This window comes from Myiozetetes cayanensis, unplaced genomic scaffold, assembly GCF_022539395.1.
Source record: "Myiozetetes cayanensis isolate MyiCay16 unplaced genomic scaffold, myiCay2020 scf14, whole genome shotgun sequence".
Lineage (NCBI taxonomy): Eukaryota > Metazoa > Chordata > Aves > Passeriformes > Tyrannidae > Myiozetetes > Myiozetetes cayanensis.
The window spans coordinates 1,887,495-2,025,975 of NW_026087048.1; the positions used below are offsets into that span (position 1 = coordinate 1,887,495).

The window sequence follows — 138,481 nt, forward strand, 5'->3', positions numbered from 1 at the left end:
GAGCTGTTTGGCCTGACTTCCTGCCAAATCCCACAGCGTTTGAGATCATGGGACATGAAGAAGATGGAAATCCCTGGGTTAGCATCTCAAAACACTGAGCCACACTTGTGAGCAGAAGAGGGGAGTCTGTCCCTTCAGAGCTCTGCTGTGCCATGGGCACTGCCCTAAGGCTGGGACTCGACACTAAAGCACTGGAAGATTCGACGTTTGCAAGCAATTCCTGACTAATCAAGATCAAATATGCTCCTCTTGCAGGTAATAGTTTTTATTTGTGCTCTAAAAACCTTTCTTTTCTAGGAGTAAGGCTTTGGTTAGGATTCAGAGGGATTTGACTCACTAAATACTGCCTGTGACTGTATACGGACACATGGGTGGCTTTTGGTGGTTAAATAAAGGAACCAGCTCTAAATCCCCTGTGCTGGGCACTGGTGAGGCCACATCTCCAGGGCTGTGTCCAGCTCTGGGCCCCTCATGACAAGAAGGACATTGAGGCAGAGCATGTCCAGGGAAGGGAATGGAGCTGGGGAAGGGTCTGGAGCAGCAGGAGCAGCTGGAGGAGCTGGGGGGGCTCAGCCTGGAGAAAAGGAGGCTCAGAGGAGACCTTTTCATTCTCTGCAACCCCTGACAGGAGGGGGAGCCGGGGGGTGTCGGGCTCTGCTCTCAGGGAACAAGGGACAGGAGGAGAGGGAACGGCCTCCAGCTGTGCCAGGGGACAGGTTGGACATCAGGAGGAATTTCTCCCTGGAAAGGGTGGTCAGGCACTGGCAGGGGCTGCCCAGGGAGGTTTGGAGTGCCCAGCCCTGGAGGTGTCCAGGGAAGGCCTGGCCGTGGCACTCAGTGCTCTGGGCTGGGGACAAGGAGGGGAGCGAGCACAGGGGGGACTTGGAGATCCTGGTGAGCTTTTCCAACTTAAGGGATTCTTTGATTCCGTGTATAACCTGTGTACAGCCGTTGTATAGCCAGTGTATAACCCGTGTACAGCTGGTGTATAACCCCTGTATATCCCCTGTCCATGCCTGTGTCCAGCTGGTGTATAACCCCTGTATATCCCGTGTCCATGCCGTGTCCATGCCGTGTCCGTGCCGTGTATAACCCGTGTCCGTGCCGTGTCCATGCCGTGTCTAACCCGTGTCCGTGCCGTGTCCAGCCGGTGTCTAACCCGTGTCCATGCCGTGTTCCTCCCCTGTCCGTGCCTGTCCCAGCCGTGCCGGTCCCAGCCGTGCCGGTGTCTCCGCGCTCTGCCCCAGGCGCGGCGCTCGATGCGCTCGGGCGCGGCTGGCGGTGCCTGTGCCCGGGCGGTGCCGTGCCCGGCCATGGCGGGGCTGAGCCGGGCCCTGAGCCGGGCCCTGCCGAGCCGGGCTCTGCTGGCTCTGCCGAGCCGGGCCGTTCTGTGCCGGTCGCTGTGCCGGGCGGCGGCGCGGCCCGGGCGGGTCCCCGGGGCCCGGCCGTGGGGCTGGGGGCTGGCGCTGGGGCTGGCCGTGGGGGTCCGGGGCGAGGCGGACGGCGGGCGGGAGGAGGAGCCGCCGCCCCCGCGGGGCTTCGGCGCGGCCGTGGAGCGGAGCAGGGACCTGCTGCGGAGGGTCAAGGTGTGAGGGGAGCGCTGCTCGGGCCGGGTCGATGCGGGGCTGTGGCACAGTGTGGGGCACTGCGAGCAGGGGCGGCCCTAAAGGCTCAGGCAAGAGCCGTGTGAGGACACTGAGGGCACTGGGTGCTGTTCAGCTGGAGAAGAGACTGAGGGGACACCTCACTGCAGTCACAACTGCCTGAGGAGGGGCAGGACCGAGCTCTGCCCTGTGGGGAGCAGGGACAGCCCCCAGGGAATGGCTGGAGCTGTGTCAGGGCAGGCTCAGGGTGGATCTCAGGAAAGGTTCTTCCCCCAGAGGGTGGTTGGCACTCAACAGGCTCCCCAGGGCAGTGGGCACAGCCCCAAGGCTACCAGAGCTGCAGGAGGGTTTGGATGATCCTCTGGGGCTCAGGGTGGGATTGTTGGGGTGGGCCTGTGCAGGACTGAGGGTTGGACTGGATGGTCCTCGTGGATCCCTTCCAACTCAGCGTAATCTGGGATTCTGTTTAAAAAGTACATTGTGGTTACTTTGAAAATCCAGCTGAAGCTCCTCTGAAGTCCTGCTTGCCAATAGGTGATGCAGTTTGCCTGTTGCATATTAACTCTGTCATGGTTTGTTTCTGTTCAGTTCTTCCTACATGTCCTGTTCCCTAACTGGGTTGAATTATTAAAGAAATTATTTATGTGGTTATTGTTGTAAGGTGTGTTTTTCCCAGAGGCTGGATAAAAATGACAGCATTGCAAAAGCAGTTTTAAATGTGCTCTGTCTGGTGTTTTTTGACAGGATGAAGCAGGAATCCCAGGTATAATAGTTGGAGTTTCTGTGGATGGAAAGGAAGTGTGGTCAGAAGGTCAGTGTATGGGGGGAGTAGTTGTGCCTGTTGTGGAGAGCTGATGAACATTTAAAAAATGAACAATTCAGACACTCCAATCAATAGATAATTTGTCTGGTAGAACTGTATGTAGGAGGTAAAGAAATGTTCTCCCCACAGGGACTTAATAGTCAAAATAAAAATGGTTCACATTTGTTGACCTGTCTCCCATCTCTGGGCTGAGGTGCAGATTTTTCCTGGGAAGGTGCTGGGATTTAACAGGTGTCATCCTTTCAGAAATTGCGAGTGATTGTTCTGATTACACAGTGTAGGTTTAAGCAGAACATGTTAGTACTGCTCATATTGTGTAGACATTTGATGTAAAAAACCCCCCTAAAAACATGTGTCTGTTTTCAGAAACATTTTCATGAGTTTCAAAACCCCAATATGTTGGTTACAACTTAAATTAAAGCACTAAATGGCAACATATTTCATTTTATCTTTTATAGAAGTTGAAGAAAAAAGTCTACTACAATAAAAAGTTATTAACTCGATTGAAGCAGGAGCTGGCATAGTCCAATGCTTCATATCCCAGTTTAGCTGGAGGAAAAACATTTAAGGGGCCAGTAAATCACTGCATATAATGAATCCAGCCTGTGTCTGTGCCAAGCACCTACCAGAGTGTTGTGTTTTCCCAAAGGTCTGGGCTATGCTGACGTGGAGAACCGTGTCCTGTGTAAGCCAGAGACCATCATGAGAATCGCCAGCATTAGCAAGTGTCTCACAATGATGGCAGTGGCTAAACTGTGGGAAGAGGGGAAACTGGATTTAGATGCTCCAGTGCAGAAATATGTCCCTGAATTTCCAGAAAAGGTCTACGAGGGTGAAAAGGTATGTAATTGTTTATCAGTAACAATTAATTAAGGGTTTTTTTTTTAGATTTCAGTTCCTGTCACTGCATAGCTCTCTGTGTACAGGTGCCTGCTTCTGGACCTATTCCTGTAAAACACCAAAAATCATTTAGACAAGTACTGATGTTGCTGCTCAGAAAAGCAGTGCTGGAAATTCAGGCCTGCGGTTTTATATCAAGTGTGTAGCGTGTACATATATATGTATATATTTTTATTGGGTTTAATACAGATATTTAAGAGGTCTCGCCTGTTCCTTGTCGTGGTGAATTTAACTTGTTGGGTGATTTTGGTGCATATGTTTTAGTGAAGGGAGCTCCCATTATCCTGTGTCCCAGGTCACTATTACGACCAGACTGTTGGTTTCACACCTCAGTGGGATCCGTCACTACGAAAAAGACATCGCAAAAGTAAAAGAAGAGAAGGAAAAGGCAAACAGAGCACTGAGGCCAACAAAACCCCAGCAGGATAAAGAACAAAGAGAAGGCAAAGGGACTGAAAAACCTGATTCTGCCAAACCAAGGAAAGAACAGGACGGTGAGACGAGAAGCCGGAACTCAAAACCTGGCAGGAGGGACAGGGAGTTTGAGCAGGAAGAGTATTACTTGAAGGAAAAATTTGAAAGTGTGATTGACTCACTGAAGATATTTAAAAATGATCCTTTATTCTTTAAACCAGGTGAGTTTCTATTAATTTAGACCAGAGTGTGCTCTTCTGGTGAGATAATGTGTTTCAAATAGTTTTATCTGTTATGAGGATGGTGGAGTCCAGCAAAGTGTTTGTGTGGGGGCTTTGTTCTCTTCTGCAGTACAGAATTTCCTGGGGTTTAGTATCATAAGCTTGTGATTCACATCATATTAAACTGAGGGTGGAGAGTTAATCTGTTAATTGATTATTCACTCCTATATAAAGCTGTTATTCCATTTAAGCATCATGCCATTAATGGGTTTTTTTCCCTTTCTCCTTGTGTTTCTTCAAGGCAGTCAGTTCTTGTACTCAACATATGGCTTTACTCTCTTAAGTGCTGTTGTGGAGAGAGCTGCAGGACAAAAATTTACAGACTATATGCTGAAAATGTTTCGTGATCTGGATATGCTGTCCACTGTACTGGATGACAATGAAGCAATGATATATAACAGAGCAAGGTAAGCAAGGATGAAACTTGGTTTTTTCCCCCAACAACTGTTGCTCTTTCTGCCTTTATTAATCCAATTGAATTAACAATGTGTGACATTTTTTCCAGACTTATAAATGAAGTGTTGTATGTTATCTCCAAGTTAGTCATGGAGCTGCTTCCAATACCATGGCATTGGTTCTGTAATTAGTGTAAAATAACAGAGTAGGAAATATAGTGTTTCTTGTTGTAAGAGTAAATATGGGGGAAGTGGGAAGGGTGTCTTGGAAATTTACCTTTACTTTGGGTACAAATAAGCACATAAATGTAAATACAGTAAAATAAGGAGTAACCAGGAGTTTATACTGGAATTTGTGGTTGTCTTGGTTTGCTTAATATACTGGCATTTTAAGAGTTCCATGGGATTGTAACAGTCTCACAATAACACAGGGTTTTCATAAATCAGATTGCATTATCAATTTTGACCAGAATTAAAGTTCTGTTTAACACAGAACGTGCTTTACCAGTTGATTTTTTAAAAATTAATTTAACATGGACCCCCTCCCCTGCAAAAAATCCCTAAAAAAACAAAACCCAAAAAAACCTGAACAAAGAAAAAAAAACCCCACCCACACAAAACAAACCCAGAGCAATCTGTAACTGGATAATCCATTCCAATATGGTGGGTAAGGCTGGAATTTCTTGTCTGTCTCTCCTTTTATTTTATTGACCTTCCCATCTGGGCTCTGAAATTGGTTATTAACTCACCTGTTCAATATTTTATAAACTGAAATATGGTAGGGATGAAAGATTTGGGGCAGATGCTGTTCTGGGAGTCTTTTTTGAGCTGTTAATTGTTAAGCAAAACTGAGATGCTGATGTGATGGGTTTGCTTCCACAAATAGTAGCTTGGTGCCTCAAAATAGAATGTATTGACATGCTGAGGTTTGTTTAATGGTTTGGTTGTACTATGTTTAACTGATAGGAAAATGTTTAAAAATCCATGTTCTGGATCTTTTAGAGGTGTAAGGCAGGCATTTCAGTGCCTTTGTAACAAAGGTTTTTTGTGATCAGAACACTCACTGTGGGGGCAATGAGATAGTGAATCACTGGCAGAGCTGATGGTTGTCTTGGATCTTGGACCATTCATCTCTCTTTGCCTCAGCCTCTGATTTTTGATATTGTAACTTCCAGAAGTTTCCTAAAACCTTTCCAATATAAGTGCCCACTAGATAGGGTTCCTTTTCAGAACTCCCCAAGTGGACCTTATGTGGTCTAAAAACCACAGGTTGAAACTCGGTGGGTTATCCAACAATTCAATGTTCCTTCTCACGTGTCGTATGGAATGAATCCAGTCACGATTGGACCGTTTCTTTCCAAAGCACAGTTCATTCTGCACTGCTGCTGTGCTGTTCCTCACAGCTCATTCTGCAGCTCTGCTTGGCAGTTGTTAATTTGTGTTTTGCAAGGCTCTTTCGTGCTTCTTGCTTTGTTGTAGAACATGGCAACCAGAATGGGACACTGAGGGAATCAGTCAGAGCAGTCACCTGAGACTTCAGTGACGTTTCTGCTCTGATAATCATGGGGTAGTTGTAGGATTCTTCTTTCTTTAAACTACTTCAAATCTAGTACAGGGATTTAAGAAAAAAATCTGTGTTGGCTGATCTATTGATTTCTGTTATATCTTATTTGTATATTGCCTTTATTCTTAGTAGAAGAGTAAGTAGGACTGGCACTTGTATTGAGACCAAGCTTCTAACCAAAGAAGTGACTTAAGTTGTTGCTTTCCTGTCTGAATTTCATGTTGATTTTTCTGCAATAAATATGTTCAAGAGTAACATATTTAAAAAAAAAACCTCAGCAAGCTAATACGTGCTCAGTTTGCTCTTTTAAGGTAGGGCAGCTTAAAATGGTTGTGCACAGTACCCGAGAGTGACAAGTTGAATGTTCTTGGTTTGTAGGTGTTATGTTTACAACAAAAAGGGTCGGCTGGTCAACGCACCCTACGTGGACAACTCCTACAAGTGGGCTGGTGGTGGCTTTCTGTCCTCAGTGGGGGACCTCCTGAAGTTTGGCAATGCCTTGTTGTACAGTTACCAAGCCGGACAGTTTAAGAGCAGCGCTGGCAAACTCCTGCCCGGGTACCTCAAACCGGGCACGGTGTCCATGATGTGGACGCCGGTGCCAAAAACAGAGGTGTCGTGGGACAGGGACGGCAAATACGCCATGGCCTGGGCCGTGGTGGAGAAGCAGCAGCAGTGTGGCTGCTGCAGGCAGCAGAGACACTATGCATCCCACACCGGGGGGGCAGTGGGGGCGAGCAGTGTCCTCCTCATCCTGCCGGAGGAGCTGGGCCCCGGGGCCGGGGGGGCCCCGCCCAGGGGAGTGATTGTCACCATTGTGTGCAACATGCAGTCCGTGTCGCTCAGCGGCACCGCCTTAAGGATTGCCAGGGAATTCGACAGGGAAAAACGGGCACAGTGCCCAGACTGAGAGCCTGGCAGTGTGTGACAGAACCCACGTGCTGCAACAGGAACAGTGAAGGGAGGAGGTGGGATGGGGCTCCGAGATCACTGGGAATATGGGAAGAAAAGGCATCAAAAGTTCCCTTAATTAACCTCTGCTAATGGTGCTAAACTTACATGTAACTGGAATTCATCTCTCAGGGACGTTCCTAACTTACAGAAAAGGAGAATGTAACAGTCAAGTTTGACTTCCTCTAGTACATGTGTAAATATCATTGTATTAGCAGGTTATTTTTATCAACCAGTGAAACACTTGACCAAGATTTAAAAAAAACCCCTAGCATTGTTTTTTGCACTAAGTAGTACAAAAAATTATCTGCCTTTTGAGAAACTTCACACCTAGCTTTGAGCACACAAAGATGTTATTTGTTATTCTCACAGTTCCAGTCTGCCAAAACTGTTCAGTATTACTTTTTAAAGAAAAAATTTCACTGTTGATTTTTGTTTTCCCATAGCACGTTTCTTTTTTGTTTAAAAAAGCCAACAAAGCCCAAACCTTGATGCAAACCTCCAGAATGCAGGTTTATACCAGAAGCAGGCTTTTGTCAGAGCTGTGGATTGTTGAGAGTTAGAAAAGAATGAAGCTAGAGCAATGTAAGTACAAATCTTTTTGGTTTTCAGATGTTCTCTCATCCATTTTTATTGGACACAGAGACTGTGTGAAAATAATAGTTTACTGTGCAGTAAGGAGATTATTTCTACAGTCAGATGCACCCAAATGGCACAACGTGGTGAGCTGCCAAACTGTCCCTTTGCTTTTGAATGATCCACGTGCTAAGTTGGGAGCCAGAAATGGCACTGTATCCTGTAATGTAAATATTCCTTTGCACACAGGAGTTAGGAACTCAGTGAAATGTCAAGCCCATTCTTGAAGCCAGCAGTAGAAGTCTGACAGACTTGGGAGAGGTTTTTTGGAAAACCATCCTTTGCTCCAGTTGGAGATGTGCTTCAAGGAGTTACTTTGGCCCAAGGCTGAAAAAGAAACTGTCCTGTGTTCCAAAGAAGCATTTTCATAGAATCATAGGAGCAATAAGATTAGAAAAGACCTCCAATATCATCGACTCCAAGCTGTGGCAACTGGATCAGAGCACTCAGTGCCTCGTCCAGTTCGTTCCTTGGACACCTCCAGGGTCGGTGACTCCACCACCTCCCTGGGCAGCCCCTTCCAGTGCCTGAGCACCCTTTCAGTGAAGAAATTCTTCCTGATGTCCAACCTGAATGTCCCCTGGTGCAGCTTGAGGCCATTTCCTCTTGTTCTATTGCTGGTTCCTGGGAGCAGAGCCCAACTCCCAAGCTCCTCCCCCTCCTTTCAGGGAGTTGTAGAGAGTGCTGAGGTCACCCCTGAGCCTCCTCCTCTCCAGGCTGAGCCCCCCCAGCTCCCTCAGCTGCTCCTCATGAGATTTGTGCTCCGGACCCTTCCCCAGCTCCACTGTCCTTCTCTGGACTCACTCATGTCTTCATTGGACTTCTCAATGTCTTCATTGAATTCACTTGAGGTGTGAGATTCTCTAATCTTTAATTTTACTATAGGAATATAGTAACACATAGGATCTCCAAAATTTTGCCCCAAAGATTAACCCCCACCTCACTTCCCCTGCAGTTGCATCAGACACTGTTTGCAGGCTGAGACAGAATGGAGTATCTTGTCATGAAATATCTTCCACTACTTACTTCCCTGCACTCTTTTGCAGCTCTGCTTCTCTGAATTTAGGGAACAAGATGTCTTGGATAACAGCTAGCAGAAAACAGCTCTACCTGCCTCTTTCCCAAGTTAGTGCTTTCAGTATTGGCTTCCTAGTTGTTACCTGCCCCGTGATGAACATTCTGCTGCCACCTCTGTTCCCAGGGGGCCTGTGGTAACATTTATCACCCAGCACTGACAAACCAAGACATTTAATATTTTGTGGGATCAGTGTTTTACCTACATTTTTAATTGAAGCTAGTAGGACTGCTTTAGTTTACTCTTCATCATTTAATCATTCTTGTGCCTTAAAACAGTCAAAGCTTATACCTAAACCATTTGCTTGGGGTTTCTGGCCCACTCAGCAAAACTTCACTTTTTTTATTCGTTAATGATGTCATTAATAATTGTCTTTATCTCAAGACTATCCAATCAGTGAAGAAACAGAGAGAACCCTTCTGGATGAGCTTTCATTGGCCAGGCAGTAAATTATCTCCCCTTCCACTGCAGTGTGAGTATTATCTGACAGTTCCAATACGGAAAGACTGGAGGTGAGCATCATCTGCAACAGCAGCTTATTTTTCCTACCCAGTCTTGAGCACCTCCTGCCTGGTAAACCTGCAGCAGCAGAAGCCATTGCTTGTTTTACACAGGGCATGACAATAAAAAGCTCTGAGTTAGTTGTTTTCATGTTCAAGGACATGAATAGAAATAGACCAAACAAAATGTTTTGAACATAGAAAATCTGAAAAGTAACGCTTGCTCTAGGATTTCTAGCATATTTGGCTTGTATGATGCACCTGTTTGCAAATGGTATGTTTCTGAAAACAGCTTTGCACACCTGGGAGAAAAGAAGTTTCATTCACTGACTGTTGTGTGTGGGTTCAGAGAGAGATTCAGAACGTGGAAGGTGTAGGTTTATCCTTGTCTGCATGTGACCAAACACTAATAAATGTAAATATCTGAAGTAGGAAAGTGAATAATGGTAAGAACTAAGGCATCTCCAACACCAGGAGAGCACAGATAGTGTCTCACTCCCCATACAGAATATGTTTAGCCACCAGTTTTTATATGCATACCATGTTGTTTAGACTGTTCCTCCTGTAACTTAAGGCTTTCCAAAAGCCTCTGTTGTCACATGGGCAGTGCTGGAGATGCCATGATGTCTACATTTCATCTCCCAGTGCCTGGAACTAAAAGGGTCACTGCCATTCTCTGCTGTGGTGTTTACTAAATCATGAGTTCTTACATTTTGGGTAGAGGAAGAGAAGGCAGAGAGAGGGAGACTAAGAATTGGTCTGGCCTTGGCATCTGCATTCAGGTCACAACTGAACTAATAGTGCTGCTTTGATCTTTGTTCTGAAACCAGTTATTGGATGGACTGGCATTACAGGTGGGAAACTGGTCAATTAAGAGCAACTTTCATGATAAACTTATTCCTGTTTGAACCTTTATTGTGGAAACATGGTATGGCACTGACACAAAACTGTACTTCCCTTAGAAGACATGCATATGCCATTGGAATATCTGTTTCTGTAGCAAACACCTGCCTTTTGAATCTGCTAATTACAAGTGTTCACTGCTTGAAATAACTGAAATAAAACCTTGCAAATGCAACCACTTGTTATATCAGGTTTTGTTGTTTTGTTTTTTTTATTGACTAGAAATGTGCAACTTTTAAAAGTCATAAAAAAAATACTGGTTAAATAGAAATTAGCTCACCAAGACACCTGATCCTCTGAAAGAGATGTGGATGCATAACTTGAGATATTATTTAGTAAAATAAGATCTGCAAGATTTTATTTGAATGTTTTCTCATGGTTAAAAACATAAACCCATTTTTAACAGCCATTTAGAAAGGCATGGCTTTAAGAAACCTAATTAAACCCATTTCTTCACTGCAAAAAGGTAATTATTTATTGTCACTATTTAATACTGAAAATAGGCAGGTTTTTAATGACTAGATGCCATTCACAGCTCTTAGTGTAGTCCTGACTTACTGCTGCTTATGTACCATATGCCTTCTCTGTCCTGAGTGCTTTCAGAGTTTTGCAAAAGTCTCCTTTATTTTTTTGGTGTATAGAAACCTCAGTGTAGAAAGCCAAATGCAGTCTAGAGACCAAAGCAGAGGGAGGGGAAAACCCTGCATTCCAGAGAAACAGCTGGACACGGGTGAGTAACTTCACATTTTTATTGATCACCACGTGACAAATCACCAACGTGGTGAAGGGATTACACTGAAAGCAAAGGAGCCATTTTAAGTCTATCCAGCTTTCACAACCCTTGCAGTTAGGGCAGCTGAAGGAATAAAATATGCAAAATACATTCTTAAAGCAGATTCTGTCACTGTATGCGTTATGTTGCTGTAGTTGATGATTAACAAGGGGAAGGATGCAGCCAAGTCCGAGGCTTTTACCACTCTTTGGAAGGGAAATTACAAAAATAGAGCTCAGCTGTCTGCAAACTTCCAGGAAAAACTTGCACTTCAAATCATTTATTGAAAAAGATTCCAGCAGATTAGTCAGCAATAGCAGGTAATTTTTACAAAATCAGTCATAATTACATTGTTGTAGTAAGAGGCATTTTTAAACTGGTAAGGCTTTCAGGAACACAGATCCAGACCCACGTGCTTGAAGTGTTCAGTGTTGCTTTCTTCTAAATGAACAGCCTGTGAAGGAAGCACATAGCACAGATGTGAACAGTCCTTAAATGGTTACACTGCCTTGAAAATCTGTCCATCCAGGGTAAAGAGGAAAAGCTGATCCAGTAAATTCAAATTTCATGTACAAGAGGTGAAGTCAGCACTGTAAGTCTTCTCTAGCTCAACCAGAACAACATGGCTGTCACATAATTCATCTTAAGGTAAGACCAAAGTGTACTATTTTAAAATGTAATCTGTATGTATGTTTACCCTTTGTCCTTTAAACAAGAAATTAATGTAATCTGGATTTTAATTTCTTACACCCTGAAGTGATTCCAGTACATTCCAAGATACCGGTGTTATACCAGTTACCTGTATATAATTATCAGTGGTTATTTGTTACATTTGTAATTACACAAAGCAGATTTTTATTAAGGAGTGTGAGCCAGGGAACTGCCTTACAGCACTACTGCTTAAAAACAAGCAGGCAAGCCACCCAGAGTAGCAGTGGCACACAAGCACTTCAGCCTGCCAAAAGCACCCTCCTCCTCTGGTGGTGCTTTTGAACACTCTGAACATAGCTCAGAATTAAACAGCAGCTTTTATTACGTGACAAGTCAAGGCACCTAAAATGAAGTGTGTTTGATGACACTGTAGCTGTTTTAGCTGCCTTTTAAGAGCAAGAATCTGAGGAAAAATTCCCAATTCAGGGTCCATTAACAATGTATTTACTGGCCAACTGGAAGTGTTCCAGTATCAGTTTCCAGAATCAAAGATAAAATATTCGCAGGCTATAAAATGCATTTATATAAGTGGAATATTTAGGCAGTCTAACGTTGCCCCTTACCTTCTGTGAGCCTGGCTTTGCCCCCAGTGGGCTGACACAGCACAGTTGAGCACCCTACACACAGAACCACTGTCTGAGCGTGGCTGAACACGGTGGTGATCTTGTAGCATCCTGCAAAACAGCATCATTGAACTTTCCAGGGGGTATTTGCAGTGTGGTTTTATTGTGTGTGTTACTCAGACACTCCAAGTACACCTGCCCAAAAATGCAGCTGTATTTCACTGCACAACACAGCAAGCCAAACGAAGCCAGTCGTGGTTGTGGACTGAAGTACCTGCTTTTCCTTACATGCACGGGAAAGCAAGTCGGGTAACTGAAACTTGGGACTCCCCATCCGAAAATCAACACAGCCCGAAGGCTGACAAGGCCTAATTTGCCTGTACTGTGTGTCCTGCAAAGAGGAGCAGTTCTGGATTAACCTTCTCTGCTAAACACAAAAACACACCTGCCCAGAGAAATATTTAACTTGTAACAGGAGAACACTGCTGTTGACAAAGCCTGGCAGCTGTGAATATAAACACTGCTGTTCCAACCTGTGTTTGTTTTCTGTTTAATCACTGGTACCGGTAAGGCAGGTGCTGGCTTGCATTCCATAAAGCCAACGTGACATTTAAATCAGAAGACTTGTACAAAGTACTTTCACTAATTCCTCATGCAATGCTTTTGCCTACAACTTATAAATGCCGTGACTTCAGAAAGAATGAAATCACTTATACAAAAAAAAAAAAGGGATTTTCACTGCTTTTCAGTTTTTCCCCCTGAAAAATACTCCAATTAGCCAAGAGGAATTTTTCGAGAGAGAAAACTTGTAAAGGATGTAATCTTTAATGTTGTCTTCTACTTGAAACTTGTGCTGTGGATGCTTTAAGGCACCCATTTAATCTCACTTTTTATACATGTTGTTTTTTTTTTTTTCCCTTACTTGCAAGGGTTTCATAAGGGGAAAAAAAAAAACAAGAAAAACTTCATGCCAGACCTCCAGAAACAATTCTGTTGTTAAAAAACCCCAAAGCAATATACAAAGCTTTATCTCTACAGAACAAACTTAGATTAAAAAGAAATAGATATTAAAAATGTATATAATATATAAAATACATATGTAATAAGCAGCTGTTTTATAAGGATTTATAGCACTCATAGTTTTGCGCCCTCCGCAAGGCGTAAACATTTTAAATACTTGCCCGGACATTTCACATCCATGAAGTAGGAGTTGGGGCTCTGCACGAGACGCTTCTTTTTGTGCTTTCTCTTCTCGTCCTCCAGGGAGGGGTGCACGAGGTCCTTGGCCAGCTGGGTGGGGGAGAGCAGAAGGGCCCTGCGTTACTGGGGCCGCACGGACAGCGAGCCCGCCCGGGGGGACGGACCGGCCGGCCCGGGGGCCGCGGGAGCCCGGGGGGCCGCCCCGCTCCCTTAATCACCCCCCGGCCCCGCGGTGCCCCCCGGTGCCCCGCGGTAATCGAGCCCCTCACCGGCATCTCCGCCGCGCTCCGTCCCGAGCGCCCGCCCCGCGCCGCCCCTTCCGCCCGCGGGGCCGCAACGCGCTCGGCGGGCCCGCCCCGGCACCGCCCGCCCGCGGGGGACACCTCCGGGCAGGACACCCGGGGGGACACCCGGAACGCCCAGCTTCGTCCGTTTCTGCCTTAGATGCTGACGAAGGTAGCGCCTGCATGTCACAGAATCACGGGATTGTTGGAAGGGACCTCTGGAGATTCCCCAGTCCAACCCCCTGCCCGGCCAGGGGCACCTGGAGCAGGTGCACAGGGACGCGTCCAGGTGGGTTTGAACGTCTCCAGAGAGGAGACTCCACACCCTCCCTGGGCAGCTGTTTCAGGGTCTGCCACCCTCAGTGTAAGGAAGTTCTTCCTTCTGTTGAGGTGAAACTTCTTGTGTTTTAGTTTATGGTCACTGGCCCTTATCCTGTCTCTGGGCACCACAGTAAAGTCTGGTACCATCCTCTTACACAACTCTAGGAGATATTTATATGTGTTAAGTGAGATCCCCTCTCACTCTCCTCTAGCTAACTAGGCCCAGTTCTCACAGTCTCTCCTCATCAGAGATGCTCCATACCCCAAATCATCTTTGTGGCCTCTGCTGGACCCTCTCCAGTAGCTCCATGTGTCCCTTGTACTGAGGAGCCCAGACCTGGACACGTCATTTCACACTAAATGACACACTGCACGAAGCTGTACCTATGTACGTGTGCTTTTGCAGTTTCCCACTGCCGTCAAAATGAAAGAGGCAGAAGAATTTCTGTTAGTTATCACTCCTATGCGAAAAAAAATACTGCAGATAGTGGAAATTAATTTTTTTTATATTTTTTTTTTTACTAATTCAAATATAATCGGTCAAACTGTAGTATTTAATCAGGCCTGGAACATTTAAAAGTGTAGTTCAATAGAAGTCCTCCTGGTGGCACAACAGACCTTACGAAAATCGGTGTCGAGCCAAGGCCTTTCTGAAGAGAGAACCGATGCACTTAGCAAAAGTTATTTGAGAAGTTTGCTATGAGCACGAGTGAGGGTGGAAGTTTTAGAGAGGCATATCTTTCTGACAGCAATATTGTCAAAGCTGGGAGGGCCTCTCCCCAGTGCTGACACTACACAGCTTTGACAACACTCTGCACCCCAAAGCCCTGCATTATTGTGCCACAACAGCCCCCTGTGTTGTAGCACCCCAAGCCAATATATTGCTTTATCTCTCTCCCTGTCACAGCCATTGTAACGGGGGAATGCTGTGTTAGCATTTTTGCCTTGTGTGCTGGGGTGGTGATGACACACAGACAGAGGTATTTTGGAAGTATTTCTTGTTGTATCATGGGGAATTTAATAGGAAAGGCTCTGACTCATACTTTCCTCTGCATGCTGTCCTGTGAAACCAGAACATAAACCAGTTACCAGCACAGAGTCAGTTCTTGAGTCTTAGCTGTCCCTACTACCTTGCAGTCCTTTTCAAATGTATCTTATTTATCTGCAAGCACAATGGAAAGGGGACAATCTATTAAGGCTGCTGATCCGGTATCTGAAGGAGAATGATGCTTTTCTTGTTTAATACTTTCACAATGTATAAGGCAGCACCAACAAAAAACCAGAACTTCTGACGTGCCACCCTCCTTCACCTCTTCCTCCTGGCCTTCCCCTCTTAAATGTCTTTCCTGCAAAGAGCTTCTGGTGCCTGAGGAAGACTTCAGAGTCACATTAAAAATTGGTTTCTGTGGAAGGAGGGGCACACAGGATGATCTGAAAACAGGATGTGCTTTGGACACATTCCTCTGTTTGGTTCTCTATTTTGGTTTTGCCTGGAGATTCATTTCCTTTTCGTAACTGCCTGTAGTTCAGTGACCTGCTGAATGAGTCAGTTCTAATGCATTACCTTCAGTCTTACAACTGAAGATTGGTTTTGAAGTTTACTCTTTAGAAATGAGAAATGCAGCACTGAGTGTAAGCTCTGAGTGAAGGAGAGCAATGCTGTCTGTACAACAATGGTGTGGCCTACAGAGAGATTCGGCTCTAAGAGAATGACTTCCTCTTTCCAGCCTTCTCCCAGCAAGCAAAGGCTTTGATCTCCTTTCAGAGAAAAGAGCAAGAAATGTTATGTGTCTGCCAGAATGACAACAGAAACGTCCCCAAAGCTGATCTGGAGACGTTCAGAAACAACATAATGACAGTTGGGGTTTCTGTGTGTTGGGAGTGTCTCTCCCTCGCTGTTTGGAGGCTGAACCGGTGTCTGTGGGGATGTGCACGGTGCTGGCTCCTGCTGGGCTGTACAGCACCAGCCCTCGCTGTGCCAGCCCCTGCTGACCCCGGTGCCACCCTGTTCTGCCCCACTTGTGCCCTCCTGCAGCTGACTCTGGGTGGGTCCTCGGGGCTTGCTGTCTGACGTGGTGAGAACTCGGGCTTTCGGGGGGTTACTGCAAATCCTCGTGTGAACTGGCTGTGGTCACTGAGTCAGTGTGTCATGAATGATTTCATACAAACAAATCACCCTAACAGTGCTTACAGTGGCTGTCTAGAGTACTGAAATGTGGAGGGTGTCTCTGCAGTACTGTCATTAAGACCATTTAGATTTCCATGCTCTAACCACCTCTAAGCTGCCCTCAGGATGAGCAGGTTCACTTCAAGTGGTGTGTTTGATCCAGAATGTATCAGCCTCTGGGTTTGCCTGCACTGCAGGATTAAGAATTATAATTTTAATTGATTATAAACTAGTGGTGTAAACTGTGGCATGTAATAATTAGGTTTAAATATGCTTATGCTGAGATAGTTCAGATTAACACTGGAACTCGAAGACAAGTCCGCTTTTAGCACTACTGTGATCACAGTAATTTCAAACCTTGAAATTAATGGGTTTTACAGATAAGACTCTAACAGTGCCTTTTCTTTCTGGAATTGAACTGTACATCCTTTGTGTAATTTCCTTTCCCAATAATGACTTGATTTAACCTCTTCTGTATAAATTTCTGCAGTATATTCACGTGGAAAATTCATTTATTTAGATCAGTAGAGTAAAGGAGAGCACTGTTCTTTGTATATTAAACCAATGCATAGATCTTCTTAAAACTAGGACTTGAAAGCAGGACATATCAACATATCAACATATCAACATATCAAATGCAGTGAGGGAAAGTGTAGAATGAGCACAGAAGTATCTACCTGCAGTGAAAGATGTATTTACTGGAACTGAGGAACAAGGGACACTTTCCTAAGGGAAAGTCACATGGTGGTCATCAAACAGTGAATTGCAGAGGCTCCTGCCAAGGTCAGAGTTGTTCTAGATATGCATCAGAAATGTTATGATATGAGCTAGCAGAGTCCAAAAGCTGAGGAGCAAAGCTCATGTTAATCATTTGTGCACAGGTGGCACTCAGGGCAAGACTGCCTTTTAAGATTATTTTTTAGTGCCAAAATAACAGGATCTTAGTTCTACCAACATGTTTTAAACTCTTCTTGGGTTTTTTTAAGCCTTGTACTTAAGCAATTAAGATGCAGAATTTCCTACAATTTTGTGTGCATTGAACAGAAGAGCTTGATTAAAGACAAGATTTTGACACATATCTCTTTTTGCTTAACCAGTCTCACCTTTGACCTGAGCCAGGGAAAAGGATGTTTGAAAGCTAGAAATAATGATGTCAGCTGAGAAACTAAAAATGAGAGTAGGAATGAAGTAACGATGTAATCAGCTTGGGTTTTTTCTTAGAAATGTAGGTGTTGGTAAACAGGTATTTTCTGTTTTTCTTAATGTGTATGCAGAGATTTTTGAATTTATTGCATATGAATAGAGGGAGTAATTACATTTTTTTATTCATATCAGTTCCTTTCTTTAACTGAGGGCTTTAACAGATGGACTTTACGTACACCTCGGTGACTAATGGAATCCTGCCATATCTTGGTCAGGACTCACCTCTTATTGGATGAACTTGAACTGTGGCACTGATCTCCCTTTGTGACAGGTGACCCGCCTGGTGAGCGAGGGAAAGGCTGGGGATGTGTCTTCCTGGTGATAACCGTGTCCCACGGGATTCTCCTGGAGAAGCTGCAGCTGGACAGGTGCACTCTTTGGCCAGGCCCAGAGAGGGGTGGGAATGGTGCCACATCCAGCTGGGACCAGCCACTAGTGGTGTTCTCCAGGGCTCAGGACTGGGCCCAGTCCTGCTTGGTATCTTTATTGATGATCTGGACAATTGAGGGCACCCTCAGTAAGTTCACAGATGACACTAAGGACCTGTTGGAAAGCAGGAAGGCTCTGCAGAGGGATCTGGACAGGCTGGATCCGTGGGCCAAGGCCAATTGTATGAGGTTCAACAAGGCCAAGTGCCAGGTCCTGCCCCTGGGTCACACCAACCCCCTGCAGCTCCAGGCTGGGACAGAGGGGCTGGAAAGCTGGGAAAGGCGCTGGGGGTGCTGGTGACAGAGGCTGGACATGAGCCAGGTGTGCCCAGGGGGGCAGGAGGCCAAAGGCCCCTGGGCTGGATCAGCAGCAGTGTGGACACAGGACCAGGACTGTCCTCCTGTACTCAGCACTGGTGAGGAAAAATCCTGTGTCCAGTTCTGGGCCCCTCGATTCAGGAACGACATTGAGAGGCTGGAGCAGATCCAGAGAAGGGAACAGAGCTGGGGAGGGTCTGGAGCACAAGTCTTATGAGGAGCGGCTGAGGGAGCTAGGGGGACTCAGCCTGGAGAAAAGGAGGCTCAGGGGGGACCTTCTGGCTCTGCAACTCCCTGACAGGAAGGGGAGCCGGGGGGGGATCAGGCTCTGCTCCCAGGGAACAGGGACAGGAGGAGAGGGAACGGCCTTCAGCTGTGCCAGGGGACAGTCAGGTTGGACATCAGGAGGAATTTCTCCCTGGAAAGGGTGGTCAGGCCTTGGCAGGGGCTGCCCAGGGAGGTTTGGAGTCCCAGCCCTGGAGGTGTCCAAGGCAGGCCTGGCCGTGGCACTCAGTGCTCTGGGCTGGGGACAAGGTGGTGGTCAGGCACGGGGGGACTCAATGGGCTGGGAGGGCTTTTCAAACCTTAATGATTCTATTCAGGCAAACTGTTAGGGTATTCATTTAGGGGTTGTAAAGGGTTTTAAAATTCTGCTTCTTTGCAGTGTATGAATCAGGATCAAACTGTTACGACCCTACCTGCTTTTACATCGAGACAGCAGGTGAGCCATAGTTTCAAACTCTTTCTATTTCCTTGGTGGTTCTCCTGTGCCAGAAAAAAACCGAATTGTTGTTGACTGTAATGCAATATAAACCAAATGTTCACTTTTCCATTTCAGTGCAATAGCAAAGACTCCAAAGGGTTTTCATGGAGCAGGAATCGTCGTGGTGTGGTTGTTGAACCTGAACAGCTCTGACAGTACCGCTCAAAGTTGTACTGACTTGTTGCAAGGTACGCAATTGTACGATTACAATTGTGGGAGATCAGGAAATGTAACTCCTCATTTTTACACCATGTTTTTAAAGTTCATGGTTAAGAAAACATCTGTCCCTTGGATCTGGCAAACTGGCACTTCTCCAGATCACAACAGAACGCAATATTGCGAAGCACCAGCGTAATTGAAGAGGGAAGTAATTTGCATTATTTCTCTATAAAAATCCTCCCGAGTAACAGATGGCGATGGCAAACATATTGCTCCAGAGACGTAGGAGAGCCTGTGTGTTCCATAAAACTCCAGAGTGAAAATTAACCCCGAAATTTCTCTCCTCAAAGCTGAAATATGTTTGTGTAGTAACGTTCAGCATGGCCATAATTACACTGCACAGCAACTCACGTCTCTGAAAGTGCAGCTACAGGGAAATGTTTCAGAGATTAATTTTTCACTTGCAGTTTCCTATAATCCAGTCATTCATGTTAGACTGATATAATTAACCAATTTGCTTTGACTGCTTCAGTGCCAGGTTGCCATTATCATTTATAAACTCAAATCTTGTACTAAGTACTGTAACAACTCATCTTAACATCTCAACAGCCTGACTGCTAATTACACAGTCCAAATATGGACCAAGCAGCCAGGTTTCCAAATTCTAGCCTGTACTGGGCAGAGAGCCTCCAGTGTGTTAAAAAAAAAAAAAAGAAAGAATTAAAAAGAACTGGCAATTCCCCCCATCCTTGTTTTGCAGCCTTGGTTATCCTCTTTTACAACACAGCATATAATGTATAAATATGAAATTGGATTTCACACCAATTCATTGGAATACAGATTAGCATTCATAGCTCTTACTGAATTCATCCTGTACAGAGATTTACATCACACTTGCCATTGGATTTTTGATGATTTGCTACCACAAACATATTTTGACCAGGAATACCACCAGAATGAGACCCTTACCAGGGAAGATTTGGAATAATTACTAACTAGAAGCACAACAGCTTCTGCTTTTTCAAGGTTTATAATAGCTGAAAGTATTTATCCAGAGTGATTCCTCAGAATCCTTTGCACAAACACATCAGTAGCCAGGCATTAGACCAGTTTAGCCTGTTTCACCCCAGGGACTTGCAGGAGGGTGCCTGGGCAGGTGGTGCCACAGGGCCATTCCTGCACAGAGCTCAGGGCAAACCTGGAAAAGGAACATTTTGCAGGATGACAATCCTTTAATGAATGATTTGGGAAAAAAATCTCTTCTTCCTTTGTTTTCCTAAGAGAGAACTGAGAACTGTCGTAGTGATTTCTAGCGTTAGAGAGTTCTGTTTATAGCTCCTCCAAAGGCTACAATATTTAAATTAAATTAAAGCAATAGCTCTTTGTTGTCATGTTGAAGTGCTTCAGTAGCACTATTTATTTTCGTAGTGCCTGGTGACATCCCGTGGGGAACACAGCATAATGAATGTGTGACGAGGCTGCCTCACACCAAGGGATAATTATTAGTGGGGGGAAAACACCAAGATGGGCAAAAGTGTTTATTGAACCGCTCTAGAGTAGATACCTTGTTCTGGAACACCCACACTGTCAGCGCTGCTCTAGAGCACCTTGTTCTACAACACCCACGTCGTCAGTGCTGCTGTAGATCAGACACCTGAGAATCACAGAATCACAGAATCGACCAGGTTGGAAAAGACTTCTGAGATCATCGGAGATCATCCTTGGTCCAACCCCGCCGTGGTTCCCAGCCCATGGCACTGATGCCACATCCAGTCTCACCTTAAACACCTCCAGGGACGGAGAATCCACCCCCTCCCTGGGCAGCCCATTCCAATGGCTGAGCACTCTCTATGTAAAAATTTCTTCCTGATATCCAACCTCAACCTCCCCTGGCACAGCTCCAGGCTGAGCCCTCTTGTCCTACTGCTGGTTGCCTTGTTCTAGGACACCCACATTGTCGGTGCTGCCCTAGAGCAGACACCCTGTTCTGCAGCACCCGAATGTCCGTGCTGCGTGAACACAACTCCTCTGCGGTGTGCTCAGCAGTTTCTTTCTGACTCGCCGCGCCCGAGGCAAGGTGCGAGCTCACACACCGGAGTCTCGTTTCTGCTGTGCTGGCTGGTGACCCGCGGTGTGGTTCCACTGTTTAATGCGCCGCTTGGACACCCAGCTCGGTGCCTCTCGCCGGTCCCCGGAGGGATGCAGGCGGTGAGAGGCCGCAGCCGGTGCCGGCCCCCAGGACCACATTGCCCGGCGGGCCCGGCGGTTCCGGCGCTCTCTGACGCGGCGCTGCCGCTTCCCGTGCGCGGGCGGTGCCTCCCTCTCCTTCCCTCCTCCCTCCCCGCCGGAGTCCCTCCTTCCTTCCCTCCTCCCGCGTTCGCCCCCTCCTGCAGCGGCGGCGAGCCGAGCCCCGGGCGAAGATGGCGAAGACCTACGACTATCTGTTCAAGCTGCTGCTGATCGGCGACTCGGGCGTGGGCAAGACCTGCCTCCTGTTCCGCTTCAGCGAGGACGCCTTCAACACCACCTTCATCTCCACCATCGGTGAGGGGCCGCCGCCGTCCCCGCGGGGCAGAGCGGGTCGTGCCCGGGGCCGAGCGGGGAGGGAGGGAGGGAGGGAAAGAGAGAGGAAGGGAGAGAAGGGCGGGGGGCGCCGCCCGTGTCGCCGCGGCCGCGCGGGGGCCGCTCCGTGGGCGGGAGCCGTGAGGGCCCCGCGCTGAGGGGAGCGGGGGGAGCGGGAGCCCGGCCGGACTCGGGGGGTTTGTGCCGATCCCGGGGCCGCGGCCCGGCCGGACCGAGGGGTTTGTGCCGGGGCCGCGGCCCGGCCGGGCCCGCCCGGTGCGGCCGCTCCGCCCGCGGCAGCAACAGTTGTTTGGGCCCGGGCCCGCCGAGCGAGCGCGGCCCGCGCTGTGAGCGCTGCCCGCGGCTCCCGGAGCGCAGCGTTCCGTGCCCTCCGCTTGTTTGGCTGCAAACCTTCCGAAAGCGGGAGCGCTGCGCCGGCTCGGGCTCGCTGCGGGTCGTGCTGCGCAGGGACAGCGCCCGACCCGCCCTGGCTGGGAGCTGGACTCCCCCTTCTCCCCCCGGCTCCTCCAAATCCGTGTGTGTGTCTGTGTGTCTGTCTGCGTGTCCGTGTGTGTGTCTGTGTGTCTGTCTGTGTGTCCGTGTGTGTGTCTGTCTGTGTGTCCGTGTGTGTGTGTGTGTGTGTGTGTGTCTGTGTGTGTGTCTGTGTGTCTGTCTGTGTGTCTGTGTGTGTGTCTCTCTGTGTCTGTCTGTGTTTCCGTCTGTGTGTCCGTGTGTCTCTCTGTGTGTGTCTGTGTGTCTGTGTGTCTGTCTGTGTTTCCGTGTGTGTCTGTGTGTCTGTCTGTGTTTCCGTGTGTGTCTGTGTGTCTGTCTGTGTGTGTCTGTGTGTCCGTGTGTGTGCGCTCCTGGACACGGAGGTCACGCCTGTGAGATTTGGAGGAGTTCCCTTCGAGCTCCTGAGTCGACTTAACTTAGAAGCTCCTTAGTAACTAGCTGGATCAACCTCCTCCACAAAAGTTGGGTTTTGTTGTAAATTTGGTTGTGAAAAGGAGTTTCCGAAGCTTCAATAACCTTTTTTAATGACAACGAGACGTGATATATCAAAACAGACTGTTGTGACTTGTATCTCTGTTGGGTTTAAAATACTTTTCTGCTGAAATAAACATAAGCCAAATTTTCAAGGTCTTCACTGAGATGTTGTTGAATTGAAATCTCGGTCTGGCAAGACTTGACATTTATGGGTAGTTACTTGTAGCTGAGGCCACTTTTCAAGTGAAGTCCACTGGTTTTGGGATGAGGAGGTGAACTGCAGTGGAGGTTGCTTGTGTTTAGGAGGGCAGAACTAATGCTGGCTTTGAAAAATAACCCTGAGAGAATGAGTAGGCTTTTTATTGAAAGGAAATGGATTTAAAGATGAAGTGGAATAGCATGTGACTTGTTTTATGTTACCCCAATGCCCTGTCCTCTTCAGACATTTTATTGTGCTGAACTTAGTGCACAAGGAAGAGATAATTTTTATTTAGGCCGGTGTGATTGACTAAATGAGGTGTGGCTGGCATTTCTAATGCTTTAAGAACAGCTTTTCAGCATTTTTCTGGAATATTTCTTTTCTCTCTGCAACCGTTTTCAAAATGCTGTATCAGTAGCACCAGCTAATTACGGCCTGAGTAGCATTTTACCTTAACAGGTATTTTGCTCTACCTGTTGTAGAATGAAAGGCTTAATAAACATTTATAAATGCTGTATCATCTAAAAAAAAAAAGCCTACGTTGGTACTGTGCTAAATAGAAAATATCTCTTTATACTTCTAAAGAGAGCGCTCACGTAAATGGGTGTGTCTGTCTTCCAACGATTTTCTTCCAACAATTTTCTTGATGTTTCTTGAACTGCCTTAGCACCTTGATTTTTTTTTTTGCCTCACTGATTTGCTTTGAAGTCTTGATGATTGTGAACATGATGCTGTTTTTTCTTACCTTATTCAGTAAATATAGGATTTGCTCTCATTTCCTTCCTTTTTATTTGCTTTCACAAGGGCTTTATTTTTCAAAAGAAATCAGCCTGAAGAAACTTACTGAGAACTGAGGCAAACTTGTAATTCCATAGGTGGTACTTGTGATTTCACAGGTACATTTTCCTTCTTCCCTTCATTTGTTCCCCCCAGTCCCATTCTATTTTGTAGCAAAGGGCCTCCAAAGAGGGGAGTCGACGATGCAGGAAATACTGAAACTGTTCATAAAGTGCTGACGTAGCTGGAATAAAAATACTTGGGGTTTTTTCAGCCTTCCTCATGTGTTGCATATATTGCTGTTGGGTCAGCCATGTGGATCTAACCTGTTTGCTCCTGGAGTTGTGCTCACCTTCCCTTTAGCTTTCAGTGAGGGCATGGAGGCTTCTTGACACTGCTCAGTCTTACAGGCAGGACTGGTCCCTCTGATGAGCTGAGGGGATGCCATTTTTAACAATTCTGGTTTTTCCCTGGGCTGATAAAGCACGGCTGACGTGGTGTGGAGGGGTGCAATGCCTTCCCCAGGCAGGCAGTTCCAGTTTTAGGGTGCCCAGATCAGTATTCCTCGTTGAGTACACCGAGTTTTCCTGGAGGGTGAGCTGCCAGGCTGCTTTGTTTGTGTGTTCTCCACAGAGTGGGTTCTGCAATATGGTGTGTGTTCAATTAACAATGATTTTAATTGGTATGTGGGATACTGTGTCCCTCAGTTCTCCTCTGGGGTCTCTGCTAACAAGATCAGGCTTGGTTTAACTGCAGAAGTCTGAGGTGTGTGATTGAGATGTGTTGACATCCAATTTTATCAAAGTTTAATCTTAGGTACTTACATGCTGGTTTTGAGTGAGGTGAGTCATTCAGAGGGTTGTTTGACTGTTTCAACTTTTTTCCTGGATTCTGCATCCAGAAATTAAAACACACTTTGTTGCCATGATGGAAGGGTCGACATCATAGTACCAGATAACTTTCTTATAATGTCTCACTCCTGTTGATCTTTAGTAGTTTAACCAGGATTAAACTACAACACTTCAGTTAGCAGAGCAGTGGAAACACTTTCAAAAGGAAAAAAATAAAGTAGGAGGGAGAGACGGAAATACTGTTTTATTGTAGAATATTTGCTTTACTTCGCCTCAGAGTTCGATGTTATAGAATTAAGTCAGTAATGAGTTGTGGTTGCTTTGCCACTGTGCACGAGACACTTGTGTGGTACTTTGCAGGTTCCCTTGTGTTCTGTGTCATGCAGAAGATGCCTGCAAGGCTCCATCCTTGGAGGTTGCTTGGAGGTTGGGAAATGGGCCTTTGACTTTTCTCCCCAAGACTTTGGTCGTGCTGTAATCAACGTTGTTCTGATTCGGGCAGCAGGGACTTCCAGCCCGTGCCCTGTGGCCAGCAGTTGCATAAGAAGTGGGATAAAGGTGCACTGCGTATTTATTGATAATCCATCAGACTTTTTGTGTTCTTTTTGGGGGTGACTGTTGGCACAGGAGGTTTTCTGATCTTTGTTTTGACTGCCTGGCATAACTAACACCTTCGGCAAACTTTGCTACTCGTTAGGAGAAGTGAACCAGGGATCTTTCTCTCAGATGATCCTTTCAGTTACTCTGAGTGATGTTTTCGACCTGTGAAAGCACAGATTGGCCTCCAGCAAGTTTAAATTTGTTATACATGGCTCTGTAGCTGTGTTTGGAGAATTTCTGCAAGGGCTGACGAGTCCCAGGGAGGATCAGCTTTTCACTGTGAACATGGGATCACACTTTTTTTACAGTGGGTGTTATGTAAGGTCGTGTTGTTTCATTTGCTTCCTGAGTGGAAACTTCTGCTTTTGCACAGTTCTACATGGAAAGTAAAATGCAGTTGAGTCAGCTCATTTTCCTACTTAACAGCTCCTAAAGCAAAACTTCTCTTGGAGTATCTCCCGTGCATTCTGCTCGTAGTGCCATTGTGATGTACAAGGAGAGGAAGAATTAATGCAGCAGTCTCCAAGGACCTTAACTTGCTGTTCAAGTAGTGCTGTCTGGTAAAACTGGATTTGGTTCATCATTTGAAATAATAAGGTTTGTTCTTTGCATTCCTTTCAACTCTCTGTGTCGGCTGGTTCCTGCGAGAGGGAGGTTGACTCTCTGGCAGCATTTCTGACTCCATCCACAGGCTTGCTGACTGCAACAACATGGGTCGGATTTATTTTTTTAATCCAAGATGATATCAGCGTTTGGCAGGAAGCTGCCCACGAGATAGCACTGGATCTGAGAGCTGAAACCATTTGTTGATTTTTACAGAAGTAACTTTTCCTTAGCCTACATCTTCCAAAAGAGGACACCACTCTGGCAGGCAAGCACGTGTGTGCTGACCTTTGAACACTTAGATGAAAATCCTTTGTCAAGCAGAATTATCAACTTCCCTTTTGCAGTGAAATTTCCATGTCTGTAACACGTAATGGAAATTGTTTTAGTGTATTCAAGTCAAATTATGCCTCATTAAATATTTCTACTCTTCCTCCCCACGGTTACTTATTCGTGTGATAGACAAAGGATTGGTTGTTGGGTTGTTGGTTTGGGGGTTTTTTCCCCCCTCCCACTGAGATTCAGTGTTCCCTGAGTTTCTTTGGGCTTCTCCAGATGGTGGGAGCTGTGGAAGAAAACACATCAATGATAGATGAGCAAAGGGAGGGAGGCACCAGGAGAGCACTGTCAGTAGCACTTTATTAATGGTCGTTACCACAAACGAGTTGTCAGGGAGACTTTGAAGTGACTGGGATGAGTTTCGGTGTCTCAGGTGGCACCATTGTAGGGATCTGTGGAATGGAGTGTGTGTCCTGGGCTTGTAGGGCCTGGCATTGGGGTATCTGTTCAGTTCAGAGTGAGGAATGGGGCACACAGGATTGTGGAGGTCAATACCAAACCAGAGCAATGATTCTGTTTTCAGGGGCTGTGGTGGGTGGTCAGCAGGGTTCTGTCCTGATCTTGTAGCTGGAGACATCACAGGTTAAAAGCATTAAAGTTTGTGTTTCTGGTGACCTTAAATACGATACTGACACCTGGCTGGTAACAAAGGACCCCTTAGACTCTGATTTTCATCTGCTGCAGGGGTTGTGTTGCCCTCCGTGCTCCGCAGTGACGGAAGTGAAATGGTTTGGCTTTGATTAAAAACGCTGCTGCAGCTCCGTGGTGGGGCTGTGTGAAACCCTGACAGATGTCTGACTGTTGATGCCCTTCCTGACTGGCAGATGGGGGGCTGTCTTGCTTATGTGTTACTGGGTGTTTGAGTGACAGGAGGGCAGCTTAGAGCTGCTTTTGGGACTTAGCTTGAATGCAAAGTTAAGAGCACAGACTAACAGTGAGTAAGTGTAGGAAAAATGTGTTGGTTGAAGACACAGAGCTTCTGTTTGGGCATTTTTAATGTACTTTTTAGTCCTTCTGCAATAGGTCATCCTTTTTGTAGAAATACATCCTGAACTGTCTTATTTCAGAATTTAACTGACATTATTATTATTAATAATAATAATAACACATGCAGTATTTATGGTGATGCTTTATTTCATATTTTGTGGTAGAAGGTGGGTGTTTTTAATTTGAAGGATATTATATTGCTTTTTATGTTTAATTGGATGTTATGGGAGCTTAAGTGCCAAGTCATCAGGCTGACTAGATGGATAAAATACATCCCATGCTTTTCTAATGGGAATAAACTCTGAATAATAGTAACATTACCAAAACTGCACTGTGTGAGGCTCTTGCACAGAGTTAGAATCACGGAATATCCTGAGGTGAAAGGGACCCACAAAGATCTTTGAGTCCAACTCCCAGCCCTGCACAGGATGCTCCAGGAATCCCACCCTGTCCCTGAGAGCATTGTCCAAACACTTCTTGAACTGTGCCAGGTTTGGTGCTGTGCCCACTGCCCTGGGGAGCCTGTTCAGTGCCCAACCACTCTCTGGGTGCAAAAGCTATTCCTAATATCCAATCTGGAAATTGGGAAAAACACGTTGAGTATAGGAAACTGGGCAGAGCTGAAGTGGTTGCCAGCCAGGGAGCTCACACTCTGCTTCCTGCCCCCACACACCCCCAAAAATGTCCTGGCTTTCCCTTAGTGATTCAAACTGTCTTGTGTGTCTGGTGTGACCTCAGCTGGGATTGAAGATGAGGTGAGGTATCTGTGTCAACACAAGCATGGAGGGAAGGAGGAAGGTACAGTCAGAGTGACTGCCTGGCAGAACTTCTCTGGCTTAGCACAAGTGATTTGGAGAAGAGTACTGGAGTATGCAATGCAGAAAAATGAGCTGAAGAAAGTAAAGAATTAATTAAAGTTAATTCATTAAAAGAACCTTGTGTGATGTAGGAAAAGAAAACTCTTATGTGCCAGAAAGGCAGGTATGGCCTTCCCTAACAAGTTATGTGGTTTTGCCTCTTAATCCAGGTAGTAAAAACCTTTCAAAAAGAGCTGTTTCATCATTCATGTAAGAAGTTAAGCAAAGCAGCCCTTCTTTCCTCATGTCCTTTGCTTCCCAAACAAACAAAATCAAACCAAAACCCCCCATGCTTACTTACCTCATGTTAAAACATGGGCTTAAAAAAGCCATGAGAAAAATGATGTTCTTGGGCTGCTGAGAGTGCTGTCTATAAAAATAACTTCAGGAACTTTAAACCTTCTGCTTTGACTTTTCAGCCTGATCTTGCTGCCTCACTGTGTACCTTCCACACTTGCTATATTTCAGACTCTAACTGAAATTCCCAGATTAGATTATTTATCTTAACAAAGATAATTCTTACTGGATGAGACATTTTGATCTCCACAGATAACCGAGATCCCTTTGGACCGAGCACCACATTACAGCTGAGAACTGTTTTGCTGCCACTGTTGGTGTGTGCTGGGCTCTTTTGTTGCACTTTTATCCCTGTTTATATTCTGGTAATACCCATATTCTCTGTGCCTTTTCTTCCAGTGTCAGTGTTGTTGGGCTGTAGCAGTGTTTGCTGTTCCCATCGTGTCCTCCATACCTGTGTCTGAATAACCAGCTTAGTGAAGGCATCCACATCGAGTGGGAGCCCCGAGACTTGGGAGAGGCTCTTTAAAACAGAAGTGGCATCTCCATTTCTCACTGGACAGACATATCGGTTCATCAGGACCAAAAATTACAGAGGAAACCCAAACCTAACCTTTTTGGCCTGTTCTTACTGTCACAGCTGGCCTGGTGTATGAATAGTAAACAGTGAACTTTAAATCATGGCAGTATTTAAATCAAGGTAGTATTGGTTGCATAGGAATTTTTAAATAAGCCATTTCTCCAACTTTTTGGATGCTTAAGATGCTAACTTTGGATGAAGTAAATTTTGTTTTTTCCTGACAGCAATATTCAGTTAGAGTTATCTTGGTTAAAGACAGTGTTTTATACATCTACAGATATACCTGGTTTATGGGCAAGAGATTTGGGATAATTTTTTCCTGTTCTTGGGGTTTTACTTTGTGGGGTTTTTTTGTCTTGCCTGTTGAATGATGCCTTTGATATGGACCAATCATATGACCTCTCAAATTAAGCAAAGAATCAAATACCTGTATTCATAAGCCTCCTTCTAAATGGGCAAGTGTGGTGTTCTTACCCATGAAAGGTGTGGTTTTTTTCCATGTGCTAGAAAGCCACACACTGCACATCCCAGAGACCTGAGAGGAAGAGGAGCCTCCAGGTGGATGGCAGATGCCCAGCTGTCCCACAGCTGCATTGCAGGTTCATGGCTGTGGGGTTGGGCCCCTGGGAGATGCTGTAACTGCTCCTCTTCCAGTCCCAGCCACAGCTGGAGTGTGAAATACTGAGCAGTTCCCGCTCTGGCCCGGAGCTGCAGCTGCTCAGGTGATATCCTGCTGTAGGATCCACGCTGGAGCTGCTTACAGGCCCCTTTTGGGCTGCCTTTTGGGCTGTATTAAGTAGGGTGTAGTTTAAGCTTGGTTCAGGGAGCCTGTGCTCTGCTACCCAGAGGAGGAGAGGTGTGACTGTGTGTGCCTGTGCTCGTAGGTTGTGCCATCACTTGTCATTACCGGCGATAAACTGAGGGATGGGACTCAGAGATGACAACTAACCTGTTCCAGAGAGGTTACTGGTCATGGCTCTTGCTGCTGACAGACATGCCCAGTTCCAGCTGGCTGTGAAACTGTACCCCCAGCTCAGCCTGTGGGCCACTCAGCAGCGTTTGCTGCTCTCCAGTTGCACGTTGGCTTGAGAGGAGAGTTCTGTGAGGAGCTCAGCTAATGCATTCCTCCTGGAGACAGGCAGGCTAGAAATAATCCCCAGAAGAAACAAACTTCGCTCTCTCTATCAGTAGTGCAATTTTAACTTATTTAAAAATTATTGGAGATGAGACTGAGTTACCACCAAGTGTAGCTTGTCTTGCATTCAAAGTGGAATGAGAGGTAGAGCATAAATTAGTTTCTGTGCACTTTCATAGAGCTGGAGTATCTGGATTGTAAGCTCTAAAACACATCCTGCAGGGACTCAGCCCCTTTTAAAGTTGGGCTGCTGTTGATAACTTCACTCATGTCAAGCAATATGAAGTTTCTGCTGTTGTGCTGTTTTATAGTCTTGAATTTTATCTTGAGTATTTTTGGTGGTTGAAGTCACACATTTCAAAGGTTGCTCAAAGCAAAGGTCTGGGGAGCAGGAAGCTGCCTTCTGTTGTAAATACACGTGGCACCCCGTTCTTTATTGCCTCACCTACCCTAGCCATTTGTATATTTTTATTTGGCCAGTGTTTAAACTCTAAGGACCTTACTGTGTTAATAACTTCCAAGGTGCAAGGCACTGCTCTGTGTCTCCTGGAGTGATTCTTGGTGGGGTGAACAGTTCATGAAGAAAGGCCAGTTAACCTGAAGGAGCCCATTCAGCCCACTCGAGTTCACCAGTGTGCTGTGGGTTCCTATGGGCTGTCCAGAAGGAACAGAACACAGTTTGTCCCTTCAAGTTGTGGAAGAGTAACTAAAAGCTGGTTGCACTTGTGTTTAATTCTGAAATAATTTATTTTACAACGTTGGAAAAAATGTTGACCTTTGCCCTGGTGTGTTGCTTCGTGTTCATCTGCTGTATTTTTGATGGGTGCAATAAAACACTACTGCCTCTTTAATTTACATAGTGATACGAGACATTGCTGAGATCATCTGAAAATTCCTTGCAGATGTTACTAGGGACTAAAGCCAAAGTTGAAGTTCAAAATGATGAGACTTTGTTCTTTTGTGTGAGGCTGTGTGACACACTGGTGTGTTGCAAGTGTTCCCCACCCTGCCTTTTGCACTGGTCTTGAGTCCTACTTTGTCATTGTTTGTTTTTACTGTAATTCTTCTAGAGAGATCTAATATAAGAGCAAACTTCTGAAGCTTCATTTATCTACCTTTATAGAATGTGACAGTATATTGATGTAGCACAAGAAAATATTCTCTTAAAAAATGGTTGTGCGTTTTTTTCACTGTGAGGGTGGTGAGACACTGGCACAGGGTGGATGCCCCATCCCTGGCACTGCTCAAAGCCAGCTGGATAAGGCCTTGAGCAGCCTGGTCTGGTGGGAGGTGTCCCTGTCCATGGCAGGGACTAGATGACCATTAAGGACCATTCTAATCCCTAAACATTCCATGATTGTATGATTCTGTGATCCAAACCCTGCAAAACCTACTGCTGAGAACAACAAAAAAGGAGTAATCCCTGGGTAAGCTTCTGGGAAAATACATGGTTACAAATTACTGTCCCTCAGCTGTGGATGAACATGGAAAATAAGTTTGTGGAAGGGTATTGTGCTGTAGGTCTGTCCGTGGCAGATGATGTGTTGGGGTGTGCCCACGCTGAACTGGTGTGTGATCAGTGCTGATGTCTCATGTCTGTCACCCTGTGGTGACACACCGGGGTGTGTGCTGAGCCTGGCAGTGCCCTCCAGTACCAGTGCTCAGACCCCAGAGTGGAACAGAGAGCAAATGCACCGGCAGCTGAAATTGCTCCTGAAATGTCGTGCAGATGAGGGGCTGAGACGGTGCCCTGCTTCAAACCCAGCCCTAGGAGGGTGAGCAGAGCCCTCCAGCTGTGCCAGCTGTGCTGCAGAGCTCCTGCTGTTCCCCTGGGCAGGCACTTGCTGTCCCCAGGGTGCAGAGCCCAGAGGGAGCAGTGTTTTCCCAGGAATGCCCTCCCGGGGTTCAGCAGGCTGAGGGTGAAGCACACTGATTTGCAGTTGTGTGCCTCTCCTCACTTCCTTTTCTTGAGGGGAGGTTACAGATCTGCTCGCTCGCTCCCAGGTTGCTTTTAATTCAGCCTCAGCTCTGAGTGGCCGCAGAAATTATTTCCTTTCCTTTTATGTATCTTGAAGACTTGCATGTCTTACAGTAAAGGAGTTGCAGCGTGTTCTCCTTTTCCAGCTCAGCCCACTGAAAAACCTGAGACCCCACAACCCCCCATACAAACAGGGTAGGATAGGAAGGAGCAATGCTTGGAGTTGGAGTAAGCCCAGCTTGAAATTGGATGCATCAATTCCAGTTGTTGTGGTGCTGATTTGCTCTAAAGGGTGATGAGACTTTGTACTTTGGCTCCTTCCCCCGTTGCTTTTTGTTGTGATTGTGTCCAGTGGTGGTGAGTGCCACAAAGTTTGTGTTTTATCAGGCAATCCCATTGAAAAAAATATGTTCATTTAATTTTGCTTCTTCCATTCTTACTTCAAAGGAGTAAGATAAGATTTGATAAGTAGGAAGACAGCTTCTCTGAGAGGGTGAGGTTTTTATTACGTGCAGGTCATGCAAAGCAGATCCTTATTTTTAATTTTAATAAACTGTGGTGCATCTTTTATGTTCTTTGATAGATGGGACTAGAATAAGACTCTTTTCTAACAAGCAAATCAGTATTAATTTTTTCACAGCTTCTTTGCCAATTTTTGCAATTAATCACTTTTTAAAATTCCTTTGGTTTATATATTTAAAAAAAGCACAGCTAAACTATTTAGAATGCTAGTACATTGAGTACTTGTGTTTTGTATTTTAAATGAAGTATTGCTTTGCCAGAGCTGGAGAAACACTGTGCTGTGGTAGGTATAGTGTCTATAGATAGTGTGTGCTATCAGAGATTGATGTTTATTGGCATCCTGCAAGGTGTTGATTTCCTGGCTGATTTCTTGCTACAGCTGCACATGTCAAGTCCAGCTGCTGCAAACTAGAGTTGAGCCACATGAAAAATGAACTTAAAACACCGGTGAATTGTGTAGTGAAGGTAAAGATTAAGAATTCTAATACTTGCCTGCCAGTTAGTGGCTACTAACTGATTTTTTTTTGTTTTTTACGTTAATTTGTATATGTTTCTTTTCTGCCTGTCTTTTACTACTGGTGAGGAACATTCAGAAACATGACCCCTTTTTGCTGAGCAGCCTGAAGACCAGAGGAACCTTCACCTTCAGGAAGTATTTGCTGGTGCTGCTGTAGCAGCTGACTGGCTCCAGCCAGAATGCTTGGGTTTGGTTTCTTTGGTTTCTTTGTGCTGTAGCATTTTCTGCAGCAGCAGTTGTGTTGGAAAGAATAAACCAGCCAATGTGTTAGTCCAGACAGGGGTTCTGGGCAGGGGAAAGTGGTAGTGGAGTGCTGGCTGGAAGGGATTCTGTAGCACTGCAGAACCTGAGATTCTGGCCTTGCTGGCTACAGGGTTAAAGTCGGGGTGAGGGCAGAACAAAAGAGTAACAGTGATGCCCTGAGTAAGCCACTGTTCTGAAAACTAAAGTAACAAAACGAGCTATTTCAGCCTCCCTGCTCAGCCTGTCCTCACATTCCTGGAGTGGTTGCGTCAGGCCGGTTTTGTTGAGGGTCGTGGTAGGAAACCATTGGTGCTGGAGCTGGAAAAGGAGCCTTTGGAGCTGTCCTGTGTGTTGTGAGCTCTTTGCAATATTTCACAATGTCTCTCCAAAATGATGGCGTTGCAGCTTAATTATGGGTCACATCTGCCCAGGTCAGTTGGAATGAGAAGGGACACGTCCCCAGGGAGTGGAGTGGGGGAAGAGATGGTGGCAGGAGAGCTTTTGGAGTGTGAGGTGGACATGACTTCTTGGCTTAAGCCCCAAGAGGCCTTGGTGAGGCCAGTCCCCCTGGCTGTGTGGCACCGAGCAGTGCCATGGCCTGGATTTCCTTGGCTGTGCCCAGCAGGGTAAATGCAGGGTAAACCCAGTGCAGCAGCGTGCCCAGAGTGCAGGGTAAATGCAGCAACGTGCAGCTCCCCTGCTTTGCTGGGCAAGTCTTTGTGAGGCACCAGTGACAGTGACTTTTGGTGAGCAGATTTCTCTGCCCAGGGTGTTCTTTGACAGAGTTTTATTGGCAGCTGTGGAAGAAAATGCCCTCAGTAAAGTGAGGAGTGAGGATGCATCCCTGGCCTGTAGTCAGCAGGAGCTGGAAAGGATTTTGAAGAATAATAAGCCCTCAGCTACTTCTACCCCACGATGCAGGGGAAGTGCAAGCAATTACAGTCCTAACTAACACACAAATGCAACTTGGACTCCATCCTTGCAGTCTGTGAGTTTGTGATTGCTGCAGCAAATGCTCCTGTATCCCTCTGCTCTAATGTTTGCTGACTTGCTAGGTGGGCACCAGTGTGTCAGAGCTTTGTGTGACAACTGCACTTGAGCAGTTAGTTAAAAATAATTACCCTGTTAGCATTTGCACTCTGAGAATTAATATGGGGCGTGTGTTTTCTGAAAGCTTCCAAAACTTAGTTTCAGGTGGACATCCAGATGTTTCTGGGCTCGTTCTCCATTCCATGTTGCATTTTACAACTGCCAGCTGTGTGATCCTTTGCAATCAAAGTCACAAATGACTCCTCTTTATTAGACTCGAGTAACTTGTCAAGGTTTTGTATCCCAGTGTGTGACTGTCCAGAAGAATTAGTAAAGGAAGCTTTCAGTGCAGAGTTACTGTTGAAGTGCTGTAGTTCTGGAGGGTTTTCCGTGGTGCATTTGAAATGGAGCTGTAACCAGCTCGTGGCCGTGCAAGTGCACTTGGCAGGAAGTGGTAGCACATGTCACCAGCCTTGCTCTCCAAAATGTGCAGCTCACCACTTCCTGACACTGAACTGAAAGAACAAAGAAACATCAGCTTCTGGTTCATTTTAGCCTCTCCAAAGTTGCATTTGTTAAACATGGTAGTGTCATAACAGAGGTACTTGTGGCCTTTCCCTTTAGATTCTTCTTTTAGCTTTGGAATTCATCTTGAAGAATTCTGGTGAAGCTCATGCTGGAAATCCGAAGTTCTGGGAAGATACTCTTTGTGGAGATCCTGAGTTTTAGAAGTGGTGAAAGGAAGGGTTGTATAAATCATTTTGGCAGTGCAAGGGAAATGAGTAACCACAAGAAACCAGTCTGTGCAAGACATGGCCTGGTGCTCCTGGGAAGCTCCCGCTGCAGTTGGGAGTCTCCTCAGAAAACCATCCCTGCAGGAGGCTGTCCCTGCTTGTGCTGCTGTGTCTGAGCTGCAGGGGTTCACAGCACAGGCACAATTACCTCTAAACCACAGCAGTCTCTGAACCTGGTTTTCCTGATCGTTGTTGCACTGCAGCTTCAGGCCTGGACACAGACGGGCTTCTCAAACTGACTGAATTTGCTGCTGCCACGGCACAAAACCCTCGGCAGAGAAATCCCTGTTTGTGCTCTAAAACCTTGGAGGCCAAAACAAAATCTATTCAGAGCAAAGGTTATTTGTTTTCAGACCTGAACACAATCACCTGTGGCTTCAGCAGCTGTGGTTGCACCTACTTAGGAGAAAACCCTTTCCAAGGGAGGCAAAATCATGTCCGTTGTAGAATAAAACACTTGCCAGACTTCTGTTACATAGAATAGGGGTTTTGAGAAAATACACGTAATTCTCATGTCATTTTTAGAAAAGTGGGAATTAACAAAAGATCTTCTTGCCTGTAAATCTGCTAGTGAATCTTGGGAAGTTGCAATTGGAGCAGCAGTCATAGCATTTTAAATTAATGCAATTAATTTCATGTGCTGGTAAAGTGCTGATGTGATATTTCTTCTCATAATTTGCATTCTAACTAATGAGGTGAACTACATATCCAGAGCACATTAAGATTAAGTGGCTGAAAGCTGGGATTTTCTGTATATTAAACCAGTAATATTGCATGTGAGAAGAAGGGAAGACAAATAGCTAATGAATGTCGATATTTCATATTCAGATTCTACTGTGGTATATTAAAAAAATCCCATAGCTTCCTGTTTAAGTGATGGGTGAATTCTTGAAGCTAGAAACATCATTTTTTCTAATTAAGGTACTCTTGATAATTGTCAGTTAAATTGCATCTTAAGAAATAAGAAATTAAATAAACAAAATAAGTCAGCCCCACCCCTTTTACAAACTGTGACTAAGTATCAAATAAATATTTAAGATTCAGGGAAGAGAAAATGGGCCATTACTTTCAAAACAGATTAATTTGGAGGGTACCTGGGGTTGGCTGTCCAAAAATCTGTCACTCACATAGTGAGACCTGAATAGTCTCAGTTTGACCTGTGTTACAGTACAGGTTTAGAGGTGCCAGAGTTAAAGCAGTTAGGACAAAGGCTAGGCTGCTTGGAAACCTTAGGTTTGATTCATAGATCCATTGCACTCCTCTAAACTTTTAAAAGACATTCTTAAGCCCTTCTGAATTAATTTTTTTTTTTCTCCCATGGATTAAAATCTGTCTTGAAATGTAATCTGAGAACTGCTGGGTACCTTGGTACCACGTGGAAGTGTAAGGGGGAAAAGGAGACAGTTGGATGCCTTTGATACCTTTTGGAGCTTGCTTGAAAATCTGAGTTGCTCCTAAGTGAGTGTTCTTGCAGAAGTCCCGTTCATGATGTAGTTCAGCCACCCTCAGTAACTGTGACACTCGTCTGCTGGGCTGTTTTCCCATTTACTGGGGTGTCTGATTAGACTGCATTAAGCATCAGTTTTCAAAAGTAGACGCTGGCTTTGGGAAGGACCTCAGGAGTCACCCTGGATTTTGAACTCAGGTACCAGGGAAATGACAGGGAATTGACTGCAGGGGCTGGTCAGAAGTTCAGGAAAGTACATGTTCAGCCTGGTGGGAAATAGAAGGATTTGGGATGAGTCTTTAATAATCTTGGCCAGCTGGTAGTGAGTGTGAGTTTGGTCTGTTTTCACTGTGCAGAATGACTCGTCCTTGGGTGCAGCTGAAATCCTTTGTGTGCTCTGAGCTCTCCCCAGGGTGTGCAAGGGGGGACAACTCCAGAGTAACTCTTTTGACTCGGTGTGCTCTGAGCAAGCTGCCAAAAGGAAACCAAACACTTCTTGGTTAATGCAGAACTGAAGAGTGTCTCTTTCTCTGGCAGGAATCGACTTCAAGATCAGAACAATAGAATTAGATGGAAAGAAAATCAAGCTACAAATATGGTAAGTATTCCAAAGGAATTTAAGTTTGCAGTGAATATTGAATTAATTTAGAAGAATACTTGAGAGCTTTTGAGCTTCAGAGTCCCAGAAGTTTCATACCTTTAATTCATTGACTGTCCCTGAGGTTTGTGCTTTCCTCTGGCTTGTTTTGGAGTGGTTCTGCTTCAGGAGCACAGGAAATGGCCTGTTCACATGCAAGCATTTCAGCAACTTCCCATTTTGTCCAAAGCTGTCTTCTGAAGTGTGCTTTTAGCTGTTCCCTGTGGAGGAGAAATATTAACTGCGTAACTGTACATTAAAACATGCAGCCTGATAAAATGTCATCTGTGCTACTTTGATACCTGGCTGTACTCACCAGGGCACAGGGGAGGGATGATGCTCCCCCTCCCCGCCTCTGAGTCCAGAGGAGTGTAAAACAAAGACCTTTTCCCCCCTGAATTGCAGGGACACAGCGGGCCAGGAGAGATTCCGCACCATCACCACAGCCTACTACAGAGGAGCCATGGTGAGTGTCCCGCTCCAGTCACCAGGCACGACTGGTGCAACTGGTTTGCTCTTCTCCAGCTTGTATCCTGTGAGCCTGCAACTGCAGGCCTGAGTGTGGGGAGTGAAGGTTGTGGTTTGGTTGGGGGTTTTTTGTTTGTTTTCCCTCTCTTAAACCTGCTGGCGCTTTGTCTGGGCCTGTTTTGGTGATGAAACTTCAAGCCCTATTGTCTTTTTTCATACAATTAACATTTCAGCAGATTAGGATAAAATTGCCAAGCTTTAATCAGACAGGTTTGGTGTTGGGGTTTTTTTTGTGTTTTTTTTTTTTTTTTTTTTTAAATGCAGTCAACCCCTTTAAACATTCAAAATGTGTGAAAAATGGGTAATGAATTATTTTCACATGAAAAGTGTGTTTCACTGAACTGCTTTTCCTTCAGCCAGTAAAGAAAGCAAAGTCTGGGCTAGAAATACAATCACCTGCAACAGCTACTGTCACTTTTTTCTCCATTGTGAATGACTTGAAGTCAAATAGCTGGCTCCAGGCTGCACCCTGTGTGGTTCAAGTGCTTGTAATGCCTCCTAATGCTGTGATTTGAGATACTTTGTGTTGGGACACTGTTAAAACTTGCTGATTACAGGCTGTGCTGCTGTTACATGTTCTTACTGCTTTGTATGAGCAGTGGCAAAAGATGTTAAATAGTAATATTTGGGGTAAATTCCCAGCCGTGGTGTAATGCCTTGAGGAAGGATTATAGGTGAATAGGTCTTTCTGTTGAATTTCTTTGCAAGTAGAATTAAACCTGCAACATACATCAAAAGTCAGGCAATAGTGCTGGCTCATCTAACTAGATTTTTCCTAATCTTATTTAGGGAATTATGCTGGTGTATGACATCACAAATGAAAAGTCTTTTGACAACATAAAAAACTGGATAAGAAATATAGAGGAGGTAAGTGCTTCGTTCCACCTTAGGATTTCCCTGGGACAAAGAAGGATCAAGTAATTGTTCACCCTCATTACAGTGGCCAACACATGTGGCCAGGTCACTGTGCAGTGAATGCAGCAGGGGTTGTTAATGGGGCAAATATCATCTTGTTCATTTAAGGACAGAAGGTAAAAAAGTGAAGGTTAAAAAGTAAGCATGAGGTGTTTCAAAACTGCTCTCACTGTATGGCTTGTATTGTTCCTTTTATATTTTGGGTGTGCCCAAGGCAGGGGAAGGAGCAGGATCTCAAGGTGTCCACCTCTCACTTGGATGATGAGAGATCTCTTATTTCAGTTCTCACTGGGTTCTGTGTGTCTGATTGGAGAGTTTGGGATTTTTCCTTTGCTCTGGGCTGAGCTTCCTTCCTGCTGACTTACTGTAAACTCTGGGATGGGACACACTGCCAGGTGGGGATAGGCCCTTCTGAAGTTAGAGGAGAAATCTTAATTTTAGTGAAGCTGGAATTAGGGAACAGAATCTTACTGTTTGTTTTAATTCAACATCAAATCCGTGGGCTTTTCTGTAGTATTTTCTTCGGCTCTTAAAAATCCTGTATTAGGGACCCCAATAGTGTCTAGGCTAAAAAAGTTCTCTTGCTGAAGTGATTATTGCTTTAAGGAGACTTTTATTACTAATCTGTTTTAAAAATACAAATGCATTCCATAATGACAGTCCAACCAAATCCCCCAGATGTCCAAGCACCAGCTGGAAGTGAAGTGTGTACAGTTCTGTTTCCAGAATAGCCAATCTGTGCAATCTGTGCAACCTGGTACAGAGCTCACGGCACAAATTCGATCTGTAATGAAATCCAGGAGTATTTATTCCAACCTATTTTAATACTGTAATTGCTTGTTTCAAAGCTCAGTCCCTCTCAGTAATGCCTTGACATTGGATAATTTCTTTAACACAAAACAGTGGTGGAGGAGTTTGACACAAAAGTTTCTTTCAAACAATGATGCTCTTTGTTTCTGAGGGGTTACTTTTCCTTCTCCCAGCATGCCTCTTCAGATGTAGAAAGGATGATCCTGGGTAACAAGTGTGATATGAATGAAAAAAGACAAGTCTCCAAAGAAAAAGGGGAGAAGGTAAGATTTGATGACCTACTCCATTCAGAAACCCACTTCTCTTAGGATTTTAGCTGCTGCATGTTTGGTGTGTTCTAAGCACATGAGACATAACAGCTCTCAAATCTGTCCTTCAGAAACTTTTACAGGGTGCCAGGGTTGAGGTTTTTGTCTTGATTCAGGGTTAAATAAACTTCATGGCACTGTTGTCCTGAGGGCAAGATCCTGCCAGGAATGTTGGCCTCTGCTGTAGCGTGAAGTACTTTAGATCTCAGCATAAATTCTGTGTGTAGTTTGATCATGTTCTACTCAATTCACCTTACTCTTGTCATGAGTGCTGTTATTAAGGCTTAAGTAATTAGTTGTTCAGCAGAACAAACAGGTGAGTAAGAAGCCTATGAAATCTCTCATGTGTGCAGCTGAAGTTGTGTAGTTGGTAGTAACAGAGCTGCTGGAATTGATTGTATGATTATCTGGCCCATAAATCCGTATCAATAAAGATTCTGCCTTAATATTTTTAGAGCCTAAGTAAGTCTTTTTGTGAGAAATCAACCTGGTTTTTGTTTGTTTGGTTTGACTTTATGTGATGGCCTGTTCTGATATTTTGTCTAATTGGTCAGTAACTTTAATGTTCTTGCAAGAGAAAAGCAGTGCTTGGTTTTGGTTCTCAAGCTTGCTGCAGCATCTGTTCTGTTAGGAACCTGCATAAAACATTCCTTTTACAAAGGAACTGCAAAACCACTGAAACACTTTAACCTCTCTTCCAGTTAGCAATTGATTATGGAATCAAATTTTTGGAGACAAGTGCAAAGTCCAGCATAAACGTGGAAGAGGTAAGAGATGGGTGTTATGCTCAGGTGTTTCTTGAGTTACTGCTGGGGGGCTCTGTTTGATCATCTGCTGGGCTTTCTGACCTCATCTGGGACCTGAAGTCCCCACCTGTGCTCCTGGGTCACCAAGCTTCTTATATTTAGAGAGCCACTGTTATAATCCAAGTGTTCCTTGTTTTCTGGTAAGGTCTGGAATTGTTTTTAAATGGGTGGTCACACAGTGGTTTACTGTTACTGTAGCAAACTGGAGATGTCAGTGCCTTGCTACTTAAATTTCAAGTCTTTTTGGGCAGGGAACAGGTGTAATTTTAGAGCAGTGCTTTGTGCAGGAAATTGGATTCAGGATTCTTTACTTTCAGGATAAAGAGCCCTCAGGTTAGTACTAAATACATGCTGTGCAGATGAGACTGAAAATTCGCGTGTTAACCTGGAACACCAGGTCATAAGCTGATGTTAGAGGAGGAAGAAGACTTACAATACTATCTAGAGATTTGTAATTTGTTTCCTGCAAATACATTCTGTGCTAAAAACAGCAGCTCCCTATTTATAAGAGCATAAGGAAATGGAATTGGAAGGAAGAGCTGGCTCAAGTCCAGCCTGTCTTACTATAAATCACTTGTGGCATCTTGGGGAGGGAGGGGGGAGGATCTTAACTCTATGAAGTGTGGACAAAAAATAGTTAGATCTGAAAGCAGGTACGTTAAGATTTATTCATCCAGTAAGGCAGACTTGTTCCTGAGTGCTGTTCCTGAACCTAATCCTTTAAAACCTTTCTATGGGATACCCTTTGAAAGTCCTCAAAAAATGGAACTTAACTCCGAATTTGACAAATTAACTACAAACTGCAGCCACTGTTACTCTAAAGCGACAGGAGGGCTGCCATGCCAGCCAGGTGTGGTTTTTGGGATTGCAGATGGTTGTTATCCAGTAGTTAGAAGGGATTGTGCCCCATGTGGAGCAGCGTTTGAGCCCCTTTCGGTGTCCCTGTGGCTCCCACACCACACTGGGGGTGTGACCGTGAGCAGCAATACCAGTGGTGGTGGATGGTTTAATCTCCTCATAAAAAGCACCCATCTTCAGCTTGAGTTCCTCTGGAGGGTCCACTTGGCCGTTCATGCCACACCTGCCCCTCCATTTTTGCTCCTGCAGGTCGTTAAGTGCAGGGCAGTGCTTTGTGTTTACTCCAAATGATTTGGCTGCCTGGATATTTTTTTAAATTGCCACATGAGTAGTGAAGAAAGCATTGAAAAATGCAGCTGGTGTAGGCATTTGGCAATCACTGATGGTTTAGTCTGCTTTCCACCAAATGCTTCACTTGTGGGAAATTACGCAACCGTGACGTTCTTGTGATCAGAAATGAATTTATTTATTTATTGTGAGTTATTTGAATTAAATGAGTGTCTGCCTTTGGATATATTCTGAACACAATGAGGGGGGAGTGATTACACTCTTTACATTCTGGAACTGCCCTTGGTTTGTGAAAGTCTCCAGGTACCCTTAAGTCTTGCTTTTCCCTTCTTCTGGAGAACTGCAGAATTTTCCTGCTACAGAAGTTTTTTTCCTCCTTCATACACTGAAGTCTGAGATGTTGAGATTGCCAGTCATTATTTATGGGGGGGCGATTCTTTTTGTTTGTAGTTTTTGTGTTCCTTTTTTTTTTAAGTAAAGGTGTACTGGAAGCTTAAATAACCTTAGAAATAGCCCAGGAGCAAAGGTTTTGGAGGAGATGCAAGCTGTCCTTACTGAGAATTCCCAGGCATCCATCCTCCTCAGACCTCTCTGGGTTTCTAGTTGGGATGCACAGTGAAGTTTGAGGGGGAATAAAAGGAGTATTAGTACATGCAGCCCTCTCTCAGCTGATTTTCCTTTCCCCTCCAGAGGTATGCAATGGGAAGGTCTGTTCAAGTTGCTTCCAAGATTGGCAGGATGGAGTCTAATAATCAACGTTTTTTTCTTGTCAGGCATGTTTGTTGAGGTTTTAAGTTTACAGATGTTGCACAGGGAGTGTCCTGCAGCTCAGAGTGCCGTCAGTGGGCTGCAGGACACTGTGCTGTTAGTGTGTCTGGCTGTTCCAAACCTATCCTGTCCTTAATGTGTCTCGGCACTAACTCTTGTTTGTTTTGTCTTTATTTCCACTCCTCCCCAGGCGTTTTTCACACTTGCACGGGACATTATGACAAAGCTCAACAGAAAAATGGTTTGTATTTCCAATTAGCATACACAGTACATCCAGTGAGAGCACAGCTCTAATAACTGGCTGAGTAGCAGCCCTGCCAAAATCTCCTGGGGATTGCAGTAGTTGCTAGATCAAATGTGAGCAAACAGTGATTTCTCACACTTTATTACACCCCAGGGCACAACTGGTCCTTATTTTGCATGAGCATTAACGTTGGGCAGCCTGGAACTGATGTGCTCCTCTGAAATGGAGTAGTGGGATCCTTGCTTTATTACACAGTGTCTCCTGAGCTGATACTGGAGCTCTGGATTGTTAGGGAAATGTTTGTATTTAAAACAGACAGTTTGATCTGGGGAGTAAAACAGGGTCTGGGTAACCCAGGAGCTCGAGTTGCAACAACCCTCTGCTCTGGTTATTGCCTTGCCAGGGTGGGAAGTGGGGAGGGAGTAGGAAAGCTGGACATATTGTTTTCTGCATTTTATGATGTCGATGTTGTTTTCTCTTTCAGAATGACAACAGTTCATCGGGGGCAGGTGGGCCAGTAAAAATAACAGAAAATCGATCTAAGAAGAGCAGCTTCTTTCGATGCACGCTACTTTGATGAACTTCTAATGATAGACTGCAGCACACTTAGAACCTTTTCTGCTTCTTTGAAAGCACAGGGTCACAAAGCCTCAGAAATAATACCACCAAGCTGCTGCTGAGAGCTCCATTGAACGTAGACTGCGATACACAAAACACCGAGTGGATTTTGCTCACTAAGCCTATTGACCTGTCAGGCTCTTCTTTCTCAGATATGGAAGCTATGAAGTGGAGACACAAATGCAAGAGTTAACCTGTTTTCCTTTTTTTACTTTCTGTTTTATTGCCTGTTGCAAAAGCTGCTATGTTTCTTTTAACTTTGCACATCCATATTGGCCTCTTACTGCCTGTTACAGCACAATCTTACATTTGTATTTGCACAGTTTGACTTGTAAGTAAATTCTTAACAGATTTGTGCAGGGTTTTCTTTCAGTTTTTAAACAAATGTATTCTCAAGCAGAAGAGCCAGGGGAAAAAATGAAGTCTCACTTCCATTATTTCTGTCCTTGTGGCCATGCAGTATGGATGTTGTCGCTCTAGTGATGAGAATTACTGTAACAATTGGCATTTAGCAATTTCCACGGATTTTGTTCTCTTAGATGCACAAATCTGTTTATGCAGAAGCTGTGGCTTCTGCTCTGAATGTAGTATGTTGCTTTTCTCTCTTTCCCAGACTTAGCAAAGTTGTGTTCTGAATTGCCAGTCACTGTCTGATTCACAGATGCACCTTTCAGTTATTTGAATAAACACAGTGTCTTTCCTCACTTAACTTCCCTTTGTTAGCTCAAACTGCACCTTTTTGTGTTTCTGATGAGGAATTACACTCTGGAGTTGAAATCATCGGCACAAATTGGCCTCATCGCTATCACTTAAGTGGCTTGTGGAAGCTGAATGCATGAGTCTTGAGTAACCTCTTTTGGATTCACTTGTTCAGAAATGACTGCTCCTAAAGGTGACTTCCATTTCTACTGTAACTCTGAGGTAGTTGTTAGTGTCTGTAATCACCGACCTTGACAACAGAGGTGTCCCAAAGCAGCTTCCTGGGCGGTGTCTGAAGTGTTCCGAGCTTTGGCCCCGAGGGGCATTAGGGCTATAAGGACTCCTGGCTCTGCAGTTCGTGCTGAATGTGTGTCTGGTCTGCTCAAGCAGTTGTTGTTTCATCACTGGTCCAGTGACCTAGACTGTTAGAAGCAGAGGTGAAACATAGTTGCCTTTTTTTACTCAACTGAGCATTGTATAACCTAGTCTTTGTTCTACTACTTTTTTATTGTCTTCTGGACAAATTTCCTCGATGAGCAATTAAAACAGGTGCTTTAGTTCTGTTGGTGTGCCAAACGTGGACCATTGTAAGCTTTAAGTGTCCAGCCTGGTTGCTGATGGGGGATAGGTGTGCTCTGTCACTGTCCAAGTCTGCTTTTGCTTCACTTCTTGGCTGGAGTTGTGAACAGTGAGCTGGTCGATACCACGGATAACCACTTCATTTTGTTGTGTCAGGTGCCGGATCTGTCATCTCTGGGGCTGTTTGGAATATTTTGGAAGGGAACAGGCCGGCAGTGTGAGATGTCCAGCTCCTGATTTGGCAAGGTTTAACATGAGTAGCTGGTTCTGTGCAGTTCTAAGTGGTTATTGACCTGTCCCCACGTGTAGTTTGCTAGAAGTAGTTACTGGAACTAGATGGTGGATCTCATAAACTGCTGTTGCTGCACTAGAACAGAGAAACCTTCGTGGCAGCAAGGTTTAGTGGAAAAGCAAAGCAACCCTAACTGCTCTGTTGTCTACCCTTGATGTTTTTCTTGGACAGGCTAAAGCAGTTATGTTTTCTGTATGGTTAAAAAAGTGCTTCTATACAGAAAGTGTTGTGACACCAATTATGAATGTTGTTTATTTTCAGTAATTTACCTCTGACTTATTTGGTGTCGTAATACTTTGATTTTTATCTCAGGGGTTGTCTGCAAACCAAAACTGACATGTTCTGTGTTTGGCACTGTTTACAGAATGCTTTGTATTGTTTTTTCCTGTCTTGGCTGTGTGGTTAAATGTCCATTCAATTATTAGTCTCCATGAACTTCCCTTTGAAAGAGCCTGTGAGTAGTAGAGTCTATGAAGTGCTTCTTGAAGCAGCAGCGAATTGGGGTATCTGCTCTGTATGGGGGAGGGTGGGAGGGAGAAAAAAAACTTGCTATTTTCTTACATTTAGCTGTGCTAAACTGTACATAAATGTGAGGTAAGACCATAGGAAATTCACTTTATGCATGAGAAAGTACTGCAGTAAATATTTCACTTTGCTTATTGTTCATGTACAGTTCATCTCTTTCTATCCGTAGAAGAATTTAATGCAATTTTGTTGTCATCTGCTGAAACTGAAGAATTCTAATTTCATGTGGTCTTATGGATAAGGTAAAAACGCAGCTTTCTTTCTTTGTGTTCTTGCCCCCACCCCACTCCTGCAGCAGTATTACATGGCTGAGTGGCTGCACTTTGCTAACGTGGGGTCAGTGCAGACCCTCCCGTGGCCAGTGTGCCCTGCCTGACGTGGGCAAAGGGCTGTCCCTTGGCGTGGGCTCAGCTGGCTTGGACTGGGATGTTTGGGCTGTGTCTGCCTTTGGAGAGCGTTTGCTGATGGTGGGATGTTCTGCCTGTGCATCAGGTGCTGGGTGTTCCAGGCTTTTCTGATCTCACCGTGGTTGTTTCGTGCAGTCTCTGTTGCTGCTTTGCTCAAGACTATATAAAGTTTTGAAGGACTCTTAACTATACCTCAGTCACCCAGTCAGTTCTCTAATGCCCATTAGAACAAAAGTCATATAATTATCACTCATTAAGCAGCAAATGTATTTCTGTTTTGTTCCAGAAATTGCCATTAACCTTTCAGGAAAGCAGACATTCTTTGGTGGATTTCAATAAAACAAAAATGCTGCTTGTGCTTTGGAGTTTTAGGAAATCTTTCCCTCAGCCCCTTGTCTGTGCACTGTATCTCGACCGACACTTTTTCTAAATGCTTTTCAAAAAAAAGCCAAGTGCAAAACAAACTGGTCTCAGTGCTTTGCAGTTTTAGCTTTCGGTCTGTGCTCGGCAAAACATGCACACGAGGTTTTTGTTGAGTGTATATAGAATATTTTATTTACTTATTGTCTGGGAGTTCTATTATTGCTAAAGCTTAAACCACTCATGGATCTTAATGCAGCTCACTTTTCTCTTTGGGGGACAGTCTCAAAAGTGCTGAGTGACCTTTCAGACCCGTAGTTCTTTTTCCAGAAAGTATTTCCCACTGTAAGTACCTTTCCCATAACTCGTCTGCTGAAGTCAAGTGAATTTCGTGGATCATTCTCACAAGTGAATTAAAGGAGTCTTGAATGTACATATCACATTAAAGTATTGTGAATGCATAACGATTTGAAAGTACATGAATAATATGTAAAATGCCTAAATGTGTTATTTGTGAAAATGCATCTGTTATTTGGTTATCTGTTGATGTAATGGAATTTTTGCAATGTTAAAAACTTGTTAAGGATTGGTCTGTAGGTGATAATAGGTCTTTTTTCTCCTCCATTCACTGAACTGCTTATACCATTCTCATTCTTATAAATAAAAAACGTACTTCTTTCTTCCAAAAAAAGCAGGATTTACACTGATTTTTCTTGTTTCTGGCGAATTTAACTATTTTAGTGCATTCCTATGGCCTTACGGACATTTTTGCAAATAAAACTTCAATTACTGTTATTTTAATGCTATATAGCCACTAAATTGAGAATAAAAAGTATAGTCCTTGAGAAAATGCTTAATTTTGAAATAGAAGTGTTCTACTGTGTGTTTTTAAGCACATTTTACCTCTGATAAAAAGGTGTAATGTGAAAAGCTCCTGCAGATAAAAGTGAACTTGTCATGTGGTTAACTTGTAAACCTAACCATTAATTGTGTATTGATGTATATAGACAAAAAACCCCAACCCCTCCCCTGAAAAACCCTTCATAGTCCAATAGTTTTATTATTTCATGTGAACTTTTTTACAACGTGTGTCTCAAATAAAAGTTACGTAATGAAAAGCACTTGGAGTATTTTGTATGAAATATTCCACGTAGTTTTTGTACAGTTGGCATCTCCACTTTGCATACCTTTGCTGTGGAAAGGTGTCCAGCTGAGCAGCATCTGTAAAGTTTGGCTCAACTAGTGATAAACCCACAAGGGGATTTGTAAGGTTTTGCTTGTTCCTAAACTTGATTATTCTTTAGAGTTGTCCTGAAAAATCCCTTATTCCTGTAGTGATTGCTTAAATCTGTTATTTTGATGACTTTCAGTTCCCTAAGAAACCATTTTTCCAGGAATTTCATGTTGTGAAATACCCTTTAAAGTCATTTCTGGGCAGTGGCCACAAAGGTGTCATGAGACACAATCTCCAATTTGATTAAGAATTATCTGCTGAACTAAGCTGTTAACATCTTCTGTTTTGATGTTGCTTTAAATGAGCACCAAGTTAAAGGTATGACTGAAGTAACCTGAGGCACAAATAGCATGAATCAATACAGCAAATATTGTTTGTCCACCTTCCCTCAACACTGAATACTGAGGGATTGGACAAATATTTGTTAGCTGTTGGTAAAGTTACTGTGCTTTGGCAGTAGCTACAATTGGTACCAAAATCAGCCAGCATAAGGAAAGAATGGTTTTGTCTGCCCAGGACAAAAGCAGAGGAGTATCTGAGACACCCAAGTGGGCACCCTGAGGAATGAGTGGGAAACACGTGGATGACAAAGAGTTTCTGAACTGTGTTCTTCCTACGTGTTCCTTTAATAAGCTGTATTTAGCTAAAAGGATGTGCTTTCTCTTTACCCTAAGCAGCAGAAAGCTGGAGTTGCATTCTTGTTACACTCCACTATTTCTTGGGTTTGGTTGGGTTGGTGGTTGTGTTCAGACTGCTTCAGGCAGACAAGTTTGCTGCGCTAGGACCAGTTGTTTAAACATTATCTTGCTTGATCTGAAGTGGGTTCAGATGCTCAGCAGCCCTTGGGTTCTCACAGCAGTTAGTGACATTTTAAGTACATTTGCATTCTGCATTTGTTAAAAGGAAATAGCAGGCATACTTACACTGCATGAAAATGGTGATTTATTACAGTTCCTGGGTCTATTTTTGGTTGCAGACTAGCAATTACAATAAAATACTGCACACTTGTAGATCAGAGGCGAGTTGTTGGTACACATGTCGAATGTATCCAGCTTTAAATGGCCTGTTTCATTAATTACTCTTTTGCCAGCTTGGCTTTTTAGAGTTCTGGAATAATACCAAAGTCATCAATACAAGATTTCAAAATACTTTTTGTTTAGAAAGATTCTGATCTTCAAGAGATACGGAAATGCAGCTTTTATCTTGTGCAAGGTTATTCCTGCCGTCTGGAGGTTTAAAGAAAGGGCATGGCATGGAATGCAAAACGTACTGAAAAGCTGGAGCCCCCTTGGATGTGTTGTAGTTGCTTCAAACATTTTTTACTGTTTTCAGCAGAGCACATCAGCAGTAAGCTGCTGTTGTGAACAAATGCTCCACAAACTCCTCTGAGCACATATTCAGTACATAATGTTCATTCGGTTTGTGAAATAAAGTTGAAAGTTTAGAGGAGGATATGAACATTTTCCCCATCTGAGGAATTAACAGGTTTAATGAATTGGGGAAAATGTGTGTAACTTAAACTCTGCTGCTGAATACATTGTACTGCCTTCAAGGCGACCCAGACCTCTGTAAACACTCACTAATTTCACCCTACTTAGTCTTAAATACCTCCCTTGAGTAGATGACTGAGATGACTTGCTGCTGTTGTGACTTTTGTGCCACCACTCCGAAGGTGTCCGTGACACAGCCCTGCCTGGTGGCCCAGGGCCTTGTGTTGGGCACTGGTGTCTCGGATGGGTGGACTTGTTTCAAAATGGGGTTTGATTTCTCTGTGGGATGTTACCCTCGTGCTCACTGACCTTTCTGCCCTGGTTTAACACCTCTGCAGAGCAGCACGAAGAGGTGATGCTGCTGTGACACACCTTGGCCAGCAGCTGGTGGGACTGAGGGCTGCCACGCTGGCACTTCTCAGTTGCATCCTTATTTGCAGACATACTTTTGTATGCAGTGTGCTCATCTGCAAAGAAAAGTTGAATGTTTATTTTCATATTGATCCTTACTATACTTTTTGTTTGTTTGTTTTTCCTCTCCAGGCACCATAGGAACTAACTAGCTCTGGTATGTGTTCTAGATGAAGGACAGAACTTCTCCAGGAAGGCTGAACAAGTTCTGTCCCTGTGTAACGCTGCCAAACGCTGCTGCTGAGCTTCCTCACCCACCACGCAGTGACTTTGTAAACCTCACATTTAATGCGCTGAACCAATAAAACACAGGGGGAAAAGGCGACCACGCGTGTCTTAAATACTGTTTGTGTGTAGTTTTCCTGAACAGCACGGGTAAGTGTACTTGAAATTGGGGCACCGCTGGGGCTACTCCCTCAGTCTGAGGGGAGGAACAAACCCTGGAGCCCTTTCACTTCTTTGTGTCCATTCTGAGGGATCAGTGAGATCCCTCAGCCTTCCTGGGGGATCTGCGAGATCGCTTTGCCCTCACAGGGGGGGATTAACGAGACCCCTCAGCCATCCCGGGGGGGATCACCGAGATCCCTCAGCCCTCCTGGCAGGGATCGGAGAGATTGCTCTGCCCTCACAGGCGGATCACCGAGAGCCCTCAGCCTTCCTGGGAGGGATCGGCGAGATCGCTCTGCCCTCACAGTGGAATCGGTGAGACCCCTCAGCCATCCTGGGGGAGATATCACGGAGGACCCCTCAGCCATCCCGGGAGGATCAGCGCGACCCCTCAGCCCTCCTGGCGGGGATCGGCGAGATCGCTCTGCCCTCACGGGGGGATCACCGAAATCCCTCAGCCATCCCGGGAGGATCAGCGCGACCCCTCAGCCCTCCCGCGCCCTCCTCGCCTGCCGGCGCCAGCCTCACACCCGGGGCAGGGCAGTCCCGCGAAGGCGGCCGTGGCTGAGGGCGCTCCGAGCCGCCTCCCTGAGATGGCGCCCGCGGCTCCCGCCCCGGTCCCCCCTCAGACGCTCCTGCGGGGCCGCCGCTCGGGTTCTCACCGGCCCCGGCGAGGGCTGAGGGGGCTGTGGAACGTCTGCCCCGGGAGCTCGGCCCGGGCTCCCCTCAGCGATCCTCCGTGGCCACGAACGTCCCCAGCGCCCTGCTGTGCCTGAGGGAAAACACCGGGATCTTCGTGTGGAGGTCAGCGAGGTTTGGGTGCTCCCGGGGCGTTCCCGAGGGAGCTCCCCGGGCTGGGTAGGGAAGGGCACGGCCGGCAGCGCCCCCGGGGCTGTGGCGGAGCTCGGCCTGTGCCCTGAGGGGGGACCGGGGAGTCCCACCGGGGTGTCCCACAGGTATTCCCGAGAACCGTAAAACCACCTTAGAAAACGCACTTAACCAGAAGTCCTTCTAGAAGCTGGCCCTGCTTTTCTGTGTTTTCTTACAAGGTGTAATTATGCTGGTAGTCCTTCCTCTTCCACTTGTAACGTAGTTTGCATAAATGGGCAGGGTTATTTAACTGGTTTTTAACCACCCCGTCCGCATCAGAGGGCGAAATTGCTAGTTTGAATTTCTCTTGAAATTAAAAAACACTTTCTTGCCATGGGAAATGCTCTCTTCTTTAGCATGTGCTTCTTTTGTGGTGTTTGCTCTGTAAATCTCTAACCAATTTATTTGCCTCGTGGAGATCCTTATTAGGAATTTCAAATGCTAATGCAAAAAGCAATATGAGTAAGAGTTTTCTGGGTTTCCCCCCTGCGTTTGATTCATCTGGCTGCTCTCCCTGCTTTCCTCCTGTGTGTGGTTTGTTGCTGTGCAGATTGGTGGGAGCCCTTGAGCATCAGTGTGCAAAAATAAATGTGCTCGTCTTTGGAGTGGTGTTTTCTGTGCTGCTCCAGGAACTGTTCTGGTTTACCTGTGACAGATTTTGAAGTAAATCATATGATATTTCTTACTCTCTGAAGGTTGCTGAAGTGTAGAATCATATTGGAAAAAAAAAATATATCTATATATACACCACTATTCAATATCAGCAGTTCTCCCATGGCAACATAATTTCTCAAGAGTTAGTTTCAATAATAGAAAATGAAATAATTGGAGTCTTAAAGCAAATAATAAAACTCATGAACTTTAATTTTGAAGTTTGTTTCTATGATGCAAACTGGAGATCAAACACAACTAATAGGGTTGACTCTATTAGTTAACCTTAGAACTTTCTGCCCTAGGATGGGCCACCTTTTGGAAAGGAAGAGAATTTAAAACAGAATTTATAATTAATTTATCAAGTTTTCCTATGAAATTTCCTGCTGGTTTTTTGGGGGTTTTTTTGGGGGTTTTTTTGGGTTGGTTTTTTTGAGACATGCAGTGTCCTGAACTTTAAATGTTAGTGAAGTCCCTTGTTCTTAGGCCTTAAGTAGAAAAAAGTATCTTTTGCCCTTTTAATTGTAGGGAGCAGTTTACTTTATGTCTCTTTAATTATGTAACTCAGCGAGATGAATTAGTGTTTCAAAAATTTAGTCCAACCAACTTAAAGACAAATTACAGCTACTCCTAAAGTGGCATATTTGTTCATGTTTTCTCCTTGGATTATTTGCATGCCTTTTCCTTCAGGGTATTCATAGAAAATTTTAGAATGAGAAGATACATGTCTTTTCTTTATTTTACTGATTTTTATTAGCAGAAGTATTTGCTGTTTCATTCCCATGACCGTGTCTGTAGCTGAGTTTGGAAAAGTCATAATTTCAGATGGGAGTTTGTGGACTTCCACTGTGTTTGTGATGGCTGGAACAAGTGACAATTTTTATTAATTATATCCCTTGTATTTGCAAGTGAAGTTTTTTTTTAAAAAGAACACATTTTGAAAATTGTCCAGGTTTGTGTAAAAAGTTAAAGTGAGCTCTGCAGGTGTTCCCAACAGACTGGTGACAGGAGTCCCATTTCTCCCGTGTCAGCTGAAAACCTTCCTTGCAGGAAGAAACTTCAGCTTGGGCTGAAATCAGTTTTGAAAGAGGAAGGGCAGTCTGTTCAAATACATCTTTCTGTGCTCTGCTGGAGCTAAAAGAGGGATCTGTGTGGTGAAGTCATTCATAGAAATGGAGAAATCATTTGATCTGGGCCAGCTGCGGTTGTCCAAGTTAGGGGATGAAACCCTTTGAGCTGGTGCCTGTCCTAGGAATACCCAGAAAGGATTTTATCTGTATGTTCTTGGACTATGGTCCAGGCCTGTAGGAGCTGCTGGCAGCTTGCTCTTCTGGGATTTTCCTGATGAGGTTTTCCCCTTGTCCTTGCTGGAGGTTTGCAGCAGCAGTGCAGAGTGGGGGGGGTTTCCTAGAGACCCAGCTTTTCTGGCAAAGCAAGAGACTGATCTTTGTATTTATTAAATGCACACAGAAAGCAAAGAGTGAAAGGGGAAACTGGTGAAAAACATCTGCACAACTTCCTTTGCTCTTTCCCTTTTTGTGTAGCAATCCCGAAAGGAAAAGCCCTCCTCGACAGTCCTGCAGAGGGCACATGACTTGGTGTCGAAAGAAGGATTATTAAGGGGTTTTTTTCAATATATTCCCTTAAGAAAATCACAGAGGAGAAGAATCTAAACCGTAGAGAACAGTTTAGCTTTGGTCTGTATTTTTCTAGTGGATGAATTCCTAGAGGATTTTCACGAAACATGTGCAATCTGTACAGAAGCAGCTAAAGTTTAGTGCTGTAAAAACAGCTCAGAAATGGTCTGTGCTGGCAGATTTCGGGCAGTCTGCTGGAAAAGTGAGTCAGGGAACTTGCAGGATCATGGTGCCTGTGCAAATATGATGTGTGGTTGTTACTTGGAGGGGATGCTGCCTGACTTGATTTTATCAGCGAAGAACGAGGTGCATCCAAAGTGACTCGATTTTTCTTCATAAATTTTGACAGCTGTGTGTGTTATCATTAACTCCTTAGCAAGCCACTGTTGCCACTGCTTAAAAAGCATTTGGCTTTCCTGGGAAGGACGTTTGGATAGGTAGAATGGGACTATTACATTTGTACTGTATGTGCCTCCAAAAGTATTTTGAGAAGACAATAGGTAAATAGTTTGGTACAAAAATAATCCCCGGGTAAATACTTGACTTTCAAGTCCTTGTTCCATCACAAGTGTTCCAGCATTCACGATTATTTTTACATTTCCTTCTGCTATTGTTTCCAAACTTCACTATGGAGTGTTGGGAGGAAGTAAAAGAAGTGACAGCTTCCCTGACTTGGCTTTCTGGCGTGTGTGAGTCACTAGATGGTGCCATTTCACTTCTGTGGAGTCAGAAAACCGTCTCACATATTATTGTTGGTAACAATTATTAGCTGTTTTTAAATGTTTTTAAAAGAAAAGAACTGGGTTTAGGAGTCCTTTTTTTGAAACTATCACTTTTTTTTTTTTTCCCCTGAGACTGTGCAGTACAGATGGAAAAGCTGAGTGGCCCTTGGGTGTATTGTCACAACTCGAGTTCTCACTGAGACTCAGAGACAAGCGATGGGTGTTATTTCCGAGTTTAACCACTACATTTTCTGTTTAGCTGCTCAGATTTAGGCTTCCAAAACCACTTTTGCAAAATGGCTTTGACGCTTTTTTTGGTGAGAATGGCAAAGTGGAACTTAATATCCACAGGAATGCTTTTAATTAATAAAATTGCTTGTTTTGAGAGCTCCCAGTATTGAGTTTGACTCGCTGGCCATTTCTCAGTGAGAAATGATGTTCTAATTAAAGTGCAGGGAATTTGAAGTCTCTCTGGGAACATTTCCTGTTGAATACGCAACCAAAAGTGGAACAAGGTGTCAGATTTTACTCTTCTGTAATATTCCTGGTTATGTGCCATTTTTGAAGTGTGGAACATATAAATATTGCCCTCTTTTAAAGCCCTGTGTGGGAGGTTAAGCTCCAGTCTATGTTTTCTAGTGATGAAGGAAAATGTCTTTTTTTCACTAGAAGGAAAACCCAAGGAAAATAAAATATAATGGAAGTGTTAACAAGATTTAAATATTCCTTGCAAAGTAATAATAAAACCCTTCCAGGGTCTTTTTGAATTTTTATGCCCCAAGCTGTATTTGTGTTTAAAAATGCCCACACCACAGTAAGGTCATGAGCTGATTTTTCAAAATATGCTCAGTGTGTAAGAATAACTATTTACAGTTTTCTTTTAGAATGTCAGAAATTTTGATTACTTGCAGATAATAAAAAAGCAGTGGTTGGTGGCGGTGCTGGTTGTTCTGAGCCACTTGATGGCATCAAATCTTGTGAGTTCACCTCACAGGTTCCATTTCCTGATGGTCTTGACAGCAGGGGAAGTGAAAAGTGGGGCAGATTATCAAGCCCCTACACATTTAGAGCAACTGGTGCCTTCTTGCATTTAGGGGAGGAAAAAAAAAATCAATATTTATTTACTTTCCAACTTGGTTTTTGTCAGGCAGCTCAAACCTCCCCACATCTGGGCATCTTAATTGGTCACTTGGAGCTTTCTGCAACAGCCAGACAAACGATTCAATATTAAATTTATGTGCTTAATTAAGGGTAGCAGGTTTAAAATTGAGGACTAGGCCTTAAACTTGGATGAGAATTAGTGTATTGATCTTGCTGCAGAATTAATGAAAATAACATTTTACTTCAACACATCCTTGCCATAGCAAAACTACTCCGTTTTCTTCCCACCATTTTAGCTGAAGTTAAGAACGACTTTTTTGTAACTTGGTTTATTATGGGGACATGGTAACTGCATCTGGCTTTCTGACCATGCCTGATTTTTTCCAGGCATCTGGAATACTGTGCCTGTAAGAATGACACGAGGAATCTCCTGGAAACTGTTAAAAAATGTGATACTTCAGTAGGGTTATTAAATGACAGTAGCTACAGAGCCCACATATGGGGTTGGATTCTTTCAGCTCAGGGACCACTGGCAGTGCAAACTGGTAACAAAATATTAAAGAAAAACAAAGCTTCCCGTGTGTTTGCATTTTCCAAGGCAGCCTGGATTTCATAGGAGGACTCCACGCAATTAGAGGGTGTTGTAAGTGGGAATATGATTGGTGTGAATCCCTCTTCAGTTTGTCCTTTTGCTGAAGGAACAATCCCGAAGGAGGCATTTTGTGCCTCGTGTGTGGTGTTTTCTGTGCTGGTGCTGTGAGAATTTGCCTTGGCTGAGGTTTTTATGCTGCTTTTTGCAGGTGTCAAGGATGCTGCCTGCAAAAGAGAGTGATCAGTGGATGTTTCTAATCAGTTGAGCTGAAGATTAAAACACACAATAAAATGTTACTCCTCAAGAAGAAACAAGAGAAGCCAAAGAAAAAGCATAAAGATTTATTATCTAATCTTGTCTTTATTCAAACAGTAAGTAATGTTCACCATAGCACACAACTGCTGCTTTTTAAATAACTTCAAACCTTTCAACAAGATGACCTTCATGTGTTTGTTTATGTGAGATAAAAATGCTGGAATATGCAATTTTCTTAGCTGTAAGATTGTGCTCCTAAATTCCATGTACAGTAAGCAGTAAGTTCTTTCTCCTGGCACTCCAAAAGCTTGCTTTTGACAGGAAACACTTTTCTTGGGGATGGAAGGGAAAGAATCTAAACCATTCCATGCTGAAACTGTCTGCATCTGCCTTCTTTAAAGGAGAAAACACAGATTATAAGAGTTTATTTATTAAAGATCCCAACTGTGGTGGTGCTGCTGCTGAATGTGGGGTGGCTCCAAGTGGGAAGTTCAGGTTGTGGTGTTCAGCAGCATTCAGACCTGGAGTTATTTTAGGAATAAGCCTGTGCTGTGTCACTTCCTCTGCGTGTATTAACTACAAGCATCTCAGATCCTCACTTTAAATGTCAAATTCAAGAGGAATTCTGCAGGCACTGGGGCTGGCTACACCCTTTTCTTCCTGAAGTCAGTGACATTCCACATTGTCTTCAGTGAAAACTGAGTCAGGTTGATGCTTCTCACCTTCAGAAATGTATAATGGGACTCAAATATCTATTTTACAAGGTCTGAAAAGATAATTTACGTTATTTTCTAGGAATTAAATTACTATAGTCAGAGAACTAAATCAGCAAAACCACCTACTGTTTAATTGCAGCTGTAATAGATCCTGTAAAATCAATCAGGATTTCAGGATTAAATGACAAGTCTGCTTAAAAGCAGCAGCAACTCCATTATCTCCACATCATTCACCCACACACTATAAATAAAGCAGGATAATAGGACAAGATGCTTCTCTCACTCCAGTGACAGTCAGGGCTGGCCCCCGCAGCAGATTTGTGAGGCTGTGGGGTGTCTGGAAGGGGAGCTGCTCCTCTGGCAGTAGTGTTTTTTCAGCACTGAGTTCCTGGGTTTGAACTCCATTACTAATCCCTGTGGCTCCCACTGCATTTACATTTGCCTCTCCCTCCTTTCCAGTTCCACTGGTGAATGCACTGGCATCGTTTGCTGTGCTTATAAAAACTGCATCAGCTGAACAGCCCAGTCCAAACTCTTATCTCAAATACAGTTTGCCCTTTATCTTGTTCATATTCAGGATGCTGAAACCAACACCCGGATTTAGCAGGGAGGAGTGCTTGTAGCTTGCTGAGAGCCTGCAGATTGCAACACCTGTGGGAAAACCTGTGCTAAGCAAACCCTAAAACTGGAGTTTAGGATTAACTGTAGAATCAGTTAGAACACCCAGACTCAGTGAGCAGCAGACATGAAAGGAATGTGGTGAGGAATTCAGCTCAGGGGTGTTCACTGATGGTATCTCCCTGGAAAACAGGGGAAGAGAGGGCTACACAACACTTTTGGCTGGTGCCTGTTTTTAGAACTCTCCTGAGGTTTATCATTAGCCAAGGACAAGAGGTGTGTCTCCCCGACCCAAAGTAAATCAGTGCTATGAGTGAAAAGGGGCTTTTTGACAGAGCAGGGCATCACATCTTGGAGAGGTCCTCTTCCTCCTTGTACGTGCCTGGTTTGTAGATGACTCCCCTGTTGTCTTGCCCTTCCTTTTTGCAGCTGAAATAAAACAAATGTAATAAATAACTGCAATGCCAGTGAAGGAAAAGCACCATTAGTTACCCAAGATGGTCCATTATGCATGCATGAGATGGTTTTTCTCTGTGCCAGTGCAAATGTCACCGTAGCTTATTGTTGGAAATATTTCAGGAGATCACATTCTGTGTGCAGAGTCAGTGTAGGATGCAAAGGGATCAGGCTGTAGGAAAGTTTTTGTTATCTTAGATTTTTTTTTTTCCCCAGGATTTGGCTTTGTCAGCAAACAGTGGCTAAAATGATCTTTTGGCAATATATATTCCTTCCCCTGAAATGATGTGAACTTTGGGAGAGGTTGTTCTAAAATTCCCTTCTCCTCATTTCCCTTACTGTTCCAGGAAATATTCTGGGGTTTGTGTTCTCCCTGGTTCTCCCATACAGTTCTCTCTTTCCTGGCCTTGCATCTTTTAAGGGTTTACTTGGGCACTGCCCCAGCAATTATTATTCTGTGGAGAAACAACTGTAAATGTTTGCTTTTCACAAAACCCAACCACTCCTGCCATGGCAGAATGCTGGCCACGGTGGCACAAAGGTTGCAGCATGGAGAGACCTTTCAGCCAAATAAACATATTTTGCTGGCAATAAAACAGAATTGCTTTGGAGTGTGTTATACAAGGGAAATAATGTCTACAGCGATAAAAACAAATCAGAGTTTGTAGGAAGAGATCATCTCTTGTAAAAGATCAAACATCAGCGGGTTTGGACTCACGAGCACTTCTTGGTGTCAGAGGAAACGTTTGGTTTGACTTGTTTTTTGTTTGAGATGTGACAGGCAGACAGCTTTACCTTCTCTTCTTCAGGAGACACAGGGCTACTGCAAGGATGGTGAGGACTGCCAGGATGCAGGCTATCACAGCAGAAACAACAAAACCTGCAAGGGAGGGAGAGCAGCCCAAACTGTTATTATCCTTGACTTGAGAGGAGAAGGTCAGTGCCTGTGGGGTCAGGACATTTGCATTCTGCAGCTGCAGCTTTCCTGCAGCCCCTTTTGTGATTGTGGTGTGGATAACTGCACAGATGAGCACTGGAAGGTCCTGCTCCCACAGCTGGACCCACAGCTCACAGTGCTGGGACGTTGGACACTCACTGCAGTCACAGCACCAACATGCACTGGCAGAGAGCCCAGGAAATCCTGATTTTTTGTGCTATAATGTATAAGAGATCATAAGCAAAATACAAATGTAAACCCAGGCAAGTAAGGCTGTTAAATTCGATGCCTTTTGTTTTTCCAAGGCAGAACAACACCAGTGAGAGTGGACAGCTGAAAAGGGATCTGCTCTGCTCTTGAGAACATTGCTTAAAGGCGCTGAGGAAGGTAAGAATGAGTTCAGGACAGTGGTATGAAGAACTGAGTGTTCCTTTGTTTGCATAGAGATATTAAGCATTACCATTATAATTTTATATTTGTTAGTGACCTTCATATATATATATATTTGGCAAAGAAAGTATTTTTAGTTATTTTGGCCTCCCCAAAGAGCCTGAAGGTGAGCTCTCTTTTCTTAACTGCATTTTCCTAATTGTTTTTTACATTTTATCAAATGACTTTTTCTTTCTAAGCAACATCAGAACTCTTTCAGAGTCAAACTGACAGGTTTCATATATTCCATCTAAATATTTTCTATTTTTAAATCAGCTGCTGAGAAAACAGAAATGTCAAACCTGGCATTTAACCTCATCCTGTTTAACCCATCATTAATTTTAAGTCCAACTGAAGAAGAGCAATTTTACAAAAAGGGAGTTTTGTTATAGTAAAGGTGCATCAAATGGACAAGAAAGTACAGTACCAAATAGATAACTGTAGAAGAAAAGAGCTTGTAGTTTGAAGAGGAAGGTTAGGGGGCATTTCTGTCTGATGAGACAGTCTTCTTACAAAATTTGCTTAGACAGTATTCCAGCATGGTACCATAACCAGAACTAGGCACCAGTTCCCACTGAGCTCGTGGACACTGGAAGGTTTGAACATCAGAACAAATTCCAGCTGCATGAACGTGAAGCTGGTTTCACTGGAGTAGATTGCTGACAGTCAGAACACATTGTAAACATATGTCAGTTGTGCTGCATAATCCTGCAAGAATAGAGACTTTTTGAAATATGTTCTTGTCAAGAGCGAGCATGAATTTAGACATTAATTAGATATTAAAAATGTGGGTGACTGAACACTTCAGCTGTTTGCAATTCTGATGCCAAACACAGGCCAGTGGCCCCATCTTGTGGCCTCTGTGCTCAGATGGAGGTGGCAGCCTGGGCTCTGAAAGGGTGGAAGAGTTGCTCTGACAACCCGCTTGGTCGGGCTCTAAGTGTGCACAACTCACAAAGTTCTGTGTTTGCCTGGCCTGAGCCACGATTCCCTGGGTGGCTCTGCCTTCCCTTTCCTCAGGTGTGCTGTGTCCCTGCAGTGGTTCAGCTGCATCAGGCACTTGCAGCCCCAACCAGCTGGCCTCAATTGTGCTCTGATGGCAACATTTTTTTCCTTCCTTTTTTTTTTGTCTCTTTTTTTCGACCCCCTGTAGGTGAGGGGCTGCACCTGCGAGGGAGCCTTTGGGACTGGTGAGTGGAATGTGAGATTACAGGGGCCGTGAATACCTTGTCTGAAACGGGCTGAGCATTTTTTCTATGGTTCACTGATAGAGTCAACGAGCTTCTGTAATTAAATGTTGTTGGACTGAATGGGTTTTCTATTCAAGCAGCACTGAGCAGTGTCTTTCATAGCCATAAAGACCAGTTCTTGGGTAAGAACAGCAGGATGGGCAATAAGCCACTCCATTTAACCCTGCTAAGTCATGCCAGCTTTAAAGAGACATTGGAAATGCTTTTGTAGCTGGTGTCACCTCTGCACGGGAGCCAAATAATGTGGCTTAGCAGAGGGGGAGCCAAATGTTATTATTGGGTTTGGCACTGGTTCACAGCAACAATTTTGAGAAAGTCACATCTGGGTCAGATTTTCCCCCATGGATGGAAATAATGGAGATTTCTGTGAAGTGTTTGGAGATTCCTGGAGGAAAATATAGTGTCTGATTTTCAGTTCCTGGGATCATGGATTGTAACTCTCTACCTTCTACTTTTAAGTACTGAGTGTGATTTGCAAAGAGAATATAGTCAGGTGCTGAAAAGTCAGCTTAAGGAACAGATGGAAAAGTGCATTTCTCATTTCTGACTGACCAGCCTGACTCAGAAAATCACTGGCTCATGGGTGTGGTTAGGAATCAATAACATACCACTGCCAAGTCCACCAGGCACTGAATTTGGGTAAACTGGGGGGGCAGAAAGTGTAATTGCTTACTCTGGAGCTTCTGTTACTTCAGAGAGTGTTTCTGCAGTGGCACTGCTGTAGAGTTGTTTGCTGTTGTCTGTGCATGGATCTAAACCCTCACCTCAGCAACCTGGCAGCTGTGTTGCAAATCCTGATTCTGCTGGTTAAAAATCATTGTTCATAATCTGACCTGAGCAGAGATTTGAAGGCAATCCACAAAAGCAGGAAAAAAGACTGACATGCCCCAGTTCTTTCCTTCTTTCGCTATTCAGCCATCTTTTAGTTTGCTCAGAATGTTATTTGTTATTTGAATGTTTGAATATTTGTATATTAGAATGTTATTTGTACAACTAGTACCAGTTTGTGTATTAATTGTGGGGCTGTTGAGGGTTGTTGATAATTTGGTAATACCCCAGTGCCTTCCTGTGGAGTACAGCTCAGCTCCTCACCACAGATGCAGACTTTTGTCTGCACCAAACCTATGCATTGCCATTGTGTAACCCTGCATAATGAAGCTTTTAAATCAGTTCTCCCTCAGAAGATGACCTCTTTTTATTTTTTTTTTTTTAATTTGTAACACTGGATCGTACAATCCAGTGTTATTTTTATTTGTCAAGTTTGAAGGCCTCGAGGACCTCTTCTGATTCTGTGTGATTTCCCCAAAACACTGTGCCTGGGAGGCAGAGCTGTGATTCCTTTTGAGTGTGTGGTCTGCATAAACCCAAGCCTGACCCTGCTGAGAACCAGCAAATGTCAGTGGTATGGCTGAGGGAGGAAAGGGAACAAAGGGATCTGCTGGAAAATGGGATGGCTGTGTTTCTGCAGTGGCACAGTGCAACAGCACTGCCACCTCAGTATTTCAGGTGTCCCCAAATGACTGGGCACTGTCTCTGCACAGAAGCATTCACACAGCTTACCTTCCTGGAAGGAGATAAAAACCAGTCTTTCGTGGAATTCCTGGACGTTCCTGAAGTTATCCACCATTTCCAGGGGCTCTGGGTCGTCGCTCTCCGTGCAGTACATGGCTGTTTCCAGGGCCAGGAGCTACAAAGGGAAGCACCCTGCTCAGCTCCCGGGAAGCAGTGCCAGGGACTGATCTTGGGAGTGTGTTTGAAATCAAAGGGAAGAGGATAATTAAGTAATGCTTAGGTCTTAGGTGGCCTGTGAGCCCAAATACAGAATACTGTGTGAACAGGGAGGCATCTCCAAAGGCATACCTGTGTTTTGTTTACATCCTGACAACACTAATCCTGCTTAGTGGTTATCCCTCAGGAAAACTGGATGGCAGGAAACATGGTGGCCTTTTCCAGCATGTTCCCCCTAGCACAGCCTAACTCCTAAACAGTATTAACAGCTACTTTATGAATAAAGAACTCTTTACTCTGCTAAAGACACGATCTGACAGAGTGGACAAAGGTAAGAATGGACTTTCATAATGAGGAGAATGCAGTGATTTGATCAGAGATTTTGATAATAACATTTGCCCCCTGTGTCTGTAATTAGGTGAAGCAGAAGACAGTGATTGTGGGTTTATTATAGTTTGTGTAAGTGGCCACCTAAGAACAAAAGAAATTATTTAGATGAGCACAAAAACTGTCAGTTGGGAGGAACACTAGGGATTCAAGACTGACAAGCAACACATCACATGCTTTTTAGAGACTTCACATCTACCCAACCTGTCATACCTAAGTCAGGATGGAAGTAGCACTAAAATACTTGGTGAGTAGGGTTCAGACATGGAGTCTGGACAAACTAATCTGCAAGCAACTCATGGGAAGTCTTTAAGCAGGGAGTAAGTACACAGTGAAAATAGAAATTAGTCTCACTTGACTGTGATGTTTTCAAGCTGACACTGTACCAATCACTATGCTGTTGTCTGCTGTTTGTTTATTCTGGTCAGCTGCAAACATGCTAACTACAAACAGAGCAGGATATTGCTTTAGGTCACTGCTGTGCTGTTCTTCCCACTTGAAGGGTTTCAGCAACAGCTCTCTTTCACTTTTACAGGAAGGTAAGAGAAACCCAGGAAATGAGAATATTCCTTTGCTGTTCTTTAGCTGACCCCAGCCAGAGAAACGTGTGCTCTGTTGCCACTTGCCTGCTCCTGTGAAATCGTGACAGGGTGTCTGAAAACTGTCCAGAGAACGCTGGGGTAGCAGGGGGGAGTCGTCAGGGACCCTTCATAGCGATAAAACTCCTCCAGCCTGGCAGGGAGCAGTTCTCCAACGTTGAAACCAGGCACTTGGACCTTCTGGTCTGCAAAAGGGCATTCTTGTTAAATCCTGCATTGTTCCTACCCCAGTGGAGTGAATTTGCTTTTCAGTAAGTAGGGTGTTGTGGGTGTTGTATCACTAGGATAGGAGAAATACCTTTTGGCAGAGATAGTTTAATAAGGAACACAGCTTTTTAGGGTCTCTGTGTACAAATCTTAGATATCAAATATGAATCCTGGAAGATAAACTGAAGGCCAGATTAACCAAAAGCCACCGCGTGCCAGAAATAAGGCCCAGCCAGGAACGGGTGGTGCATGGCAGCCCTACACTGCTCCAGAAATGCACTGCATTTGGAGGTCTCACAGCTTGTGGCAGGTTTGTTGAGGTCTCTGGGCTGTTTCTGCAGCCAGTTCAGTCCCCCTCAGGGAGGCATCTGATACCAGCCATGCTCAGTGTGATGCAGCCACTCACCCTTGTACTTCACGTTCCGGAAGTGCCTGAAGATCTTTTCATAGGATGGGTTGAAGGGTCCAATCTGAAATGGTTGAAATATTCAGGTACCAGAGTGGCAGAAGTGCTTTTATAACTCAAACCACTAGCACTGCCCTCAGAACCACAGGGATGCTCCCACTGCTGAGCTGTCAGAGCTGCCTTGTCAGGATGCTGCCCTGACAACAGCAGTGTAAATTTTGGTGTGCCCCTGAAAGGCCCTGTTGGCCTTGCCTGCTTGGAGTGCTGTGCCAAAGGAGAGAAACCATTTCCTCTGAGAACTTTGCAGGCATGAGTTCTCAGCTGAGGCTCCTCAGATCATCATTTCTAGCCAAAGCCACAGTTTTCCACCCACAAGCATTCTTGAATCTGCTGCTCCCCTCAGTCCAGGAAGATAAAGGATGGCACCACTGGGTCCCACTGACAAGGGCTATAACTCAACTATCAGAAAAGACCATCTTTTTCAACTGCTACCAGCAGCTCTTCTGGCTAATAATCAGTGTCTTTTTTCATGAATTCTTCAGAGTTGGTGCTTAGCAACTCCTCTGACAACCAGACATAGTAAACTGGTGTCCTCAGATCAACTGTAATGGCCACCAGCTGGCTGAAAGTTTTTCAAAGATTTAATCTCCATTGTTCCCTAATTTGATTTTTAAACACCATTGCTTGGAAATAATCAGAATCCCAGTGTTATTCCCTAGCAAATATACAATGTTCTGACAGTTTTCACAGCTGCAACTTCCAAATTAACTGAAATTTAACACAAAATTACTGTCAAAATCTTAGAGCTTCTAGGAAGTGAGCTGGGATAACATTAATGAGAGCTTTGTCTGCTAACTAGAACATTTTCACTTTTTTTGATGGAAATGTGAAAACCTGAGGGTTTGGTTTTCTATGCTGCAGGAAATCCTCACATTTAAAAATTACCTTTACAGTTATCTTATTGAGGAGTTTTAATCCTCAAGAAAAGGGAGGCATGTATGTACAGGGTACTAAAAAAAAATCTGTTTATGATAATTATTATCTTTTTATGTGGGGCTTTAGAGAGGAAAATTGGAAAGCTGTCTTTCTGTCCTCTTTTAAAAAGGTCCCTGAACTTACTTGTTTACTGTAAACTGTGATTCAAAGAATCTGGGAAGAGAGCAGCACGAGGACTGTGGTTAAATCCTGATTACATGTGGTGGTCAAAGGCAGGGCTGTGCCTGCCTGTGCCTCTGCTGGGCCAGAACTGCTCCTTGCCACAGCAGTTCTGAGGAACTGAGCTGGGAATTCACTGTTGGACAAACCCTACCAGTCATCAGTCTGTGAATGAATGCACAGATGGATTGAACATAGCTGCAGTTAATTTGCTGAAAAGCACGAGGCAATACTCAGAATTCCTCTTTTCTCAGAATGTGCTCCTGTTTTGGTGTGTGCTGCTGGAATCTGACCTTTTATTGGGAAAGGGGAAAGGCAGAACCTTTATGCAGCCATTCTATGGTTAAATAATCCAGGTAATCTTGTACGTTGATGATTTAATGATGGAAATGATTCAATGTCTTGAAACAACAAAAGCCCAAAGGATGCTCATCCTACCTCGAGGAGAACAGCCAGAACTGCCAGGCCATCCTCTTTGTCCATGGCTGCTGTCACATCTGGGTATTTCTCAGAGTTGTAATGCACAATGTGCAGCTGCAAAGGAGACACTTGGTTACAGTAACCTGGGTCATGCTCACAGTTCTGGGCACAGCTAAACAGGACAATGCAGCCACCTCAGGACAAGACAAAACAGGGGGGCCTTGAGTGATTTCTGGGTGTAAGATCTTCTTAGAGAAAAGCAAAAGCTGTAGCCAAGTCACACAACCCCCCTAATGAAGGGGGAAGAGGATCAATGATTTCAGCTTCAAAGCATCTTGACTGTACTGGTAAATTTTTCTGAAAAAAACCCACCTTAACACTTCAATATTTATAATGCAAAACTCAGTGTTAAAGGTAACTAGAGAAGAAATGTATTCCTAAAGTGCTGTTATGCAGCCAAATTATTCTGACTGACTTCCCTTTTAATAATTTTGAGGTAAATATCTGATTGGTACTTCCTATCAAAATCTATTCCCAAATCCACCATTTAGGATTAGAAAAGGTAACAGAAGAATAGAAGAAGGATAGAAGAAGGTGAGTAAAGGTAAATAGAGCAGCAGTGTCATGTAGCTGAAAGGTACACCTGGTTTACAGAGGTGTCAAATATCTTGAAATGACTCAAGTGACCTCGTTCCAGCTCTGAGTTTGGAGTTGCAACTCCTTGACTCAGTGACAGCACAATCCCTTTTTTTAGTACGTACCCAGCTCTCTGCACCCTCTAAAGCCTCATTCCCAGGACACAGGTCCCACTTGGAAGCGGTGGGAGCTGCAGGGGGGTCTTTGCTCTTTCCCTGAGCTGAGCTCGTCCTACCTCTGCTGCAAAGTGCTTCCCAGCCACCGTGTGCTCCGAGCCTTCCGACTTGTTGCGGTTCCCCCAGTGCAGGTGGAGCTGAGAGGCAGTGTACTCGAAAGGGAGGTTCCTGATGTGCATGGTGGGTGACAGGTACATTTTCACTGCAGGCAGAGCAAACAGAGCAAGTGATACCACAGCCCTCAAGAACAGGGCAAATGAAAATCCTGTGTCTGAGGATATTGCGTAGGGAGCGTGAACAAAGCAGGTTCTTAACTCAGACCCAGCTCAGTCTGTGGGGAGATGAACACTTCAGTGCTCTTTAGTCCCTTTCTAGGTAAATCAGGACAATTTAGAACATATCCTTTTTCTACTTTCTTAAAGAAAGGAATTGAGTGTGAGAATGGAAATCCTGCTTGTCCCTGAAGAACTCAAATTTATCTCAGACTTGTTGAAGGGACAATTATTGACATATTGAAGCAAAACTTAGGCTCATGTGCCTTCTTTCAATCCCCTTATAATAACTGAAAATGTCTTAATGAATTAATATTTATCATAATGTTTTTTATCTCCTGTTACATTGAGCCCCTCTGCTTCTGAATCTTCTTTTAGGAGCACATGTCAAAACCAAATAAACTTCCCCCTCTCCTCACAGTTTCCAAAACCCAGAACTCTGATGCCAAGCAGGCCTTAAGAATTAGCATTTCCTCTCTTGACTGGATGGAGACCTTTGCATGCATTCCCTCCCTCCTGCTCACTAATGCTCTCCAGTGGGGATGACAGGCTGGGTTTGGGGTTTTTTTTGGTGTAGAAATGGCAGCAGTAACTCTCAACTCAGCAGAAACTTCTCACTGTTCACTTGAGATGTTTGGTACTTCATGAAGCAACAGCTTCAGTATAGTCTTTCACTCAGGACCAAGAAGGACTTTTAGGAAAGGAAGGCTCACAGGGCAAAGGTGTTCCAGCCATTCCTAGTTCAAAGCAACCTGATGTCTGATGGAGAAATTGATTCAGAGGAAAACCAGGAATCGTGTCCTAAGAATGGGCTTATGATGTTCAGTGGAGCAGGATGAGAGAAAAAGAGACTTTTGCATGCTGGGCATCTTTTAACCAAACGTGCCAGAGCAGAGCAGGGGCCACTTTATAACATCAGGTTATTTTGAGCTAATACAACAGAGGAGGATACAAAGAAGGAGGGTATTATAACTGTTTATTCCCATGTCTTGAAATGTTTCAGGAAGGAATGAGAAGTGGTGGAGCTAACTGGTATTGTATATTGTGTCAATGTAGTAGATCTTTATGAGACTGCATCTTTTCTGCTTTTACCTCCTGTACTGACACTTTGGTTTAGTGCCACAGTGGGGAGGGTATATCTGTATGCTAATTCTAATTATTCTTCTGTCTTCTTACCTGTCTTATCCTACACTGAGGAGGTTTCTGTCTGGAGTCAAAGGAACACAATAGTGCTCTTAGCTCTTTTTTTTCCATCCCTCCCTGCCCATGTAATTCAGTTGAGCTGCTTTGATAGCCCAGAATGTCAGAGGCCCACTACATTACCCATTACACCCATATTTTTATCAGTCTGTCTCTTTTCAACAGAATCCCTAAGTCTTGGTACATCCCTGGGCTTCCCTAGCCTGTGCTGTAGATGTGGGCATGCTGATGTGAAGGCTTTATCATCACAGCCTGATTTCATCTGATAACCAAAGCAGTTCACCCAGGAAGCAAAAAAACCCAGGAGTTCCTGCAACTGCCGACTTGTGCTGTCACTGAGCTCCCTCACCTGAGTGACCATTGTTGGTCAGTGTGAAATGCTCCGTGGAGGACACGTTGTAGCCGATGAATTCCAAAGGCAGGAGGTTGGAATCATACTGGAGAATATCCTTGTGGAAGTCAATTGGAGATTGGAACACTCCTCCACAAAATGGGTATTTCTTTGGCCAGGCTTTCTCTCCCTCAGGACCTGTGTAGATCAACAGAGACACATTTGTCAAGCCTTCACACCAAATTTGGAAAGGAAGCCCTTTTCTGAATTTTTAGGCAGGTTTTGTTAATTTTATCTTTCCATTGGATAGAAAACTGGATATTGGAAAATTGCACCATTGGATAGAAAAGGGCCAAATGCCAAAAAAATCTCAGATAGAAACACTTCACTGCCTTCGCTGCCCCTCGATTTTCTGACAGTCTCAACTGCTGCTGATGTTGGGAACTGCAGGGCTGGCAGCTCCCTGGGCTAGACCTGCAAGAAGTGACCTCATGGTGACAGAGTTCAGTGCCCAAAAAGCCAGCCCCTCACAGCCTTTCCCTCACTGTACAGACTGCCTGGCTCTCTCCAGCAAGATTGCACAACCCACACTGAAAAGCTAACTTGCAAAAAATGGAAGGTGTTATGATAATTTGACCTGCAAGAACTTGCTCAGACTCTGATGAAACTGTTCTTCATCGTGGTCTTTCGCCCCGAGGTAGGATCTACAAAGAATAGATAATATCAAGAGAATTTTAATTGTGCCTTTGATTTAATTACACATTAACAGCCAGCAGCTGTTCACGAGCTGTAAGCTGAGACTATTTGGATTTAAATACCAAAAGAAACACTTGCAACTTGTGTTCCTCCTGTCTCTGAACGCTCCTCATGATTCTTTCCAAGGCAGGAAGGTCTTTTGGGATCACCAGCCTGGTCTGGATAGCACAGGGCCCTGGACCTCCCTGCAGCAGTTTCTGCTTCAAGGAGGCCACGTCTTTCAGAAGGGAATAAACATCTACTCTTCCTTTAAGCTTTTCAGGTAAAAGATACTTCATTAGTGCCCAGCTCGATTTTCACTGTGAGCCTCTTGTCATACTTTTGTTCCTCACTGAAGTTCTTCCAACACAGAGGATGTCGTTTCTCACTTCTCTTGAACTAAAAGTCCCTTGAGCCTTTGGTTACAAGGCTTCTTTTCCAGACCTGTAATATTCCCTGTGGCTTCTTTGAAGATCGGGTCATCAGTGGCAAAGCGAGTTCAGATCCTTTCTGAAGGAAATGAACAATCAGGAGGATATTTTTAGAGGCCCACTTTATTTACATGCAAGGCAGGTGCCAAGCATATGGATAGTGGAGGTGAGTCTGACTTAAACAGTGTGTGTGACAGAGGCAAGTGCAATTCTGGTGCTTAAAGACAGACTTATTTCACTGCCAAAGCTGTTTGAAATTATTCAAGACATAGGTTAGCACATGACATTGTTTGCAGTGTGGACAGTGAGCCTCAATCAGTGATTTTCAGTAGGAATAGGCCTTGATGTTGCTGCAGCTTAAATCTTTGACTCCACTTTGCTGATAATCACATTAATTTCTCTCCTCTTAGATCCTGAAGTTACTGAAATTCCTTGAAAAAGCTACTAAATGTTATGCTGACATTATAGAAGACTCCATACTATCCTCTACCTATGTTTTGGCAAATAACAAATACATCCACAGGAGCATAAGTTCCATATATACTCAAGAATATTTCCCAGGAAAAGATACATCAGGATATGCCAGGAAATGACAGTTTCTTAGGCTGAAACTTGATATGCCAGACAATGGCACTGAAATTTAACATTTTTCACGGAGCCAAGAGTGCAGTAGTGTCAGAAAGACTGGTGAGAAGCCCTTATTGTAAGAAAAGACTCAGTAATTTAAAAAAGGTTTTTTAGAGTAGTGAGTTTGCAAGAAGACTTTGATATATTGCACATCACGAGTTTGGAGACTTGATAATTAAATAGGTAATTGTTGTATAAAACACTAGTCTAGTCCCAGCCAGTGAAAACCATGTCATGAACTACAAACCATTTTTTCAGTACTATGTTTGGATAAATTGAATGCCCTAAAGAGTTGGCAGCAGAATATGGGAACTTCCACACCTCCATCACCAGCTCAGAAGGAAAACTTTAGTGTTTTCTATAAAATGCTGTAGTTATCACAGCCTTTATGTGCCTTGATCTTTACTAACACTTATCCTTTCCTTGACATAACTCTGCAGCTCACTCACAGGCCTTTAAGCTACAGCAGTTTTTGCTTCAATTAAGAAAAACCAAACCAAACCAAACCAAACAAACCCCATTTTTTGGTACAAACCCGGTTTTTATAGGAATTCTGCCTTTTGTCATGTAGTCTTTCTAATTTCAGTGCCTGGTCTCAAAGAGCTGAGCTCGCTGCAGCTCGGGTTTGCATGTGTGAAATTGAGATTTCCATGGCAGATAAACCACACAGCTGGAAGGCATTTCTCAGCTAGGTCTGTTGAAAATGAATGATTGATTGTGAACCAGATTTTCCTTTTTCTGTGCCAGCACATTCAGATAAATTCAGTGGAAATCACATCGTGTTTACAAAGGCTTTGTCTGATCACTGCTGAATAAAGAACAGCATGTGGATGTATTAACATTGGCCTGGGCTACAAGTCCCCAAAGGTATTAACATAAGAAGTATTGCAAAATTATCTTCATAGTTAATTTCCTTCTTTTGTGAAACATTTGTGAAGGGCCCAGGCACTTCAGAAGGTGTTTGCTGCTCTGAGGATCCCATCAGCACTGTCAGCAGAGCAATAACTGTGCCATGGGCCTGTTCTGCCCACTCAACACTGTTATTCTGCTGTTGGAGTGAGCAAATGAAGGCAGGGAGCTGTTGGTGTGAGTGGAAGTAGGACCCTCGTGCTCCCAGAGCTGCCAAGAACATTCCCTGGTGTAGGGAGTGCAAACTCAGGCTGCTCAAATCCAGCTTGTGGGTTGCCTTCTTTTATATGATTTTCCAGGACCGTGTTCCCCTACCACACTGTAAACAGCCCTGAGCCTGACTGTGCCCTCGTGGCTGTTTTACACAAGCTGTCTGTAAACAAAGCAGGAATAATTCCCTGGATAGTCAGGCTGCCCAGTGAGCTGAGCAAACCACGCTCAGCCCAAGGCTGCCTGTGCCCATCGTGTCATCTCCTGTGACAGCTTTTGGCTTTGCAGGCAGCCCCACAGCCCCCCGGTGGGGTCTGCTCCCAGGGTGTGCACACTGGCTCAGGAGAAAAGAGGCCTGTGAATCACCAGTGTTAGCAGCAGAGTTCTGCTCTGGTGACCAATTAATACCCGTGTTGCTCAAGCTCCTCGCAGTCTGTCCAAGTTCTCCTGATCTGAACACCCGGCGCTGGTGACTGCGCTGGGTGAGTAACCCAGGAACGTCTGTGGTGCTTTTGCAGCCAGGCCCAGCCCTCTGCCTGCCCTCAGCCAGCTGGCAGCTCCAAAGCTGGAGCAGCAGTGAAGGCTGAGAGTGCAGCTCTGCCCTCAGAGCTCAGCACAGCTCAGTCCCACCGTTCCCTGCACACAGAGCCAGGGTGGGGGTGTCCAGAGGGAAGCTTGTGAGAGAGAGAGGAATTATTGCCAAGGGCTGTAGCTGTCCCTGCTACTGCGTTCAAGTGCTGTGTGAGAAATCTGAGGCATCCTTTAGTGTGTTCACCAGAGCTGGCATTTCCTAAAGGGAGCTGGAGGGGTCTTAGCACAGGTTCTCAGCACCCCACTGAATTGAAGCAGAGTATTTGGCAAGAGGAGAATGAAAGAGCTTGCAAGTACAATGATGTCTGTTAACAACAGTTCTTGTGTCTACATTGCAGCATGAGGTTGTCTCCTCACATGCTAAGGCACATTTATAATTCTGTTGGCACTATTACTTTGAACATATTCTCCTACTCAACAAATCTGCTCCTACTCCACCCTTAATCTTATACCTAGTCCCTCATCTTGACATCAGTCTGCACTGTGATTGTGATAGTGCTGGAAATTATGATTTCCTTTCCCTTCCTATTGACTTGATTGGAGTGAGGCACTGCAAAGTGCTTCAGGGATGAAGATAAATAGTGGGAGGTTTAGGCTGCCATAAGGAACCAAGATCAGTAGAAGAGTCTGGAGAGGCTCTTCTCTGGCTTAGTGCAGTCTAGTATCTGGTTTTCTCTGTGCAGATCAGTGTTCCACCTCTGCTTTTCTGTACTACTCTGTACAAGTTCAGTGGTACTTTAATTTTTCGAAGTTGCTTTTGTATATTTATATATACATATATATGTTTTGGTGGATATATTTTGAAATCAGTAGTTGAAGGAAAAAGATAATCTGTTTTGTGAACCTTCCCTCTATCCTCTAGCACGTTAGAATATGGAAATCAGATTGCAGTATGGAAGAGCTTAACAGGAATTGATGAAGGTGGGCACAGAGAACAACACACTTTGAAATCAACACCAGCCCTCAAATTCCCAGAAAGGGAGAAGTAACCAATTGAAACAACCACTACCCTGGGATGGAGGGCAAAACTTCTACTTTGATGGCAAAAGAAGCAGAAGTAGCCTTGTTTTCCTCACAGCCCAGCAGGGTTAGGTTTGCCTGATGGCTGCTGTCGAGGTGGAAACCCCAGGCTTTTGTCAATCAAACCTGTCAGACTTTTTCCTGCTGGGAGTGTGAAGTGCCTGTGTGTGCAGGGGCAGTCAGACAGTGCCCATGGACCTGCAGCTGCCAGTTTTCCCTCTGCTTACGTGAAGCCAGTCAGGTAAAGTGGAGCTCAGCCAAAGGGAGGGGTTCTGAGAGGCAACTTCAGGCTCAGAGGTTCTTTGTGTTGTCTTGGAGCAGCACCAGCAGCTTAAGAACAAGCATTTTTTGGTGAGGTTCCCAGTACTGCTACTTCTCTGTGGGCATGTGGCATATAAAATGCTACTCTGGGTGAGGAAATACCTGGCTAGAGGATTTGACCAGTTAAAAGAAAACATCTGGGTAATTCTTCTTTCTGAGCAGCCACCAGGTCCTTCTGGGTCAGTAGCTGACAAAAAGGACTAGTTACAAATTAGTTCAATTAGGTACAAATTAACACTGCTTTGCTGAGTATGAATTAGTCTGTTTTGTCACTGCTGGGATTTTTGGGGTCTGCAGTAACGTGATACAGGTGATTTGCTGAACTCTGACTCAAAAATGAAGACCCCCGTGGGCAGGGGGAGGAATGGTCCCTGCAGAGCCGGGTTCAGATGTGCTGCTGGCCTGTGACTGTGAGGAACCAGGGCTTTGGGGAACCTCTGCAATTGTGGGGCCACCCTCAGTGTGCTGAAGTGCCTGCCATTCCACAAGGCAGTTTAGAACTCAGTAAGTGGCTCTCATCACCCAGATGGGGAACCTGATGGCTGAAGAACAGATATCGAGACAATTGAGCAGCTCCAAACCTGGGTAAAGGTGGTGAACCCAGTAAGTGGTCACCAGAACACATTTGGCAACTTATCCTTAAAATACAGAAGAAAGCCATAACTTAGCATGTAGGAGTTACACAAATTAGTACTTACCAATATAAGACCACTTTGACCCTGTTTAAAGACAAAGAAAATGTTACTGTGAATATTTGACATTGATCTTACTCTGTAAAGAAACAAATTGCTGCTCAAACCCCTGTGCTGAACTGTGCAATACTTTTATCTGTTTTCCCAGCCCCAGCTCTTGAGCAAACCAGAGACACTTCCAAAGATTATGAACTTTCTCACCCAAATTATAATCATAATTATCCCTGTAATCCTGCCCATAAACTGTTGACAGTCTATTTTTTTTTCTCTGGTGGAATATCCCCAGACTTTGTGTGTAGGTGCATCCCTGATTTTTTTCTGGTTAGGAAGCAAAGGAATTTCAGTGGGGTGTAGCTATAACAAACCCCTTCATGCCTGGTTGAGGAGTTTGAAAACCATCAGTGGATTGCCAGTTGCTACAGTGGGAAATGATGGCCAGTCTTTTCTGTACAGCTCTGGGATTTGCCAACTGAATCAGAAATTACTAGACTGTGAAAAAAGGGAATATGATACATGAACCCTTAGAGCTCAGAGAATCCTGGGAGGGGGAGTGAGTGTTAAAAGGATCAATACCTACCTACTGCTCAAGGAACTGAACTTGGGACAGTGTCTCTGCATGTCTTTGGAAATGTCTTGGCTTATTAAAAGCTCTTTTAAATGATTTTATTCCTAGTCCTGAGACCTACAACCATACAGCTTGCTGCATAGTTAGAGGTGCTTGTCCTGACAGACCTGAACTGTTCTGGTTGTGGGGCTCATGCAGATCTTCGTTCTTTGCAAATTTAATTTTGCTTCTGCTTAGAAAGCAGTCCTGAATTACAGGTCTGCCTGTGAGTGTGTGCAGGCAGGCAGGCAGATAATTATCCTTACAGGCACCATAGCTGGCTCTTGGCTGCATTTCCTGTGCTCTGAAATGCTGTCACAGGTACAGCTCTTCTCCTAGGGGATGGTGTGTGAAATGTTTGGGATTAATTGGTAGGGAAGTGCAAAACAGCTGCACTTGGCTCTTTTGTGTTGGTATTTTGTGTCACCCTGGAACACTGAACTCTGCTTCCAGTCTGTTAGGACCAGAGTGCCTGGTTCATTTCCACTGGAATTTTTGAAGCTGTGTAATCATCCTGGCTGAAGACCTCAGGTTCTCCTTGTAGAAGAATTCATGCACTGTCTTTGATTTCAGGAGGGGAAACCTCATTTTCCTCTCCCCTTTCACTCTGCAGGGATTATCTCTGAGTGAGGTTCTTTGGGGGTTCCTTATGTCTTCTGCTCAGAACATGCTGCAGGTAAAACTTGCATAAAGATAGCAATGGACTGGCAGCAGGTTTTAGAAATATCCTCATCTGAGCAGGGTTTGAAGAAATATTGGCTTAACTACAATAGCTGCTCTGTTCTTGCTCTTACTGACCACTGAAATGTGTGTGGAGTGTCAAAACTGTGATTTTCACAATCTAGAATAACCTTAAACCAACCAATTTCAAATATTTTCAATACTATGGCCAGTTAAACCACTTGACACAAAAATAAATGCAAGCTTCAAGTCTTTTGCCAAGTGAAATATTCCTTAGCCCACGAGCATTTTGATGATCTGCAATTCACTACCACTTCACTGGTGAGCACAACCATAGCAACTGGTGCAGGTTGGGCTGAGGCACATCTGTACCCCCTTCAGCCAGCTCAGGTCAGGACATGAAGAGGTGACCAGATGGCAGAATCTTCTTCTTCTTGATCTGGGCTGGATGGTCACACAGAGCTGCCAACTTCAGACTGTGAGCAAGGTTATTGCCCTTCCTCTGATGAAATCAGAGGCTGCTGATGAAATGAGGATGAGGCAGACTGTCACCCTGCCTCCCAAAACTGGAGGCTTCTCATCCAGAAGGGAACAGTGAACAGCTGTGTATCTGGGAGCACTCTCCTGTCCCTTTGCTCATGTGGGTGGGTGTGGATGAGAAGCACAGTTAATGCCCAGGCATGGCAGAGGGGATTCCTGGAGCCAGAGGATCTGCCTTTGACTGATCAACAGACAGGGAAAAAATACCTTTCCAATGTCACTTGGGCACTGGGAAAGTGGGAATGGTTGCAGTTGTGATAATCTACCTGGGAAGATGTCAGAGATAGGCAGATACTGTAGCTCCTGCCATTCCTTGGTCCAAATTCTAAGACAGGAGCTCTCCAGCATTCCCTTCAGGATGTCTTTTCAACACATCCTTTCAACTCCAAATCTTCTGTGTGGTCACAGAAAACACCCAGAAAGCAAAAAGTTTATTCTGTTATGCTGGAAAGCACCTCTGCCCTTTGGGTGGGAGATTCTGCTGGAGAATATTGGCATTTTTCAGAGGATATATGAACAACAAAAGGTGACCTTTAAAGTTTGAATTCCACACGTTATTCTGCTCCTATGAAAAATGGTTAAATGCTTGTCTTGGCTGAGCTCTGCATGGAGCCAACAGCTCTGGATCATGTTTGAACCTTCAGGATTTTGGTCCCATGAATTTATGTCCTCTCACACAACCCTTTAGAATGATTCCCCCTGGTATCCTATAACAACACTAGGTGGATGATAATTAGCTTGAAAGGGTGAAAATTTATTATAATCAGCTTGAATATATGAACATCCACTCCTAAAAAGAACTAATCCTATTTAAATATAATGAGGTCTAGTGTAGGGGTACTTCACAGGGATTCCTTTTTTCCCCCTCCAGTTTAAAAATAAACAGGGCAGAGGGAAAGGTGTGATGCTTCCACTAACTCTGAGTCTCTGCTTCCTTCTATGAGAAATAAAAAGGTGACAAAGCAAGGCACACTGAGCATGAAAGAACTCTGTAATGCAAACTAAACCAGAGGACAAATTTCCCTTTCCTGTGTGTGCCAGAACACCTATTCTGAGAAACTGAAATTAGGATACTAACTCCAAACAACCACAGCCTGCAACAATACACAATCAACTTTGAGCAGGGTATTAAAGCAGTACTAATTAATTAAGATATGCCACAATTAAGTTTTCTGCACACACATCTGCCCTAAGTTACAGTAAAATAGAAAGCTGAAAGACTTTACCATTCACCGGCGCTTGCACTGAGAGTTGTGTCTTTAGGAGGAAAATCAGCACAGTAGCCACTGTGACTACACTGAAGCTCTTGGCTGACATCTCAAGGAAAGACTTATAATATTCCAGCAGTTCCCAGGTTGCTCTGCACTCTGAAGAAATCCCCCTGCAGACATGTGGCAAGGAGCAGGATGCACACGTACGGAGCTCCTGCTAATGAGTTGTTGCCCTCCTCTCCCCTTTTCTCTCTCCTTGCTTTTAGGACTGCTTTTTATAAAGCTCCTGAGACTCAACCCCAAACAAATGATGTAATCAGACCTGCCTCTAGGTCCCAACACCCTCAGAAAAGTGATCATATCCTTCATTGCCTCAGTTCTAGTGAGGGGCTCTCAGGGCAGGCTCCAACACTCAGAGAGGGAATTTGAACGTGGGACCTGAGAAACGATTTAGCAGAGACACAAATGCTTTAAAAAGCTGCCCTCTGATGGGCCACAGCACAGCAGAGCCTTTCCAGCCTGCTGCAGTGTCTCCCTCAGCTGCCAGGCTGGGATCAGTCTTTATGCTGCATAAAGGCCCACTGTGAGCACTGGAGGGAGAGGAGTTGAAGGGAGGCTCTGTGTGGGACCGGTAATAACTCAAAGGGACCACGGACACTTCCCACGAGAACTGTCCAAAAAACTGTATGTATTAAAACCCCTGAAAGTAGAACTCAGCATTTTTCTTTATGAAAAGGTGGGTTCTCTTTTCTCTTTTTCTTTTCTGTTTGCTATCTGTGGATGTAGAAGTCTTTAGCAGTCCATAGAAAAACAAAGTTTGCTATTGGAATAGACAATAGTTACTCTGTGTTAAAAATAATGTTATTCCAAAGTGGCTGTTCTGAGATGTCTTTAAATCATCTCTATCCTATAAAAGAAAGGGATAATAAAAATGAAGTCCAGTAACTTGCAGCTAAAGTAAAATTTCCTGATGATATTAAAAAAAAGGTGAATTTCCATGTTTGCTCCTGTTTAAACTCATTTCATATGCTGTGTAAAAATAAGTGAATAAATAATCCTGGAAGAAGGAACTGGAACTCAGAACTCTCCAGCTCCAGGTGAGGGAGGGATGGTTTTTTTTAAGCTGAAAGCTCTTGGAACCAGGAGAACACACCAAGCAGGGAGGAGTGCAGATTCATGCAGAAGGAGCCACAGGATCTGATGTTGTGTTCAGGACATGGAGAGGGGTAGAGAGGAGCACAGGGTAAAAGTTCATGTCCTCTTCTGAAGGTGACTGAGGAAAAAACCATGGATAGCTGAGGAATAGCAGGTGGCATTGAAGGGACTATTGGTTTTAGCTGAGTACATTATTATTTATAGTTATTAACTGCTTACTACACCTCAGTAACTGCTTTGTAGCATGTATTGATTGGTCAGACTTGATTTTCAGCACCTTTACTTACCAACTACTTGCTCAGTGTTATTAGACTTGCTTATTTTTTCCTGCCATCATTTATGAGGTTAATAAAGGGAAAGGGGAGCTGAGCTGGGCTCAGATAAAGATGATCCTGGACTGCAGTTCATCCCAGCCCTGTCCTCCCAGTCCAGGTGGAGGGAGGCTGCAGGAGCAGCAGCAGATCATTCATGTCTTGTAGCCTTTCAGAAAGCAGCTGTGCTTGAGTTCACTTCCTCTCTGGCATTTTGTAAACCTAGGCTGTAATCCTGCTTGCTTTGGTTCAGCCAGATGTAAGTAAGAGGGAGAGGGTGTAAGTTATTGAGAAAATTATTTTAACAAGACTTTTCAAGTGCCACTGTCCAAAAAAGAGCATCCTTGTCTACTGTGTTTGTACAGAAAGGTCTGCTGGGTGGGTTGAACCCTGGGGGCTCTCAGCACGCAGTTGTTGCTGCCTGCAGGACCCTCCCTAATAGGAGTTTGGAAATACAATTTTGTGTGTTTCTAGAGAACACCTGATTTTTGTCATCAGCCTTCACAGAACTGGCAGCCTGTCTGCCAAGCTGCTGGGGCTGGTGTCAGCAGCTGAAAATTGCCTCCTCTACAGAGAGGCCGTGCTGTGTAGGAGGTCATGGACTGAGCTGTCTGCCAAACTGTGCCTTCTTATCTCCTTCCTTCATCTCTTCTACCAGTGCTCTTGAAAAGTTCCCCATGATGAACTATGCTCTGATTCTTGGAATCTCCCTTGGATCTATTTTGCATTTTCACCATCTGCACCTCTCCCTCTTCAGTTTCTGCCATGGCAGAAGCCATAATTTGGCTTCACATCTGTGGGAGGAATTCCAGGCAGTGCTTGTGCTTTCAGGGCTAGCTGGATCTAAAGCTCTTTGCTTCCAAAATACAAGCCCTAAAAAAGGAAAAAAAAAAATTCCCTGACCAGTTGTCTGCCTATGTTCTGCACAGACTTCTTGGGGTTTGCTATTTTATTCTAGGTGTAAGAAATTTGAGGTTGCTAGCAGTTGGTTCTCATCTCAGCACCAGGCCAAAGGCAGGGACAGAGCAGGGGTTTTATGGTTTGGGGGGCTCATGAGAAGTAGCAGGTTTGGATCCCCGGTGTGAAAGGCCAGGTTGAATTCTGTGGTGTGGTTTATCATCTTTAACCCACACTGTCTCCTGCTGCCAAGGCAGGAGTAATGCACAGGCTGATGGGACAGTGGAGAGGGTACAGGACAAGTGTAAGGCACGTGGAGGAGGTGGGGCATTCCACCTCCCTCACTCCCTCTTCCTGGTGTGTTTGGCTTGGAAGTTGAAGCTGTAACAAAACAGAAAATAAGGTTCTGATGTGAGCAGTGTCAAAGGCCAGAGGAGATGCTGATCCTGCATTTCTTTAAAAACATTTTAGCAAACATATGGATAAGTGGCCGTAACAAGCAGACTGTGGAGCCCCTTGCATACTGTAAACAGAAAGCAAAGGTCAGCTGGATCCAAAGGCAGCAATTATCTCCCTGCAATCACTGAAATCACTCTGGGTCACGGGGCCTTCTAGTGGGGCCTCACTCCCAGCCTGGTTTGTGGGGCTGGGGGTGCTGAAATGTTAGTGCACACTGCCTGTTAGCCCACTCTCTTAGAGTCTCTAGTTGAGCTGTGCAGATAAAACGTTGTTCAGAACATCAGTATTTGTTGTCTTTTTTTTGACACTGGCTCCCCCAGAAAAGACACTCTGTTGTCGAAGTGGCCATTTCCAGATTGTGGGGTTTTATGTATCACAGGCAAGTTCCTTGTTTCCTTGACATGATCTTCCTGCAGGCCTTCCAGTCCCTCAGAATTACTGTGCAATGCAGGAAATTGTTCAGTATCCTTGCTTTTATCATCTCTACCCTACTGAAAGATCACATACTTACAGTGAGTTGTTTGACAAGCAGATGGAGCTGAGAATAAATAATCTTTCTGGGTATTCCCTGTCTGCCTTTCACAAAAAAGGGCACCTTAGCCCTGGGAATGCCTTTCTGCAACCCTGAGCACAGAGAAGGTGAAAACCACTCCAGTCGGCTCCACCTGCAGGGCTGGTCACAAGTGCTTCCCACAGGTGATCCAAGACTTGGCAGGAGCAATTTGTGACAGCCAAGTTCTTTTTTATGGACACACAGAGAGCTGCCACACCACTTGTCACGTTTTAATGAGCAGATCAGATGTACAAAATAATGTGGTGAGGGTCACTAAAGAGTGAGGGAAGGAGGGGAATTGGGAGATGCAACAACAGATGGAAATGCTGGACTGTCACATCTGGCTGTCCCAGTTCTGCCTTCCCTCCTAGAGTGAGGGCCTGCACCTCACTTTCCTTTGGCTCTCTGAGAGCTGGAGGCATCTGTGGTCTGTTCAGTTCAGGGGACACTCACCCAGACCCTGGATCTACATCATATCTCACTTCAGGAGCTGAACTGTGGTCTTGGTAGGCGAAGACCAACCAGGCAGGCAGGAGCTGGAGACACAGGAGCAGCCAGGGGAGAAAACCCCCAGCTTTCTCTGACGAGATGATGGGTCTGCTTTATTCCTTCTAAGCTTAAGCACCAAAATTTCTGCTGTTGCACTTGTGCAGCTTGAATGCCATGGCTTCATGTGTCCCAGATCTGTGCCTGTCTGTCTGCAGTGCAGTGCCACACCCACATTAAGATGAAACCCAGGAGCAGTCCTGGGGGAAAAAAAGGAACTTTAGTGGGAGCAGCAGAAATTCATTTTGAGCCTTGCTTTCCAGTGACAAACCATCAGCCTGCAGGGACAGCAATGTTCTGCACTGTTCCAAAACTTGGGTCTTGCTGACATGAGGTGGCTCTTCAAGAGGCATTGGGAAAGCAGGAGCTAAGGATGGGTGCTGGGCTGGGCTGGGATAGAGTTCATTTTCTTCACTGGAGCTACTCCAGACAGTGTTTTGGATCTGTGCTGGTAACACAGGGGTGTTTCAGGCACTGCTCAGCAGGGGTGAGGGGACATTCAGTGTGCTGGTGTTTGTTTTCCCAAGTAACCTGATGTGTGATGGAGCCCTGCTTTCCTGGGAATGGCTCGTAGTGAATGGATCCCTTGGTTTGCTTTCATGCAAGTGCAGCTTTTGCACAACTTAGCAAACTGTCTTGATCTCGACCCCTGAGTTTTTTCACTTTTTTTCCTGATTCTCTCCCCCATCCCAGCTGGGGGGTGGGAAATGTGTGTGAGCAAGTGGCTGGGGTTAAACTACAACAGAATAGCTGTAAGTCCATCCCTGGAAATTAGTATTTAGTGCTCTTGGCTGTAGAATTAGGACTTGCACCTTAGGAGTCACTAGGTGAGGACCAAGAGATCCCAGAAAATGTGTCTATAAGAAGAGTCCTTAAAAACCCAACTTGTTAAAAATATTTTTGGTGTCTCAGAATAAGAATATATAACAGGTATGGAATAAAATAACTAGGAGATGGACATGTCCATTTAATTTTTTTTAAGGGACACATCAAGATATAATTTTTTTCTGCTGTGTTCTCATTTTGCTCTTGCCTCATTTTCATTACATCTGCAAGTTCTCAAGGTGAGAACTGCTTTTCAAAAAATCCTTCACGTTGGGAGGATGCATATTTTGGGTTGTTCAGAGTGTGTCTTCAGAAGGATTAATTTCTCTTGAATTTCTGGGCTGAATGTAACCTATTACTGTAAAGCAGCTTTGCCTCAGGTCCCAGCTATTGGGAAAACTCAACTTGTGTTTAAACTCCAGACTAAACTGTGCTGCTTAGAATAGGTTGAGCAGCACCCATAAAAGCAGCAGACAGAATGCTGTATTTACAGTGGCTGTAACTATAACTAGTCAGAAATATTTCTAATCTTGGCATGCATGTGAGTCAAAAGTCCAAACATATTGCCAGTTTATTCCAGTTCCTGAGAAAAAAGGTCTGTCGATACCTACCGAGTTGCACGTGGGGAACATGTGTAATGAATAACAGCTGATTATACACAAATACAACATGAACCTTTCTGGGGCTGATGGATAATGCTGATAGACAATGTGACCTGACAGAGGTGGATGTGCTGCTCTGAGCTGCAGCTGTAGGGACTGGTGATGGTTTCTGTGTGCTGGGCAAGGCTTATTTAATTTCATTTTAGTTCATGGGGGTCACCCCACGTGCAGGGGGTTCCACTCAGGGGAGTGGGGAGTGTTGTTCACAGTGCTGACTGTTTGAATGGTGTGCAAGAAGAGCTGATATCCAAAATAGGCTGCACCAAATTTCCTTGTCACCTCCCAGGATGGTGACCTCGACCACCACATGAGAAGCACCAATGGAACCCTCTGTTTGGAAAACCTTTCCTGTGGTCTCTGCTGTGACTAACAGGGTTTCTGGGTACTCATTTAACAACATGCTCCTGTGGGGGGATGAGAAAGGATCCCTGCAAGGTGGCAGCACACCAGAACAAATTTCCAGCAGAAGTTTCCAGAAACCTAAAATGTGAATTCATGGTGGGCTCAGGTGGGCCTTATATAGCAGCTAAATAATAGGTATACACTTGTGAGTCACTATATTTGTCCTGTTTGCACACACTGGAAAGCCCCAAAGTGTGGTTAAAAAAAGGCTCAAGCAAACAAGTCATGAAACAGAGTACAGCAAAGTGGTGCTTTCTGCTAAAGATGGAACACAGCTTTCTCCTCACTGCTTTGCACCCCTGGATCCTGCCAGAAATGCTCCCCAGAATAACAGGATGGGTTTTGCTGCTGGCCCCTGCTGTCTGCTGCATTCACCACACACGGTCCTGCTGTTGGCTCAGGAGCTGAAATGGGAGATGCTGAGGGAGTAGGCAGACAGATCTTGCTCTGGGGAGGACAGAGGCATTCACAGCCACCACCAGTTCTCCTGTCTGGGTTCTGGACTGGCAGGCAGGAAGGGAGGCATCTGGACAGGGTGCCAGGAGTCCCCTTGCTGGGTATCAGTTTCTGACTGTTTGAATGACTTCCTTCTGCTTAATTTCTGTCTCTGCACCTCTGTAAATACCTGTAGATGGTGCACACCTTCCACATTGCAGCCAGCCAGGCCCACAGAGCAGCACCAACTGGGGAGGTTTGGAAAAACGGCCTCAGTGCTGAGTTTCCTCCCTCCAGCTGTGCCCTTTGCTCTGGGCACAGAGCTTCCCTGCAGGTGATGTCCCTTGTCACCACTCCACCGGCTTCCTCAACACAGGATGGATGGCTGGAGTCCAGCCACAAGTCCCTTCACTTCTCTTGGAGTGTCTGTGTGGCTGAGGGATGTTGTGTGCTCATTAATATTATGCAACCATAGTTCTCCTCCTATTACAAAAGAAAACCAAATAACAAAGCCAAGTCTGCCTGTGACTGAGGGGAAAAAAATTAAAAAAAAAAAAAAAGAAAAACAAACCCAAAAATTCACTTTACAGCTTTTTCCAAAATATCTTTAAACTGTCTGGAGTGACTCACTGACTCTGCTACACATCAAGAGATCTAAAGGTGTATTTTAAAATAAAACTAGAGAGATGAATATTAACTCTGCTCCAGCCCCAGCTCCAAATGTATTTCTGGCTTAGTGTTCTGGGCTGAGACTGTTCTAAATCCACAGGAGAACCTATGCTTAGGCAACTCCAGGAGGATTAAAATAGCCACCTCCTTATGTTGACTCCGTGCACAAACTCCAGGGGAGCTGTGCTCCAAGCACTATTTTATTATCTTTGGAGACATAAAAAGCTTGCTTGGTTTGTCTGGCTGGTAAACACTTTGCCAGTAATGTGTTGGCTTTAAAAGCCAACGTGAAAGAAGTCAGTGTTGTAGTTTTCCAGAAATGTAAATCCCTTAGAAGTGACTGCAAAAGCCAGGGAGGTGGAGGGGGTGAGGAGGAGGGAAAAGGGGCCCAGTTCTTTGCATGAAGGCATGAAAAAGTTTTAAATTAAATATACCCTGCTTATATTTTAATAATATGTCCCCAAAATATTTCAGAATATTAACTGTCATCCAGGAATGCAGGGAGCCCACATGTGCTGGCCCACACTCCCTTTGGGAAGGCAATGCCCCAGCACTGCAGCTGCTGCTTTGAACCCTCCCCACAAGGGGATTTTCCTGGCAGCCCCTGGAACGTGGAGCTGGTGGAGTTCTCTCACCAGTTGGTTTACTGTGTGCAGAGCTGCTGATAACCACATTATCCCAGCAAACAGGGCCAGAGGGGTCCAGGATAACCCAGCCCAGGGGACTGGGAGCATTCCTGAACAGCCTCTCCTATTGCAGAGGTGAATGGGAATGACATCTTCACCAGCAGGCAAGGCACCAAGAGTTTTTCCACAGTAGCTGCACAAATCTGCCCAGATGATGGTCAGTCAGATGGGGTTTTAATTTCGCTTTTCATCTCAGCCCTTAGCGATGCATCGTCACAACCCCTGATGACTTATAGTCAGCTGAGCAAATACAACCCCAAACTGCTGAAATTCTGAAATGTTTGTAGGTCTCTCTGAGAAAACAGAACAATTTGCAAACAATATAAAGTAGCACGTGCCAACAAGAGATACAGTAAGCACACAGTGCCCATACTTGCAGGAAGAAGGGAAGTCTGCAGGTAGTCCTGAGCCTGAAGTTCCTTGTACAGAAACACCTTGTGGGTTTATGTGCTAATGTTTTCAGTTTCTTTCCTTTCCTTCATGGCTGGAGTGACTCCAACCCGGCCTTTTATCCTTGAAATGGCAAAATGCAGCATTGTCTGTGTGGATGAGAAGCTGCAATGAGATGTCAAACTTGTTAACCTTTGTTTCTTTCGAGAAAGATTGCTTCTCATGAGCTCTGCCTTCATGCAGAAATACTGACAGCAGTGGTGTAAAGCTCACCCTGAGCTCACCTGTGAGCAAGATTCCTGATCACCTGCCCTGCTTACAAATACCTCAATGCCCTGGCTAGTTAGATCAGCCTTTTGATCTCGTACAGCTGTTACATTTACCCATCAAAAGGAAATTATTCTAGGTTTGGCAAGCAGGTCTTGGATACCCTGCACTTCAAAAGTTTGGCCCTTATGTCTCTGAAAGATGTTGGGCCTGCCATTTTCCCTTGGCCTGGTGTGAAGTGGCACCAAATGAGACAAAGGAGAACTGTGTGTCCTGAATTAAAAGCCCTTTTTTAAAACTACACTCCACACCACACAAGCTGAATCATTTCTTGGTCTTGGGTATTCAGTCATGTTTCCAAGAGTAAAATCTCATTATGCTGTAAATGGAGGCCTGGCAGTCTCTACCTACTTTATATATCATGGTTAGGGAGACAGACATGAAAGAGCAAGGAAATCTCACAATGCTTAGGCTTTCTAGGACGTGATGGAACATTCAGAGTGAACTTCTACTGGAACAACAACAATTTAATGGAAGGACCACTGTGGTGAGATCCCTGCACCATTTTCCCAGATGTTTGCTAATTTATAAAACTGTGCTGGGATGCAATAGGGAGAGATGGTGGTTAGTCATCAGCTTTTAGCCTATTTGACATTACTTGTGGGTTTGAACCACGGGAAGGGGTTCAAATGAAATATAAAATGATGTTGACAGGGATGTGTGAATCACTGAAGACACCAGAAAGTAGCTATGCAGCTGCTGCTCCTCTATCTGTAGGTGACTGTGAGGGGGCAAGGAGGGACCACAGAGTGCAGCAGGTCTTGCCAAGCTTACTCATTTACTGACTGGAACATCTCTTGTGGTCCCTGCTGGTAAAGCACACTTTAAACAGGAGGGAATCACAGTGATGGAAGGTTTGGCTGCAGTTGTGTGTCATCTTGGGTGCTCTCAGAGCTTACAGAAATGCCTGTTAAATGGTGCAGACACATGAGGTGGGGATGGGTGTGTTATGTGAGAGTGGATGAGTTACTGAGCACGTCCTCAGGGGGTGGCAATAAATCACTTTCCCTGGTGCACCATAAATTCCTGGCCACACAGGCATTACAGAAATCAGCCTGGGTAAATTCTAGAGCAGCAGGTAGATTGAAATTTGGTTATATTGAGTCTAATTGCACAAGGCTCTGAAGGAAAGGAATAATAGGCATTGCAGATTTTAAATTCTACAGAAGGTTTTCAGATAGTTTTCTTGAATGTGAGTTGTATCTCTCTGTGTACTAACTTCCTGATCCTTCCCATCTATAAAATGATTTTTAAGTGATTTTTAAATGATTAAAAAGATATTTGAGTGATGATCTTTACTGTGAAGCAAGGCAAAATCCCAGAAAACTCAGCTGCATCTCCCTTCCTCAAAACTCAGGGCAATCTATGTCAGCAGTTCATAGAAGCTCTTTAATTTCAGCACATTCCCCTTTTGCCATAAGGAGTAAATCAGTTGGGTATTTGGTGTTTGGTGCTTGACAGGACAGCTTTGAAAGGTTTAGTTCTGCTCAGAGGGCGTCCCAGCAGCTTCTTATTTCAGAACAAGCTGAATATCTCCCTCTCTCTCGCTGTATTTTGCCATCTCAAGTTTGAAGTTCCAGCCAGAGCAGAAAAATTTCAGAGGACCTGGTTGAGCCCTTGAATTCCCAGATGTTCAGTGAAGGGAGTGAGGAAAGGAGATCTGGACCAATGGTCTCCTATTTCCCACCTCAGATTGCTACTCAACACTGGCACCTTGTGTGTTAGTATTTACACTTCTCTGTGGGCAGTAAAGTAGAACCAAGGGCTAAAACACGTGCAGTGCAGCACAAAATTCCTGGGGCAAACCCAGAGGGAAGCAGGTGCAGCAGGGACAGGGGGGATGCCTGATCCCTGGCAAAGCTGGAGCTTTGTGTGCAGTGTTTTGGCTACCAACAGTCTTTGTGTAAGGTAGTGGTGAAAGTGACATCATTTGTGTACAGTCACAGTTCACAGACACATATGATACTTTTACTGTAGTAATATTCTACAGATATAGTAGATATATATACAGATATAATAGATATACTGATACATATATATAATATAAATATAGATATACTAACAGAGGTGAAAAAGTCATATTAGTTCACCCAGTTCACCCTGGGATATTCCCATCATACCATTTTTGAGCATTTGGAAGGGACTTTGAAAATTAATATACTTAATTTACTACAGTTTCTTTACACGTGCTTTTCACTGGCAAGCAGATTCCACATTGTGATTCCTGAATTTTGTCTGAAATAGTATAATTCTGTACCACCTCACTATCTTCCCAGTCCTCCCAGATTGTCATCAGAGTAATACTTACAATTTGTGTGACCATTGTCCTTAGATTTGTTAACAAGCTAATCCTAGGGGTGAAGTTGAAAACCCAGCTGTCATTCAAACACTGGGTTCTGGTGGCCCAGAAACAGGTGTAGTTTGGCCCCCTGGGACACAAGAAATAGCATTAGTGAGTTTTATGTTCTCAGGTGCTTCTGAACAGTTTTCCTTTCCTCGATCAAAGGGATGGGCAGATGGGCAGGTCCCAACTATTACATTTTCCAGGCAAATAGGTTTTCTCTCAACAGCATGCTTGGAAGTTCTTTTCTGTGTTCTGACAGAATTTATTTTTTAAAATATGCCTGTGGCTCCCTTGTTTGCCAAAAATTAGTGAGTAAGCCTTGTTCAGTTGTGATGAAGAGAAATCAGTGTTGTTGGTTATAAAATGTTCTGCTCCGATTCAGATGGGATGAAATGAAGTCTGCTGATCTTCAAAGTAGCTACAAGCACAGAATCATTATGTTCAAGAGTGCACTTGGAAATAATATAACATAAAGTTTGCATAACAAATCCAGTCCAAGCTCACTGCCAGTGACGTGGATTAGTACTGCTGGATGTCACCCTGATGCACTTGCATTATTGAACAGACTCTGGAGTTAACAATTGATGAGGCTGGTGCTGAAAGCTGCCAGACATATGAGAACTTTCAGGCATTTGTTTAAAGCATGAATTAAAAATAACCCTTTCTCTGTACAAATAATACCTTCTGAAAACAATGTGGAGGATTTAAAGACCGTCCAGTTTGTTTGTACCGTTGATTTTCCACGTCTCTGTTGGTTTGTTCAAAAAATCCTCATCACCCAGATTAGTCACGTTCACCTTCATTTATGCTTCCCATTGTGTCCAAGCTGGGACAGGGCAGAAAGGCAAAGTTTGGGGCAGAGCTAAAGCATTGCCTTTGCTCAACAAAATGCTTCTGGGAGCCTTGGGAAAGTGATGTAAAATTAATATAAGCTCTTAGAAATCAAAGCTTTGGAAGTCATATGAGTATTTGTTATTTTTGTTGAAAATGGGAATCCTGGTAAAAGGACTCTTGCTCTCTTTGTTTATCTGTTGCTCTACTCTCCTCCTCCTCCTCCTCCTGCTGCTCTTTTCCCCAGCTCCAATTCTCAGAATACAGTGAACTAGGGCCATGTTGTCAGGATTTCAACCCACTTATCTGGGATATCAGGCTGCAGATTTCCCACTTTTTGCACTCCCAACTTAGCATTCTTAACACTGTTGCACGTGGCAAGATTCTTTTGGAGAATTTTCAATGCTCAGGAACTGTTTGGTTCCTGCAGAGGAGAATCCAGAGGGCTGCAGCGCCTCAAGTACCCTTTCCAAAACGTCCGCTCTAAGAACTGGATTTTGCAGGCACGTTCAGCAATGGGAAAATCAAATCTCCCAGAAAATGCTTGATCTATCTGGGTGAAACTGTGGGAAAGGACATGTTCTTTTCTGGCAGTGGCACAGCAATAACTGTGCCTTTGGCCCTCTCTGACTCCTGGGCTAAAGGAGAGTGAAACAACCTGTTGATTGCCATTTGAAACCCACACCCAGAGGCAGCTGCTCAGCCTGTGTGAGCTCCAGTTAACAGAACATCTCCAGTGAGCATCACCTGGAGACTCTGAGCCATAGTTCTGACTGTGTGAGGGAACACCCTTCTAGAGAAACATGTATATACACACACCCAGAGGGGACAAAATGTATATGTGTGTGTGTTCATACACAGTCCAGCCCACGTGGATCCAAGCCACAGCATGCAGCTTCTTGGGCCAGTTTCCTCCTTTTCCCTGTGTCCTAGGGAACAGCTGCTCTGTTGATCTCAGGCATATATATGAATTATACTTCAAAAAGTAAACCCAGTCTTCTCTTCTGATGGAGTCTGTGTCAGCTCCATACCATTGTACTGCTCTGGTCAACGTTATTTCCCACAGGGAGCGACTCCTGAGGGAATGGGGGATCCCTCCCTGTTACCAGTGAAGCGTTAATCCTGCGGCAGAAATGTCCAGGAACTTTCTCCCGGTGCCAGGGCAGGGGGAGCGGTCCCAGCTCCTGTCCCGCGGCACTCCTGGAAGCTCTGCTCGATGCCTTGTGTCACACCGCCCCCCCAGGGACGTGTCGTGGACTGCTGGGAGGGGAGTCCTGCCTGTCCACACGCTTTAATCCCGGGTGCCAAGTTCTGGCACAGGTTCTTGCTCCGGGCTTTTTAATTCTTGTCCTTTGTCTGGGGCATCTCGTCCTTTACAGAAGCACCTTGAACCTCGTAAAGGGAGCCACTTGTGTTCTTACCACCAACCCCTGAAAATGTGTGTGACCTTTATTTTCAGAGGCCAGACACAGGAAATGGAACTAGATTTGTTGAGACAATGTGCCAGCGGAAACGTGCAGTGCTGTTTGATGTGCTGCACACACAGCTGCCTGCAGCGAAGCTGCTGTCCACTGCACGTGGCCCAGAACCCACAGAGCTGCTTGACCGACCTCCTTTTATCAAGATGAGACCCTGCATTAGAATTTCCCTCCCTTCTGCTGCTTTCTGTTGATATTTTCCATGCCGGCATCTGCCTCTGAGTTGCATCTGCACCCAGTAAAGGACTCACTCCTCTGTGGTGGGTTTCTGTGGTCTCCAGTGCTGTCACCATCGTATCTGAATGTTTAACTTCTATACCTTTGGGAAATTAGAGGTGAAAACCCAATCTATTAAGTTGCTACAAGGTCTGGACTGGCAGGGAGTGTGTTCAGTGTTTGCTGTGAGAGGCTGCGTGGTGCTCAGCTGCCAGTTGGGGTTAAACCACGACAGTGCTCAGGGCAAAAGGCTTGTTGAGATCCTTTTCAGATGAGTGCTCAGGGCACCTGCCACGTTCTCATTCCACACACGCTGAATTTACCACTTAGGAAAGAAGAAACAAGCCATGGGAGACGATGTTCTTTCTATCTTTATGCACTTAGTGTAGAAATGGAGGAGGGATGTTTAGCCACAGGAAGGCCCAAGGTGTGTGCTCTGCACAGAGCTGGCCTTTTCTGGGCTGCACTCAAGAAGGACGTTAGCCCTCTGACAAAAGCAAGCAGGTCTACTTTGTACAGAAAGGGGGTTAAATAACTGTCCAGGTGGCATGCAAGGACTGTCTGACAAAGACTGAATTCGATCCTAGTTCTTCAGGTTAGCATTCATTCCACTGCTCCAGGGCCACCCTCCTTCAATCCACACTCTGCAGTCCCTGCAACAAATGCAGAAGTCACCTGAGGCAACAATCTGCTTCACTTGACCCATGAGTGATGTTCATCCAGTGATTATGAAGGCAGCCAGGATCCCAGGGAAAATGTGCATCATTAGACCGTATCATAACTCATACACATGGCAGGCAAATTAGTATTTTCAAATATTTAAGACCACAGATTTCTGAGGAATACAGCAGAACAAAATAACTCTCCAGGCAAACTTCCCCACTGTAAATTCTTAGAATACATGCAAGATACCAATTCAGGACCAAATTCTAAGCTCAGATGCTCTCAGATAGAGCCTATATGGCTACATCCAAAAGAGGATGCTGTGTGGAATATCTCTCTTGTAGTAGAGATATAATAGAGAGATGTGCTATATTAAATAGAAATTTCTGATTTATAATCCTAAATCACAAGCTCCTGTTCTGCACTGATTGCACCCATTAAGAGCATGTCTGTAGGATTTATCTTGCTGTGCACTGTGACTTCCCAACAGGTCAAATTATCCTTGCTTAAGTATTTATCTTGGCAAGCAGACATAAAAAACATTGCAAGGCTACCACATTTGCTGTGGGCATGGCAACTGAAACAAAGAAATATGCAAATCTCTGTGCAAAATTACACTTTTCAGAGTTTCACTGAATGGCTGTCGAACCACAAATGAAAGAAGGCAGAAAACTCCGTTATTATCTTGCAAAGGAACAAGGTGGGAGCAACGTGGACGGTTCTGGTTCCTGAACATGAAACACCAGGGATGGAGGATGAAGGGCCTGTCTTGGTAAGCTGACACCTTTTTATTTCGTGGTTTTTCACAGCTAACTGCTGCCTAGAGAAGTCATATCTGGTGTCTGTCACCCCAGGAAATGCTGTGCTGAGCAGAGTTATGCAGTCCCTCCCAACCTCCTCGTCATTCCAAGCACTTTCTGTTCTTTTGTCATGGGGATTTTAATAATTCCACAGCAGGGGAGAAGAGACTTTTTTTTTTTTTTGTGCCTAATATTGCAAGTTAAAGTTGCATCTTAAAATAAAGGTAGTAGACCAGGGTCAAAGGCTTCTCAGATTAGACCAAAGTCATGCACTTTTTTTCTTGGAGTTTGCAGCCTTCTGGACTAAAAGGAGGAACTCTTAAGAGAAAGCAGGACATAGGCCTTTTATTTCTGGTAATTTTTGAGGATGTCTTTCTTCATAGTCCCCTTGTGGCTGTGCAAGGCCACGCTGTTTTTCTGAGCCAGACCCTTGTCCTGTTTGCTCAGGCCAGGAATTGGTTCTCCTCTCCAGGTATATTGTATCTACTGTGAAGTCAAGAATGGCAGTGCTAAAATGAAACTAGACAGCCAAAATACATAAACATGTTGATTTTACCACATTCAATCCCTGTTAACCAGTTTCCTTACTTCTGAAAGAGTAAATATACAAATACATTGCCAACATAATCCACACAGAGGTGAGAACTGAGTGTTTTGGTTAAACTCTGGTTGCAGAATACTGGTTAGAGAAGGCCAAGTGACACAGGCACAAGGGGAAAATGAGCAGAGCAGATCTATTTGAGGTTTCTTACTCATTGTTTGTGTGTAAGGATGGGTGGGGCACAACAAGAGCATTAAATATATGCATTGGTCAGAGAAGACAGAAAGCGACTGCAGTGAAACTGCTGCTTTAATTTAATGTCTGTCTTCATTATACATTGTGGCAGAGGATGGAGAGTAAGCAAAAGGACCCCTTGGCTAATGTAAAACATGACCACCTTTTTGCTCCTTAAATTTGTGGAAGTAATTTTTAGATGTGTATCAAAGTTGTGCTGTATGAAACAAATTTAAACTTGGTCTTCCTTGGTAATTTTTGCTTTATTTATACAATATTTGTTAGAAAACTATATAATTACATGCCTTCTGTAGAACCCATAAAATATATGTTGGGAATGTTACTCACCTGACTGATCAAATATGAGAGCTTTGAAGGATGGGGGATATGTGAGGAAGCTCCGAGGTTTTGTGTCAAGGTAACATTTACAGCCATTATATTCACAGTTCGGTATTTATTGCCCAATTCTGCTTCTAAGGTGCACAGCTAGAAATACAAACTATCTCCATGCAGCGTAGTCAAAGTAGTTTCTGATGCTGTGGAGAATTGGATCTTTCACGCTTTGAATTCTTCTCCCTTGTGTAAACACAGCGAAAAAGAACAAAGAGGGGGAAGGAACGGTGTTCTACTGAGGAGATTTGTGACCACCAAGACATCTTGGATATGAATATTTAAAGTATCTCATCCGAAAATCCATACAGAACTGCCAGTTTGTAAAATATTCTCCTGTGAAATAGTGCAGTGCTGTGTGAAATACATTGAGACAGATGCTTTCCGTGGCTATGCAAAAGGTCACACAACAGGCAAAACCAGTGGCAAAACTGTATTTCTCACGTTAGTTATGGTAAGAGAGAAAGGTCTAACACTCCTAATATGCGGGAGGAGTCACAGTTCCTTAGATTAAAAAAAAATCCCCACTTTTACAGGTATTATGCTGGTGGACTTTTTTTGCTCTGTGTGAAAAGGAACTGCATATTGGTACGATCTTGTCATAGGCAAATTGCTGAGCCAGTTGCTGTGGTTTTATTACCACTTACAGGTTACAGTCACAGAGTGGGAAATTCAGTAACAAGCCAAATTTGAGGCCACGTAACTCTTTAAAAAACCCTAAGCGTGAGGTGATGATATTTGCAATAATCATGAGAGACACAAGATAACCTCGGAGCACAGGGCTCCTGAAGGCACACGCCCCAGGCTGTGCATCCTGCGGGACAGGACACGGGTGGCCGTGAGCCACGGCATGTCCTGGGCTCATCCAGAGCGCTGAGGGCAGCAGGGCAGGGGGATTCTGTCCCTCTGCCCCCCCAGGTGGGACCCCCCTGCAGAGCTGCCTCCAGCCCTGGGGAACAGCACAGGGAGGACATGGAGATGTTGGAGTGAGCACAGAGGAGGCCCAGGAGATGATCAGAGGGATGGAGCAGCTCTGCTGGGGACAGTTGGGATTGTGCAGCCTGGAGAAGTTTTGGGGTGACTTAATTGTGGCCTTGCACTGCCTGAGGGGAACTTCCAGGAAAGATGGAGAGAGACCATTTAGCAGAGCGTGTAGTAACAGGACAAGGGGGAATGGTCTCTAACTGACAGAGAGTAGGTTTAGATTAGACATTAGGAAAAAATTCCTCCCTGTGAGGGTGGGCAGGCCCTGGCACAGGTTGCCCAGAGAAGCTGTGGCTGCCCCTGGATCCCTGGAAGTGTCCAAGGCCAGGTTGGACGGGGCTTGGAGCAACCTGGGCTAGTGGAAGGCGTCCCTGCCCACGGCAGGGTGTGGAAGGGGATGCTCTGCGCGGTCCCTTCCCACCCAACCCATTCCACGCTTCCCGCGGCCGCTCCCGGCGCTCCCGTCACGGCTGCCGGTAAAGCGCGGCGGGCGGAGCGCGGAGCGGGCGGGCCGGGCAGGGCAGGCGGGTGCCCGCAAAGCCCGGCGCGGCGCGCGGAGCGGAGCGGGAGGCCGGCCCTAAGATGGCTGTTGTGCGCGGGGCGCCGCCGCTGTAGCGCCGCGAGGAGCCGCCCGCCCGCCCCGCTCCGCGCCCCGCACCCCGCCATGGAGTGCCCGCACCTCGGCTCCAGCGTCTGCATCGCGCCCGACTCGGCCAAGTTCCCGCAGGGCTCGCCCTCCTCCTGGTGCTGCAGCGGTGAGTGCGGCCTGCGCTGCGCGGCCCGCCCGGCCCGTGGTGGCCCGGCCGCTCCTTTGTCCTCGGTGCCCGGCGGCGGGAGGGCCCCCACGGCCGGGGGAGGGCCCGGGGGCGCGGGGCAGGGCGGCAGCCCCGGCCCGCTCCGGCGGGGCCGCCCCGCGGGACCCCTCTGGGGGGGCTGCGCGTCCCGCCGCCCGTGGGGTGTGCGGGGCGGGGGCTGCCCCACGGCCCGCTGCTGTCCCCGCGGCCCCGACCGGCTGGGGCGGGCCCGGACTTTGTCCCGGGGTCGGTGCCCCCCGGCCCGGGGCCGCTCCGCGCTCCTTTTGTCCGCTGAGGGGCCGCGAGCGGGCTCTGCCCGGACCGGCGCTGCGGGACCGGGGGCGGCTGCGGAGTCGGAGGGTGCTGGAAATCCACCCGGGATTACTCTCCTCCTTTTGTTTTGTGGGGTTTTTTTTGGAATATGCGTCTGTGCGCGGACTTTGGAGAGTGTAGTTTATTGGAGTGGAGCGGCTGGAGGCGTCGCTCGGGACCCCCCTTCGATCCGCGGTGAGGGTGGTCCGGGGGCTCCGCGGGTCGGTGCGGGCGGAGAGGCCGTCTTTTTTTAGTACTTTGCTCTTTGGTTTAATAACGCAAATTACCGCCTGTGCAACATACCCTGCCTTCGGTTCTGTCCCTCGCACGATCTTGTTTGTTCAGGGGGCTTTCCCTTTAAAGGTGCCGTGCTCGGGGTGCTCCAGGTTTAGCTTTCTGATGGGTCACCGCACACATCCACACAGGTAGCCGCCGAGGCGTGCCGTGGATTTTGGTGCGTGTTTTTGTTTGCTGGAGTTTTAGTTAGGCTGGGTATGAAAGCAGACGCAAGCCCGGTTTAAGGTGGGAAGTAGGCCCCGCTTAGAGGGGCAGCCGGGGGGCCCTGGAGAGAAATCCCCCCCTCCCTTGGGAATGACCGATCGGGGAGCCCTGGAAGGCTGGATAATTTGAGGTGTCCCTTGTTTTTGAAGGAAAGACGGTTGTCCTTTGTGTGGCAGCGTCGGTGCCTCGGTGTGGGAAGGCTCTGCCTGCTGAACTCGCTCCCTGATTGCAGTTTCCGGGAGCCAAGGTGTGGTAGCGTCGCGGCTTCCTTTGGCCAAACCACTTAACTTTTTTTTCCGAAATACTTTTTGATTTGGAGGGTGTTCACTCCTCAGCGCAGTCGTGCGAAGAAATTATTAGAAGGAAGGGGAGAAGCGCAGGGAAACTTGTTGTCCCCGGTGTTCCTTTACTGAGAAAAAAAAAAATTATTTACAAGAAGTTTTAAGTCTGTGGGTCCATCTGTTATCTTCGGAATATCAAGGGTGAGCAAAGTTGTCAACCAGAAGCATATGGCGTTAGGGATCCACCCTTCAGAGAACTTAAAAAAAGATTAAAAAGTGCCAAAACTAAAAATATATGGGGGAGGTATTAATATGACTTCCCAGCTTAAAAAAAAAGCCAGTTTACAGCTGCAGGACCCTGTTTCTCATGCTGCTTCTGCCTCTCAACAAAGAAGTTCAGCAGTTAGAACAAGTTTTTCTTTGTTGTTCAGAGGTGTTTCTCCCCAGCCAGCACTTACAGGGAGAGCCAGGTGCTGGGCAATCAACTGATTTATTTTACAGCTGTGAGGCAGGAACAAGGGAACTCACTGCCATATCTGAGGGAGTTTCTTGTTTGTAATGCTTTTAAAGAAAATTAAGATAAGTCACACAGTACTCACATAGATAACTGTGGAAATCTTAACAAGTGGCTAGAGAAAAAGTGCATTGAACTTTAAACATTCCAGTGAACAAACAGCAGGCTCTTTTTAATTTAAAGCAAATGAAAATTGTTCTTTTTCAAAATAAATGCTGCATTTCTACTGGTATAGTAAAATGCAGTGCCTCGCTTCTCACTCCCAGCTAGTAACGTGATTATTGTTGCATTAACTCCCTAACAGTGTGTAGAGTATTGTGTTTTTCTTTTTTGTATTCATTTTAGTGACGTTAATTTTTTTGAAAGATGTGTAATGCTGGTTTGTGTCAAGTCACTGTAAATGCCATGTATTACTTGGTGGTTTTGCTGGTAATATAAAATTAAACAGAGACAACACCGTGTGAAAATTAATATCTTGTGAAAATTTAATGCATTTCCTATTACTTTTGATAGCATTTCTGAAGTTCTGTGGTTTTAGTTCTTTTTGTTCTCAGCGGTGTGGCAGCTGGAGAAAAATATTCAGGAGGTGATTTTCTGCGGTCTGTAATTACCAGGCGTCTCTCATCAAGTACCTTGTCTTAACTACCTCAGAGCTTGTTGTCAGTCCTGTTCCTGGTCGCTGCTGACCTTTCCAGAAAAGGCTGGTGCTGCAGGAAGCTTTCTGGCAGCCACCTGACGTGCCAGTGATAGCAAAACACTGCAGAGTAGGTTGGAGAGCGAGTTCTTAGCTCGGAGTGCCGGTGGCTATTTTTGTCATTATCAGGTGTTCCTGAGATTTGAGGAGCTGGAGTTTGCCATGCTGAGCAGTGCACGTTGGTTAAAGTACCTTTGCCTCGTCTCTCCGTGAAAAACTCTTGATTGCAGCAGTAATTTCACAATGTGGAGGCACTTTGGAATGTTGTTACTTGATTCAGGACATCGAATGTTGTGTCATTGTGCAATGGAGGAGGGTTGGATTGGGTGCTGGTGTTTGGAGCCAGCTTTACTCAAGTTACTGAGCATGTGCATCAGCCTCAATTGCTCTTTTGGCCTAAATCTGTTCCCCTTGGGAGCCACCTGCCAGAGTTGGGTTTGGAGGCCTTGTGGTGAAGGAACACTCCAAAAAAGCACTAAGGGGAAGCGTTGGCAACAGGGGCGTTAATTCAAGTATGAGTGTGTTTGCTCTGAGTGAGTAAGTAATGCTGTATGTTCATTTTTGAGTGTCTCTAGAACTCCTGTTGTGTTCCTGTCACATGGGTTGGAGGTCTGAGAGTTGAAGCCACCCCTGTTTAGAGGATGGTTTTGCTTTGCCCCGAGTGCTGAATGCAGTCAGGCCTGCTCTGTGCAGTGAGCAGTGCAGACAGCAGCTTTGCTTTGAGGAGCTGCAGGACTATCAAAAGAGAACACACAGCGATTTTCCTGCACATCCACAGACAGTTTGTTGTATTTGTCATTGGGCATTTAGGAGGAGATGAATATATAAAGTAGAAAATACATAAAGTAGAAATAGATAAAGTGCAGAAACCGAAAACAGCTCTTAGTCAGTGCTGTCACATGAAATGCTGCGTGCAGATGTCTGCTAATTCCAATTAGAGTGCAGTCTTTGCAAGCACTTTAATTTCTGAAACTTCTGCTCAAGTTGGAAGCAGAGGAGCTGGAGGCATTGGCAGGCCTGCAAAGCGTCACAGACTGAATCTGTTGAATTTGTAAGCTGGGCCACACCTTCGGCACTGTTGTGCAAATCATGTAATTATGAAAAGCAGCCTGCAACAGCTCAGATGTGGGATTTCTCAACAACTTTTCACAGACTCATCAAACCACAGGGAGCTGTGTCTCACCTAAGCCAGATTACAATCTTCTGAGCACACCTGTGGAAGTCTCAGGAGCTTTTCCAGCTTTTTTTCCTGCGTGGTTGAGGATCCATTGATTGTTCTCACCAGACTCACTGGTTGTTCAGTGTAGAATTTGAAACTCTCTTTTTAGAAGAACAACTGCAGACATGGGATTGTGCCTGCTGAAATAGAGATCTGTGATTTCTTTTATTTTTCTTTTAAAGGGAAATTGCACTTCTGAAATGCTTTAAAACTGTTGCTTTTCAGATCACTATCAGTTGAATACATTTTTTTTTTCCTTAAATAGCATAATTTTGTGAGGTATTGAAGAGCAGTTCTGGCTACAGACTGGTATTTCCTACAAAAGCTAAATATATATTTGCCTGGCATCTGTTCCTTGCATTCTGACTTGTGTTGAATAAGTTACATAAGTATTGGCATTTGGAGGTGAGGCTGGGACACAAAAGAGGGGAGCCAGCCCCAGGAAGCTGTTTGAGGCTGGTGAACAGTGATGATGGTGGAAATTCACACTCTGAGTTAATGACTTTTTTGTGTGTGTTACAGTAAGTAACCAAAATATGTAATAAATTCAGTTAGTTCAGAGTAACCCCAGATATCCCTGAATGCTTTATTTATATATTACTTTTATTTTCTGTGTCAGCCCAAGTGTTTTGGGCTGAGCAGGACTGTGAAGGACATGACTGGCCTGGGCCAGGCTGCTCTGGAGGGTTTTTTGTTTGCCACTTCCCCCCTGGCCGCCCCCCCGGAGGTTTTGTTTTCTCGGTTCAGTCACACTGTTCTCCTTTCACTGGGGTGGGTAACACGTCCTGCCACACTGTGGTTTTTGGCACTGCACTTCTGCAGGCACTGCCAAAACAAGTAGGGTGTAAAAGCTCAGGTACACAGACTTTTCACCCTCTTGGCTTCCCTTTCCATCCCAGCTGCCCTTTAATGTTTCTTCTCCTTCTCCAGGAGAGTTTGTGTCTGTTTGCTTTTCCTATTTTGTTACTAGAGGTCCTCACTTATTCTTTCTTTCCATGATTTTCCATGATTACTAGGATATAGGAGGAGGGAAAACTTGCTGGAACCTTTTTCCTAAGGAAAATCCAGGGGAAGCTCATGGACAGGGGCCTAAAGTATTCTATGTGTGAGGATTATTTGTCACCCTGCAGCTGGAAACTGCCAGATATGTCCTGAAATTTAAATGACAAAACAAGTATGTTAAAAAAAAATAATTATCCCTTTTTATTCAGTCACTTAAATTTAATTTCAAAGTTGGGTAGTCTTTCATCTTTGGGTCACTGCAGTGCAGGAATGCTTGTTAGGAACTCTCCTGTGCAGGTTGTTATATCTCCTTAGATTCATCCCCTGGTGGTGTTTTAGGTAAAGCTTGTTAGACTTGGGTTTTTTTAGACTCAGTCTTGTTTTCCTTTAAAATTGTAATTTTATTTTTTTTTCCATTTGAATCAATTACTGCTGTGTGAGCAAACCATGGGGTCAGAGGTTACCTTGGCCTTGGAACTGATTCTGTTAGAAGATGTTTATTGAGATGGGGTAAAAGTCTTAATTTCAGTCTCAGAAGATAGACTTAAATTTCCTTTAATTACAAAAAAACAAAAAAAGGAGGAGTCTTTGTTTACAAATACTTAATATATTTTAAAAGCAGTAAACCTAAATTGATGGTGATTAATATTTTCTACATTTTCTCTTCGAAAATGTGTCTATACTCCCAACAAAACCGCAGTCCATCACAAAACTTGAACATTAGCTGGGGGAGGAGGTGCTTCAGAGGAAAGAAGTAGACATTTAATACGCTGGCATTTGTTGAGAAACCGAATCTGCTCTCCAGGATGATTTTGAAGACAGATTTCAAAGGGGGAATTTTTCTACTGACTGTTCCAGAGTGTGCAGTGTTTGGAAATGACTCCTCCCCGTGAGGAGGAGGATGTGTGGTCTGAGGCACTGTGGAAGCTGGCTGAGACACTTGTGTGCAGGGCAGGCTCTTGAATTGCCCTCAGATTACAGCCAATCTCATTACCACCGCTTTAAATTTAAGCAGGATAGTTTTCACCTGCCTTTCCCGAGCCCTTCAAGCTGTGCAGGTGCTAAACAATATCAGTGCGTTGTTCTTTGTTTTTCTGGTCGTTCCAAGGTGCTGAGGCTGGCAGGGTCAGACTAGGTAATTAATACATTTTTGGTGACATCTGTGTCTGAGGTTGACAGAGTGAAAGTTTCCAATGTGGTGTTTGGAGGGAAATTGGGCTCTGTGCCTTTTCTCACTCCCTTCATTGGGTAACCCCTTCATGCTTTGCTTCCTGGCTTAACAAACATCCATGGCCTGGGTGAGAAGTGGTTAAAGGCCCTGAATTAAAATAATCCATGGAGGCTAGAAAGTGCAGTTGAATCAGAAATTTAGATCTGAAACCAAGTGAAGGCAGTTCCAATTTATATTTTGATATTGTTGGACGATACAGTTTTTATTGTAGAGTGAATTGTGGTTGTTTTCATTGCTTTATGATGCCCTCGGTATGGGAGTAGTGTAAGATTTTGTGTCCTTCTCCCTGATTATAAGAGAGTGTGTTAAATTGCCTGCTGAGTACACTTTTACTATTTAGCAATCTCATCTGGGGTGTCCAAACAATCCTCCGGTGCTCGGGGTTGTTTTACCCCCCCCGGGAATATCTTGTGTAATTTTGGATCTCGCAGGCGTTGTTCGGAAATTTCTGTGGCAGATTTTATTCCCGTTTGAATCGGATCCAAGGGCCACGGGGGGCCTGGCAGGACAGGGTGGTGGTTCTGGACGCTGGCCTGCCCCCAGCAGAGCGAGCAGACAGCATTTACACCGGGGAGCAGGATGGTGCTCTCGGGGCTGGGGCTGGGGATTGGAGGTCCTTATCCATTGCAAACACGGAAATACTGATTTTTCAGGCTGATTCCTAGGTGTGAATATGAGCATCTGCTTGTCCATGTCCATTTTCTCAAAATAGCCACGACCCTTTAAAATTTTATTTATTTTTTTTTTTACTCTTTTGTTCACGTTTTTAGTTTGGCAACGTTTTTGTCCACTGAGCATTCAATTCCTCCCTTGTTTTGTTCACAGGGATAGTTAGCAATTATATTGTTAATACTACAAAAGTGAGTTTTGCTGCTATGGGGAATAGGAACGCAGCAGATTCAGTACTAAGTTACAGAAAGAAAGCAGGAAGACTTATTGCTGTCTTTTCCCTCCTATTTCCAGCCTGAGTATTTTGACCTGCTATTGATTGCTACCTGACCCAAGAAGGTTCCTTTCCTTAAGGGTTTAAAAATGACGTTCCACTGTTGGCTTTGCTGGGTTTTTTTCTGGCTGCTGTCTGAAAATGGGTATTTTTGTGTCTCACTCTAACATAATGATTGGATAACTTTTGGGTTTTTTTGTCCCGTGCTACTGCTGCACCGAGGGACAGTATCCGTTTCTCTGTGAGGGCTAAAAGCATTCCATTTTAAAATGTGTAAGGAAATAAGTGTATGTTTGCATTTAAATTTGGATGCTAATTAGTTTTGAAGTAGTCAAACAACTAAAAATTGGTTTTAGAATGTAAAGGAGAAGCAGAGGCAATGATTCTTCAAAAAATGCTTTTGGGCACGTTTGTTCCTTAAAATAAGCCTGTCTCTGATGTTTGACTTTTTTTTTTTTTTTAATTATATTTTTCACTGCTATTTTTCATCTTATCTACATTTAAAAAAAAGTAGCTGTGTTTGTTACACCGTATTTAGTGGTCCACAGGCCAAGGAACACTGGCTGCTTTCTCAGCTTGCACAAAGTGACTGCAGAAGGAGTCTCCAAGTGCCTCATCTGGCTGTATTTTTAGAATTGCTTCAAGTGGTGGGGTGAGGATCATACTGACCCGTCAAAAGGAAAGGGAGAGCAAATCTGCACTGCCACAGTCTTCTCTGAGGCAGTGTCATTTGCCACTTTGCATCAAAGTCATCTTATTCAGAAGCTTAGAAACACTATTTTTCACCATATAATAGGAAGGGGAAATACTGTGTTTTACAGAGTGATTTCTCTGAGTGGAATCTGAACACTCATTTGTTACACAGCCTACAAATCCCTCCGTAAATGGAGCATCAGTCCATCCCCAGGAGAGCAAATCCCCCTAGTCCAGACTCATTCAGAACTGTGGGATCATTCAGAGTTGTGCCTCCAGCTTCCCCTTCCTGGAAATCACCCAGCAACTCTGAGTTATACCAAGCAGAATGAGCAAGGTATGGCTCATCACCACAGGGTCCCCACCCCATCCCACCCTCATGCTCACCCAAATATGTCTTTCTCAAGCTTGACTGGGTTTTTTTTCTTACTGAACACTGACTCCACATGCAGCCTTGGGAAGCAGGAACGCTGCTGGCGCTGCGTGCACCTTCCCCACTGCAGGGAAGTTCCAGCGATGTAAAAACCTGCAACCAACCGCGGGATGCTGGGGTTTGTCAAACAGCAACTGCAGAGCTGAGAAACTGCCAGTGGAGAAAAGCAGCAGGAAGAGGAGGAGACCAACAGGAAGCAGGTTCTGAAAGGCAGCCAAGCTCAGAAACCTGCCCGCTGCAGTGTCCACCCGAGGGCTGGCACAGGCACAGCACCACGTCGATGCAGGCTGGTTGGTGGCTGTGCCAGCACGGCAGCACCAGTGCCCCTAGGCCAGAGCTGCTGCAGCACTGTGCCTACAGCAGGGGCTTAAAATAGCCCTTCATTGCATCACTACAGAAAGGGCCACAAAATATACTAGGAGCGATACTGTGGTCCTTCTGTAAAAAGCACGAAGAATGGAAACAAGATTAGGGTCACTAAACTATCTCAAACGGTCCCCACGGCCCTCTCAAAACAACCTGGACTTTGCTCTCAGAAGGAGATGCAGCAATATTACAGAGAGCCCACTTCCATTTCACAGACTGAAAAACAGAGAAGCAGAGATTAAATAATTTACCACAAGAATTTTATCAGCATTGATCAGAACTGATCCTACTATCCCATACACCTTAGCCCTTTAAAAATCATTTTAACTGCAGGAAAGGGTGGGATATCCCAGGACAAAAAACTTGTAAGGTGACTTGCCAAACCAGCTGTGAATTGAACACCTAAAGCTGCCCAGATCCAATATACAACAGGCAGCAGGTGTCTGAGGGTCACCTGAGAAAGCTGCTGCTCCAAGTGTTCTCCACAGCAAGGGAACAGCCAGGCACTCTGGAGTCCACACAGCTGTTAGAACTGAGACTGGAAGAGAGGATTTTCCACCAAAGTGAACTGAGCAAATCACATTACAGAGCCATGTGCACTCCTTCCTTCTGGCCATGAACTCAGTTATAAACCACGTACAATCCAACAGCTTCTCCAGGCAAAGCCCTCCTCATCACAGAACATCACTCAAGATCACAGGGTGTGTGGGGATCTGCAGAATTCACCCTGCCATTAAAAACACCGTATTGCCAGAATCAAAGAGGCCCTGAAGAACACAGGGGTTCCCCAAGGTACATCAGTATATTTACCAGCAGCATGTCAGAGTCCACAACAGGCAATAGAAGTTACTCAGTACTATAATAAATAATAATAATGGCCAGTCTTCGCGAGCGAAGATCCGGGGAAGGTCTTTACACCTTCCAGCCTGCGCATTGGATTTTTTAGGTGAGACACAGTGTGCGCGGAACTGAGCCCACCCTTTAATCCTAAGGTTCATCTGCCGGGGCCAAGCGAGCTTGGACGGTGGCAGCGAGGTCCTTAGGACGTAGGTGGGTTGCCTTTAAGGGCTAACGAGCCCCACCTGCCCGGGAGTGGCCCTGACCGGGAATCGAACCCGGGTCTCCGCGGTGATAGCGCGGCGCCTTTACCCCCTAGACCACCAGGGGCTCCACACTCAGTACTAAGCACATATTTATTAACACAGATCATGTTCCCAGTTTTTGACTTCACATTCACTTGTGCATTTAAAAAGGCAGTCCCTGCATACACACAAGCTTTACTATTATCTGACCCTGCTGTATGTTTACATTCTGGAGGAATCAAAAAAATGAAGTGTCTCAATTAAACCTGATGGGAAAATCATGACACTTCCAAGCCAGCTGGTTTTACTGCCTGGTTTTAAAGAGTACTCCCATTCGTTTCCAGACTTCATTTCACATAAATTAGTTCTTTCTGTCCTACTCTCAGCCCCATTGCAAAGGGTTCAGTGTGCTAAATTTGTTCTAAACTCTTTGACATTATGAAAAAAATACTCTGTTTAAGAATATTTTACATAAGTTTCATTTGTTAGACATCTTTGTTGCCTATTTTAGAAAAACAGCATTCTAGTCAAAATGAAACCAGACAGAAGGGGAAAAGGTTTTTAATTCTACTACTTAAAATGTTTTGCTTCAAAATCAGCAAACACACACGTAAGTAAAGATAAGAAAATATGAAATTTAAATTACATTTGAATCAAAGCATGAGAATTTATGAGGAAGCAAGTTTCCTGGTAAGCACTGCTAAACATACCAAAATGTTTAGCAAAAACCCTTCTTTCACAGTGAATAAAAGTCTCTACAGTAGGAAGTGTCAATGTGACTCAAATCACATTCAAATGTAAAAGAATTTAATTAAGACTCCATTTAAAGAAATAAACAAACAACCCTCACAGCTAAAAACACCCGGGGTATTTCTTCTGTTACCTTTCAGCCAAAACCAGACAGCTGAAGTTTTTAGTGAGAAAACAAGTCATGTAGTGTTTGTGTGTGAACTTACAGACATCAGCTACTATTTGTGCTCATTTGTACCTGTACAGGTGGTTTCCTCCTCCTGGTACTAAACAAAAGCACTGCTCAGTCTCATGGAAGAAATGTCCCAGAGGGTTGCAGCGAACCGTCTCCATTTACCATGGAAAACCAGATACAACTCAGACATGCTAAGCAACAACTGAGCAAGAATATAGAACACGGCCAGGGGAACAACTTTTCCTAGAATAAGTAGGTCATTGAAGTGCCCAGCACATTCCTAGGGCTGAGGAACGTCTGTCAGGGAACAACGTGAGCAGCTCCATCTGCATGGAATTCCCGTCCCTCGCTGGCTTCAGCTCGGTATTTGGATTATGCAATCAGAATTCCGCCCTGGAAAAGGCGGACGTCGAAAAATGCCTGGCTTTCATCTGCCTGTGCTCTGAACACAGCAGTGCGAGAGAGGACAGGGAGGGAGGGAGGACTTTTCAAGCGGGGAGGCGGTGGAGGGACTGGGGGGGAGGTGCCCGAGCCAAGGCGGGTCCCCTCCCACAGCAGCAGCATCGACACGGGCTGTGTGAGTGGGAGCTGTGCTCGGCCTGTGGGGGAGCAGCACCACCAGCACCACCCATCACACCCACATTTAGCTCTCCAGATACATCAGAGCCTTTTTCTTTTTCTTTTTTTTTTTTTTTTGTAATTTAGTCTTTCTACGTGTCGAGTCGAATTTTAGGCCATGTCAGCAATTGATCTTCCTGCATGTACCGCATCAATCACATCCCACCCCGAATCCCAGCTGGAATACTGATCATTGAGGCAATGCATTCATCCCCATACAGATGGGCTGGAGAGTCTGTCCTCATGATTTAGTGCCACTGTCTGACCTGTCCACAACACCCCAGTCTGTTTTAAGGGCCAACTTCCAGGACTGTGTGGTGTTCTCTGAACTGAGGGGGGATTTGCTGTGGATCTCTCTTCCCTTGCTCTTGGTCTGCTTTTAAGCCTCGTGCCTGCATGTCAGTACCACATCTGAAAGGGATAACGTGCAGTTCCTGTACAGATGAAGCTAAACTGTCTCCCTTTAATTTAGATTATAAGCAGTTCAGAGCAGTGACTGCTTTTGCTGTGCATTCAGTCGTGCCTGTCTAGAGAGAGTCCTGACTGATGCCTGAAACTTCCAGTCTGGTTTAATTTATTAAGGAACAGATGGTGACTGCTCCAGGATCTGAACTGAGGAATACTTAGAGAGCCAGGTTTAATGAAGGTGCCAACCTCAGAGAAACACTGAGTGCAACATCCTGCAACGTTCTGAAAAACCAACAGTGAGGTGCTCTCAGAACTGAGCAATTGTAGGTCACAAATTCAGCACTGGATTCTGTGTTTAATCTTGGTGGGAGTCACTTCAATGTTACTGGAGTTTGTGGGTGGAGATGTTTGTGCAGAAGATAAACTACACATTTCTAATGTGATGCAATTGGAGCAGAGTTCTTCCTAAAAGTTAAAGTAAACAAATGAGCCATCTTTTCCTATCCCCTGATATGAAAGATGGAAAATTTTAGTGGATGCTAGTTTTTTGGCCTTGTGCAGAGTTGGACTTGTTTGCTGGCTTTGTACAGAGCACTTAAACCTGCAGGATGAACACTATTTCAATATAATTTAACACTTGACAAACAAGCAGTGCAGGTATTTAAAGTACCTGAACGTGGATTTGTAATTGTCTGGTATGGGGTGGAAAGTAAGAGTAATTGTTTCCATCATAATCCTTTGACCTACTGCTTGAGTACCAGTTCCATCCACAGCTGGTACCGTAGTGAAAGCAAAAATGTCACTTCCAAGTGGGAGATTCCTGCTGGGATTTTAATGCAAGGAAGGCTGGTTTGTGTTCCTGGCAGGGGAAGTGCAGGGTAGTGCTTTGTTCACTCCATCTGTGTTTAAGTGCACGAATGCTTTTGGCTCCTGTTTCCTCCTGGTTAATATTTCACCTTCCAGTTTGTGGAATCCAAGCCAGTATCAGGTTGGCCTTGGTGGTTCCTTCAGCCCCTTTTAGGCTATTTAAGGGCTTCCCTTTCCCTTCTGTTTGCCGGTGCCAAATGTTGGTTTTCTCGGTAACGTTTTGGTCAGCTTAGACGAACTTCTTCCACATTCCTGCCACGAAATGTCAATCCAAACAGCTCTACCTGGCTGCCCTCAACCTGCTGCAGGATTGTGGTCACAGCTGTGGGAACCCCCCTGCTTTAGAAAGAGGAAAATTGGGGTTTGGAGAACCAGCACCAGAGAGCTGAGGCGTGTGGGAAAATGTCCTTCTCAAGTAAAGCAGCTGAGAGAGGCAACTCTGGAGCCTTTACCAGAGAGTTTAAAATAGGTACTTCAAAAAATAGTCCTGGAGAATGTGCTTTTTTTCCACAGAGCATGGTAAAATTCTAAGTTTTAAGCATTCCTTTGACCTATGTGTTTAAATACAACAACTATTTGCAATAATAAATTCAAATCCAGAAAATAATTGTTTAAGAAGCAGCATAGCTATTTTTTTATATGATTTTAATATAAAATGTGAAACCTGATGGTGGAGAATATATTAGCTCTTCTAAGTAAAAGCTGGTCAGTTCTCTCCTGATTAAAGATCGACCCCTTCCTTACTTTTTAATTGCCATTTAATTTGATAAAGAAACTACTTCTGTTATATAACAGTTATTTAGGGTGTGTAGAAAGTTATGTGTTACCACGTGCTTTTGTCTTTATGGCATAATCAAAGTTGTGTTTTATTGTTTTCCTCCCTTGCAGGAGTGCACTTAACATTTCATTTTTATTTTCTAATGGTGTTAGTTTGGTCTTTGAAAGTGTAATGTTATTTCTGTCAATTCTGTGGTCATGGATTCGCAGCTTTACTTCATTCAGATCTAAGTGTTGTATAATATCACAGCATCCCTCTTTCAGTGATCTGAAAGGGGTTGGAATTGGAATATCCTGTCTTTATGACTCTGCCCTGGGATGGCATTTCATCTCTTTTTTAATAATTGCCTTTTTTGTTGTTGTTGTTGTTTAAACCCTTTATCTTAAAACATCCATGTTTTAAATTTTCTAGATTTAGAAGGCAGACAGAATCTCAGATAGCATCTTTGGATGATTTGGGATGGATTGCAGAGCACAGCACTGGTGCTACATTTTAACCTTCCAGCTTCCTGGGTGTGACTGGAGGGGTCAAGTCGTTCTGGATAAGTTCTTTGTGAGCACTGCAGCTCAGGAGTATAAATGTTGTATAAATGTGTGGATTGTCATGCTTTGCACAGTGATTTATTCTGTGCTTCTTATCAGATCCCCAGGCTTTCCTGCAGTACCTTCTTTAAAATGATTTCTGGTACGAGTTCTGTGAAACAGAAGTGCTTGGGTTTTTTTCCTGTGTTCAGTGGGTGCCTTATTAAAAACCCAAAGCAAAATGTCTAAAGTTTACCAGTGTTTTTGTCCTTCTGGTATTTCTGCGTTGTATTTTAAAATCGAGTAGATTTCATTCATTTGACATTTTTTTTCCCCAATTTTTTGCAGTGTGCCGGTCCAATAAAAGTCCCTGGGTCTGTCTGACGTGTTCAAGTGTCCATTGTGGAAGGTGAGTACCAAGAGTCAGTGTGCAAATCACTTTATCAGACCTTTATCATTGTCCTTTTGATGCTTGGCTGGGGGGGCAGTTCATTCAAAAATTTCCTTGCAAGAAACCTTTCATTATCTCATTTAACACTCATTAAACTCCAGCTTTTGTTTCTTTGTTCTGGATTGCAGTAAGTGTCACAGTTTTAATAATCTCTTATTCAGTGTTTTCAGCACCAAACCTTTTTTTTTTCCTTCTATTTATTAATTTGTTTTATATATTTATACTTGGTGAGAGCCAGGAGAGGGGGAGATGCTTCACGTTATGTGATGGTGTGAAATAAATAGTTTGGAATTTTTTAATAGTTACCAATCTTAAAAAAATACTATTATTAGTGTCCACAAATGGCCTTTCTTGTGTGCAGTCAGCAGACAGTGAGTCAGTTATTTGTGCTGAGGGGGAGGGGGGAATTCACCTGAGGCCCAGCCATGCATTTCTAAGTGTTAATGATTTTCAGCCCACACTTTGGGCTTTTTGCAGTTGTAGTGAGGTACAGTGTAGTGTACCTTTTTTTTTAATTAAAGATGCTTAATTTCCAATCTTGAGCATGAAAACGCTCATTATGTCAGCCAAAGAGCTGTAGGATTTTAGATTTCCTCTTCAGTTATGTAACCCCAAGCCCTGGAGCCCTTCAGATTCATGAACTTTGGTGACTCTGAGATTAAATCCTGCTGCAGGATGGGAAGGCTGACAAGGGGTGTGCTGTGGTCTTGGGGTCAGCACAGGCACAGCAATCACCAACAGGAGAGCTGGGTGGCTAAAAATGAGCTACAAGGAGAGTATATGGGAAAGCAGTTGGATTAACTAACTGCATTGAAGGTGAATTACCTTTTTTAATGCCTGTTTTCTTCTTTTTTTTTAAAAGAATGTCGATTAGCTGTTTAAAAGCATGATATTTTCTGTGTGTCTTTTAGATACGTGAATGGCCACGCCAAAAAGCATTATGAAGATGCACAGATTCCTATGAGCAATCACAAGAAACCAGAAAAACAAGAGAAAGTTCAGCATACTGTGTGTATGGACTGCAGTAGTTACAGCACATACTGGTAAGGCTTCAAACACTGTCATTTGACAACGGTTTTTTTTTGTACTAGAAAGTGAAAGCTTTAGGCTCTTGAGAAACATTATTTATGTTGCACACCTTTTTGGGCATTTCATCTCTTGTTTTCCAGACCTGGCTGTTGGAAACACTCTGCTTTTGCATGTGGATTGTAGCACTGGCTGGGGCTAAACTCCCACAGTCAGTTGGCTTAAACAGCAGGAACTTTCTGAAACAAGTGCTGTGTGGTTTGCAGTTGCTTCTGTTTGCTTTGGGGTGTGTTGAGACCTCACCTTTTAATTGCAAAAGCTGCTCAGTTGTAGTTCCTCCTTCCATCAGACCGGTGAGCCTTTCACAACCCCTTCACTGGTCACAGTTCAGACAGTGCTGTAATACCCAGGAGGTCTGACCTCGAGGTGTGTTTGTGTGTGTAGCTCCTGTGAGTTTGGGAAAGGGATGGATCCTATTGGGAAGCACCATCAAGTCCTTGACAAGAGTAAGGAGGAGGCACAGAAATGTGTTTTTAGGCAGCAGGATGGCCTGGGCTGAATCACCCTGGGTGTTTCTCAAGATGAGCACTGTTCAGGGAGATTTAATGTTCATGCTGCTAATGGTGGGTTCCCCATCTTCCTTGCTCCCCAGGGAGCAAAGACTGGGAGTTTATTAAAAGTTTATTTTTTTGCCTTCAGCATCTTCCATCCTCTTCACCCTTAACCAGAACTGGTGCTTCCCCATTTGCAGGTAGTTCCTGGTTTCCCAGGGGTGTTACTTGTGCAGGATTGAGTCAGTCTCAGGGAAGTCCATGTTACAGCCTTGTACAATTACTGGGTGTGTGGCTCTGCTGATGGGTGTTTTGTTCAGATAATTGGGTGTCTTTTGTGTACTTGGCCTGGGAAAAATCTGGCTGTTGGAGTTTGGCTGTCCAGGTTTATGAGGAATACATCTGTAACAGATGTTTTTATCCCCTGCAAGTAAAATCACAGTTAGGTGGTCTTCACCTTAAAAAGTGTTGTTGGGAGCAACTCAAAAGCTGCTCAGGTGGTGCATGTTAAGCACAGAGGAAGGGTTTGAGTAGCTTGGTGATGCAGGGAAATGACCCTTTTATTTACACTTTATTTAAACGACCACCATTTTTGTTCTGCTCCTGTGTGAGAACAGCAGAAAGCAGAAAGTTTTTCTGATGGTACATATGCCCAGCTTACCAGCACTGCAGCAGCTGTGGGAAGCTAATTTCACTTTCCCAATTAATCCTGGTAGCAACTGAGTTCTGTGTTGTGGCTTTTTGCTTTGTTTGAAGTATGACCTGTCTTCCAGTCATTCTGAAGGTCAGAATCTGGGGAGGAATTTTAGCAGGGTGTTTGAAGTCTCATTATGACAAATAGCATGCCCAACTTGCTGAGGCTTGATGAGTTAACAGCAGCAAGTCCCAGCACCCTGCTGAGCTTATCCCAAACCCAGTGTGGGCGCTGGGAAATGCTGACAGCAAACTGGGGGCTGTGGGATCTGCTGCTGCAACAAACTGTGCTTGTGAGGAGCAGGTAGCCACGCAGTGGGGAGTGCACTGGAGTGTGTGGGGCAGTTCAGCAGGAGATTGCTCTGCTGCAGTCAAAGTCAAGGGCTGAGTCATCTGTGGATGAACTGGAACTGATGGTAGCGAGCTGTGCCTTGGGGAGTGCCTGTGGTGGGTAATTCACCAGCAGGTTGGAACTCCTGTGTGAATGTGAAGCTCTGCAAGGTTCAGAAGTGGTTTCTCTTTGCTTTCGTTGGGGATATTTCAGTTTTCCCCACGTGATAATCAGAGAAAGACACCTGAGTTTGTTGCTGCACCCAGCTGGAATGAGCTTGGCTGTGTGCAGGTGGAGCAGGAAGCACTGAAACCAACTCCTGCCCCTTCATTTCAGACAGGGAAATAGTGCTTGCCAGTTAAAGCAAATAGTTGGGTAAGCCTGAGCTTCTGTGGAGAATGAATTTGGCAATGCTGTTTGTCAGCTTCAGTGCAGACATGAATGCAGTAGGCACTGCTTGTTTATGCAGTGATGTTCCTTTTAAGTAAACTTGTATGTGAAGATTAATATTTTATGCTGGCAGTGTGGGCTGCCTCAATAATTTGAAAGTCAGGAAAATACCATCCTAAGACTTAGTTGAATTTTACTTCTACTGTAAAAATAATGGAGATGTTTTGATGCAGTGCTGCCTTTTGTATTTTTATTTGCAGTTTAGTTTACTGCACAGAGCTGAGGAGAATACTCTTGTTCCATTTTTATCCTATGGATCCCAGTAACTGTCCTGTTATAGGACATTATTGGGATAGGGGGTGTGTGTATATATATATATATATATATCCCAATACAGTCCTGTAACTGCATTTCAGGTGGAAGTCCAGATGTATGTGTTTTCTTTTACAGGATGACAAGCTTTCAGCATAGCTTTGAAAGGAAAAGTGTTGCAATTCTGGTGGGACAGTAGTTAATTTTTAATATTTTTTTTTTAATCTGAGAGGAAGTTTTTATTGTATTTATGAATTTGGTAATATTTTGAACTATGGAGGGTTCTGATACTTGTTCTGTGTCTTCCTATTCACCTGCTCAGTCTTCACAGTGGAAAAGTTGAGAGAATGTTAATATTTTATTCATTATGACAGTATAACACTCTTCTTGGTTCTTGGGTCCCTTTGGTGGGTGCAACACTAAACCCTCAGACTAAATTACACTCGAGACCTTCCCTGCTGAGAAAAACTGAGTCCTGAATTCCACTTTCTGGAGGTAATCAGCCTTTCAGTCAGTTCTGAAGTACCAAACACAAAGAGTTTACAAGAAGTACAGATCTTTTTTGTCTTCAGACTCTGGTGTTCAGTGGGCTAGCGGGTTTTTTGTGCATGAGAGGTAAAGTGATCCATGTAGGAACCCTGCTCTCCTGAAAGAGGACTCTTGTAAATTTGTTTCTCTGTGCACAGACAGTTGGCACAGAAGAAGAAAGGCTGCCCTGTTTATGTATTTGCATAATATGTTTCCTGTGCTCATTTAATCCCAGGCAGAGTGTGCAGGTCAGATTTCTTACCCATTTAGTCTCCTTGTTATCCCTTAAAGGGGCACAGTTATGTGTGTTCCTGGCTGATGGAAAAATAAGTAACTGTTAAGAAAATTCTTTTCTAGTCTTTCTTTTTGTGATGCTGTTTCTATTTAAAAAACAAACCAGACTTACTGTGCTGCTGCATGAGCATCAGAAAATGAGATTACTTAGTACTAATATTTTGCATTCTACAGTCAGTGACAATCAAAGAGAGAGTAAAAAGCCTTTTATCCAGACAGTAACACTTGAGTTCTTAGTTTACTTCTGCTGACACTTTCTATGAGTAAAGAAACTTGGGCTTTTTTCCTGTTTGCTGCCCTGTAATTCCTCCGGTCCAGTGGGGGCCTTCAAGCCCAGGCTGAGGTTGTGCAGCCCAGGGGAAGGGAGAGAGCAGAGCTACTAAAAATAGAAAGTGTGTGGAGAGGAAAATACCCTGCTAGGCCACACAAGGGACTCTCTGCAAGGTGTAGAATTGGTTCTGCCCCGTTGCTCTGGAAGCACGTTGTAGAACTGCTGGGTGCAAATAAGGGGGGTTGTTTCTTTGGGATAATCCCGAGGATCACAAATTGAACATCTGTTTTGAGTGGCAGCTTCACAGATAGGATGTAATTGCTCAGCAGTTTACCTCTTAAGGTGTGTGGGCTTAGCAAATTGAAGTTACTGAAACATAAACTACTACTTACTGTGTTTACTGGGTTTATCCAAAATAGATTCATGGCAGTGCTGTTATTTCAGGTAGTAGTGCTGAATCCTCAGTGTTGCAAGAGAGGTAGTTTAAGAAACCTGCCCATTAAAAAGACAAATAGAAGAAGCTTGTCTTGATTTTAAGTAAATCTTCCAATTACTTTTCCACTGTTGCAAGGACCCTGACATTTACTGATGTATTTAGTTTTATTCTTGGGGAAGGTGCTAAACTAACCTGTGAAAATAAGCTTAGTGTGATCTTTATGGTATGGTCCTCCATTCAGCAGCAGGACCTTTCTTTACTTTCTCAACTCTGTAGCCTCCTCAGGAATTCAGTGTTTGAATTAACACCAGCAATACTGCAGATTTGTGCAACGAGGAGTGTTGGAGATTCCAGCTGTGCCTCGAGTCCGTAGCTTGATTAAATTAGGAAGCAAGGGTGGATCTGCTCCAGCAGGAGTAACCTGAGGCGACCATGGTGTATTTTGCATTTGAGTTGCTCTTGTGCCAAAGAGACGTGGATGCAGCTCTGATATTAAACATTTCCAAAGGTAGTTTTCTTCACAGGACCAAGTTCAGTTGTCTGCCAGAATTTAAAGCAGCAGTTTGATGCTTCACAGCAAGGGCTGACAAACAGTGGGAGCTGAGCTCCCTTCGTGGGACGTGGGGAAGGGAGACCATGACAAGTGTCTGCTCCCTTTTTGTCCCAGTGCTTCCAGAAGAGCTGGGGCAGCGTTAACCCTTCTCTTCCCCTGCTGTTTCTCGTGGCAGGCTGCAGGTTATGAGGTGGCTGGGCTGGCTCTTGGCTAACCCTGCCCTGCTGGGCCAGGGATGTGCAGCTCCTGCTGCCAACCGGCCTGGGGAGCTGCTCAGGCCTCTTGCTGTGCATCCCCACTGACTGCAGCATTTGGTGCCTTGGTTTTAAGGGATTTTTGTCCTTCCTTTCCCTCCCCTCTCTGCTGCCCCACCCCTGTATGCAGAGGTCATCTTTCCTCCAGGAATGGAATACTGGATGATCTTTAAGGTCCCTTCCAACCCAAGCCATTCTGTGCTTCATTCTGTGCTTCGTTCTCTGATTCTGTGAGGGTTCCTATCGCTCTAGGACCTCTATTCCCTCTTTTTGTGAGGGCAAGAAATGCAAAGGGTGTAAAATACAGCAAAGCAGCAGAAGTTGATGCCATCTGGTAGCAATGACAGTTTGCTGTGCTGTCCTTCAGCGTGGTGTGTGCTCTGGGACTTCTCGTGTCAGCAGAGCACTGAAATAAGGTGTGGGGGTTTTTCAGACCCTCCCCTTTTAGCAGTGTCTCTGACCTTGGCCTTTGTGCACTGTATGACGTGTTGCAAGCCCAGGGTTTGAATAATAAATGATAATGAACGTTTTTGCTGCTTGGGAAAGGCGAGTTCCTTGTGGAACGTTACAGGATTGCAGACTTTTGTAACCCTCGCAGTTGTGATTTGGTTTCACTTTACATTTGCTTTGAGGGATCAGCTTTGCTCTCTTTTTCATCTCAGTTACTGACTTTTGCACACTTACCCTGAAAAAGCTCAAAATATTGCCTGAGGTTTTGTCATAAGAGTGTCTGTATAAAAACTAATGAGCCACTGATGTTTGTGGTTAAAGCACGAGGTGGAAGTTGCCACAGACTGCTGGCCCAGCTCGTGGAAAACTCCCACGATCTCTTGGTTCATCTTCCCTTATAACACAAACTTGGATGTTGTGTGTGTGTATCTGTTGAGCACTTCAGGTTTCAGTGCTGGCTTTACAGTGTTGAAGTAGTTAAAAAATCAATAAAACCTTTTTTATTCTGTTTACTGGGTGTCAGTTGATCTTTTCTGATAAATTGATAGTGATGCTGCTTTTGGTTACAGTGAGGTTTTGTTGAGCTGCAGTTCTGCCTTGGGGCAGGCAGCGCCTCGTGCTTCTGATTGCTAATAAAGAACTGAACTGGAAATAAAAATATGCAATAAGGTGGTGCCTGTACCCTCTTTTGCTACAGGGTAGTTCCTGGAGGGAAGCAGGCTGGGTGTGTGGGTGTTGTGCTGCCCAGTTCCCCTCAGAATCTCTCCTGGATCACTTCAGTGCTTCCCACCCTCAGGCTGGTGTGGTTTGAAGCTCCCTCATGACTGTTTTTCTTGCAGTTATCGCTGTGATGACTTCGTAGTCAACGATACCAAGCTGGGCCTGGTACAGAAGGTCAGGGAGCACCTACAGAACTTGGAAAAGTGAGTAGCTCCTTTGCATCCAGACTGCTTTGGGTGGACTTGCAGTACTGGTATTTATTGTTTTATATGTGTATATGTACCTAACATGTATGTTTTGGTGCTGCTGTGTGGGGGGGACACTGTGGATGTTTAAATAACCTCTTCAGCACTGAGAAGCAGGAGGTGCAGAACAAATGGATTTGGCTGATCTCATATGTCTTGTGTCTCACACAGTAAATCTTGCAGAAGCAGCACATGATGAAACAGAAATTTAGATATCAATTAACTGCCTTCCCAGCTAGACAATAATTACTGTCCTTTTCCGTTTAAATGGGAGAGATTTTTCAGAACAGAACAGAAATAGGTTTGTTGAAAAAACAGAGTAAGTTTGGTTTTTTTATCAGAGAAATTGAAGTGAAAACAGAGGTGGAAGTAGCCTTCATATTAATTATATAGTTTGGTTTGCAAACCAAAAGATCATTTTATTATATATTTTCATTCTTTTCCACTATCTTTTGGTGGCCTTCTCAGGTGTATAATGAGATGTAGAGATGGTAAAGGGTAATGAGAAGTGCACATTAGTATTTTGGAAATGACCAGGAGATCGATCTTTTTGGGAGGTAAATGATACTGTGGAGTCTTCCATTCTGTGTAATGACAGTTTTTGAATGTTTGGAGGGCTTTCTAATTAAAAAAAAAACCCAACCAAAACAACAACGAACCAAACAAAAAAACCCCAAACTAAAAAAACCCCACCCAAAAATCCAACCCAAACAACCTAACTGAAGCTTGGAACAAGTTTTGGTTTCACTATTAAATGACAGAGAAATCATCAACTCAAATAATTGAGGGGCCACAAATTTCCAGGGATGTACAGGAGAGTAATTGTTCTTGTAACTTAGTGTTTTACACACATGTTATAACCTCGTGTGTTTATTTGAGTGAGAGAAGTTGGCTGTAACACAGAAGTGTATTTTGGATTTTTGGGAACTTAACTTCATCCTGATTTTCTTGAAGTTGTCTTTCTGATGGTTCTTCTGACAGAAGTATTTTATGGAAAATTCTGTGTGAATTATTTCTTCTATGAAGGGAAAAGATCAATATTTTAGGTGACAAGTAGCCTGCTCCTAAGGCCACTCTTCAGGCTTGTGTTGCAATTGGGAGGCTGTTTGCTGTCAGTGACAACTGATGGCAGATGGAATCAGCGTGGTAAACATGAGGCTCATTGTCTGCTGCCCATTTCACACAATGCTCTGGTTTTATAGTAAATAACCTCCTTTAATTACTTTCCAACAGTTCGGCCTTTACATCAGACAGACATAGGAAAAGAAAACTATTGGAAAACTCATCTCTGAACAGCAAGTTATTAAAAGTAAATGTAAGTATGACAGATTCAGGACAGTGAGTTTGAGGGGTTTTTAGAAGCCTGTTGGGGATCATAGTTGGCCTAAACTTTAAATTCTTACAGTCACCCACATTCTGCTTGGTGCACTTTGCCTTTCTCATCTTCTGACCACACACCCAGAAGAGCCCCTTCACACAAAAGCAGGTTTGACACTCTGCTGCGTTTCTGTTTCGTTTTTATTTTTTTTTCCCTCAAGTGCAGAAGGCAGAGAAGCAGATACACTCTTTTGGGAGGGGGTATAAGAGTAAGTGTTGGGAAAAAGGATAAAATTGTAACGATTTTATTAAAGAGCTTAGTAAAAGTTGCTTTCAGAAGGAACTGTGGGGTAATCTGAAAGCTTTTCTTCTTCTCATTGCATCTTCCTGGGGCTCAGGGCAGCGATGGCACCAAAGGGAGCTGCAGCAAAAGCTGCCTCCAACCAGGGAATAATTCACTGAGAACAAAGAGAAGCTGCTCCTGAGAGGAGTGTGAATGGAAAGAAGAGGGTGGGATGTGAGCAGTCAGCTGCTGTTTTGCAAAGTCTGGAGGGGTTTAGTTACTTTAAAAAATGCAGTACCTACAGTCAGTTTAGGGTTCTCTGCTTCCTGTACTGCAGGGATTGAGGAAGCCTGGGAGAAACAGTGGGGGGTTCTTACTGTGTGTTTGGAAAACTCCAAGTCACTCAAAACCTGAAGAAAAATCCTAGGCAGCAGAGAAGACAGAATTAGAAAGCATGAACTAAATGCTGCCTTTATTCTTTGTGCTGTGTTCCCAGTTTTGTTAATGCTGAATATTGCCTGTGAGAACAGATTATCTTTTCACTGTTGGCACGTGGGATCCTTATCTAGAAAAGGTGGGCACTGATGTGTGCTGGGTCAGTCTGGGCAGGAGTGAGAGAAGAATATGCTGAGGACACTGTGGTGTTTGCACTGTGAGATAAAACTACAACTACTAAAAGAGTGTCAGCTTTTAAACTGTGTGAGAACAATGAAAAAGGCCCCCAAATGTGAGGAGCTTTCAGTGTGATATTCTGTAGGCAATGGAACGTGTCCAAGTGTTGCAGATTGAAGAGTCATCAATGCAGCATTGCCCACATTTCTCCTCCCTGCCCACCCTGAAGATTATTTGACAAAAAGCAAGCCCATCTGTGGGTGACATTGTTCTGGACTGTAAATGATGTGTATTTTGCTTCTCTTCATTCAACATATTGCTTTTTCTTTGCACAGTCTAACTTGACTGTTTCTTTCTCAGATAAATGCTGTTGTCTTGTCTTTTTAAAACCCTCCTGGCCACCACAAAACCCCACTGAGACTCAGACTAGTGCTGGTGACTTAAAAACAACCTGGAGGCAGCCACACTGTGCATGGTAGACGTGGGAATAGATGGATGAGGATTGGCGTTCTCATTTTTAAAAGGCACTGCAGGGAAATTGCCATCTATTGGAGTGTGAATGTTGAACATATATACACACAAATCCTTGGCAGGAAGAGCCTGTGATTAACTCTGTGTTGTCCTATTGTAGATTTATTTGCACAGGGGAAGGTGTAGTGTAGTTTGCTGTTGACAGGAGTGAGTAAGAAACAGGTTTCATGTCAAGATGGAGCTTCAGGGTAGTTTGAGCTGGTGAGGTGGTTGCTTTGTGTTTGGAACTGCACTCAGGGTAGTTGGTTATTGTCCAGATGTGCCCTTAACTCCCTTGCTCTCCTTTCCAGGGAAGCACCACTGCCCTGTGTGCCACTGGCCTGCGGAACCTGGGGAACACGTGTTTCATGAACGCCATCCTGCAGTCCCTCAGGTACTGCGGTGTCCTGGGATGCAGCATTCCAGAGGGAACCTGTCTGCAACACCTGCCATCACCTCAGCAGAACAGCAGGCTGCCCTGCACTGCTCAGGCTGTTGAAATACAGTGGTGTTTATGGTCTCTGGGAAAGCAGAGACAGTCTTTGAGGATGGGTTTGATGGAAGTGGGCGGGAGAACAGTTGGACTGAGCTGGTAGACTTCATTTCATTGCTGCCAGGCCCAACTGCTCTGCAGCTGTCCTTTGCCTCCCTCCCTGGGAGGCTGAGTTGGGCTGCAGCAGAGCTCAGCAGTCTCTGCTCTCTTTTGCACCCCTCAGGGTTCCCTGCAGGAGCTGAGGCACAGCTGTGCCGTGTTCCATCACTGGGGCCCTGGTGGCACAGGTCAGGATTGAGAGGTGGCAGCAGACGTGGAGTTTAAACCTCCTCAGCAGTGCAGTCTGGGTTGTTAGGAAGTGGTACCTCAGTCATGGTATCTCCTAGTCAAAGCAGAGCCGAACTGTAATTGTTTTAGGTAGCTGGGATGACAGTGATGTTTACAGATCTGCTCAGTTACTTACAGAAGAGGAGTGTTTGCTACAGGATTTCCTGTGTCTTGAACTGTTCCTGATTACTATCCTATATGGAGTTGTGTTTCTGCATTTCAAAGAACAGGCTCCAGAATACATAACATTGTCTTCTTTCTCTGCCCTCGAAGGATTTCATTCACATTTCCTTTTTTTTCCTAGTAACATTCAGCAGTTCTGCTGTTACTTCAAAGAGTTGCCTGCGGTGGAGCTGAGGAATGGGAAGACGGCGGGGCGGCGAACTTACCACACCAGGAGCCAGGGGGACAACAACGTGTAAGCTCTGTGTGCTGGGCAGGAAACAGCCTGGGCAGCACAGCCACCACACACTTCTGATGGTGCACAATTCACAGGCATCACGGTCACAGGAAAATCGCTGTCTGTGCACAGAAAGAAACTTGGATCCCTTGCAGTTGCTGTTCCGGGTCTGGTGCTGCAGGGAGGGCGGGCAGATACATCAGAGCTCTGGAGTGTGACTGCACTTTAATAACGCTCAGAAGTGCTGGTTGGATGTGCTCCAGACATTGTGCTACTTAATTCCAGCTAAAATATGGTCATGGGGATGTGACTGCAAGTCAACATACTGCTACTACTACTACAAAAAATAATTAGAAGTGATTCACAACCCGTGGCTTGTTAGAGCATTAAAGGAGTGATGTCAGCAGAGTCTGCACTAAAATGGCAAAAGGTAGAGAGATTTCCATCTGAAATGTAGTTTCCTGACCCATGTGTCTCTCCAACATTATGGGTAGGGATTTGGACATGAAATCTTTGAAGGTGCTGGAAAGGGTATTTTCCCAGTCATTCCAATCTTAACCAAGCTAATGTTTGATACTGGTACCACTGAGTGAGTAAACCTCTAAGGGTTATAACACAAACCCACATTAAACACTAACTTTTCTTTTCTTTCCAGTTCATTGGTGGAAGAATTCAGAAAGACACTCTGTGCTTTATGGCAAGGAAGCCAAACTGCGTTTAGTCCGGAGTCTTTATTTTACGTCGTTTGGAAAATAATGCCAAATTTTAGGTAAGTTTGGAACAAAATAAATAAATAACCACACCAAAACCCAATATTCCTGATTGCAAACTTGTATTGCTGGTGTCCTGCTCTAAAATGGGCTGCATCTGCTTTGAAAAGGGTCTTTGCTTGGATCTACAGTTTTGTGTCCCATCAGTAGTGCTTGCTTTTCTTCCTGCCCTTCTGCCACAGGCTGCATGGAGCGATGTCAGGGAGGACAGACATCTCACATAAGGAATAGCAGCAGTTGTAGCTCTGAGCCAGTGCTCCAAAGGGTGAAAGAATCAAGATAATGACTGGTAGTAAGGGCCAAGTGCAGGGTGTTGACAGAACCCAGCTTGGCTGCAATAAGAAAGTGATGTGGTCAGATTAAAAAAGATACAGCACCTACAGGCCTAAATGCAAACACACTGGCTGAAACTTCCTTGATTCTCTCAAAATACCGTAGTTATCAGCTGGACATGAAATGAGGGCCATGAGAGAAGAATCCTGTGCATAAAATAGGCGTTTTGTGCCCCTACTGACAAAGCAGACAATAACAAGAAAGGGGAAAGGTTACCAAAGTAAATCGAAGTATCGTTCCTCTCCAAGGTCTCCCTGTCCTGGCCCCTGAACCTCTTTCAAAGGAGCACTGAAAGCTGTTAGGATATATTGTGCTGAAGGTAAGTTGCTCCATGTTCTCGGGTAGTAAAGATGTTCTGTTCTCTGTTGTACCTCCAGCAGTGCTGAAAAGATGCTGTGACCACACCTGCTCAGCGAGTAACCCGAGCAACACAGCCCTGTTTATTCTGCTCTTCACACCCCTACTTAGTTCCACTTGGCTGATGAGAATCAAGGAAGTTTAACACCAGTAGTTGCAAGCAGTGACCAAATCATTACAGGCAAACAAAGATCACCCCTAATGTCCATGACCAGGTTCCCTGTATTGCAGTCTTCACTATAATTCTTGTTAGAGTAAGGGAGGAACCAGTTCATTAAAGTTCCTCAAGCAAATTTTCAGCACTGTGGGTTCTATCACAGCTTTGAAAAGAAAAAGTGCTGTTTGTTGGGGTTCTCCCTCTTCTCTTTTTATTTCCAGTTTTCTGGGAGCATGTCCATGATTCATGGATAAGGGAACTCATAAAATTAAATTGGAGAATAGAGTCAGCTGCTTAGCAGGTCCCCACTTCCACACGGTCCAGGGGGAAAGAGCTGAATTTGTTCAGTGCTTAATTGCACCTTGTAAAAGCTCATGATGCTGCCATTCCAGTTCTGCCTTGTGCACTTCTTGGGAGACTGGGAGAAGCCAGAAGGAAAGAGCCTAGTAGCATGTTAGCAGCAAACCAGCCACTTTGGCATGTGCTTTTGAAACCTGGAGTGGGGGGACAGGGGGAGGAAACAGCTGGAAATGTGATTTGTTTCAAAGACATTTCAGCTGCCTCGGAGGACTGCGAGTGCTGCTGCCCTCCCTGCCCCTCTGTGCCCCGCTCTGTTTTCCTGTGACTGTCCCTGTTTATCTCCTGTCCTCTTGCCAGTGGGAAAAAGAATGTTGGAGGTGGGCTTGAGTTGCTCCAGGTGGATGGAGATCAGTGTTGTTGCTCAGACAGACTGTCAGAGAAACTGTGCTTTTGCTGAAGGGCTTTAAGATCACAGCTAATTCTAAACAGTGCATTGTCCACATCATCCTGTCCTTTTAAAGGTCTGTAATCTCTACTTAGGCTTTTTAACCAATCCAAAGAATTTTCCATCTATAATTAGCATACTTGTGTGCAAGTATAAATACATGCACCAGGAGCACAGCCAGCCACGTGGAATGATTCCAAAGGTTTATTTCTTCCAACGTGTTGCAGAGCAAGTGTGCCACGTACTTCAGAGCTCTTTTGTGAGGAACTTATTGTCTAAAAGATGTCTGAAGCAAAGACTCTCCATAAATTTAATCTTCAGCTGTTTAATGTGACTGGTTGTATGCTTACTGAAGATATCTGTGTTCAGTAAACTAAGCAAATCCTGTGTTACCTCAGCAACTTCAAAACTGTGCAGAATTAACGTGCAGCTTTGGAGAATTCGGTGTCACTGCTTTGTTTCAACAAATGTATAATATTATTGTGCGACTCTGGGAGAGTGAGTCCTGGTTTGGGCCTGCTGAAGCACAGCAGTGTTCCTGTGGGCCAGTTTTCCTTCCCTTGTCAAAGTTAAGCAGTGCTGCCCGTGTGTCTCAGGGTGCTGTGAGGTCTCCATGCACACTCACTGATTTATTTGAAAGCTGCTGGTTTGGCAGAAAGCATCACTGTAATCCTACAGGGTGAAAAGGCTTTATTTCATTTTCCTGCTGTTACCCCCTAGCAGTACTTCCACAGGGTGTACCTGTGTCCTTCCCTGAGCACATCAGCCTCACACTGCCCAGGGTCTGCTCTGGTTCCTCTCCAGCTCTGGCTGCCCTGCCATGAGTATCACAGGCATTTTTCCCTCCCCTGAGCACTGGCATAAAAAACCCATTTGTTTTTCTCTCCCAGACATTCCTGTGTGACAATTACTGCCAGTACTTAGGTGGAGTAGTGAAGGGGAAAAGGGGCAGGGGAGGCCTGATAAAACAACCTCAAAGAAAGGACAAGAGGAGGAGGCAAAGCCAGTCCTGCTCTGCAGGGATTTGGGTAGCTCGGCCTACAATGGCTTGCACATAATTATGTCAGTGCTGCACAAAGCTGTCACTGTTTCTATGGATGCTTTCCTGCTTTGTCTCAGTGTACAGCTTAATGGCAAATGAACAGCAGTTGTTTGTTGAATTTGATGCATGATTTAGCTTAAATAACTGTAAAGGCACATTTCCCCCTGATGGCTTCTCTGTTCTCCATAAGTGTTGTTAGTGGTGAGATAATGGTGGTGGAGCAGCGTTGCTGCTGAGGACAGGGCACATCTGAGGCTGGAGCCCCATCCTCCCCATTCCAAATGCTCCAGAGATGCTCTGAATGCCCCACCATTACCTCCCTCTGCCAGGAAATTGTGTGAGCTATGCAGGGGAGGTGTGCAATTCTGAGCATGGCTACACCATAGAAAAAAGGGTGCTCTTGTCTTAATTATTTCAGATTTCATAGTGTTACTGAAAGGTGCTTATGGAAAACAAACCCTGAGATCAAATTCCTGCCTTTGGTGGGAGGGGAACAAACAGGCAAGCAAACACTGGGACCTGCCAGAGTGAGTGGGATCAGCTGCTGAATGAAAACCACTCACAAATGTGACTCTGAATCCTACATGAATAATACATGTAGTGGTACCTTCCTTTTGACTCTTACCAGGTTTGAGAATACAATCTCTTGCCCATAATTGGTGGCACGCTGAGAGCAGGGAGAAACAGTGCAGTGTGTGAGTGGGATTCCTATGAATCAACTATGTGGATCAAATGCAGTCAGTGACAAAGCAAGTGGAGGGGGAGTCACTGTTACATCCTGTACTTTTATTAACATGATTCAGTCCTGGGGTGCTGCTGGCTCGGACTGGGCCTTAGTGTCTTATGTTAACCCAATTCCTGAGCAAAGGGAGGTGTCTGCTGCTCCCTGTTGTTTTCTCTTCCTTCCAAAATGCATATTCCTAAATGTTTCCCCCTCCTCAAAAACAGATGAGCAGAGAGCATGAGCTGCAAAGGACCAGAACCAGTTTGTGCAGACATTGCTGTGCTTTCCAGAGGCTGCTTGGAAAACCTTCTGGGTACAAATCACGTGTGTAAAGTCTGCTCAGGAGGAGTGAACAGCCAAAGGTTTTCCTGAGCCTGGTGCTGTGTCAGCAGCAGAGCAGCCTGGCTGTTTTGTGATGATGTTGCTGTTGTCCCCTCTCTCCCCAGGGGGTACCAGCAGCAGGATGCCCACGAGTTCATGCGTTACCTTCTGGACCATCTACACCTGGAGCTCCAGGGCGGCTTCAACGGCGTCTCACGCTCAGTAATTCTGCAAGAGAATTCCAGCCTGTCTGCAAGCAACAAATGTTGCATGTGAGGAGGGGCTTTTAATTTCCTCAAAGCCTTAATCAATGCCTTTGTACGTGGGGTGGCCCTGAACTTTCCAGTTGGGGTTCCTTGTTTTGGGTTTTACAGGTGCCTCTGTAATTTAAGAATTGCGAAGCTGCAGGTTATGAAGGGTGAGCATCTGCAGGATCTGTGTCCTTTCAAAGGGCAGTGTCTCAGATCAGCAGTTTCCAGAGGTGTCAGTGAGCACACAGGCTAAGTTGTTAAGGCATTTTAATAATAAGGGTGATGGATGCCCTGCATGTTACAGGAGCAAAAAAAAGGATGGCCAAGTGTTTGGATATTTGACTGGAACAAAGCTCCTGGATTAAGGACTGAGCAAAGCAGTCACAGTTTGCAGTCAGTTGTCCTGCACATGATCATGCTGTATTTGCATATCACTTGACAGTTACAGCTGCTGCTTTTTTATCTGGATAGTTTTGATTTTCATGTTACTGTGTACCTTGAAACAGAGGGGTCATTTTTGTCTTTCACTCCTCTCTCTCTGTACCTCTCAAAATACTGTTGTGTCTGAATTCTGTCCCAGCTGTGTTTGCTCTCGGATTCAAACTGTCACAAAGCCTTTTAATTTGCTCCAGGAAGGAACGTTAAGTCAGTTCAGCCTGAACATTTGCTCCTTGATCCCCTACATAAAACTTGAGGGAGTTTTCCCTTGCTGTGCTGATGGGGACAGAGGAAGCAGGCCTGAGAGAGGCAGGATTTTGTAGGTGCTTCATTAGGCAAAGCCTGGAGTTCAGACTGAGCTCTTCACTGCATTTATGTTGTGTTACTGATGCTTAAAAACCCCCACAGAAGAATCTTAAAATGTTTGTAGAATTGACATGTGTTTGAAAACACTGGAAGCATTTTGAATGTCAAAATCCAGGGAGAATTTAAACTTTGTTCGCCTGTTTACTCTAAATTTGCCTTGAGAGTGGCTGTGGAGAGGCAGGGTGAGGTGGAGTCAGCTGTGTTCTGCTGAGGGCAAAGTAAGGCCACATGCACTTGAACACCTGCAGGAAAGTAATAAATGTGCTGCAAACACTCTCTCCTTGTGCACCAGTGTGCCTGGGGAGCCTTTTCCTCCTGCTCAGGCAGCTTTCAGATGAATTGTAAAGGTGTAGGTGGGGTGCACAGGAGCACAGGGTTCTGCAGGCCTGTAGTGTCAGATCTGCCAGCACAAACCAGCAAGGTCAGTTGTTTAATAACCTAACTTAAATTTTGTTTGGGTTTTTTTAAATTGGATTATGAGAAGCAGGCCCATTACATAACCTGCTAAAAAAATGAAGTAGGAGAGCAGTGAAAGCTTAGAGAGCAGTGATGATGATATTGCACGTTGTTTATCATGTCTTAATGCAACTTGAGCTGCCCCTGGCAGTGAAGTGCAGAAATGTGCCCCAAGAATTCAGAAGTACTTGTAACAGAGTGTCAGATTGAACCAAAAATATGCTTGAGCTACCTCGAGGAGGGAAGAAATTTTATTTCAGATACAGCTTTATTTACAGTGTCAAAATACTGTACCTGTGTGATCACCAGGTACAGCTCCACCAGAGAAATGCAGCCAACTGGGATATTGCCCCACTGAAAAGGCTGAGCATCTGCTCAGAGCACACACAGCTCACCCTTTCTTTAGCTACAAGGTGAAGCAGAAGTTGTGTAGCCACTAAATAGCTGTTGTGTAGCCACTAAATGTCTGCAGGGAGCAGTTGTGGGTGGATGCCCCCAGTCCCTGCTGCCCACGGACAGACAGCTCAGCCCAGCAGTGGGAGGTGTAAACACGTACCAGGCACGGGAAGTTGAGCTCAGACACTGGGACTGACTGTACCTCTCTGATGTGGTTTTGTCTAGAAATGGAGCATCTACTGTTGTCACAGCCATTTTTGGAGGCATCCTTCAAAATGAAGTCAACTGCCTAATATGTGGGACTGAATCTAGAAAGTTTGACCCATTCCTAGGTAAGGTGCCTCTCGCTTCCAAAATACCACGTGACAGAGGGCAGGAAACAAATCTGGGGCTGGATAGATGTAGATGTCACAGGACTGAACCAGAGTTTCAGCCTGGAAAGACCAGGCATTGTTTTATTCACATTTCATTCATTTCTGTTTTAATCTTTGCTTTTCCAGACCTTTCCCTAGATATTCCAAGTCAGTTCAGAAACAAACGTTCTAAAAACCAAGAAAGTGGACCAATGTGCACGCTACGAGGTAAGGGAGCCTGGCCAGGGGAATCATCACCAGGGCTCAGAGTGTACTCAGAGGGCTGGGAGGTGCCAGAATAATTTTCCATGAAAGCCTTACCCCAGTCACCGTGTCTTGACCATGCTCTGATGACCTGGGGCCCGGGAGTGCTTCAGGAGGTCACTTGAATTTGCAGCAGAGGTTTTTCTCTCCAGTCAGAGCATTTCTGATGCATCTCAGTCTTTCCCAGCAGCACGAGCCCTTGCCCACAGGAGGGATGATGGCTCTGGGGGTTCTGCTTGTTAAACAACAAATGCAGTGCAGCAGCTTGGGCAGCAGCTCTTCCTGACCCTTTACAGCATGGTAATTTCTACAGATGTGTCAGTGTAGTGGCTGCAGATTGTGAAATACTAATATTGCCTCTGTTCACTTCATATCTAAAGCCAATCCACCTTTCAGAGTTGAACATGCTGCTTTAAGAAGTCAGTCAGCTTTCTTTGAAACCAGCTGTGCTTAATGTTGGGCAGAAGTTTGTTGGAAAAACGGAGATTTTTGTGAATGCCTTTTTTTTTTTTTTCCTCTTAAACTACTTACAGGTGTTTTCAGGAACATGTTACAACATGGCATTGTATTCAAACACCTTAGTGCACAGGTGGATATAACGAGAGTGAGTGCAGCCCATGCTCAGCTGTGTTGCTGTATTGGTTGTATTTCATGTTACAGAAATGGCTCTGTCATCTTCACTCAGGTTTCTTGGTGTGCTTGTGTTCAGTGCTTTTGTACCTTGCTCTTTTTCAGATTGTCTTCGCAGTTTTACAGACCTGGAGGAACTTGATGAGACAGAGCTGTACATGTGTCACAAATGCAAAAAGAAACAGAAGTCCACCAAAAAATTCTGGATTCAGAAACTACCAAAGGTTTGTGTAGGCACAAAAAATAACGGTGTGACCTTGGCACAAGGGAAATAATGGCTCAGCCAGCACCTGGCCCTGCCAGGCTGCTGCAGGGCCTGAGCCCATCCCTTGCTGTGACACTGCCTTCCCCTCCCTGTGCCCTGCAGGTGCTATGCTTACACTTGAAACGCTTTCACTGGACAGCATATCTGAGGAACAAGGTGGATACATATGTTGAGTTTCCCTTACGAGGCCTAGACATGAAATGCTACTTGTTAGAGGTAAGGAGGCTCACCAGCACTTCCTGCACACTTTTGTTCCAAATTTTACATTTATTACAAATTACAGTAGGTGCTCTTGAGATTTGAAGAGTTTTCTGTTTTTCCAACCACAGCCTGAAAACAGTGGCCCAGAAAGTTGCCTGTATGACCTCGTGGCTGTGGTGGTGCATCATGGCTCAGGGTGAGTACTGGAGCTGTGCTGGCACAGACCTTCTCCCACTCAGGTACATGCAGAGTTAATGAAGGGTTTTCTGTCCCTGGATAATGGATTTTAACTGCTGGAAATAAGCAGTAATTTATGAACTGGCATGGAACTAAACTTAGATTACCTTCAGATGGCTCTGTACAGTTACTGCTGTGAATGCCCACGGGCACTCCTTGGGGTTAATGACTAGGAGTGTGAGGTGGAATGAAAACAGCCTGGCAAGCCCTGAACCAAGAGAATGAATCAGGGGGCCTTTTAGGTGATGCCTCATGTTGAAATTCTTAGTGTAAACCAGAAAGTGCATGTGCACTTGGGCTAAAGAAGAGTGTGTGTGCTGAGATGGGCACTGTGAAAGCACTTTATTAACCCACTAATAACCCACTATTACCTGTCCTCCCCTCAGTCCTGCCCCAGGGCTGGCTACTGGTCATATTTTAAAGTAAAATTGGTGGGTGTTTTTTAACCTTTCCCAGCCCTGACAGCTCTGTTGAGAATAACAGGAGTAGGGACAAGACAGCTGTTTATCCTGAGAGAAGCGTGTCCTTGTTGTTCAGGCAGTCACTCTCTGGGGGTGAGCTGTGAAAGGAGTTTTCTTAAAGAAATTAAACCCCATCAAGACCTTGCTGATACCTGAATTGAAGTCTCAGTTCTGTGCAGAAAGCCCCTCCCTTTGCTTTCTCTAGAGGAAAGGTCTGAACTCCTGGATTTGACTGCTAAGGGCAGCCCATGTAGTGACACAAATTTCCTTCTTGATATTCTGGGAATAGGTTTGTTGTGACTGCTTTTGGTTATATTCAGGCAATGTGAGTGTCTCCAGCCTGAAATGGGGAAGATTTCTGAAAACAGAGTGCAGTGAGATTTTTATAGCTAATGCTTGAATAACAGACAATGGACTGGATTTGTACCTAAGCAGATGTGAAGTTCAGTGTTGCAGGAAGCCTTGCACAAAAGCTATGGGGTTTTATATAAAAACCCCTTTAAACTCCTCCCAGTAAGTGATTATTTTACTTAATATAAAATCTTAACTTGGAGCTGCACAGCTCAAGCAGGGAAGCACCTTCCCAACTGCTGTGGGGGCTGTCAGTGCCTGGTTCCTGGCAGTGTCTCAGCCCTGGCAGGCAGTGATTGGGGTGAGGTGCTGTGTGTGACTGTGTGCCCCTGGCAGGGTGTGCTGTGTGACTGTGTGAGGATCAGGGTTGTACTCTGTGTGACTGTGTGCCCCTGGCAGGCTGTGCTGTGTGTAACATTGTCTCTCTGGCAGGGTGTGCTGTGTGTGAGGATCAGGGTTGTACTCTGTGTGACCGTGTCTCTCTGGCAGGGTGTGCTGTGTGTGAGGATCAGGGTTGTACTCTGTGTGACGCTGTCTCTCTGGCAGGGTGTGCTGTGTGTGACTGTGAGGATCAGGGTTGTACTCTGTGTGACTGTGTCAGGATCAGGGTTGTACTCTGTGTGACCGTGTCTCTCTGGCAGGGTGTGCTGCATGTGTGACTTGTGTTAGGATCAGGTGCTCTGCAGACGTCTGGTGTGTACGCTGTCTCTGGCAGGTTGGGCTCTGGCATGAGGTGTGCTGTGCGGGTGACCTGTGTCAGGATCAGGGTTATACTCTGTGTGACTGTGTCTCTCTGGCAGCATCAGGGTTATACTCTGTGTGATGTCGTCTCTGTGGCAGGGTGTGCTCTGTGTAACATTGTCTCTGGTAGGATCAGGGTTGTACTCTGTGTGACCGTGTCTCTCTGGCAGGGTGGGCTCTGTGTGAGGATCAGGGTTGTACTCTGTGTGACCGTGTCTCTCTGGCAGGGTGGGCTCTGTGTGACTGTGTCAGGATCAGGGCTGTGCTGTGTGTGACGCTGTCTCTCTGGCAGGGTGGGCTCTGTGTCAGGATCAGGGTTGTACTCTGTGTGACTGTGTCTCTCTGGCAGCATCAGGTGACCTTGTGACGTGTCTGTCTGGACTGTCTCCTTTGACTGTGTCAGGATCAGGAGTTAGCCACTCTTGTGTGACGCTGTCTCTCTGGCAGGGTGGGCTCTGGCCATTACACGGCGTACGCGGCGCACGAGGGCCGCTGGTTCCACTTCAACGACAGCACTGTGACCCTGACGGACGAGGAGACGGTGGGCAAGGCCAAGGCCTACATCCTGTTCTACGTGGAGCGCCAGGCCCGGCCCGGCGCCGACAAACTCTGATACCTCCTTCTCAGTCTCACTTATCGAGTCCACCGGACAAAACATTTCCATTTCTCCATAAATACTTGATCCAAGACTTATTGATTTCATTGTGCACTTTGCAATTTCCTCTTGTGGGTTTTAGTTTTGTTGTGTCGATGGTAGCATTTGACTTACTGAACTTGGACACAAACTAACTTTTTTTTTTTTTTTTTTTTTTTTTAGTTATACCAGAAAACCTCAGCAGATTTTGATTTGCTGCTTTAGTTGTGATAACTCGATTTTTATATATATAGTTTCATGAAATAGTTATTTGACTTTTTTTATATTAATGTTTTCAGTTCTCACTTTCTAAAGGCACATTTACATCCAAGAAGCTTTCTGTCCTCCTTACGAGCAAGATAAATGTGCTTCTGAAGAGCAATACAACTTCATGCTGTTCTCAGTGCTGTCACCTAGATATGATTTAATCTCTTTCAATCAAGGAATTGTTTGCACGTCCTCTTTTCCCTCGTGCAAGAAACTTAAACAGTGACCTCTGACCAATCATTCTTTGTCTGCAGAGGAGAGGAGATGTGGCATCATTAAGTAGACCAGGTAATTGCTGCTATATTGGTGTGTATTCAGGCTGCTGACTTTCAGGAATCGTTGTAAATAAACAGTTGGTTCAATTGTATTAATACTGCAATTTAATTCAAGTATTCCTCACGTATGCCCTACCCCCCACCCACTTCAAATTTCAAAAAACTCTTAAAATCACCTGTCTAAATTGTGTTGAGATGGATGGTTTTCCAGCAGAGCCAGTGAGGGAGGGGTGAGCCAAGCCTGCAGTGGAGCTGTGGCAGTGGCACCTTGGCTTAGTCTCTGGGTGGACACTGGCAGTGGGATGCAGTTCCTAAAACTCAGCCACGTGATGGGGAAAAGACTTGTGCTAAAAAGGCAACCTGAATTTTAGCTGTCCTGCTCTTCTGAACAGTGCAAGTCAGCAGGATGAAAAAAGGTGGGGAGCAGAACCACAACTGCACAAGGCAGGAGTGTGACACAAGGTGTGACATTTGCCAAGTGCTGCATTTCAGGTCTCTTCCCTCAGCCCACCCTTTCTGGCTGGCCCTTTGTGCCAAGCAAGGAGCTGGGCACTCCTCACATCTCACAGGGGTGGGAATGAGAGTAAAATATACTTAATGTATTGAGTCACACCCTCAAACAGCCCCTCTTAGCTGTGTTTTTTGTTAGCAATAAAATAGAGGAGTCTGAAAACACACAAGAACTCAAAATGTGATTCCCCCAGTGTAGTTCCTGCTTCTGAAAGCCCTGGCAGGGTGGAGGGGCTGTACAGAGACCAATCACAGCCACATCTTTGGGACAGGGGCATTCTGGAGAGCTTTTACACAGCATCTTAAACCAGCAAAGGGAGAAATTGGCTTCAGATAAAACTGCAGAGAGCATTCAGCACAGCCAGTGGTGGATGAATATGGAACTGCAGCAGGTGAAAGCTGTGGGGTATTATTGGATTCACAGTCACATATGTAAGGATGTTGTCTTTTAATGAAGCTGAACAGCACACAGAACTGCTCACTGCTTTAAACTGTAGATAGTTTGTCACCTTCCACGTGTCCCTTGCAGGCAGGGTGTGGGGCAGGAAAAGCAGCATCAGAGCACGTTATCCCCCTCCCTGCTCACAGCAGCTGGGAAGGTGTGTAGATCCCATCCAGAGCTGCATTTTGTCTGCAAGCTGCTTGGCCTGGAGCCCTTTAGCATTTTCCCTTCCTTTGCCAATGCCAAGCCTAAAGTGCAGGAGCTGTGAGCCAGCAGCAATTTACCTTGCAGTAGTCAGGTGTGTGCAGTGTTCTTGCAGAACAGTGATGTAAATGTGCCTTTCTGTATTCTTAGAAATTTAAATTTGTAATCTTCAGCAACATTCACTTATTTTAATCAGCTTCTACTTTTTTTTTTTTTTTTTTTTTTTGGGTCAGAGTTCTGTTCTCACTTCCTTCCAGTCCCTTTTGTGTCTGTAGCAGCCAGGCTGGGCAGGGCTGTCTGCCTGGCCTGGGCACTCAATGCAATCACAGCAGGCGTGTCCTGGCAGCAGGAGCTGCCCAGGGCTCAGCCATCTGCTCTGCTGGAACAAGGACACTGCAAAGCCTTTCCTAATTTAACTTTCTCCCACTGCAAACCCAGATGGACAGTATGAACAGTTTGTTGTGGCAACACAAGTATTTCTCTTCCTGGTGGAGAACTTTGCTTATCCACTGTATTCTATTCAGTGTGGTGTCAAAAAAGAAAAAGTAACTGAGCACTGAACCAGTAACATGTACTGCACCTGGCCTAGTATTACATTTTTAACCTTACTTGTATATCCTATATTTATCTACTAGCTCGTGGGGGGGGATATCTCTTTCATTTAAGCCAAATGTTTCTTTTCTACTTACTGCTGATCATAATACACACTAGGCTGGCAAGAATTTTTTTTCTTGCTTGTGACTCTGCTCTGCAAGCAGCAACTGCTCTCTGCAGTTCAGAGACTTGCATCTTTTTCACCAAAATTTGTCCCATCAAAGGTTGTCCTTTCGTTAGTTATTGTTTAGCCACGTCTACAACTGGAGACAAGGTTTATGATGTCAGACAAAGTGCAAACTGTCCAGCTCTCAGCTGGCAGCAGGAGAGTGCAGGACTGAGACAGGCAGGGACAGTGGACTTGGATGGAAAGCAGGAGGATTTGTAAGGATTTTAGTCCAGCAATGGAAAGTGTAACACGTGGTTGTTCCAAAGTTTCCCCCACAATGTTTCATTACTGCTGTGTCTGTGTCTTACTGATGAGGTCACTGGCACCTTGGCAGCGATTCCAACGTGCTTTAGGATCTCCTCAAGTACTGTAGTGCCATAGTTGTAACTGTTTACCATTAAACTCTTGTGTGTAATTTTCAGTGAGGATTTACTGACTGTGCTCATCTTGTGTGTTTCTGGAGCGTTTCCAGGCTGAATGTGAATTATATCTCATCACACAGTGTGTTTATGGAAAATGTGCCATTAAAGTGTCTCCTTTCCTTAGAACGTGAAACTCCTCTTGTCCTTCTCCAGGCTTGCAGAACAACTTCAGGGTCAGTCTTTGAACACAGGGAAAACAAAATAAAGCCACTGAAGTGTTCCTGACCATGAACCACCTCTACCCAACTTAGCATCTAAACCCAGACAGGACCTACCATTCAGGGCTGTTAATTTTTATGTCAGATTGTGGTGCACCCAACTCTGTCAGGAGTCCAGCCCAGCACTGCTTACCCTGTCCTGCAGCTCTGCTGCCTTGGTGGGTTGTTGTCTTCTGGGGTTGGTTGGGGTGTTTTTTAAATAATATTTTTAAAAATAATATTCCTGTACGTGTAACAATCCTGAGCAGTGTCAGCTGTTCAAACCTGCTCACAAATAAAGGTAAGTTCTTGGAAGAGCTGAAAATGCAGGTATGAGAATGAAGAACAACACCTGCTGGGACACCATTTAAGCTGCTGTTTTCAGTGACTGCCTTGCCTGGTATGTGAAACCTTGTCCCTTCCTTGAAGTACTCCTGGCACTGTCCAGAGCCTGGCTCTGAGCAGGAATGTCCTTCTCATTTCAAGGAGAAGATTAAATGGCAGAGGGTGTGAAACCAAAAAGACTGGCGGTTGTTCAGCCCAGCTTACTGTACACAGAAAATGCTAAAGAGAGAAACCAACTGCAGACACAACACCAGCATTTCCCCAGGACATGGAGGTGGAACTGCAGCTGCAAACACACTTCAGGTCTCATTTCTCAGAGCTGAATCTCTCAGGGTAAGATGGAAAAGGTGAACTTGGGTCCCACTCAGCCCTGTCATACATGAAAACACTCCTAATTAACATGCACAGGTACATCAATCTCCCAGCTATTACAGATGTGCAGGCCACTTGTAAACCCCCCCTCCCGAGCTGTTCTGCTGTTTCTGTCAACCCATTTGTTAAATGTTTTCTCTTGCATTTACACCAGGCAGAAGATTGATATAAAATGCCTTAATCTCAAGAACTGTTTTACAAACATGAAAATTCAAGGGCTATTATTGCTTTTAAGTCCAATTTGCTGTCACTATTTTTTTCCAGGAGCAACTTTCTGCTCCAGTTTCTCCAACTACTGGAAAACAAACACTTGTAAAACCATTTCCATATCTCCTTTTTCCACCAGAAAGTGGAAAAAAGGTGTCTGTGGTGACAGAACTAAACCTACAAAACCAACCCAACCCAACTTGTAAACCTCAAGCTAATAAAAGACATCTATTTAAAGCACAAGCCCACAAGGAGCTAAACACAGCCCTGCTGTTCCCAGGAGTCTGTCCTGTCCGTTCCCTCCTGCAGGAGGGGGGACACGGCCAGCTTTGTTTATGGGCTCAGAGCCCAGCCCCAAATAACTGGGCAGGAAACTGCCCACAGCTCTGAGGCTGCAAAGTGAAGCTGCAGAGGGTGTGGATGTGCTTAAAGCACCCAGGGAACCTTTAGCTGATGTTTGGAGAGGTCATTATCCAGTGTGACAGTCCCTGAACATGAAGTAGAAGAAAAATCCTCAAAATAATCAATGAACAAATGAAGGCCCCAGTTGTTGTAAACACTAAGTGCTGCTCCTAATGGGAAAGGCTGGCAGAGCCCTCCCTGCAGCTGTAGCTACACCCCATCCCCACTCGGGGAACTCCCAGGAGCCGTGCTAAACTCCAAGGGGAAAGAATCCCTTTTAAGGAAGCATTTGATGGCAGGCAGGCCCTGCTGTCCCCCAGCCCATTCCAGGCCCTTGCAGAAGGGAACACGAGCTGAGTGCAGTTGCTTTGCCTTTCCCTTCCCTGTTCCGAGCTGCTGCACCAGTTGTTGGCCAAAAATAACCCCCATTCCACGACCATATATGTGCAGCAGCCCCTCCAGCCCCATCTGCTTCCAGCCCTGCCATGCACATCACCCAGCTGAACCGGGAATGCCTCCTGCACCTCTTCTCCTTCCTGGACAAAAACAGCAGGAAGAATTTAGCAAAAACATGTCACAAGTTGCTAGAAGTGTTCGAGGATCCTCTGCTGTGGTCTTTGTTGAACTTTCATTCTCCAGTGGAACTAAAGAAGGATAATTTTCTCCTGGGACCTGCTTTAAAATACTTATCCATCTGCTGGTATTCAGAGAGAGTCAAGGTGTGTAACATTGAGGACTGGATGAAAAACAGTTTCCAGAGAGACTTCTGTAACAGGCATGAGAACACTGTCAGGGATTTTTTACTACAGGTTTGCAACAGGTACGTTCTTTGGGTGTGACTGTGCAGGTTCCCTGCCTTGAAATGAGTGAAATGAGAGAAGTGAGAGCTTCTGATGACCTTATTTTTAAAATACTCCATCCAATCTGCCTGAAATGGAGCATGAAGTACATGAGGGCTTTCACTTTACAATTTAAATACAATGTGAAGTTCATGTGATGGTGGTAGTAATGAATACTTCATATTGACTTTCCTTAAGTCTATTTTTTCTATTTTTTTTTAAGAATGACTAATTAATATGGGGAAGTGCAGTAGTGCCTCCCACACTGCTGCTGACCTGACCCACAGCACTCAGGCAGTGGCTGGGGGTGGGTCAGGGGAAAGTCACGATTTCAAACAGCAAATACATCATAACAGCCATGTTCATTAATCATCTTACTAAACATCAGGTTTATTTCTTTCTAAGAAATAAGTATTGCTTTTATACTGAAGTTTAGCTCGATTAAACTACACTAAGGGAGGAGAAAGAGGAAAAGCAGCCCTGGGTGCAGAGCATTTCTTACAACAGCTTTGTTTTACAAAGCAGCTCTAATCCAAGATCCACCCCGTGAGGAGGGGGCAGTGCCTGCCCTGCCAGGGTTCACCCCAGTGCCACAGCCAGCCCTCGGCCCCAGCAGCAACCTGAAAAAAGCCCAAAATCCTGGGATACCAACAGGACACGATGTCTGGGGAGAGGCAGCACCAGAGCTCAAAACAAGGACTGGGGTTCAAAACAGGGCGTTACATTCCAAGTACCAAATTTCAGAAATAACTGTTCTAGAACTGATAAAAATCTGGATTAATAAATAAGCAAAGGATCAGCACACCTGTTCCTGCAAAGGATAACACAAGCAATCATGGGAAGCATTCCAACAAAACTCCCAGCATTCAAATTAAACATCCAGCTTTTCTCCCTGAGTTGGAAGTACTTTTGTTCTGTTGAAGGCTCCAGGGATGGGAGGTCAGAGCCTTTCTTGACCCTGGAGCTTTTTTTCTCCAGCTGTTCCTCACTGTAGAGTAACAAACCAAGCCCGTGCAGTGACGTGATCTCACTCACTCCCTCAGCTCCAGAGGTGAGGTCAGGCAGCAGCAGGGACGGGGTGGGGTGTGCAGAGGAACGTGCTGAGCACCCGTTTTTAAGGACAAATGACCCCGTGTTTGCCCCCCTGCTGTTGTACCCCTAAAAGCACGTGCTGTAACACAGACCTGCCCGTGGAGGAACAGGAGGCTGTGCAGCTGAACTCACACCTGCAGAGGTGTGAGCAGGAACCAGACACTGCACTGGGTTGCAGGGTGGGCACAAAGAGCTGCTCCAGGTCTGGCTCAGGGACAGCCAAGTGGAAGTAGCAACAGCCTTTCCTGAGCTTCCTCAGGGCTCCCCAAGCAGCTCAAAATAAAGCTTTTTCCATTTGCTGCATCCCTGTTTGCCAGTGGAGTTCTCACCACTTTCAGTGACCCAAAGGAGAATTTAAGACCTGTGTGGGGTTCAAACAGCAACACTCTTAGGTAGCAGCTGGCACCACCCCTTCAGTAAATCCAAGGAGCTCAAACAGACCTGTAATTCCTGAAAATCCAGAGTGGGAGTGTCCTACCTGCCCACATAGAGCAGTCTCTTCTCTCAGCTGTCCTCACCTTCCTCCTGAAATCAATCTCCCCACTGTCTGTGCCTGAATGAATCTCATCACAGCACCTGGCAACTCTCTAAGAAAACACAACAGAGCTGCAGCTCAAAGAGGCCCCCACAGCCCCTTCTGCACTGCCAGCTGAGCTGGAGGTGCTGCCACCACCACGGAAAGCAAAGGAGGTAAAGCTCTGCCATTAGTAAGGATTAAGATGTCCACGTGCCCCCACCTACTCCTGCCTTCGTACCCCTGCTGACGAAGAGGGGTATCTCTAGAGTTCATGTTTACTCCTGACACCGTCAGGGTTTATTTCTCCCACCATCTCACCTGTTGCCATCGTGTCTCCAGGTGCCCAAACCTGCTGTCCCTGACGCTGTCTGGGTGTGGCCACGTCACAGATGACTCCATCCTGCTGCTCCTCAGGAGCTGCCCCAAGCTGAGGACGCTCAAACTGGAGAACTGCGCGCGGATCACGGACGGGACCCTGCGGGCAGTGACGCTGCACGGGGGGGCCCTGCACACCCTGCACGTGGATTTCTGCAGGAACATAACACAGGCTGGGCTGCAGACACTCAGGGAACAGCGTCCTTCAGTGATGCTGAGAGCAGAGAGAAGTGCCAGCATGATCCCAGACAGCCAGCCAGACAAAAAGCTGATGCTTGAAAGAGCATCCAGAAAGCTGGTTCAGCTGTAGGAGCAGCAGATTGTAGAGTGAGTGTCATCAGGGGGGTATTTCACCTCACCAGAGCTCTCCTCTCAGGGGCCATGAACTGTGGCACTTCCCTGCCTCCTGGTTAAGTCCAAACAAATGGCTGGTTTTGTAAAGAGTGCACAGGGAAAAGGCATCTCCACCAGGAAAAAAACATTTGCTGTTGTTCCTTGACGCTGGAAAACCCTGCCCTGCTGTCACACAGTGCCAGACCTGCCCCACGCTGCAGCTGGGGTCCCTCCTGGTGTGGGTGATGAATGCACCTCAGGAGGGAGCAGCAGGATGTTTGATGGAGGACAAATTATAACTTGAAGAGCTCAATAAATTTGATGGAATTTAAGGAAGTTTCACATTAGTCTGACAAGGAGCAGTGAGTTGGATGGCACAGTTCACCTGACCAGTGACTGCATGGGAAAAACAAAGAGTTGGAATTGAGGTAGAGTGATCCACACAGAGAGCCCAGAACACAGAGATGAAGGAAGAGCCTCCACTGAGGTTCCATCACAGGGTTCAGAGAGGACCCCACGCTCAAAACTCCTCCATAATGGGCAGAGCAGGCACTGAGTCACTGTGGGATGGCCACAAAGTTGAGGGCAGAGTGATCACCAAATTTCTGTTAAAGGGCATATCCATACAAACATTCCACCTGCCAAGGGGGTAACCACTCCCTGTAAGGTCTTTTCAGCAAAAGCAGAGTACCTGTCATGCAGCACTGCCTTAGTGATTCCCAGGGGAGATCATTCACCAGGCTCTGATTAAATGAGGGGTTCCATGCACCCAGCACACAGGCTGACCCCTGCATGAGGTCCTTACCCAGTGTAAGATACACCAGGGAATCTTTCCAAGCTGACAGGAAAGGAAACACAACATGAACAAATGTTGGTTCAGAGAACTGACCCACAGGAAAGGACAGGGACTGACAACCTGTGGCTTCAAATGCTAAATTAGGGACACACTACAGCCCAGCTGGAGATAAACACCCATTTCTCACTGCAAAGAACACACCAAGGAGCTCTTTTCATCCCAGCCCACAAGGCTGTCCCTTTCCTGGCTGCAGCTGTGCAGGTGATGCTGTGCCATCACCTACAGAACCTGACACCAAAGGCTGGCACAGTTTCACTCTGCTGTGGAAAACTGGCTGTGGCACCCTGGGTTTGGAGTGGTATTGGCACTCAGGGCTGTCACACCACAGTCCAAGACTCTTTTCTGCCCTTCCCAACTTTTCCTGAGGAGAGTTCCATGTTTCTGAGTGTCCCTCCCTGTGTCCTGCAGTCGCCTGACCCAGCTTTGACTCGAGGGGCAGTCTCAGTCTCACAGCCCAGGAAAAACTTCACTGTCACCAGCTGGGAGCTCTGCAGGGGTTGTTTGAATTACAGCATTTCTCAAGCCCTGTGCTTTACCCTCTGTGAGCACATTCCCCAAGTCTGCTTCCCATTATTTCCCATTTTGTTCAGCAATTCTGGTGTGAATTCAGAATTCAGACTCCTGGAGAGCACCACAAAGTCCTGCCCATTCCTGCTGACTCTGCAGCTGAACTTGTGTTTACCTTAAATACCTTAATAATAATAATAATGGCCAGTCTTCGCGAGCGAAGATCCGGGGAAGGTCTTTCCACCTTCCAGCCTGCGCATTGGATTTTTTAGGTGAGACACAGTGTGCGCGGAACTGAGCCCACCCTTTAATCCTAAGGTTCATCTGCCGGGGCCAAGCGAGCTTGGACGGTGGCAGCGAGGTCCTTAGGACGTAGGTGGGTTGCCTTTAAGGGCTAACGAGCCCCACCTACCCGGGAGTGGCCCTGACCGGGAATCGAACCCGGGTCTCCGCGTTGATAGCGCGGCGCCTTTACCACTAGACCAGCAGGGGCTCCAATACCTTAATGACCTTAAATCTGTCCCATGCAGCATAACCACCCAAGAACCTCCTGCTTCCCAAGGCAGGCAGATGATTCCGTGGGGAGCACCGGTGCCAGTGCAGCTCCCACATCAAACAGGCCCAGGCTGCACATGGAGCAGCTTCACAACCCCTGGGTCCTCAACAGTCCCAGCCTGGACCCCAGTGAAGCTGCACAGCAGTTAAAATTCTGGTTTAAATTAAAACCCTGCACAGAGCAGGAACATCTGAGTGTGTGTGAGTGTCCTTAAAGCAAACTTAGAAACACTGATTTCTGCAAATCCTGCTCTGTCCCACAGGGAGTCTCCACCTCTCTGTTCCACAACAGACCAAATATTCAGTATTTTATTACAGCAGCACAGCAGCTCCTGGGCCTGAACCACAGCAGGCC

The 138,481-nt window shown here is 45.0% G+C and overlaps 6 protein-coding genes across 8 annotated transcripts; 4 read left to right on the forward strand and 2 right to left on the reverse strand.

Moving 5' to 3' along the window:
* Positions 1-1,313: 1,313 nt before the first annotated feature.
* LACTB (lactamase beta) lies at positions 1,314-10,233 on the forward strand. Its single transcript, XM_050309703.1, has 6 exons — positions 1,314-1,586; positions 2,349-2,415; positions 3,077-3,267; positions 3,623-3,962; positions 4,264-4,429; positions 6,360-10,233. Exons 1-6 carry the CDS (start codon positions 1,314-1,316, stop codon positions 6,889-6,891), a joined length of 1,569 nt encoding a protein of 522 aa, XP_050165660.1. The 3' UTR covers positions 6,892-10,233.
* A 548-nt stretch (positions 10,234-10,781) lies between these two features.
* Positions 10,782-13,629, reverse strand: RPS27L (ribosomal protein S27 like). The gene is made up of 4 exons (XM_050309172.1): positions 13,562-13,629; positions 13,274-13,382; positions 12,093-12,203; positions 10,782-11,272 (listed from the first exon to the last, which is right to left on the reverse strand). The coding sequence occupies exons 1-4, from the start codon at positions 13,565-13,567 to the stop codon at positions 11,244-11,246; spliced, it is 255 nt and encodes an 84-aa protein (XP_050165129.1). The 5' UTR covers positions 13,568-13,629; the 3' UTR covers positions 10,782-11,243.
* A 7,602-nt stretch (positions 13,630-21,231) lies between these two features.
* Positions 21,232-47,002, forward strand: RAB8B (RAB8B, member RAS oncogene family). Its single transcript, XM_050309170.1, has 8 exons — positions 21,232-21,479; positions 36,777-36,837; positions 37,282-37,342; positions 38,194-38,271; positions 39,303-39,392; positions 40,139-40,204; positions 42,348-42,398; positions 42,886-47,002. The coding sequence occupies exons 1-8, from the start codon at positions 21,356-21,358 to the stop codon at positions 42,976-42,978; spliced, it is 624 nt and encodes a 207-aa protein (XP_050165127.1). The 5' UTR covers positions 21,232-21,355; the 3' UTR covers positions 42,979-47,002.
* Positions 47,003-56,615: 9,613 nt separating this feature from the next.
* Positions 56,616-75,847, reverse strand: CA12 (carbonic anhydrase 12). Its single transcript, XM_050309171.1, has 10 exons — positions 75,742-75,847; positions 72,697-72,717; positions 67,173-67,352; positions 65,411-65,553; positions 64,558-64,653; positions 62,965-63,028; positions 62,379-62,536; positions 61,198-61,324; positions 57,817-57,901; positions 56,616-56,994 (listed from the first exon to the last, which is right to left on the reverse strand). Exons 1-10 carry the CDS (start codon positions 75,830-75,832, stop codon positions 56,910-56,912), a joined length of 1,050 nt encoding a protein of 349 aa, XP_050165128.1. The 5' UTR covers positions 75,833-75,847; the 3' UTR covers positions 56,616-56,909.
* A 17,281-nt stretch (positions 75,848-93,128) lies between these two features.
* On the forward strand, positions 93,129-131,655 carry USP3 (ubiquitin specific peptidase 3). 3 transcript variants are annotated; one of them, XM_050309142.1, is made up of 15 exons: positions 93,129-93,279; positions 107,055-107,115; positions 108,069-108,200; positions 114,086-114,169; positions 115,445-115,526; positions 117,245-117,327; positions 118,058-118,171; positions 118,809-118,922; positions 122,728-122,874; positions 124,735-124,841; positions 125,010-125,090; positions 125,862-125,980; positions 126,124-126,237; positions 126,351-126,418; positions 128,460-131,655. In XM_050309142.1, the coding sequence occupies exons 1-15, from the start codon at positions 93,189-93,191 to the stop codon at positions 128,623-128,625; spliced, it is 1,563 nt and encodes a 520-aa protein (XP_050165099.1). In that variant the 5' UTR covers positions 93,129-93,188; the 3' UTR covers positions 128,626-131,655. The 3 variants fall into 3 exon arrangements, with proteins under 3 accessions (XP_050165099.1, XP_050165102.1, XP_050165100.1); XM_050309145.1 differs by lacking the exon at positions 93,129-93,279 and adding an exon at positions 93,886-94,055; XM_050309143.1 differs by lacking the exon at positions 93,129-93,279 and adding an exon at positions 105,542-105,876.
* Positions 131,656-131,811: 156 nt separating this feature from the next.
* On the forward strand, positions 131,812-138,019 carry FBXL22 (F-box and leucine rich repeat protein 22). Its single transcript, XM_050309173.1, has 2 exons — positions 131,812-133,872; positions 135,840-138,019. Exons 1-2 carry the CDS (start codon positions 133,538-133,540, stop codon positions 136,183-136,185), a joined length of 681 nt encoding a protein of 226 aa, XP_050165130.1. The 5' UTR covers positions 131,812-133,537; the 3' UTR covers positions 136,186-138,019.
* Positions 138,020-138,481: the final 462 nt, after the last annotated feature.

Coding starts and splice junctions, on each gene's coding strand:
- LACTB (XM_050309703.1), top strand. CDS start 1,314: ATGGCGGGGCTGAGCCGGGCCCTGAGCCGGGCCCTGCCGAGCCGGGCT. Junction 3,963..4,263: donor TCCTTTATTCTTTAAACCAG/GTGAGTTTCTAT, acceptor TGTTTCTTCAAG/GCAGTCAGTTCTTGTACTCA. Junction 4,430..6,359: donor ATGATATATAACAGAGCAAG/GTAAGCAAGGAT, acceptor CTTGGTTTGTAG/GTGTTATGTTTACAACAAAA.
- RPS27L (XM_050309172.1), bottom strand. Junction 12,204..13,273: donor CATGGATGTGAAATGTCCGG/GCAAGTATTTAA, acceptor GCTGTTTTGCAG/GATGCTACAAGATCACCACC. Junction 11,273..12,092: donor CAAAGCCAGGCTCACAGAAG/GTAAGGGGCAAC, acceptor CTTCCTTCACAG/GCTGTTCATTTAGAAGAAAG.
- RAB8B (XM_050309170.1), top strand. CDS start 21,356: ATGGCGAAGACCTACGACTATCTGTTCAAGCTGCTGCTGATCGGCGAC. Junction 37,343..38,193: donor CCTACTACAGAGGAGCCATG/GTGAGTGTCCCG, acceptor AATCTTATTTAG/GGAATTATGCTGGTGTATGA. Junction 42,399..42,885: donor CAAAGCTCAACAGAAAAATG/GTTTGTATTTCC, acceptor TTTCTCTTTCAG/AATGACAACAGTTCATCGGG.
- CA12 (XM_050309171.1), bottom strand. CDS start 75,832: ATGTCAGCCAAGAGCTTCAGTGTAGTCACAGTGGCTACTGTGCTGATT. Junction 64,654..65,410: donor GGAAGCACTTTGCAGCAGAG/GTAGGACGAGCT, acceptor TCTCCTTTGCAG/CTGCACATTGTGCATTACAA. Junction 56,995..57,816: donor TGTCTCCTGAAGAAGAGAAG/GTAAAGCTGTCT, acceptor GTTTTATTTCAG/CTGCAAAAAGGAAGGGCAAG.
- USP3 (XM_050309142.1), top strand. CDS start 93,189: ATGGAGTGCCCGCACCTCGGCTCCAGCGTCTGCATCGCGCCCGACTCG. Junction 125,091..125,861: donor ACCAATGTGCACGCTACGAG/GTAAGGGAGCCT, acceptor GCTCTTTTTCAG/ATTGTCTTCGCAGTTTTACA. Junction 126,238..126,350: donor TGAAATGCTACTTGTTAGAG/GTAAGGAGGCTC, acceptor TTCCAACCACAG/CCTGAAAACAGTGGCCCAGA.
- FBXL22 (XM_050309173.1), top strand. CDS start 133,538: ATGCACATCACCCAGCTGAACCGGGAATGCCTCCTGCACCTCTTCTCC. Junction 133,873..135,839: donor TTACTACAGGTTTGCAACAG/GTACGTTCTTTG, acceptor TCGTGTCTCCAG/GTGCCCAAACCTGCTGTCCC.